Source organism: Lissotriton vulgaris, chromosome 11 (assembly GCF_964263255.1).
Source record: "Lissotriton vulgaris chromosome 11, aLisVul1.2, whole genome shotgun sequence".
NCBI lineage: Eukaryota > Metazoa > Chordata > Amphibia > Caudata > Salamandridae > Lissotriton > Lissotriton vulgaris.
In genome coordinates, this window is record NC_141699.1 from 707,762,483 (window position 1) to 707,906,661 (window position 144,179).

At 45.6% G+C, this 144,179-nt stretch overlaps 1 protein-coding gene across 1 annotated transcript; it reads left to right on the forward strand.

Moving 5' to 3' along the window:
* The first annotated feature begins 10,319 nt into the window (after positions 1-10,319).
* On the forward strand, positions 10,320-120,311 carry RBP1 (retinol binding protein 1). Its single transcript, XM_086943783.1, has 4 exons — positions 10,320-11,129; positions 69,080-69,258; positions 86,607-86,708; positions 120,001-120,311. Exons 1-4 carry the CDS (start codon positions 11,057-11,059, stop codon positions 120,052-120,054), a joined length of 408 nt encoding a protein of 135 aa, XP_086799909.1. The 5' UTR covers positions 10,320-11,056; the 3' UTR covers positions 120,055-120,311.
* Positions 120,312-144,179: the final 23,868 nt, after the last annotated feature.

A 144,179-nucleotide genomic window follows, 5' to 3' on the forward strand; every position in this document is an offset into this window, starting at 1 on the left:
CCGGCAGTACATGTGCGTTGAGCCTGCGCTGTTGCACCAAACTCATAATTAGGCCCTTAGTTATTGACGGAAATGGTTGCCATTAGATCCATGGTTTTTCAGAACAGACTTACTCTAGACGTCCATCTTGCAATGGGGGTTGGAGTCTGCTAGGTATTAAAAGTTCAGCAATGTTGTACTTACATCCCAGACAAGAATAAAGACCTGAAGAAATACATTACCAACATTACTGACCTGAAGAAAGATTTGAAACAGCAAAAGGGGCTTGAGAAGCAATATGGAATGAATTTTCTGCTATAGGCAGATGGTTTGGTAATGTAAGGAGTGGAATGGTTGGAAGCATCTTAAGAACCTTGGTGATAATTGCTCTTTGTGGATTACTTTTTGTTTGTGATTGTTAAAGTGTACAGACATGCACAAGTGAAAAATGGTGTGAAAAGAAAGAGAGCAGATGTAGAACTAGAAGAGAGAAATAGTACACTTTATAATGATGTGAAATTTCTGGAGGATTCTAGAAGGAAACTGATGAAGACAACAAAGCTGTAATCTGAACATCTGATAAAATATTGATGTGATGGCTTGATTCGCCATCAGGAGGGGGATTGGTACAGCGCAAACCTGCCCACTCTTTGCACATCACTAAAAACTATATGCAAATGATAACAAACACACAAAATGAACGTGCACTTTGTCCATGAGTTCTACATGTCAAACTGATTCATGCACACGTTGCACTTGACACTACTTTTGCAGGAGAATCTTTACTGTACAATTTACAGTTCTTATATAGAATATTTACTAATGTTGAAATAAATACTTTTGAATATTTAACTTAGGAACTGTCTTTACTAAATACGAGATGCATTTAATAAAATAATCTCAAAATAATTATTTGAGGTTGATTAATAAAGTGACTGACCTGAATAATAAAACGTATATGCTTCATTGCAACTAAATGGATTTACAGTTATAACATGCACTACAATGCGACGATGAAAATTAGCAATGTGTGATTGTTCCAAAAATCCTTGCACTGCTGAAATATTGCTCATGATTTCTAAATGTGTGCTATGTTGTCTGTGTAACTGTTGGGGATATCGTTATTAGCTTACAAATATCCTTACATGTGTAGGATGTTAATATAGGTTAAATGATCAAAGTTTAATAAAGTGGGCACAACTGTTACACGTATGTACTTCTAACATAGTTCTCATCTATTCTTACTACTGGTGCAGTTTTATTGCCTATTGTGTGATCTATGCAATATGAACTAAAAGTACTAAAGAAATGTTATATTCGTATATGTTTCAAATTGCACACGCATATTAAGGGGGTTATTAGGATTGCGGATTTTCCGCATCCTCTGGGCCGGCGGAAGCCACCGCCGGCCCGGAGGATGCGGAAAATCCGCAGCGGACCCACCAAAGACCCACTGCCACATTAGGATGGCTGGTGGGTCCTGGTTTCCATCCGCAGCTTTTCCGCCGCGGTTGGCTTACAACCGCGGTGGAAAAGCTCTAATCTGGTGACGGTGTCTCTCAGACACCGTCAGCCAGATTAGGATGGGAAGTGAAACATGCTTTTCCGCGGCGGCTTTTCCGCCGTGGAAAAGCATGTGTAACTTCACTGCGGGGGCCCGTTGGGGGCCCCCTAGGTGAAGGGGGGGTGGGGGGTGCACATGGGGGGTACCTATGGTACCCCCCTGCATTTGTATGCGGAAAGCAGCAGGCACCGCGTGGTGCCTGCCTCTTTCTGCATAGAAATGCAACACCTGCATTTTTAACATTGCCGCGGGTGCAGCTTGAAGCCGCACCCGCCGCAATGTTAAAAATAGAGGATGTGACCGCCAGGGTGGCGGTCACATCCTAATTGCAAAGGAGGGAACTCCGCATGCCATGCGGAGGTTCCCTCCTGCTCTGGGGTCGCGGACGGGCGCAAGTCCGTCCGCGATCCTAATGAGGCCCCTAAATGTGCATCGTTGATTTAATATCCTAAGTTAGCATTTACTCAAAAGGCCTGTATGTCATTGTATTTCATTTCATAATTTACTAAGCTGCTGTGTTCTGCTGACATGCTTTCTTGCAGGTGTTCTCATGCATTGCTAGTTTAGAATAGATAGATTTGTTGTAAAAGCAATTGATACATGTCTGGGAAAGGAATTTGACTACGAGCTCATGCGAAGACTGAGGGTGAATACAAAATTTTCCAGCATTCGCAACAAGAATTTTTGATTCTATTAAGGACACAGAGGCAAGGATTATTCTTCTCTATTTCTTTACTACTCCAAACAGCAGCCAATTAGAACACAGTACAAGAGAAAAAAGTATAAACATGCTACATGTCCTATGAGGCTTTGAACCACGCCTCCTATACCAACCAATGAACAGAGTCCAAAGTATACAAATTAACAAGGCACCAACTTGACTGCCACTTTCTTTGCGAAACGCAGCTGAAAAGTCCAAAGTTAAATAGATAAATAACAGTCCAGTCTCTCAACGGAGAGCATCCTCAGGAAGGCTCCAGCAGGAAGCCGACATCCAAGGCAAAGACCTCCTAGTTCTGCTGCAACACAGAATTAAATCTGTTTCGAATCCGTTCCTGAAAATCAGAAAAAAGTTTGAGCACATCGCACAACAAACCCTATAATAACAGGGAGGGAAAAACATACAATGTATGCATAGTAATCAACTTGTCAGTGACTAAAACATTTTAAATACTGAATCAGAAGACCAATCCGTAGCTTTTAGAATGTCTTCTAGGCGAGAACCCATAATAAAAGCTTTAGACGCCATAGCGCCTCTGGCAGAATGTGCACCAAACACAGCAACATCAATACTGGCTTCTGCCATAACCTATCTAACCCACAGGGACAACGTGGCCGACGAAACAGGTTTGAAGGGTTTCTGAATAGCTAAAAGCAATGGCCCCAAAGGGTTGGCCCTGTGACTCAAAGTACGTTCCTCATACATCTTTAAACATCTCAAAACACATAACTTTTCATAATGAGGAAAAGCAGGATACTCAACTGAACGTGACATCATTTTCGTCCTCCTGGAAATGACAAAAGAAACACCCTGAGGAGAAAAAATCCTGCCAGCCAAATCAAGAGCATGAACGTCTGACACTCTGTGACATGAGATGAGGTACAATAACATAGTAAGCTTTGCTGATAACTGTTCCAATGACAAATCTTTATTGTCAGGCCATGCCTCTAATAAGCTCAGAACCTTGGAAACATCCCATAAAGAAGTGTATCTGGGTTTTGGTGGTCGAGACACTCTAATACCTTTCAAAAGTTTACAAACTAAAGGATGAATACCAACAGGTTTCCCATCAAGATAATCACGCCCGCTGAAAGCGCGAATCTGAAATTATTCACTGTCCGAAAGAACAGACTCTTACCTGCACACTCTGACAGGAAATTAAGAATATCTTTTAAATCAGATCCCAAGGGATCCACCTGTCGCTGAAGGCACCAACCCACCCATTGTTTCCATGATGCGGAATATCGTTTGCGGATGGATGGAGCACAAGGCTGCTGTATAAAATCGGCAGCCGCCAATGAAAGGCCTTCAATGCGGTCATGTCGACAGAGAACGTCCAGACCATGAGAAGTCATTGATTCAGAAGGACCAGCGGAAGCGGGGAGCCCACAGGGTCCTGGAGAATCATCTGACATGAGGGTAACTGAAACGAAGGATCCACTGGCAGCTCCAGAAGCGTTGGAAACCACAACTGTGTCTTCCAAAAAGGTGTGACTAGGATTACTGAGGCTCCCTGACGCCTGATCTGGACTGCTACTCTGGGAATTAATGCAAACGGCAGAAACGCATAATTCCTCAGAGGACCCCAATGATGTAAGAAGGCATCCGTGCCCATCACCATCGGGTCCGACCTCCAGCATGTACAACAGGGGAAGCTGGGCATTGAGGCGAGAGGCAGGAGGTCTATCTGACACGGGCCTTGCATAGTCATGATATGCAAGAACACTGAAGGATGCAACCTCAAGTCGCTGAAGTCCCTGAGGAACCTGGAGTTCCAATCCGCCACCAGATTGCTCGGGCCTGGGATATATTCCGCCACTAATCTGATCTTCTGGGAGAGGCAGAAATGCCAAAACTCTCTTGCAATGTTGGCGAGGAGGCAAGACTTTGTTCCGCCCAGGTGATTTATATACCCCACTGCTGACACATTGTCCATCCTGAGAAGGATGCAACAATTGCTCTTCTGAGGTGAGATTGAGCTTATGGCAAACGAGCCGGCTAAATACCCTCTAGGCAATTTATGTGAAGTTGTAACTCTGAACATCTGCCACCAGTGGCGAACTCTCCACATTTTGCACCCCAGCCCCAATGACTGGCATCCGATTCTATGATAATATTGCGAGAAGCTCTGAAAATGTCCTTACCATTCCACGGTTCCATGTGGTCTAGCCACCATTGGAGCTTGTCCTGAGCGTCTGGTAATAAAGCAATGAGATGATTGTAAGAGAACAGCTTCTGTAGATAATGAATCTTCGGGCATTGCAATGCTCTGTAGTGCAGAGGGCCCGGAAACATGGCCTGAATTGACGACACCAGAAGATCCATAATCCTCGCTAGGGACCGTAAGGAGTTCATCTGCTTGGACAACGTCGAGCAAATTTCTCTCTTGATTGATTTTATTTTGGAAGGTCGAAGAAGCAATTGCGCTGACACCGAGTTTATCTGACAGCCCAGAAAGTTCATCAGTTGGGATGAGGATGTCATGGACTTTTTTAGATTTATAACAAACCGAGGTCCCCTAGGAAAGACATCGTCCAATTTAAATGAGTGAGAAGGAGCACCGGATCTTACGCTAAAAGGAGCATGGCGTCTAGATAGATGATCATGCGAACTCCCATTCCTCTGAGCAATTGACCGCAGGCTTCATGAGTTTAGTGAAGACCTAGGGGGCTGAAGAAAGGCCGAAGGGAAGAGACAGATACCGGAACCATAGCCCTTTCCATTGGAGTTGAAGACATTTCTGAGGGGAGGGGCAGATGGGAACTGTGAGATAAGCCCCTTTTAAGTCCAACTGGGCCATCTAATCCTTCTCTAACAGGTCTCTCAGCAGTTGAATCCCTTCCATTTTGAAATGTGGGTAGACCACAAAGGGATTGAATTATCTGAGGTTTAACACTAACCTATGACCTCCGCCTTTCTTTTCCACCAAGAAGACGTTGCTGCAAAAACCTTCTGCCTTGAAGGGCCTCGGAGCAATGGCCTGCTTCGTCAAGAGTTCTTGAAGCTCTGAGTCTATGAAAGTTTGCTTTTGTCTGGAAAAATGGAGAGGGGGAGGAGGGGAGCACTGAACAGGCACCTCGACCAACTCTATCTGATAACCCTCCACAGTGTGTAAAACCCACGCATCTGACGTGAGCTTGTGCCAATTGTTCAGAAAATGCAACAATCTGCCCCCCAGAGGAACTGTGGGAAAAGGCTGGAGAATTACCTGAGGCTTTGGCATAATTATTTCTGAAGCCCCTGTTGATTCCACAATTGTATCTGCCTCTGAAACCATGGGATCTGGAGGGATAAAACCAGGCTTGCTCTGGCTCTTGTGTGTAACCCATATGCCTGGGGGCGTATCCACGTTGAGGACCTTGTGGGGTGAAGCGGCCAGCAGAGCGTCCTCTGCCACGGCCAGCCCTGCGGTGAGGGATGTAGCACCCTTTTTAGGGAATATTGTGATTTCTGGAGTGAAGTAAAGGTATTCATGAACCTTGCAATGTCCTTAACAAATCGGTCACCAAACAATTGCTCTTCAGCCAAAGGGCCTGGTTCTGTAGAGGCAAGCTCCACCAATTGTCGGTCGATTTGAAGGAGGACTGATTTCCGTTTCGCCGAAGACAAAGCACAATTAGCATTGCCTAATAGACAGATTGCATGCTACGTCCACCCTGCCAGGACCTCCGGGTCGGTCGCAGCTCCGGTCTCTTTCGCATCCAGCGGTACTTCCAAAATCTTGGCCAAGGGGCCGTACACATCCAGGAGTTTATCCTGGCATGCCTTAAGGGCTCGATTAATGCCTTTCTTCTGACCTTTTTTGTACTTTTTGAGGAAAGTTTGCATTGAAGAATCTGTTTAGGTGTAAGAGCCGTCTTATTGGCGAGATCGGGGTGAGGGCATTCTGAACGGAGGCGGGCTCTAACCTCCTTGTCAAAACTCCTACGCATATTACTCTGCATATATTCCGCCACAGCCAGGGCGGGAGCCCAATCAGAGGAGCGAGGGTGAACTATGGCAGCGGGATCAAAAGTGAAGGGGGAAGGCTGGAAGGGGGACTCGGAATGCTTGCGCTTCTTAGCACGTTTGCGTGGGCGCAACTCCGGGGATGTATCTGTATCAGTGTCCTTGTCTGTAAGGGAAATGGGCACAGAGGGAGAGGGGTCGGGGAAGGGAGGCCTGGGTCAGTCTCAACCGGGTTATCTTGAGCCTTATTGAGTTTAGAATAAACCTGGACATGGGGCCAAGAAAGGCCAGGCGGATCGGGAGGGGGAATAGTGGACGAGATCGGGTGTCCCGAGGGGAGGGGAGGGAGGAAGGATCCATTAACTTATCAAAATGTTGAGAGATAGGTAGGAAAGCTGAGGAGAGCGCCTTATCCTTTTTCTTATCTAGATATTTGTCAATTAAAGTCTCTAAAGAATCATCATAGTAGTAGTCTCCATCCTCACCAGGACCTTAGGTAGCCATTTCCTCTTCAAGGACTTCAGAGTCCGACATCATGCAGTGAATATCAATATATTCAGTTCAACACTCCCCAGGGAGAAGCCCAATTATTTTCCAACCATACCTCTCTCTGAGAAAGGGTGTCGGTCGGGAGCAATTTAGAGGGGGCAGTGAGAGCCAATAGTACCCAAAAAGTCCCTGAACCTAGGACTAATGGAGGGCAAGAAACCCTACCAGCCTGAGGCAAGGCACCCAAAAATTAAATATCTGCACTGCAGACCTTTGTGAAAGGCTCAAATCTGCAAAAATTGCCAAGCTCTATGAAAATTATTCATGTAACAGGCCCGGTACCGGCTCAAACTCACTGCGCTGCCACCCACAATTCTTCAGCCCGGGGAAGGCTTCAGCAGCGTGTCGAGGGAACCTGGAGCGTGAGCACAGTCGCGTGCAGGTTCCCGAGCCGCACGTAGGAGCCCGGGCAGGCTTCCGTCATGCGCCTCGCTCCCTGAGTGGGGGAGGGGCATGTCCCCTTTGGGTGTGCGCGCTGCCCACTGGCACAGTTCTCGGCTCGCGAAGCGAGCGAGCTAAGACGCTTGGCAATCAAACAGAAAAGGGGCACTGACACTAACAGTAATGGGACAAAGGAGAAAAACTGCCTACTGACTGTCGAACGGTCCACATGCACTGCCGAAGTCAGAGGTAACACTAATAAGCGTACAAGCACACAGCGCGAGCGCGTTATTACCAACAAACACTCAAGCACATGTTATTTAATTCAATCATATTCAATCAAAGTAAGCATCAAAACGAAACTGCAAGTTAATGGAGACAAATTAACAAGAAACGTATCTTGATTGCGGAGCAGCAAAGAAAGAGGAAGTTAAGTTGGTGCCTTGTTAAATTGTATACTTTAGGCTCTGTCCTTTGGTTGTTATTGGAGGCGTGGTTAAAACCCTCATGGGACATGTAGTATGTTTATGTGTTTTTTCTATTTCACTGTGTTCTAATTGGCTGCTGTTTGGAGTAGTTAAGAAATAGAGAAGCATAATCTGAGCCTCCGGACCTGCCATAGAATAAAAGACTATTATGCTCCAGCCAGAGTGTGTTACCAAGGCAGTGTTCCCATGTCCAGTGTGGGATTTATTTCTACTGTTGCAGTGAACCAGATATGAATCCACCTAGAGATTGAAACAAATAAAATGGACTTCTATTGATGATGCAATCAAATGGGTGTTGCCCTATTGATTTATGGATTATATCTTATCAACTAACCTGTTGAACTAGACCAGAGCTTCTTCTGCACTCTGAGTATTTCCGCGCGTTGGTCTGTGTTTGGAAGACTTAGGGCAAGATGTACAACCCTATTTTGCATGTGCAAACGGGTTTGCGACCCGTTTGCACATGCAAAATGTCACAGGGCCATGTACAATTTCTAAATAGCGAGGCGCAATTTATTTGCAACTCACTATTTAGGAATTGCGAGTCGCTATTAGGAAGGGGCGTTCCCTTCCTAATAGCGACCCCAAAGCCATGACTGAATGTTTTGCAACCACAATTGCAGTCGCAAAACACTTGCAAATTACCACGCACTGGCTAAAGTGAAGGAGGAAATATGTTTTAGGGTCAGGCAGTGGTCCCAACTAAAAAGTTTCAATTTTTGTTTTTAAATGCATCCCATTTTTATTTAAGGAATACGGCCGCATTTTTTTTTTTTAACTGCTTTATTGAAAAGCAGTCCCAAACATGGTGGTCTACTGAGCCCAGCCGGCCACCATCCCTTGGAGGGCCAGCCATTCCATATTGGGTCGCAAATTCTCATTAATATTCATGAGCCTCGCATTTTGCTGCCACATTGGAATCGCTAACAGTGTCTCTTACACTGTCTGGCCCTCAGACTGCTAATATATAGAAAAGACCAATTGAGATTATTATACGAGTATCAGATTCTTATGTTATTGTTCTGTATTGCAGCAACAGCGTTCCTTGTTTGTTTTATTCTTGTTCGCCTAAACTTGGTGTGGTATCTTCATGTCAATGCCATGCCTTCTCTCCTTAGTTATATGTCCCCTGCTGCTCAGCCAGTGTGAATGTGAGGTAATAGAATGCTCTTGTGTGCCTGGTTTGAGGGAGTTTTAGTTGGAATGCGTGGGCTGAGCAGCAAGGATTCTGCTCCCAGTGGGCCTTCCTGCTTCCTTACTACCATCTTTGCCTGTAACCTGATATTCCTACCTTGAGAATGAACTTTATCCTGTTTCCCCGATACTACTGGCTAACATGCATCTTCATTTACCACACTTGGCCTCCCTGTTGCTATCTTGTATCTCTACAGTATGGCATTAAGAGGGATTTAATTGAACTGAATTAGTAATTTGTAATAAACTGCCTTGAACTTGACTACCAATTTCTGGTCCTCACTTTGCAGCCAAATTGGTCGCACTGTTAATTGAATTCGAACATTGAGCAGACAAGAAAAGCTAACTCTTTTTCCCCTCAGTGTGACTCATAAAGATCCATTCAAGGACCAAGCTAGGAAGTAAGTAAATGGGCTAGTGATCCAGTAAAGGAGATAAAACCTAAACTCCTACCGGGGGTCCTGAAAAGCTGGATCACATGTAAAAGGTGGATTTCTAAAGAACACTGCTCTAGTATGAATTCTCTTTGTCGGGTCCTTACCTCCCCCGCTCCCAGGTTCTAAATCTTCTGAACAACCCCCCTTGTAATTCTGTCTTGACAGCTTGAGTTCAACCAGCGGTCATGCCATCACAACACAAAGCATAATATGTAGAGAAAGGGCTTTAGGTCAGGTCCCTTCAGCCTCTGATTGAGTGAGCCACCATCAAGCGTTGACTCTCTGGGGTTTCTGTCAAATTTTGGTACAGTCCGCTGCAATTTTACAGATATTTTTCTGTTTTTTACTGGTTTCTAGTCCATAGTCATTAGTCAGCAAGGCACATTGAAAAAAATATAAACCACTCATATGTGCAGCAATTTAATTTTTCAACGGCAATCCCCTCACCTAAAATGGTCACGTGATTCCTGCTGTCCAGTAGGTCTGGCATTAATGCTACTAGCACTTGCATACACAACATGCACTCATGCTATTTGCAAAGCTCGTTTTTAAAGGCGCATACCAAAAAACCTCTCGGCAATAGGATGTAACAACATTTAGCAATTCACAATCAGACCAGGAATAATATGAATCAGAGAAATAAAAAAGAGTTTCCAAAAAGCATTCCCTAAACGAATAGGTCTGGGTTATACCTGAAATTGTAAGTCTGTCTTATTGGCTTTGCAGCTGTTTGTCTTAGTGGCCATGGACCTGCGTTTATAGGAAAATCAAACCTAATCTCTAAAGTGTAAAATTGGCATTTAGTACATTTTTTGGGGCAATCTTACATAGTGCGAACTCGACCCGGAGATATTGGAGAGCTTTACATCAGCACCAGTTACATTACACAAAAGTCTGATTTATTTTTGTTTCTTTTTAGATAGGGGGAAGAGTAAGTGGGTTACCTAGAATCACGGGATGCTCACGCCGAGACTCGACCCGAAGATATTGGAGAGCTTTTAATCAGCACGAGTTAAATTGCACAAAAGCCTGACTTATTTTGTTTCATTTTAGATATGGGAAGAGTGAGTGAGTTGCCTAGAATCACACGACGCTAACAGCAAGTGCCTAGACTCGAACGTGGTACCTCACTTGCAAAGTGGGCACCTCTAGCCGTAAAACCACATCGTAGGCAGTCGGCCAAGGAACAGTGAAATTCCACTTTTTTTTTAGGCCGGTTGCCTAGTGCTGTCTCCGAGCGACCAACTATTCAGTTTAGTCAGCGGATTTCAGTAAACAACGGCAAGAGGGTCGGATTAGGAGGGCTCAGAGGAGAGCGCACGTATAAGAATCGAGAGAGCAGGCTGCGTGAAGCAGCAGAGCTGAACGCCGAGCTCAAGAAGCGCGAGCTCGCCTTGCTTTCCACATCCGCTTCTAATTTCGGCGGCTGAGAGCCTCTCCGACCTCCGCTCCGGTTCTGTTAGGAGCCGACACTCTGTACTTCAAACACCCCTTGTTATCAGCAGCCGCGGTTTCGCACATTTTAACCTGCAATCAAGACTTGTTTCTCCTCGGCGGACCTGCTCCGCCCACTGCCCCCTTACTCTTTCTTCCACGTTTCTATCAATACACCACGAACTAAACCCGTCCGTTCTCGGAGCCTGAACACCTGCAGTCCTGCATTCCTGTTCGACTGGACTACGGTATCCAGAGCACCAGGGGTTTTGAGTTTTTGTGCCTTGCTCCTCCCGCAGCCTGCTTCAGCCGCAAACCTCGCTCGCCTGCCTCTACGGCCATTTCGCTCCAGCCCTCAACAATGCCCACAGACTTCAATGGCTACTGGAAGATGGTTAGCAATGACAACTTCGAGGAGTATCTAAAAGCCCTAGGTAAGAGGTTCTGGTCTGCGCTAATAACAAACAATACTGCTAGCTCCCAGGGTGCTGACGCAGCCTCTATGTTTCTGGTAGATTTGAAGTCCTAGTTCACCCTGTTTCATTTTGTAGTAGTCGCAGGTTTATAATGTCTAGGTGTACTTCAAATAAATAACTCACGAAAACACAATATTTAGACGAACCCAAACGTTTTTGCAGTTAAACAGTATATATAATGCGCTGGGCGCAGGGATGAAAAACTGGGGGGGGCTCTCAAAGGAGCATGGCTGATGTACTTAAGGGTGTGGCTTAAAAGATGTAAGCTAATAAATGATCTGTGCTTAGCATAGCGTGCCTCCGGCTGGTGTTTTGGTGCTTCTGTCATTGCATCCAGATAAATAATACAACATGGCGGGGTCGGATTGGTAAGGCGGGCACTTTGGCAATGGCAGAGGGGCCGGAATCTCAGATATAGCTGTGGGCTGCTTTTTTGGGCAGCCTGGGGGGTTGGGGGGATTTGGGCGGTGTCTGTGTTGTTTGGATGCCACCAGCAGGTGCCGGAGTGGCCTTTCTGGAGGTGGATGGGCCTCCATTACCTCGCTTTTACCAACGGGGAAGAGTTGTCAGTTGTCACTCCCTTTCGCTCACTGGGCTAGATCATTAATGTATGCATATTGCGCAGGGGACCTGAGCAGAAGTGGCCTCACTTGTTTTCAGGTGTGTCCAGGGTGAACTAATCTGTGCATTTTTAAAAATCTAAGTCAAGTTAAGAAAATATACCTCTGTCAGAGACTCCCCCCCCCCCCCCCCCCCCTTTTTTATAAAATTTCGCCAAAGCAGTGTTTTGCGGAAAGGCAATATGCAAATGTGGGCCATTTTTTTTAGCGTACCCGAGCCGATTTTTAATCCTTATCCAACCCTGCAAAACGTAACATTATACCTACAACAAGCCAGGACTTTTGGCTTCGTCAATGGTTGTTAGTTACAGAAGATAAATAAATTACAACTTTGTCTTCGTTGTATACAATATTGAAAATACTTCTGTTCTGAAATGATGAGACTGTGAAAGAACTAAGGGGCATATTATCAAGAAACAGCGTTAACAATATCTACGTTTTAGCGGCAGAAAACTGCCGCTAAAGCGGCGATAATGGGCTTGATAATATGCTGTAGAGAATTCCCGTAGAAGCCCATGTTCTGGTGTCAACATTGGCTTCTATGGGAATTCACAAGGGCGTATTATCAAGCCCATTATCGCCCCTTTAGCAGCAGTTTTCTGCCGCTAAAGCAGCGATAATGTTAACGCCGAACTTGATAATATGCCTCTAGTTTCTTTGAAGTTACATCAAAGGCAGTGAAGGGTGATACTGCTGAACAGTTTTTTCATCCTGAGGGTGAGGGCAAAAATGAAGAGCCCGATAGAGACCCGTTTCAGCACCTGTTTTTTAGAGCTGTGGGTGCTGAGCACGGGCAGGACCCAGCCCACTTAAATCCCTGGCTGGACATATGTTTCCCTCTTAATTCATGCGTTTATCTAGAATAGGTTCAAATAGTATTTTGTGGGCTGCTTGGGTTAGGTCAGCTAGGCTCAAAGTGAACATCTATTAAAACGAGATGCCCTCGGCTTCAGCTCATCTAACTCAAATTGTGGTGAAGATGAGACCATCTCGCCCTGAGCACTCAAGGAGCATTAACCCGTTCCGTGGTCTTGGCCAACGCGAGCACTACCTTCTGGGTGCTGTGCACGACCGTTGGCCGACGCAGCCCCGCCCACTCGGTAGAACGCCCACCCGCCGCGGTAAACGGGTTAATATGGCAGTTTCTGGTTTCTTGCTAAAATATGTAATAATAATATTAAACACGTGACACTAAATACTGTACCTGAAAACGCCAGTAAGCATTTGCTGGCGAAGTATATGAAAGATACTGCCCTCCCCAAGAGTATTATGAGTTCCCATGAATTCATATTCTAAGCAATACTGCCCCCATTCTACGACCAATATGTTGTCTTTACACGTCACTAAATAGTCTGTTTATAAACTTAAAAATATAGAAGTTAGGTGCGCCCTCTTCAAAAGTTTAGGCTGGTTCTTCAAAGTCCGGAAGTGTGCTAAACACTGGAGCAATAGACCCTACCCACCGACCTGTATTCAAATGTAGCATGAACTCCTTATGTTGTGTTATCTAGCATTTGCGTAGCAAGCACATGCCACTATTGTGGCATGCACAGGTCTGACAGACAGAGCTGTATATTTGGTTGGAGAGGTGTGTGGTATTAAGTATGTGGGAAGAGTTGGTTGAGCTGCATGGGACCCTGACATGTTTTCTGGGCGTGTTGCAGTGAACTTGATGCTGCTGGTTTTCACACCTGTCTTAAAACAGGTATGTCCGTGGAGTATGGTGCGCTTCCTACAGCATTTATTTTATGCACCCAATTGAAAAGAGAGTAGCATGACAGATGTGCTTTCCCTTTCATGCTCGGTTGCTGGTGAAATCAGGTGAGTGAAACCGCAAACATACATGCAAGCAAACCCCATTCAGTTGGGAGACAACATTTTTAAGCCAAAAAATTGCTTTCTTTTAGCTGTCTCCTGCCTAAAATTGCCTTTACTTTCATGTATGTCAATGAGGAAAATGAAGGACCCTGATTTTTTTTTAAATTCCATATCTCCCTCTTTCTAGTTTTAAAATGTTGGCATGTAAGAGCAAATCATATGGGCCTATGAGCCTAAACCCCTACCTTTTTACTGAAGTATGAGGTGACACTCAAGGAAGTCTACATGCACCTCAGTAAAGTATCTATTGGGTCTACCCAGAGGTGGTGAAAGTGCAGCTCAGGACACCAACACTACACTAAAAGATCTATGGGATCTACCCTGAAGCAATGATCTCACTCAAGGAAATCCAGACCCCTCGGTCTACAGCCCCATCAAGGTATTGAGAGTTGGAGTCAATGAGATTCAAGAAGCCGAGAATGGGCAGAGGGGTGCATCAGTAGAATCAATCAATCCATTAATCAATCAATCAGGGGTTTATAAAGCGCACTACTAACCAGAGAGGGTCTCAAGGCGCTGAGGGGAGAGGGGATTCCTCTCCGAATCAGTCGAAGAGACAGGTCTTGAGGTTCTTCTTGATAGTGTGATGTCTGATGTTGACTGGGAGCTCATTGCAGGTCTTGGCTGTGAGGTAGGAGACGGATCTTCCGCCTGCTCTTGTTCTGCGGATTCATGGGGTCTTTGCCAGGGCGAGGTCGGCGCAGCAGAGGTTCCTATTGGGTACGTGGAAGAAGACTATTTCTTTGAGGTATTTGGGTCAGATGTTGTGGAGGGATTTGTAGCTATGGGTGAGTTGCTTGAAGGTTACTCTCTTCTCAACGGGGAGCCAGTGGGGTCTCATAGGTGCAGGGTTATGTGCTCGTGTTGTGGGGTTCCGAGGACGAGTCTGGTTGCAGTGTTCTGGATGGTCTGGAGCCTGTGTAGCAGGGTTTTGTTGATTCGGCATAGAGGGCGTTACTGTAGTCCAGTCTGCTAGTTACACGTGAGGTATCTACTTGAAGGTCTTGCGAAGGTCCTGCCCACTCTCCAATAGCAATAAAGAGATTCCTCTCCAAAAGAACTTCCTGTTTCTTTGTCTTGCCTCCTGATTGGAACAGGAAGTAGGGTTCCTATCCGGCTTGGGCCTTCATTGGTCACACCCAGGATCCTTCTGTGCTGGGGTCAGGGATAGACCAGCTGCGCTACGCGTTTGGTCACACACTGAGAGGAGGAAGTGGCCCGTGGTGTAAGGAATATGGTTCATTTGTGAGATTTGGTTGTCTCTGGAGGAACAAAAGAAGAATCCTAAATTCTTCATAATCCCCTTAAGTTGTTGTTTGGGATCATGTTTTCCAAGCGGCATAAGTCAGGCATGCGCAGATTATTCAATGGTGTGGCTGTACAAGAAGCAATTACACCCGGGGGTTCAAGTTTGTATGGTAGAGGGAAGCTTGCTACTAATGGCGGGCGTTCATTTTCTTTTTTAATGTGGACTTCTGCGTCAGTATAATGTGTTTTTTCAGAGTGTTCTCAGCCAGCTGGGAAACATTTAAGTAAACTATTCAGGATGGGCAAACATGATAGGAAGAGGCACTATGTGGGACATCTCTTGTGCTTTGTCCCTTTCTACTATCTGAAAAAAGCAAAATGAATTAGTGGGCTTTGAAGGATGTGGTTTTGCAGAAAAGATAAGGAATATTGTGTTACAAACATCTGTCCCGACTGCGTAAATCTCCAAGCACAAACCTATTTGTTTTTGTAGTAAACGTTGGAGGGACGGGGGAGTGACTGGAAAATGGGGCAAACTTATGTCTAAGTAGGTGGGATTTAGGGAGGAGTAGGGAGTTGTTTAGGAAGGGCTAAATAGCAGATGTGGAAGGGACATTTACTCGCACATAAAAGATTAAGCCTATTCCTGTTTACACACTGCACTTCTAAAACTATTGCACCCAAATATTTCCCAAAACAGTTGTAAATGTACTCCAAATCAGACCTGGAGTAAGTCCAGCACCACGCATGTTGAGCCACTGGTACTGCAACACCCTCCTAGAGAAATAGTCACATTTATATTTAGATGAAAATAAGGTTATTAAAATATTGTATAATTTCTTTTTATTTATTCATGAGTTTAACATTAAATTAGCTTCATAAGTATTTCTAAAAAGTAGAAATTAATTATTTTATTGTAACAATATTTGCTACGGGATTCTATTTTAAGTCCCTGCGCTCTTATTTTCTATTTGAATGTGTGTGTTGCAGTGCCTTTTAGTGGCCATGTGTGGTGGTGGATTTGCTCCAGGGAGTGCCTTTTAGACTGTTGTAACTTTGAAAGCATAGGTTGGTAATAGCAATGGGCTTATTATTTTGTGGGTGGCTGTTTATATTAGCATGTCTGTCTCTCAACACCTCCTTACCCTTCCCTAAACCCCATTTCACTCTTCCCAAAACCCAGCCCATTTTGTAGAAGACATTCCCGCCCACATTTATTTCTAAGTGGTAATCTTGCATGTGTGGAGATATCTCCATAGATAAGATTGGAGAGGAGGAGATTTACAATCTTACGTCTGTAAAATGCCTTTTGCAGTAAGTAATTAGCACTACAGTAGTACTATTTATTGTACTACTAAATGCAGTTTATAAATCAGGCACTAAGTGTAAAGTAAATTTACACATTTAGATGTTCTCACATGTAAATTTACCTTTGTTAATAAGCTCCTCAGTCTTTTCTGTCAAAGTGGTAGCAGAAATGTGATCTGAAATCTCTTCTTTAAGATACTTAGTTCAATGCACCAATGTGAACTTCTATATAATTTCTTTGTAATTGATAGCGGGGATGTGCTTCCATCGATCAGCACCAATACAACTGGTTGGATATGGCCACTTCTTTGCAAGAAACTGCTAATTGTGTGCACGTGTGTGTGTACAATGATGAGGTGTTGCGTGTACAACACAGCAGATTGTTTGAATTATCTTTGTTACATTCAAGATATTTCAGATACAAATAGAACTGTTCTGGCATGTATATGTTAACAACTAGTATGTATAAACACCACATTCAGTCAATTGCAAAAAAAAAACATGGGCATTTCAGCCATTAACCACAACACAGTGGTTACACATCACATTGTGCGACCAGAGGAAATACTAGCACCTTGTATTAAATACTCTGTTGTCTTCCAGCATGTGTATGGGTGTACATGAAGTGTAGTAAGTAACCACAGTGCCCAAGATCCGGTTTTGCAGAAACATGTGCCCTGAATCAAGATGCCAGCCAAACATATATCAAATGTGGCAAAAACACTGCATTTGCTGCCTCCACATAGACTAATTCATTATTCCTATATGAGTTGTTTAATAGAAAGGTTCTGTAGAGCTTTTAGACAACTGCAGCTGTCTGTCGGTACCTCATGCTACCTATAAACATATACATACATATTTAAAATACAATAAAGAAAAGTGGGTTTTAGTTCGGTTCTCTTCAGCAATTGGCTGTTGTTGTGTGTGTTTTTTTTTTTTTTTTAAGTTACCGTTGGCTGGATGGGCTGTTCTTAGAGCCATGGCATTTCATGAAAGCTTACATGGGGCTTTGGGGCGGTAAGTGGTTTCTTGTGATAACCTCTCCACTATGCCGCCTCCCTAATCCCTTTACCCTTCCAACCATCGTCCAATGGCTGCGGCTCCTGTTGTCCCCCCTCACCTCACCCCGAGCCCCACCTCCACCTTTGCGCTTTATGTGGTACAGGCTCACTTGTATTTTGGCTTTGTGAATACTTGTTGAATTGCAATTGCTGAATGCGAGTGAACTTGTATCTCTGTTTTCTTATTTACTATCTCTTCACTCTTTTTACCACCATTTTTTATTCTCCCTCCTAGTGTCTTTTGTTCTCTCGCTCAAGTCCCTTTCCTGGTTTCCTTTTATCTCATTCCTTCTGTTTTGGTGCATGTTTTTCTCTCCCTCCACATTTTCTGGCCTCACCTTGTCACCGCCCGTCTACCTCTATCTAGGGGTATTCATCCATCCCTCCCTTCCTCATATTTCCTCTGCACTCCAGTCCTCCCCCGTCCATTGTTTTATGGAGTTTGTCTCCTGTGATTCCCACTCTTCTCCTCGCCCCCACTTTCACTCCTGAACAGTCGCTTTCCTCCAAGCTGTCACCTTTAAATAATACTGCACTGTACCTCTGAATGTCCTCTCCACTTTCATCTGTTGACATCAGCGAGAAACAATAAGCACATGATGTGGGCTCAACCCCATAGCTGCCAAGTTTTCTGCTGGCAGATGTGTGATATTTACATGTTTTTAATGTACATATGAGTGACATTTCAGTAGCTCTGTCTCAGGCACACAAGGCATCCAAAGTAGGAGGGAGAGCAGTGACCAATGCAGAGCCGAGATCTATCGAGAGGTGACTGGGTGCATCACAGTGCACAAAGATATTTGTGGTTCTTCAGTTTGAGTGCTGCCTGTTGCCTTATCCCAATTAAAGGTGACTCAACTTCCCTTTGAGAACCTACAGGGCGTCGCTCTACATCTCCAGTATTTTGAGGTCAATTGCTACAGATATCTTTATCCATCAGAAGCAAACACAATGTAACTGGTATTTAACGCATATTTAGAATGGCCCTGGGGCTGCCCCACGCTCATGACTGAATGGCTTTCCTGCCTCTTTCAGTTCCTGCTCCTGATGTGAAGGCTTTCCTATGTTTTCTGCAGGGGCGGCTCTAGGCTCATGGTGGCCCTGGGCAGGGAGCGTAGGTAGGGGGCCCCGGAAGAGGGAGTCCGGGCGGCGTGGAGCACCGAGGCCAGTGAAGAGGGGGGGTCAGGGTGTTTGGAAGTGGAACAGAGCCAGAGGCCACCAAATCCCTGCCAGGCGCCGCCACGCAAATATGTATCGATCCTCAGAGGATTATTATATTAAGGATTTATATTGGTGAGGTAGCCCCTGGGATTTGGTGGCCCTGTGCAGGTGCACAGCTTGCACATGCACATGCACATGCCTGTTTTCTGTTTGTCCCGCTCTGGAGCATTTTATAATCCCATTGTTTTGATGGACCGGCCCAGCGAGTAAAAGGGAGGTAATTGAGGCCACTCAGGCACCCACTGGGCTGCTGGTGATATCCGTACAACACGCAGAAACCGCCAAATCGCCCCCCAGAACTGGACATCGGCCCCTCGGGCATTGCCCGAGTGCCCGTGTTACCAATCCGACGCTGACCACTTCTTCCACTAACCCAAACCCCTTTGTGCCTGCATCGCTTTGCTACCTCTCGCGCCTTCCTTCCTCCCTCCTGTTCCCATCTCCTGCTCTCTTCCCACCCTCCACTTCTCCGTCGTGTCGCAATTGTTTGTTCTTCAGTCCCACATATCCTTCGTAATCCCAATTAAAAAAAAAAAAAGAACCGGCAAGATTCCCGTTATCAATGCTTGTTGAAGTTAGCGAGTGTGACGTTCCTGTCACTTGATATTGTAGTTCCTACATTTTATGGCTCAATCATAACTAGAGGGGGCTAAAGAACGGTGATGGTTTAAACCCAGATCTATTGACTGGGTGTGAGTGTTTGATTGATTCAGATGCTCCGTACATCACCACCCCCTTTTGTACCGCTTCAATCATAACTAGGGCACCCGGTTTTATTGTATAAGTCTATATTTTAACATTTCCGTCTGTATTTACCATATTTAGTTGCTGGCCCTCTTATTGGTATTTATCCATGTTAATATTGTTTTAAGAGAGTGACTTGAGTTGTAAAATGGTATTTTTGCACATTTATTTAGCATGTGCTTCTACTTTGATGCTTGCTGTGTTTTGGCAAATCAAGCAGCCAAATTAGTAAAACACTACGCCTACAGGTAAATATCAGCATTATATTGCAAATACATGTTACCAAATTCCTGTGAGAGAGCGCAAATTTGAATAAAAATTATGTATAGGCCATATTTACAAGCACATCATATAACGAAGGAATGAAAGGTATATCGTAATGTGAAGTTGACACTTATAGCATATAGATAACCGACATAATCAAAAGTAATATAGGAAATGTAACTGTATTCACTTTAGAATATGTATTAGATTTAGAAGGCCCGTATACGTAGTGGGCTAATGTAGAAATAGAGTAGAAATGCTTACGAAATGTAGAACGTGCAAAGTAGAATTCATGTACGTGTTTAACTTAAACTGGAGAAGCGGCGAGAAATGAAACGTGAAGAAATGTGTAGAACATGTATAAAACGATATAGCGAATGAGAATAGGTTATACTTTACGTAGTCTATATTCTATGTACAATATATTCACTTTTATATAAAGGATTTGCTGAAAACGAAAATGTATATAAATGTGTGTTAAAGGTTATACTGTGTAGAAGGCTTTTTGTAAGAATGTTAGAGGGGTTTAGGTCATTTGTGGTTTTAACCTGACTGACCAAGGGTTAGCAGGAGCACAGTCCAATGTGTGTAATTTAGTGGACTCACAGGAGTCGTGAATAGCTTGATGTGGACGTGAGAGCCGAGAAGTCTAGCGCTTGCTAGATTTAAGGTGACAACGCTGGACAAAGTTAATGGCTTAAACGTGATAAGAAGCGTTTGGAATTTGAGAGTTGTTTTTGAATGACCATTCACAGGACCTAGAAGGGTCAAAGAATCGCAGTTGTAAGTTAAAGTCTTGTTTAAGTTCATATGACATTTGATCTGAGAGTGTCAATAGAAGTCGCCAACAAGAAGACGAAGATGACATCTAAAGAAGAAAGGTCAACTTAGCGGATGGCGGAAGAGATGAAGCAATGGAAGAAGCCAGAAGCTGACATCATCGGGGAAAGTCCGTGGTGGGCGTCAAGGGGCGTTTCACCCACACTGTGATTGTGTATTTTAGGGACAGCACCCCGGGGATAAGATAGCGAAGGCGAGAGCGAACAGCTCAGAGAGAGAAGGGCGAAGGGTAGATGACTTGAGCAGATGCGCTGAGAGAGATCAGAGCGCAAGAGAGCAGTAGGCCGAGGACCCTTAGAGAGCGGATGGGTAGGCAGAGAGGGTACTGCTTCTTAAACTTAAGTTACCTTTAGAGGCTAAGAGAGTTTGAACTTCTTTGGGAGTCAAACTGCTGACACCTTTTTAGGTTAGGAACTTGCGATATAGGGATGTCATTTAGTATAGAGTAGGGACAGATTTAACTTGATACTTTTTTCTTTCTGTAGATGACGCAAAGGAACCACTACACATCGATGCTTTAAATTGCTGATTCTGAAATAATTGATTTTGTATTCTTTTGTATACTTTGAGGTTTATCCTGAAAGGATTGTATTCGCATTTAAATTTGACTTTTATATAAAACTTTCAAACTTTATCAGTTGTAAGTGGTTCTTCAGAGTGGCGTCAGTTTATGGGGTTTGTCTAACCTATGCGGGGGTTGTCTTTTACTCAATGACAGATACCAACGGTCCAAAATTGACGAATGAGATAAGTTAGCTGATTGACCATAAATTGATATCAAAATCTCATTCCCCGCACCTGTGTTTATGGAAATCTTAAACTGTTTTTTAACTCCCCATGCGGTCTGTCTGCTCCGCTGTTGTCTTGGAATTCACGAGAGACCGATTGGAGAGTCAGTCACAATAAGCACAATTTTTGTGCATTTAAAAATAAATACAGACAGGAAACATATTGTTTCTGCCTGTATTTATCTGTAAAACGCAGAAAAAACGGAAAACTGGGAGCCTGAATCAAAACTAGCTCTGTTTATCGAGTAGGTGAGCCAGCCCCCGGCTCCCGTCCTGATGCGATGCGTTGTGGACACAGCCAGGTTTAGAAAGCATCTGGTGTCTTCCAGCCACTCCGCTGGTCGTCGGAGACGTCACCAGCACGGCTTCTTCGATTAAGCATTCATCTAAAGAATGGAAACCATGGCGATGGGCGCAGCAAGGGAGTGAGAGAAGTGCTCAAAATGGGTACTAAAAGTTGGGATGCAAGCGTACCCTCTCATACCCACTGTAAGATGCACGCATTGATTTGGTCAAGAGTGGTTGCACTAGCAAATAATTCTGTCCAATGAGGAAACTTGTTGGGCACATCTCTCCAAGTACAGTTGTGTTTATAAAAGAGATACGCAGTTCTCCAAAAACGTGATCCCACTTCACAAAAGCACGCCAGCAGCAAATATTCTGCAGCCTACTAAGTGCTTTTTAGATTCTCTCAGCTCTTCTGTGAATTCCTGGGGTTTTTCAGGAAGAAGCCCGTTGATGGTAATTACAGCAGGATTCATTACATCTCAGCCACTACACCAGGGATAACTTTATCGGGAGCACCTTCATATGACCACTTTATAGTGGAGTTTAAAAAAAATGCATATTTTAAAATATATATTTGTGTGTGTGTGTGGATGCTCGTTTCAATATATTTTTAATTATGTAAATGCGCTACTGTATTATTATATTTTACTTTAACATTATTTTTAGTCCTGGGGCTGCTCAAAGCTACACAGTGCACGGATGATCAGTCCTTTGCAATGCACAGTTCCAGTTGTGCTAGTCTAGCTTCTGTGCAGCGCTTTTGTAGAAGGTCTGTGAATTAAGCCTGGGCAAAGCACTACGCTACGCTCGCGTAGTTTGCGCTACTTCGTGAATTGCACATAGCACAGTGCAAACACGCGTAGCGTAGTGCAGCGGTCATTTTTTGCTTGCTCGCTGTCCTCCATGTCAAGTTGGCGACCGCGAGCAAGCAAAATGACATCCCGGCGAGACTTTTTCCTCGTTCGCGATCAGCAACATCAAGTTGCCGATCGCGAGCGTGGAAAATAAACCTCCCCGTGAGCTTCTCAACGAGGGGAGGTCAGGTTTCTCATTGTGAGTGGTCGCATATAATAGCGACTGCTCGCGATTAGAACCTACCAGTTCACGTTGAGAAAGCCGCTGTTCGAGAAAAAATCTACTCGAGCGGCAGTAAAAGACAGCTCGTGCTGTGCAAGATGCTGTTTTCGATGATTGCACGGTGCGGCCAAGCATCCAGCACTGTGCAATCATCGCGAACAGCGCACTACGCAGTTCGCGTAGCGCTACTCGTATCTCGCGTAGTGCACTTCCCGTAGCTACGCGGAGCTCTACTTCGCGCACTACGCCCAGGGTTACTGTGAAAGTATACATTCTACTTCTATCAATTGACCAACACTCCCTTTCCATATCAAATAAGTGAGTGTTTCAAGACTTTTTGTCAATGCTTTAGAATGATTTATTCATTCAAAGCCATTCGCAAAAGTGCAAGATCAAGGCTGCTTCGCTCCTAGAAGGTATACAACAGTTACTACAGAAAGCAACCATATATGTGTAGTCACCCAACTGGACAAAATTCATGAGTTGTAGTGTTTTCTCATGTAAGTTCAACCTCTTCAGTTTTGATACCTTTCAACAGACTAACTTAAAATAATATCCATTGATGGCACTATTCGGATTATTAAAAGCTATTTCAGATGGCAGTAGTTCAATGATCAGGATACAATGTGGTATTGAATATTATTTACAAGAAAAGAACGATGTAAGACCGTATCTTCCAGTCTTGAACTTAAAAGCCTTAGACAAAATTACCCTGTACCAATACTTCAGTATGGTAACATTTTGCTGTCCATCCTTCCACTGATACCTCGTTTAGACATTTAGATGTCACAGGATCTAAAAGACCTGCACACTTCAATACATGTGACACTTCAGGTATTTAAGTGCAGGACTCCCTAAATTATCTGTACTTAATTATTCATTCCAGCCTAGTGTCTGCATTACAGGTGTTTTAGTATCAGTAATTGGAATATTCCACAAGAAGGAGGTGGAAAGTTGACATGGTGGCAGGATGAAGTTTGGAGATATCAGCTAACCAGGCTTATGACTTATGTAAGAGATGTCTCTCAAACGCACATATACCATATAACCAAACAAAGAGATCCAGCACTCCACTCAATATCAGAATAGGTTACAGGTTATAGTTAACAAAGTTTCAAATCCAAACAGGAGGTCTTGTGTGACTTTTCATTCAAAATCTTCTTTACACCATATACTTTGTTAGTGATCTCCCAGATGCATTGAGTGTTTTAATTTAGACCAAAAGTAAGGACAAAGTTGGATTGAGATCTTCAGTTCCCAGAAAAATGTGCTCCCCCCAATGTTTTCTTTGGAAACTTCTTCCTCTCCGGCATGTGGAAAGGCCACTAATGTCAACTCCTTGGCTAACCAGTCTCAATTAAGATATCACAGCAATTCCCTTGTGTGAGAAGTTAGCCTGGCATATCATATCCACTAGTTCTAATGGGCACCTTGTATCAGTCTAGTCGACCCTTATTGAGGGTGGTTGTAAAGTCAACCTTACAGAAAGCTATCCTAGTGGTAGCATGAACCAGCAGTCTTCAGGCTAAGACTTCAGTAGGCGAGTTAAGCAAGTTGTTTTACCATATATATTCCCTTGAATACCAAATGAAAGGACACCACACAAGGTATTGTAATAGTTGAATAATGAGGAGACAAGGTCATTGATGGGCAACTGTAGCTACAAAGTGAATCTGGCAACTGCCACAAAGAGAACACTCAGCAGAGAATGCAGTAACACACATTCTAGAAGATAGGATTCTTAAACAAACTCAAGCTTCTACAGGTGTATATATCAAATATATATGTATTTAATCTAAACACAACCCCTCTGCACTCTTTATGAGGTCAGAGGTCAAAATACAATACAAGTCACACAGTTAATATACGATAAGTTGCACAGTATACGTTATGCCCTAGGGGCCTCACAAACCATATACTAAGAAAGTGGTATACGTACCACATGAGAGTTGGAAAGCAGGCCTGGGGCCTGTGGAATCACTGGGGCTACACTAAACAACCAAAGGTTAGAAGTAGGAGGCCCACGGGAGACGCGTGCAGTGTCTAAACACAGACGCGGATTACCATTGACTTTCTATGGGAAACGAAGAAGTTACAAATATGCAATTTAAGGACACTTCCGGATGGACTAGGATGTACCCTTTTAAACTAGGACACTTTGAGAGTCAAGACCCACGGGAGCACGGAGTACTTGTGTTACCTCACTCAGGGAAGCCGGATGCATAGGTGTCTTTTTGTGTTGGGTTTCGTTGTCGTTTTATATGGAAAGCTGCAAAAAAAGTGCTGCAGGCGACCAGAGGAAATGTGTCCAGGTGGATCCAAGGGTGGATCAGTGATGTGAAGAACCTGAATGCAGAGGGGACAGAGTCTGGGTCACTAGCCAGTGACCAGGAAGGTACCAGGAAGGAACCAGGCGATGTCGGGTGCTTGAAGGTGAAGGAGGTGAGTTTGTCTTTTCAGCCACGAGGTCCAGGAGGCATCTGCGATGACCAGGCGCTTGAATCGAGCTGTCCCACGATGGATCTAGATGACTGCAGTGTCAGTATCCGGATTGGACCCAATAAGCTTTGGCAACCGCAACCCACGCAGGATGTCAGGATTGGCTCTGTTGCAGACCAGCAAGGTCTGTGGCACTTCTCCTTTTTAGGAAAGCTGGAGCAAGCCTGGAGCAACCAGGCGAGCAAAGTAAATTCAAGATGGGGTCTTCAGGGGGCTCACTAGCCAACAGGCAAGGAACCGGGAAGACGCGTCGAGCTCAAATGCAAGGGTTGGGCCCACGGGACACTCGCGGAGTGTGGGGGCCTGGGCTTTGCTGCAAATGGTGCTCGGGGTTGGGGCTTCTCGTACCCCAATGCACAACTTACTGAGGCTTAAGGAATGGAGTGCAGGTAGCAAAATGCAGGATGTCCAAGATGTCCGGTCCCACGTCTCTCATGTCTGCCACGGGTCTCAGCTTTTCTGTGGATGTGGATCGGGGTCAGAGATGCCTGGAAGTCCAGTTCTTGAGTCTCAGAGTCTTCGGGTTCCGACAGGAGCCTTGAAACGGCGAAGTTGCGGTTGGTGCCTGTTTGCACAGGGTGGTCACTCCTTGACCACAAGGGAGATGTCTTCCGTCTTCCAGTCAGAATGGAATGTTGAAGGTCCAAGATATGTCTTTCAAAGATTCGACCAGGATAATCTAAAGTCCCAGGGACACAGCTCCTATACTTATACTAAGGATGGGGGTTGGATTACCTGACTAGGTCCCTCCTATGGGTGGACCTGAGAAGGGGGTTACAACCCTTTCCCTTTGTCCAATTTCACGCCAGAGCTAGGGCTGGAGTGCCCCAGCAACTGATTTGAACTGTGCTATGCATGGAGCACCTTGTGTGCCCCAGGCAGTGTCTAGATGCATTTACTGAATGCAGCCCTCCCTGCCCCAATACACAAAACCCCTGTCTGGGGAGGTGCCAGCACCTCCCTGGACAGGAAACCTATTGTCCAGGCCTCCCCTGCCGTAGTTTCGTCCAGCAGCAGGTGGTCAGACTCGTGTCTGTGGCAGCAGCATCCATTTTGTGATGCCATAGGCTCTGTTTAACTTTAACCGGGTAAAGCAGTAACTTCCATGTCATTTCCCTCTAGAAGGGTGGAAAGCTACCCCCGCCGCCAGAACTGGCAGGGGGGGAGGGGAGGGGGGGGTAGTATTCCAAAGTGTTTGACACCTTACACAACATGTTTTGATAAAGCCAAACCAAAGTTAGCATTAACCGCGAGGATTATAATGCACTTAAGAGTATATGATATCATAGAACAGCTATAAGGAGATGGTTCCCAAAGCTGCAGAGGGCTCAGCTCATGCTGGGGCACCCTCTCACATAAAACCAAGCACCCTGCCTCCAGGATTGTCAATGCCTACCATAGGAGTGGCTTATAGGTGTATATATGTCTATATATAAAGGTAGATGTAGGTATACTATATCTAAGTAAGGGGTGATTACACCACCTTACCCAGGCTTTGTGAACAGACCTGTGGTGTCAGTTTGGAAGGCAAACCAGGGGTGGCACAATACATGCTGCAGCCCCTGGTAGGCCTAGGGTGCACCTATTCCCTGGGTATCTATGGTACACTGTACAGGGGCTCACAAGGGTGACCCAGTAACCTATCTGGTATGTACCTAAAGTACATGGTATCAATTTGGAGAGAGAACAGCTGGGCTGTGGGTCTGATTAGCAGGTCCACGCCACACTAAAGTCGAAAAACCAGAGAATCACAGCAAAAAGTGGGGGTGACCATAGGAAGCAGACCCTACTCTCCTACACCTTGCTTTTCAGGAACCTCAGAAAGGTCAGAGAAGAAACATTTTAAGAATGCTTTGTTAGAAACGGGGGTCTCTAGTTGGCAAGGGCTTACACCTTTGTCCAAGTAGGGACCCTTCTTCCTAGTCAGGATAAAGGCGTTACACTCCTAAAATAACCCCTGCTCACCCCCTTGGTAGCTTGGCACGAGCAGTCAGGCTTATCTTAGAGGCAGTGTGTAAAGCATTTGAACATAACCTACAGTAATAGTGTAAGCACTACACAAGGACACCACACCAGTTTAGAAAAATGGCCAATATTTTTATATACTTTAAGATAAGACCAAAAACGATAAAAATCCACAATACAGTACTCCTAAATCTACAGTTGTCAAAATAACTTTTAAAAACTGTTTCTTGGTGTTGATAGCTCCGTCCCGGGCTATAAAGGCGTTGTGAGCAACAAATCCAAACAGGTCGGGCTGGTTGTGGCGCTGCGGACCAGCTACAGTGTCGGAAAGACCTGCAAAAAGTAGTCTGGGAGGCCGAGGCGTCGTCGTGAAGCAAGGCGGTGCGGAGTGTGGTGCCCACAGGTTGCGGTGCGAGCAATGGTTCGTGGGCGGTGTCAGCAGGCATCGTCGGTGAGACTAGGGTCGCGGTGCGGCGTTGCGGCAGTGCTCTCTGCGGTGCCCAATCTTCGGTGTGAAGCAAGGAGGTGTGGAGTTCTGTGCCTACAGGTCGCGGTGCGAGCAGCTGCTCCATGGTGGCGTCAGCAGGCATCGTCGGTGAGACCAGGGTTGCGTTGCGGCAGTGCCGTCAGGACACTGAGTCGACAGTGGCGTCGTAGACGTCGTTGAGGTGCTTTTTCCTCCGTTACAGCACAAAACACACAGTCCCCAGTGCTGCGGGCAGAAGAGCTTGAAGTCTGCTGTTCCTGAGACTTTGTGAACAGTGTTGTGTTCCACCCAGCCCATGCACTGCAGGAACGTAGTATGCACCAATCCACTTCCCCTGCCCACTGGCCACTCACAAGATAACAATTATGAGTGTACCAATGAACCTGAAAAGAGGGTGGTATTTGAGGAGACACCAAGTCCTCCACCCTTGATATAACGATAGGACACAGCTACCTCCTCCACGCTTCTGCACCTATGTAAAACAAAAAAGGCACACACTTCACAATACATGTACCAATCTCCACTACCCCAGAATTAGTAACCCTGTCCTGTCATAACAATCACAATATCTCTTACCAGTGGATAGTGCAGGTTCAGCTTCGTGAAGGCACTGGGCAACAGGTGAAAAGAAAAAGCAATCCAAGATAGTATCTCTTGAACTGAAAACTAATCGGAGGTTTACATATAATGTGTCCTTCGTATAATTGTGAAGTATTTAGGGGAAAAAGGACATGTTTCTATGGTCGACATGTGTCAAAAAAAACCCTCCTTCTTTCCTACAAACAGCAGTGGGAAGGGGACGGGTAGTGATTCAATAGAAACACCGAGTGATCCAGTATTCGAAAAACAGAGCCCTATCGCGGAATGACCCAAAACGTCACTTCCGCGTATAACGAGGCAAAGAGGCATTTAATTGAGAACGCGAGGAAATGAAGCATAACGCCCCGGAGATAACATTGCGTCTCCTCCTCGCAACAACCTCCGCTTTGGGCACAAACAAACACCAGAAAAAGTAAGTGAACAGGAGCCCCCCGAACACTCAAGCCCAATAACGAATACTGGAAAAAATACAAGGGAGGGAAGGGAAGAAAAAACGGACGTGGAAAACTATCTAACTCCAGCGGGGAAGGGAAACGAGTCAGGGGAGTCAAAGGCAGGGGAAAAAATACGTCTCACGAGCCCGTGAGGAATATGAGGAGAAATCCAAGACAGCAGGTAACCAGACAGCAAACAGCAACCAGGAAACCAGGAAACAGGAACCCACACAATGGCAATAACAAGCAAAGAGGTAAAGGTAGGACCAACCTTTATCCCACTGCTAGCAGGTCATGTGATGTCAGTACATGGTCACTGAGAGAGGACTAGACCCAGATCCTAACAAACAGGGGGCAAGCTCTACCTCAAGCCCTTGGAGAGACTCACAAATTAGGTTGCAGAAGTCCCGTCCAGGCCTTTCACTGCCCAAGACCGAAGCAGCCACTGCAGGTCAGCCCAGCAAGGCACCCAGCAAAGCGGTCGTTCCTCCTCACAGCTTCTCCGGGCTCTTCTTCTTGGCAGTCTTCTTGATCCAGATGAGTTATAAAGTTCTGGGGTTCGGGCCCCAATATTTATATACCATAATCCTTTGATCTCTTAGGCAGAGAGTGTCTGTGCCCAGCCAGAACCAGTTCTGCCTTCTCTGGTGTGATTTCCTGGCAGGAGATGGAGACGGCATTCTCAGACAAATCAGGCCCTTTGAGGTGCAAGGAAATCCCCCCTCCCTTCCCCCATCACATCCCAGGTCGGATCAGCCCCTTTCCTGACCTACCTAGACTATCTGGAGCCACTCCTGCTCCCCAGCCGTCTGTCATCCAAAACCCAGACAGGCAATTCACATTCCAGCAGAGGCACACAGGATGACAGCGCAAGAAAATGCATACTTTCTAAAAGTGGTATTTTCAAACACAGAAAGTAAAAATCACCTTCACAATAGATGCATCTTTAGATTCTGAGTTGAGGCATACTAAACTTTATTTTCTTACATAATTCCCTGGGCCAGTTATGTTTACAAGATGTTATAAACAAACTTCCCATTCTGTCCTATGGGGAACGGGTAGCGTTGCAGTAGCGAAAAACGAAATGGGCCGTAATTCGCTGCCAGGACATGCCACACACACACCAGGGCATGTCCTACCTTTCACATACACTACACCCTGCCCACAGGGGTACCCTAGGCCTACATTAGGGGTGCCTAACATGTATGAAAAGGGAAGGTTAGGGACCGGCAAGTGTGTGCACTGGCAGTTACAAACTGCACACAGACTCTGCAATGGCAGGTCTGAGTTAGTTTTTAGGGCTACTCACGGGGGTGGCACAACCAGTGCTGCAGGCCCCAGAGTAGTATTTGATTCACCCACCCTGGCATATGCAGGGGTGGGGGGGCTGGAGAGGCTGGAGAGGGTGGTGGGCCACCGGGTGTGGTCCCCTGCAGAGGGAGAGGGTCAAAGGATGTGGACTTCTGTCTTCTCCGAGTTAAGCTTCAGGCAGCTGCTGCTCTTCCAGGATGCAACGTCCTTCATTTCTTCCTGGAAGCGGAGTCTGGTGGTGAGGGGGTCCTTAGTGAGGGAGAGGATAAGATGGGTGACGTCGGCGTAGGATACTATGCTGAGTCCATGCTGTCTAACGATGGTGGCGAGGGAGGCCATGTAGATGTTGAAGAGCGTGGGTCTGAGTGATGATCCTTGGTGTTCTCTGCAGTTGATCTCTGGGGATTTGGAGAGAAAGGGGGGGAAGTCTGATTCTTTAGGTTCTGCCGGTAAGGAAGGTGCAGAGCCAGTCGACGGCGGCTCCCTGTATGTCGGCGTTGTGGAGTCTGGCAGTGAGAGTGCGGTTGGAGATGGTGTCAAAGGCTGCAGAGAGGTCGAGTAGAGTCAGGGCAGCAGTGTGGTTTAGGTCAAGGAGGGTGCGATGTCGTCTGTGGCGGCAAGTAGGGCGGTCTTGGTGCTGTGGGTACTGCGGAATCCGGATTGGAAGGGGTCGAGGATGGAGTTCTCTTTGCTGAATTTTGTTACTTGGCCTTTCACGATCTTCTCGGTGGCGTTGGCCGCGAAAGGGAGGAGAGAGGTGGGTTGGTCGTTCTTGAGGTCCGTCAGATCTTCTGAGGGCTTCTTGAGGAGGGGCTTGACTTCTGTGCTTTTCTAGTCGTCAGGGAATGTGTCGACTTCAAAAATGGCGTTGATGGCGCATCGTAGCTCAGGTGCAATGATGGCGGTGGCTCTTTGGAAGATGTGTGGAGGGCAGGGGTGCATGGGGGCTTCTGAGTGATTGTCTTTTATGGTCGACACAGTGTCTTCAGTGGCGGCCGGTGCTATGGGGAGTAGTGGAGTGGGTGTCCTTAGTCTGTTCGTGTTGCCATGATTAGTGACCCACTAAGATTTCTGACCTAATCGCAATAATTGTGCTATAGGCCAGGCCCCTCTTGGCAAGTTCAGAAAGAAAATTCAGAATATAGACTTGATCTACTACCACGGAATCCAGATTTCTTCCCACTCACCAACTAGGCTATCTTCGCAAAGCCGAGCCATACTGTTTGGCTCCAGGTCATAAGGCTGAGTGACCCATTCATCGCAAGCTGATGGAAGTTGCAGTTGGAATCTGTCAACATGGACAGACTCTGGGGAAGACTGATTGGAGAATCCATACATAGAAAGTTACAGAAGAACTTGAAATCAAGCATGCATCCTCCACATCGGAGTACAGAATCTGTCTGCGCACCTGCGATGTGACCATGGTGATCATGGAAAAAGACTGGAACGTGTAGCCCTGCAGCAAGCTTCATTCCTGTGTGAACGTGTCCGTCGCTATGGCCAAGGGGACCTGCATCCAGCGGAAGAAATAAGGGAGCTGGTGGTCCCGACTGGATGCGAAAAGGTCCACCTCGCATGGACATCATTTGTCCTCTACCAACCTGAAACTCTGGGTTTAACCTCCAAGCGTTGTAGTCCCTTAGATATCTGGAGTTGCAACCCACAATATGTTTTAACTTGCCATGGAGATATTCCGCCCTGACCGCAATATTGCACCGATCAGATTATTAATGTAGCGAACTGCCGACACACTGTCCATCTTCAGGAGGGTAGAACACAGCACCTTGTCTCTTGTGAAAGATTGCACTATGAAGGAACTTACTAGCAGCTCTAAGCAGTTGATATGCAACCCTCATTTCTGCTTGTACCAAGGGCCACCAGTGGTGACCTCGGTGCAATGCGCAACTCAGTTGAAGGGGCTATTATTGGACTGAGTGACCACTTCTGGTACAGACTCGAAGATGGCCCTTTTGTTCCAGGCATAGCCACCATCACATTTCTGTTTTTGCCTCAGCTGACAGCTGCAGCAGGGCAGAATAAGAATAAGACAATCTTTTCCTCAGATGAACCACCTTGAGCTGCTGAAGAGCCCTGTAGTATAGTAAGCCTATGAAGATTGCTTGGAATTATGATGCTGGTAGTCCTACTATCTGAGCAAGGTAACAAAGAGAGATGTACTCCTTTTCCATAATGTGCCTCAACTCCTTTCTTGAAGAGACAGTTTCTTGTGAGGAAAACGCAAGACCTGTTGAACCGAATCTATGACGAAGCCCAGAAAACCTAGTCACTGTGAAGACAAAATTTCAGATTTCTGATTGCTGATAATGAAGCCCATCTGTTGTAGAAGACCACAGGACTACTCCAGATGCTGTGGAAAGATTGGCCAATCAAGGTGTATAATGCTGATATCAATCAATCAATCAATCATAGCATTTGTAAAGCGCACTACTTAACCGTGAGGGTCTCAAGGCGCTGGAGGATGGGGGAGTGCTGCTACTGCTCAAAAAGCCAGGTCTTGAGAGTCTTCTGAAGGGCAGCAGGTCTTGGGTCTGCCGTAGGTGGATGGGGAGGGTGTTTCAGGTCTTGGCGGCGAGGTGGGAGAATGAACTGCCATCGGAGGTCGCTCTTCGGCTGCGGGGGACTGTGGGGAGGGCGAGGTCAGCAGAGCGGAGCTGGCGGGTGGGGGTGTAGAAGCTGAGTTGGCTGTTGAGGTACGCTGGTCAGGTGTTGTGGAGTGCCTTGTGTGCGTGGGTGAGGAGCTTGAAGGTTATCGTCTTGTTGACGGGGAGCCAGTGCAGGTCTCCTAGGTAGGGTGTGATGTGGCTGCGGTGGGGGATGTTGAGGGTCAGGTGTGCAGAGGTTTTCTGGATGTGTTGAAGCCGTTTCAGGAGTTTGGCCGAGGCTCCTGCATAGAGGGTGTTTCCGTAGTCCAGCCTGCTGCTGACGAGGGCCTGGGTGACCGTTCTTCTCATTTTGGTGGGGATCCACTTGTAGATCTTGCAGAGCATGTGGAGGGTGTTTAAGCAGGAGGAAGAGATAGCGTTGACCTGCTTGGTCATGGAGAGGGTGGAGTCAAGGATGACCCCTAGGTTGCATGCATGGTCGGTTGGTGTTGGAGCTGTTACCAGTGCTGCCAGCCACCAAGAGTCGTTCTAGGCCGAAGGGGTCGATCAGACGATGAGAATCTCCATCTTTTCCGAGTTCAGCTTCAGTCGGCTGTTCCTCATCCATTCGGAGTCGGCCTTCATTCCTTCGTGGAGGTTGGTTTGGCAGTGTGGGGGTCCTTGGTGAGGGAGAAGATCAGTTGGGTGTCGTCGGTGTAGGAGATGGTGTTGAGGTCGTGCAGACCGGCGACATGGGTGAGCGGTGCCATGTAGATGTTGAACCACGTACGGCTGAGTGATTACCCCTGGGGTATGCCACAGATGATCTTGGTGGCTTTGGAGCGGAACGGTTGGGGGCGGACACACTGTGTTCTGCCGGAGAGGAAGGAGGTCGTCCAGTCCAGGGCCCTCTCTTGCATCCCAGCGACATGGAGGAGTGTTCGTAGTGTGCGGTGGCAGACTGTGTCGACGGCGGCTGACAGGTCCAGGAGGATGAGGGCCATGGTTTCTCCATTGTCTAGCAGGGTACTGATGTCATCAGTGGTGGCGATGAGTGCAGTTTTGGTGCTGTGGTTGCTGTGGAACCCGGACTGGGACGGGTCCAGGATGCTGTTCTCCTCGAGGTAGCGGGTCAGTTGTTTGTTGACGGTCTTTTCGATGACCTTCGCCGGGAACAGGAGCTGGGAGATGGGCCTGAAGTTCTTGGGGTCCGCCTGGAGTTTCTTGAGTAAGGCGTTGATCTTAGAGTGCTTCCAGCTCTCCGGGAAGGTTGCTATCTCCAATATGTTGATGGCTTTCAGGAGATTGGGTGCGATGGCTGTGCTGGCTTTGTTGTAGATGTGGGCAAGGGTCTGACTGGGATCCGGAGTGGATGGTGTTCATAATCTTGATGGTGTCGTTGATGTTGGTCCAGGAGAGAAGGCGGTTGGTGCGGATCATGGTCATGGGGGCGAAGGTTTCTGTGGTTGTAGGGGTGGTTGTGGCGTTGAAGCTGTCGTGGATGTCTGCAATCTTGCAATGGAAGAAGGGGGTCAGAGAGTCGCACAGGTCTTGTGAGGGAGGGATGTCGTTGGTGTTGGAGCTGGCGTTGGAGAGTTCCTTCCTGATGTTGAAGAGCTCTTTGCTGTTGTGTGTGTTGTTGTCTAGGCGGTCTTTGAAGGAGGCCCTTTTGGCTGATCTGATGAGGTGGTGGTGTCTGCGTGTGGCGTTCTTGTGGGCTGCGTAGCTGTCCAGCATTCGTTCATGAAGCCAATTTTTCTTCAGCTTTCAGCAGGTTTGCTTGGAGGCCTAGAGGTCATCGGTGAACCAGTTGGCTTTCTTGCTGGTGTGGCTGTTGGAGGGTTTCTTGAACGAGTGAGGGTGTTGGCGCAATCGTCGATCCACTGTCAGAGGTTGCAGGCGGCAGTGTCGGCGGACTCGGGAGGTGGGCTCTGGGCGAGAGTGGTGGTTAGCTGGTCTTCAGTGATTTTGCTCCAGCAACGGCGCGGCATCTGTTGGGAGCGGTGGTGGGTTTACGGAAGGTAAAGTGGATTCAGCGATGGTTGGTCCAATGGAGTTCAGTGGTGTGGTTGAAGGCGACTTGGGGGCTTGCGGAGAAGATTGGGTCGAGCGTGTGGTGGCGGAGTGGGTGGGTGTAGTGATGAGTTGTCTGAGTCTGAGGTTAGCTAGGTTGTCGATCAGGGTGGTGGAGTTGGTGTTATTATTGTTCTTGGGTTGGAAGTTTAGGTCCCCGAGAAGGATGTAATGCGTGGAGGCGTGGGCGTGTGTGCTGACTAAGTCGGTGATGGAGTCGCTGAATTGTGGTCGGGATCCAGGGGGTCTGTAGACGAGAGTTCCTCTGAGGGTAGTGTTGGGGTCGGTATGGATCTGGAAGTGCAGGTGTTCAGCGGTGCTGAGGGTGTCGTCGGTGTTGGTCGAGATGTGCGGGAGATCTTGTAGCCTTCCGGGATGGCAATGGCGATGTCGGGTGCCGAGGAGGGGTTCAGCCAGGTCTGTCAGGAAGGCGATGTCTGGGGAGGTTGAGTCGAGTAGGTCCCAGAGTTCCACGGTGTGTTTGCGGGCGGAGCGGGTGTTGAGGAGAATGCAACCGAGGTAGTTTGGTTCTTTCCTGGTCGGTGGGTTGGCGGGCCGGATGCTGATGAAGCTGCAGTTCCGCAGGAGAAGGGTCCTTGGGTGCGCTTCAGGGCGGCCAGGCAGCAGGTACGTGATCGTTCGGAGTTGAGTGCGTGGAGGGTGCTGGAGTCGTGGCGGAGTCGTGCATTGTGGTGTTCGCGGGGGTCCAGGAGTTCTGGCGCTGGGCGCGATCCAGGCACGGATGGGCACAGACGGGCTTGCCTTTGGCGCAGCCGTGCAGCTGCCGCCGTAAGAAAGGGGAAGTGGGAGGAAGGAGCAGCTGGGAGGTGGGAGCGGGCAAGTGGGAGAGCTGGGGGTGGGGCCGCAGGGGAGCAGTGGAGGGAGGGGGAGAGAAGAGCGGTGATGGGTGCAGGGAAGAGATGGGCACACAGTCAAACAGGGCACAGTAAGGCACAGATGGGGAAACAAGGGCAAGACAACAGTGAACTAATGAGCACAGGTTACAGTGCAAAATAAAATACCAACACGAGCAGGAAGGGCCTCGAAACCCAGACAGCAGCAGTGGCAGCTGGGCAAGGCACGGGCACACAGGTGGTGCTGTGCGGTGTGGGGAGCGACCTACCAAGGGTCAAGTATCGCCTTAGAAGATACATCTCTGCAGCGTAATAGTTCCACTACCAGGGGCATGACCTTTGTGAAGCACTGCATATTGGAGGATAGACCACAGGGTAATGCTATGAACTCGTAAGCTTGGTGATTGCCGGAGACCTGTAGAAACCTGAATTGTGACAGGAAGATTGGTATGGTGAAGTAAGAATTCTTGAGGTCTAGACGCACCCTCCAATCATTCAGAAAAGAGAATGTCCATAGAAGGTGGCAGGCCTCCATCGTCGGGTAGGTCACTTCCCCACCGCTGCTGCTCCGCCTGCCAGTCTTCTTGCCTCCTGCTCCCCCCTCCAGATCGGCGCTCTCCTACCCTGTTCGAGCGCTGCCTGGACTGCCTGCGCCTGGATTGAGTGCCCCCGTGTGCCTGCCTCCCCCATTCTCTTTTTCTGTACCACTGCCTGAGTGCCCATGTGCCCCATTCTCTTTTCTGTACCCCTGCCTGAGTGCCTGTGTGCCTGCCTGCCCCATTCTCTATTTTGTACCCCCGTGTGAGTTGCTTCGCCCGCCGGGCTCCTCAGCCCCGTTTTCCCGCCGCTGCCTCCTGTGCGGCCCTGCCCCCCCACACCCATTGGATTCTTCCCTCCCGCCTCCCAGCTGACCCCTCCTACCCTCCTCCCCTCTTATGACGCCCCCGGAGCGACCGCGCAGTGGACGCGCACAGCGGGCGCGCCGATTGTGCACCGAAGGCAAGCCCGTCTGCGCCCGTCCGCTCCTGGACCGCGCCCAGCGCCAGGACCCCTGGGCCTCGAGAACGCCAGCCCACACGACGGACCTACGACCCCACCACCCTCAACGCACTCAACGCTGGCCGGAACCCCGCCTGCTACCGAGCCACCCCGAAACGCACCCACGGACCCTTCACCTGCCAAGCCTGCCAATTCACCTGCCTCCGGACCTGCACCGCCCTCGCCAAGCCAGACACCAGCAACAACCACCTCAAGTGCATCCTGCTCAACACCCGCCCCGTACACAGGCACGCCGTGGAACTCTGGAACCTGCTCGACGCGACAGCACCAGACTTCGCCTTCCTCACTGAAACCTGGATGAACGCCTCCTCAGCACCCGACATCGCCATAGCCATCCCGGACGGATACAAGATCACCCGGAGGGACCGCGTCAACCAGAAGGGAGGAGGCATCGCCATCATACACAAGAGCACCATCCGCATCTCGACCAACTCCGACAAAACCTTCACCGCTGCCGAACACCTCCACTTCCAGATACACACCAACCCCAAGACCATCCTCTGAGGCACCCTCATCTACAGACCCCCGGGACCACGCACACAATTCAGCGAAGACATCGCAGACTTCATCAGCCCGCATGCCCTTCCCTCCTTCCACTACATCCTCCCAGGGGACCTCAACTTCCACCTGGAGAACAACAATGACAGAAACACCACTGCCCTGCTGGACAACCTCGCCAACCTCTGACTCAAGCAATTGGTGAACACCCCCACCCACTACGCCGGCCACACGCTTGACCCAGTCTTCTCATCCAGCAAGCACATCTCCTTCAGCCACTCCACCGGACTCCACTGGACCGACAACAGCTGCGTCCACTTCAGCTTCAGAAGAACTACGACCCACCACCACCCGCAACAGGTTCCCCGCCGGAGCTGGAGCAAGGTCACCGCCGAGCAGCTCACCGCCTCCCTCAGCCAGAACACTCCCACCAGCACCACGGACCCCAACGAAGCAGCCAGCAACCTCACCAAGTGCCTGATCGCCTGCGCCGATGACCTCGCACCACTAAAGAACCCTCCCAGCAAACCCGGCAGCAGGAAAACCCCCTGGTTCACCGACGAACTCAAGGACTCCAAGAAGAACTGCCGCACCCTCGAGAAAGCCTGGCGGCTCGACCAGACCACAGACAACAGGACCGCCCTCAAGCGCGCCACCCTCAAACACCATCAGCTGATCCACGCCACCAAGAAGACGGCACTCAAAGAACGACTGGACAACAACGCCCATGACAGCAAGGAACTCTTCAGCATCGTCAAAGAGTTCTCCAACCCCAGCACCGGAAACAACGACATCACTCCCTCGCAAGACCTCTGCAACTCACTCGCCTCGTTCTTCCACCGCAAGATCGCCGACATTCACAACAGCTTCGACGCACAGACCACGCACCCTACCACCGAACCAACACCCGCCACCACCACCCTCTGCAACTGGACCCCGATCAGCACCGAAGACACCACCCACACGATGAACTCCATCCACTCCGGATCACCAACCGACCCCTGCCCACACCACGTCTTCAACAAAGCAGACGCCATCATCGCACCCCATCTCCGGAACATCATCAACACCTCCTTCCACACCGCCACCTTCCCGGAGAGCTGGAAGCATGCCGAGCTTACCGCCCTCCTGAAGAAACCAACGCGGACCCCACCGACCTCAAGAACTACCGCCCCATCTCGCTCCTTCCTTTTCCTGCCAAAGTCATCGAGAAGACCGTCAACAGACAGCTCGCCGTCTTCCTCGAGACGAACGGATCCCTCGACCCCTCACAGTCCAGATTTCAGGCCAACCACAGCACCGATACAGCCCTGATTGCAGCCACCGACGTCATCAGAGCCCTGATTGACACCGGGGAAACAGCTGCCCTCATCCTCCTGGACCTCTCTGTGGCGTTCGACACTGTCTGCCACCGCACCCTAGTGCAGCGCCTCAGCAACATCGGAATGCAAGAGAAAGCACTGGAGTGGATCATCTCATTCCTCGCCGGAAGAACCCAGAGAGTCTGCCTCCCCCCGTTCAGATCCGAGGCCACCGAAGTCATCTGCGGCGTACCACAGGGATCCTCACTCAGCCCAACCCTCTTCAAAGTCTACATGAGCCCCCTCGTAGGCATCACACGCCAACAAAACCTCAACATCGTCTCCTATGCCGACGACACCCAACTGATCCTCTCCCTCACCAACGACCCCGCCACCGCCAGAGCCAGCCTACACGAAGGGATGAAAGACGTCGCCGACTGGATGAAGAACAGCCACCTGAAACTGAGCTCAGACAAGACGGAAGTCCTCATCCTAGGATCATCACCCTCCGCCTGGGACGACTCCTGGTGGCCCCCTGCCCTGGTCACCGCTCCCAAGCCAACGGACCACGCACGCAACCTGGGTTTCATCCTGGACTCCTCCCTTTCGATGACTAGACAAGTCAACGCCGTTTCCTCATCCTGCTTCAACACCCTGCGCATGCTCCGCAAGATCTTCAGATGGATCCCCACAGAAACCAGGAAGACCGTGACCCAGGCACTCGTCACCAGCCGACTGGAGTACGGAAACACCCTCTACGCCGGAACCACAGCCAAACTTAAAAAAAGACTCCAACGCATCCAGAACGCCTCCGCACGACTCATCCTGGACATCCCCCGACAAAGCCACATCACCGGACACCTGAGAGACCTGCACTGGCTCCCCGTCGGCAAGAGAATCACGTTCAGACTCCTCACCCACGCACACAAGGCTCTCCACGACCTGGGCCCCAAGTACCTCAACGACCGCATGACCTTCTACACACCCACCCGCCAGCTACGATCGACCAGCCACGCCCTTACCACCGTCCCACGCATCCGCAGAGCCACCGCCGGAGGAAGATCCTTCGCCTACCTGGCAGCCAAGACTTGGAACTCCCTCCCCACCCACCTTCGGCGAACCCAAGACCATCTCACCTTCAGGAAGCAGCTCAAGACCTGGCTGTTCGAGCAGTAACCCACCCCTCTCCCCCAGCGCCTTGACACCCTCCCGGGTGAGTAGCGCGCTTTACAAATGCTGTGATTGATTGATTGAAAGTGGTAGTACACCAACCATTGGTTGAATTCCCTCAAGTTTAGAACCGGCCACATCCATTTGTCTTTCTTTTTGACCAAGGACTTATTGTTGAGGAAACCCCTGGGATGCAAAGTCGTGGCACGTTCACCCATTTGTCCAAGAGGGAAGTTACTGTCTGAGAAATCAGTCGAAAGTCTGCTTGGGAGTGGACCATAGGTGAGGGTCTTTTGATCTGAACGGTAGTCTGGAAGAACTGTTTTCAGAACCTCAGCACTGTTTGTAACACCCTTGTTTCCCCTGTCACCTCTCGCCAAGCATGGAGAATTAGACATAAGTGCCCTTCAATTTTTGGTTGAGGAGAAAAGGGTAGTTTTTACATGATGCTTCACTTGGGGCATTTGAGGCTCCATGGAAACTGCCTCTATCTGTCAAACCCTTTTACTTGGGGTCGAGAAGAAGTCCCCAAACCTCATCTGAGACTCATACTGATAGTGTTGCTGGTGGCCGTTTTTGAATCTCTAGGAGGCAGGGGAAAAAGAACGGCCCAAAAAGTGCCCCCTGTCTCCACCACCATACCAATCTCGGAGTTAGCCAATTCACCTAATGTGAGGTCAATATCTATGAGGAGGGAACGTTGTCTTTCAGATGAGAGAGCACAATTGGCATTTACAAGAAAACCTATTGCTCTCTGTGCCCAGGCAGATAGAACTTCTAGGAAAATAAGTTTGCCAGTATCCTTGCCTTGGCCTCTAAAGCCATATCCAGAATTTTTGTTAAGGGGCCCAGATTTTCCAATAAAATATGCTGGCAGGTCTTCCAGAAATGGTAATCCTGACCTTATCCAAAGGCTTCCTTATGCGATTTGCCACAGATTGTGTCACCCTAGGTCCTGCTACCTAGACTGCTGAATGCGAGTGATAGATATCATCTGGGTCTAACATGCTTTCAGTGTCCCCAACCCCGGACACACTAATAAAAAGGCTGCCCAACCTAGGATGCTCAGGACTGACTTCTGGTCCACAAGGTCTACTGGGCCAAGGTCCAGTATTCAAGTTGTCATCTCGGTAGAGGTGCCCTAAGTCCTGGCTGTCATCCATCCTCCCATCAGGGGAAAGCTTTCGGTCATCGACGGGGGTAAGCTCAGGTTGTTCTAGATCGTCGGAATCCAAGGGGTTAAAAGCTCGGCATTTTAAGAATGACTGAGCTGTTTGAAGGCGTCCAAAAGTGCTTAGCCTTAACTTTGTCTGAAAGCTTGCCCACCTTCGGTGGTCCAGCAGCCTCTAGAGGTTCTAATGGCCTCCAGGAGCCATAAATTCCCCCAAGGGTGGGGTACATGCTGTGCTGAGCAGCCACTAGTAGTACCTGTTCTCTCAAGGGCTGTAGGACAGGGGACATAGCACATTTCAGCGTAGAATCCACAGCGTCAACAAATTCTTCATGCAGGGGGAACTGCTCCTTTCCGCGCTCAGACAAGCTTCCCTCCTCTGCTCCTACCATGACTGATCAGGGTTGTGTGGCATTATTATACTGACTAGGGAGTTTCTCAAAACAAAGGCTAATAGGTATGGTAGTAACAGCAATAAGAAGCGTCTTAAAAGGCAAGGTCTCAGACTCACCCTGCAACTATGACAAGCTGCTATTCAAAGGAAATAAAACCTTAATGGACATCCAGCTGTGCTGCGCCTTGTCCAGCAATCTGAGATTGATGGATTGCAAACAGGGAAATGTTCACCACCCCTTTAAAAAAAGCCGCCTCTCCCACTCTCAGCCTCATGTAGTGCCACCAAGAGAGAGGGAGTAGAAGGAGTGCCCATGTCCCTGAGGTTGCGCCTTCCTCTGGCCTTGTGCCTCCAGCACCATGTGAGTAGGACCTGTGAAGCGGGGCCTGAGACGGTGTGACAGTGCCGTACCATGGGTGGTTCCTCCACTAAGGCGCCCATGGTACAGCATACTTTCCCTGACACAAGATAAGCAGAGGCATGGATCACATTCCAGATATTCCTGCATTCTTTATGATCTCTGCCTTCTTCAGGATGGAAAATCAAAAAAGGTGGGGAGAACCCAATATACCCTTGTAGGCTTGGGCAATGAATAGTAAAAGTGAGGGATAGCTACAAGGGATTTTGTTTTCAAAGTTAATACACTGAAATGATATATTATTTTTGGTTCTTTGATAGATTGAACCTAATGTATCCTTAGGATTACTTAAATATTCATTCTCAATTTCAAACAGTAAACAAATTAACTCTCAAGAGAGGGAAGTCAAAGTAGAATAAACACACAGCAAGAACGGAATATATTCAAAGTTATTTATATTGTAGTTAATCAGTTTAAAAAATTCATGGGGATAAATATAGAACGAAACTCTACATAAAAGTTATGAAAGGCAGTATGTATATATCCACTATTCAATTCATAACAGTACATCAACTCCAGTGTTAGCAAAGGAAAACCGCAATAAAAAATGTATCCTGGTGTCCTTCAAATATGAATCCTGTTGAGGAGTTGGAAAGTTAGGTCGGCGTTTCGGTCTTGAATGTTTTCATCTGTCAGACCATCATCAGGACAAACATTTTCAGAAAGTAAAAACCCCTTGGGTATGACAAATGTAGAAAACTAATTTTCAAGTGTGGCCACTGATTCCAGTTGAGATATGAATAGCCAACAAATCTTGGAGACTCTTTTTTTGTATTTAAAGAGCTGAGAATGTAGAGTATCCAGAACAATCAGGGATACTTCCAGCCGGGTGTGGTTGATCAAAAAGTTCTTAAGGGCTCTTCTTTCTGTTCGAAGAGCTGAAGATGTATGGTATCCAGAACAATCAGGGATACTCTCAATGTTTGAATAAAGTGGAGATCCAATCTGTAGATGGGGCAGCTAAGCCGGTTAGCTGCCCCATCTACAGATTGGATCTCCACTTTGATCAAACATTGAGGCTTTCCCTTATTGTTCTGGATACCATACATCTTCAGCTCTTCGAACAGAAAGAAGAGCCCTCAAGAACTTTTTGATCAACCACACCCGGCTGGAAGTATCCCTGATTCTTCTGGATACTCTACATCCTCAGCTCTTTAAATACAAAAAAAGAGTCTCCAAGATTTGTTGGCTATTCATATCTCAACTGGAATCAGTGGCCACACTTGAAAATTAGTTTTCTACATTTGTCATACCCAAGAGGTTTTTATTTTCTGAAAATGTTTGTCCTGATGATGGTCTGACAGATGAAAACATTCAAGACCGAAACGTCGACCTAACTTTCCAACTCCTCAACAGGATTCATATTTGAAGGACACCAGAATACATTTTTGATTGCGGTTTTCCTTTGCTAACACTGGAGTTGATGTACTGTTATGAATTGAATAGTGGATATATACATACTGCCTTTCATAACTTTTATGTAAAGTTTCGTTCTATATTTATCCCCATGAATTTTTCAAACTGATTAACTACAATATAAATAACTTTGAATATATTCCGTTCTTGCTGTTTGTTTATTCTACTTTGACTTCCCTCTCTTGAGAGTTAATTTGTTTACTGTTTGAAATTGAGAATGAATATTTAAGTAATCCTAAGGATACATTAGGTTAAATCTATCAAAGAACCAAAAATAATATATCATTTCAGTGAATTAACTTTGAAAACAAAATCCCTTGTAGCTATTCTTCAGGATGGAGCATAAGCAAAGATATTGCTAGCTCCACCTAAATAGAGGAAGAGAAGTCCACAAGCTTTGCTGAGAAAATTGAGAAATGGAGCACAAGCTTAGGAATTGCCTTCTTAGCTATCAGTGGAATGAGACATGCCATAAGTGCAGGCATTGCTGCATAAGCTCACCTCCATGAACAAACAAAACTCCGAACCTCTAGAGCATGGGAAGATCACTTAGGACACAGTCTGCTGTGTTGTGGTCTTCGGGCTGTAGTGCTCAATACCCCCATGTGTGCACCATGAGGTCTTCTTTAGCTACATTGGGCTCTGTGGTCTTGAAAAGTGCACCATGCATGCCTTAATTAGAAAGTTTGGGCCACTGTCCCATTGCACATTTGTGTTCTTGAGTAACAGTGTGCAGAACAGTCCTTTTTAGGTCTCGCACCTGCGATGCAGGGCGAAGCCCTGCTGTCACAGAAGAGGCCTATTGTCGGCGGTTCTGCTTACAAGGACTAACAAGAGGGGACAAGAGACTGGCACGCGCAACCTGCCGGATTCGGATCAGGTCCCGCGTGCGTGCACCATCTCCTGTCTCCCTTTTAGCTCCTTGTAAGCAGACACACACACACACACGAGCACTCATACACGCACGCACACATAGAGACATTATTCGCACCCCCGCCGCACACACACACACACACACACACACGAGCTCACAGAGACACCCCCCCTACAACTAAGCCCCACTCCGCAACAACCCCCTCCCCCCTACAACTAAGCCCCACTCTGCACACACACATTCCCCCCCTACACTTCCCCCCCCCCCCACTCACCGAGCTCTTTCCGCAAGTCCCTCTCCCTCCGCAGCGGGTCAGTCTCGGCATCGGGCTCCGTGTCTTCACCGGCGATCCTCAGCTTGCGTGCACGCTCACGGCGACGGCGTCTCGTGCGCTCCCACCGCGCTTTCATTTTCGCGGCCGGCGTTGTCCAGCCAAGAGGAGCCCGAATCGGAAACTCATTATCGGCAAAATCAGCATCTGGAAATTAAAGATAAAACGCAGAGCTGCTTGTGGAAAGTCTGCATGGCCTGTTTAGCCCGACTCAGAACTTTTGTGTGTGTGATTGAGAATAATAGCCAGCCTTTCACTTTACGCTGCAGATGTTGCTCCCTTATACCGCGACCTTGCAGAAACGAATCGGCATATCCAGACGCGGTTCGGTCGCGCTCTTGCGGTATGCCATGTAAATCATCCAAGACCGCCTGACTTGCTCAGTCACTCGCGGGTTCTTGGATCCATTTCACACGGAAGCAACTAAATGAAATGACTGCGGATGTCGTGCGTGCGCTGTGCTGCCACAGGCTTTGTGGATCTCACTGTGAATGAAGGCAGCACTCAACTGCAGACCAGTGCAACAAGTGTTACAATCATAAGTATGATCATTCCCCGCACCGCAGCCTGACGGGGACGTCTCATCAGATGGTACCGAGACATCCGGTTCAGTCAGATACTCGGCGCAGCAGGAGACTTCACATTCTGCTGCCCAGAGCGGGGTATTCAGTTTGATGATGATGATGGTGGCGGCGGCTCCGCAGTTTAGCTAACTCAACTGTTTTTACCCCCCACTCCCGGCCTCTGAATTATTGGCCGACAGGGAGACCAACTAAGTCAGTGACCTGGTTTGCAATGCCGAGGGGCCGCCAGGACAGTCTCACTGGATGGCCCTGGCCCGCCCGGGAACTAAAGTCAGCCAGGGACAGCCTGGTCAGTAGCTCCAAACCTGTACTGCCATTGCCCAAGGTGTTTTGCGGCCTTGCCTGCCTGAGCTCAGCCTGCCTGCAGCCAGCCCTTGCACACCAGAGTCACTGCCTGCATGCGCCACAGTTGGATTCCGGACTGACTCAGACTCATCTGGGGCCGGCAGTGGCACAAGACAGTAAGTACCAGCCACTGTGAGCCTGTGTGTGTTTGAAATAGACAGTGATGATGCCAGTGCAGCATGCAATCACATCAGGTAGCTGCAGTCGTTCCTGCCGGCGTTAGTTTAAAGTTGTTACTCTCTAGAGTGACATAGGTGGATTGATCCAATTGACCGCATGACGTATTTGACTATAAATGACAACTGTTCATGTTGTTGGGCCCTCTGACATCTCTCCTTCCCCTTTCCCTGTTGGCCCAGTTCACTCATGTGATGTCAGAGCCCCCGAGTTTGCCAGCAGGGAGGGGGGCCCATCACATATTCTGGCAATCTCTGTCAGTGCATGCTTTCACCAGGCACACACCACCAGCAGTCAGTGCACGCTTTCACCAGGCACACACACCACCAGCTGTCAGTGCACGCTTTCACCAGACACACACACCACCAGCCATCAGTGCACGCTTTCAGCAGGCACACACCACCAGCCGTCAGTGCACGTTTTCAGCAGGCACACACACCACCAGCCATCAGTGCACGCTTTCAGCAGGCACACACCACCAGCCGTCAGTGCACGCTTTCACCAGGCACACACACCACCAGCTGTCAGTGCACGCTTTCACCAGACACACACACCACCAGCCATCAGTGCACGCTTTCAGCAGGCACACACCACCAGCCGTCAGTGCACGTTTTCAGCAGGCACACACACCACCAGCCATCAGTGCACGCTTTCAGCAGGCACACACCACCAGCCGTCAGTGCACGCTTTCACCATGCACACACACCACCAGCTGTCAGTGCACGCTTTCACCAGACACACACACCACCAGCCATCAGTGCACGCTTTCGGCAGGCACACACCACCAGCCGTCAGCGCACGCTTTCACCAGGCACACACACCACCAGCCGTCAGTGCATGCTTCCACCAGGCAAACACACCACCAGCCATCCGTGTACAATTTCTACAGGCACACCCACCATCAGTGCACACATCAATTGTTAACGCATCCACAATTAACTAGTGTAGCAATTGCAGTATGGCACACTTTACTTTTAAACATATTCATCTAAAGCGCACCATGCCACCATTGCTACAAAATAATTACACTTTTTTTGGGCTACTATTCATAGACTTTTATTGCAATTGGTGTTGCAATATTTAGCTAAGCCAATAGCTCAAACTTGATTAATGTGAGACCTATTGCATTGCAAATGCTTGTTCTAATTCTTTGCATTCCCCTTGCTAAAGTATAGCCTATTTTTTTGTCGCTAGCCTCTTTGCTCCTTCCTGTTTGCCTCAAAAGCATATGTCTTATGTAGTATATGCCCGGGCTTTGTGCACTGTGTCAATGAGAGTTTAGTTTAAGTGGAATTCATCTTAGTTTGCCACTGAAAGCATGTTGTGCAAGATAGAGATTAAATGAAGCCTGCCAGACCTGCATTATGGATTGCTAGCGTTCATGTAGTTTTGTGTAGCAGTAAATGTGGGGAGGATAGGAATGAGGTTTCCTCTAGGACAGAAATTACCTTATGCTACGGTATGCCTTTAGTTGCTTCTGAGACCACTAACTTAGGAAAGGATGGAGATTGAGTATTTTGAAGATGACAGAACCTCTCAAGTGCAGGCAAAATCTTTTGACAGGGCCTGTCCATTTTTGCAAAAGTGCTGCTTCAGAAAGGCTGTCTGGTGTCCGGTTTGAAGGCTTCTCTCATCTTTGTACTCATGCCATGGGTTTCTCCCAGAGTAGACTGCCAGGCTGAATTTCTACTGCCTGCCATCTCTTGAAGTTGAAGTGGGTGTCTGCATTGGACAAAAATGATACAGCAAATCCAGGAAAGATCTCAAATAAGTTCCAGGGCAAAACTACATGAATGCAGAGACCAGGCCCTGTTCCCGGCTCTTACATGAATGCAGAGACCAGGCCCTGTTCCCGGCTCTCCATGAGTGCACATCCCCAACTGTGTATGGCCTTTGGCTGCACGCAATGCGGTTTATTGTAGGTCCTGGCCTTGGTTAAGCTCTGCTCTCATCGCTCTCTGGGCGGACAACGCCCGCTGCATTTGGCCTCCAGCCATGCTCTGCAGTTAAGTTGGCTGCAAGGCCTGTACTGCAGCCAGACCGCGCTCGCACTCAGCTGTGTATATATAGACACACACCCACTCACAAACACACACATATAGTCTCTGAAAACAAAACCTAAAAAACACAGACATTGGGCTGTTATATTTCAATGAACTAACCATATCTTGTACCCACAACATGCACTGCTTATGACCTCACATATTACATTACTCATGACATGTTAAATGACTGAATTGAAGATATCACAGATGATATCTCAGATGAAATCATTGACTCTGGCCAGGCCCTCTGCCCCACCCTCCGTGGCTGGTAGACCCCAATTGCCAAAGGTGTTAGTCATGCACAGTAGGGCCCCCTTCGGGAAGCTAAGGGTTTGATTTATATTTTGGTGGAAGTCATATTTTTACAAAACATTGGTCTGGAGTTAGTTATTGAGTGTGTGTTCCTGTCTTGTATGAGTGTGTACAACAAATGCATTCATACTACCTTCTGATAAGCCTAACTACTCAGCCCAGCTACCACTAAATTGAGAGTAAGGTATTCTCTACTTTAACCTCTGCCATACCTTTGGGGACTCACTGGACTCTGTGCCCACTATACTCTTTTGGTCTAGTATATACAGAGCTGGCTTCCTACACTGACTTTGACAGTGTGCAGCCAGGGGCACCCAGTACGAGAAAAATCCCTGACAATGGTCTACTGGGTGGAGTACAGCTTGGCAGTAACCACCTTTGCCGGTGCACAGCCTACATCTGTTTTGTTGGTCGGGGTACTGGAAACTGGTTCTGCCTTTTAGTGATTTAACAGGCGGGTCCTTTAGTCTGTGAAGCTTGTCCTGGTATTTGTGTTTTGATGTGGGAGGGAGCTTGGCAGTTTAACCTATTGATTGCTACGTAGCTGGGCCCTTCAGTGCATTCAGCTTTCCCTTTCATTGGTGTTATGTGGAAGGGGCAGCTTGGCGGTTCCGACTTTTGGTGGTTTTGCAGCTAGGCCCATCAATCCATGAAGCCTTCCCTGGCACTGGTCTTCCAAGGCGGTGGAGCAACTTGACCGATCTGCCTTTTGGGGCACTCACAGACCATGAAGCTTGCACTGGTGTTCGTGTTCTGAGGCTGGGGTAGAGATAAAGATTGACCATTTGGCTTTTGGCGGTTTCACAGCCTGGCTCTTCAGTCTGTGAAACTTGCTCTGCCATTGGTGTTCGGGGGGATTTCTCATTTGGGCGCTTCAATCTGTGATACTTGCCCAAGTGTTGATGTTCTTGGGGTGGGGAGGGGTGGGGAGAATTGATAGTTCAACAGGACCTGGTGCATGACAGGCCAGTTGGAAGTAGATACAAGAGTGGAAATGAGGGGAAAGTCTGGTGTATTCACTAGAAATGATGAGTGCACTAATGTAGACCATTGGGGACTTCTCCTGGGCTATAAGGTGCTCTGTATTTTGACTAGTGGCGAAGGCTCACAATTGGGTGAAGAAAGAATGGTAGGTGGTGGTCCCTAAGCGCAGTGCACAATTGGTGGCAATTGTGCTACTAGTTATATATGTACGGCTCCGTAGGGATTATGTTGTTGGATTCCAGGTCATGTAAGGTGGAGTGTGGTCTTGAATTGTGGCAATCCTGAAGAAGGCTTTTCTCGCCAAAACGCACATTGAAGAGATTTACTTTAAGCCACAAAAGAAAAGAAATAATTTAGCTTTTGCCATCTGTTTAAATGTATATAGTGGAAAAAATGTATCGAGAAAAAAATTATAGTAAGTATAAATGAATTAATTTATTAAAATGTTCAAGAAATAGATTGTCATTTCTCTGAGACAGCATTTTAGTGTGTGTATAGATGTATGAAGAATGTATTTGAATGGAGTAAGCATTTGGTAATAATGTTAAGTATGTGGTATAAATATATAGGTAAATATGTATTTTTATATTGAATAAATTATACTTCCTGTGCAGGCCTAGTTTGAAAATATTTAGGATAAATGCATATAAATAAGCTTTCTCTATGGAACAATATTTGATGAAATTAGCAATTGATGAAATTCTATAGAAATGACTGAATATATGTTAGAAATAGGGTTTCTTATTGGCTAGAGTATGCACCTAAGCCAGGCAGAACCCACCACTCTAGTCGGTGCAAGTAAGTTGCACACCAAAGATAACCTGAACTCACCCTCTGGTAACTTGGCGCAAAGCAATTGATGAAATGCTATAAAAATTACTGAATATATGTTAGAAATGGGGTTTCTTATTGGCTAGGGTATGCACCTAAGCCAGACAGAACCCACCACTCTAGTCAGGGCAAGGTAGTTCCACAACAAAGATAACCTGAACTCACCCTCTGGTAACTTGGCGCAGAGCAGTCCGGCTTATCAGAGGCAATTAGTAAAGCGTTTGCACACCATACTCCCATAGAAACAAAATGAATACACCACAAAAGAGACTTCATACAGGATTATATAAAATATTTTTTGTCAGTCAGGCATAAAGCCCTGCGTGGGATGACCTAACCATGTGCCTTGTGTTTCACCAGAGGCATTTCAAAAAACTATGTGATGCTGCTTTCATTAAATCATAGATTACATCGGGATGTCTCTATATCCCTAGAATGTCTTTTTAGATGGACATAGCAATTGGATTTTATTTAAATACTGCTGTGATGAACTGTCTTCTTTTTTTAAACCTCCCTTTTAACCAATATATACATGTCATGGAATGAATTCGTAGAAACTTGCATGTACAATTTTTAGGTAAATGTTTTTAATGATACTTGTTTTATGCTCTGTAATATATTACAAAGCCTATGAAGCTGTGCCAGCATATTACTAGTGAATATCTGCACACAGTACAGTTTATTATTTTATTGTATATTTGTTGAACAATTAATTAATTAATTGTGGGTTTCTAACACACTAGAATCGACTCGCGAAGGAGTATCTCTGCGCAATAGACCACTGGGGAACCCGTCCTGGCTTTCCCTGTGAGATGGTCCCTACTGGGTATCTCCAAGGTGAAACCAGGCATCCCCGGCGTATGTGGGGGCCCGTTGTGGAGATGAGGCAAGCTAATGCCCAGAGTTGCCGAGTGTGATCCCTGGTTAGAGTAGGCACCAAGGTGAGAATTATCGAGTCCGCTGACCCTGGTCCACGACCCTGCCGCGTCGTGAATTGAACCCTGGTCCCGGTCCGGCTTCTGCTCCAGGGTCTGTCACCTCTAACCAGTGAGCCACACCACTCCTCAATGCTTTTATGATACATGTTAAAGCTATTGATTGATTTATATTATGCATAAAAGAAGACCAAACCAACATGAATCATAAATACTGTGCAAACAAGGCAAATCCTGAGATAGTACTTGTTATCCTGACAGTGTAAGAATGAAAACGACATACGTTCTACATCAGGGCATGAAAAGGAGGAGTGTATGAAATAAAACACATAAGTATATATAAGAGAATTCCCAAAGCTAACCTATGAGAGGAGGAGGCCTCACAGCAGTGAGAAACAAAATAGGCTGTTTGTCACAACCAGTACATGAAACGCAATGCCCATAGGGCTATCTAGAGCTTCCCTTAGGGGTGACCTATATGTAATAAAATGAGAGTTTATGGCTTGGCAAGTAATTTTAAATACCCTGTTAAAGTGGCAGCAACTCTGCATGCAGGTCCTGCAGTGGCAGCCCTGAAGTAGGTTTGAAAGACTACTTCAATGGGTGGCACAAGCAGGGCTGCAGGCCCACTAGCAGCATTTAATTTACAGTCCCTGGGTATTTGGGATACCACATTACAAGGGACTTGCAGATAAATCAGATGTGCCAAACCGGTGTAAACCAAATCATACCATGTTTTAGAAAAGAGAACACACGCGTTTTAGGATTGATTAGCATTGGTAAAGTACCCAGAGTCCTGAAGCCAACAAAAAGAGGTTCAGAAAAATAGGTGGAGGAAGGCAAAACTTTTGGGGATACTACTGCAAAAAGGGCCAAGTCCAACAATATATAAATAAAATTAAATAAAAAGTATATCTAAACCTTTTTGGGTCATACATTCATGTGGGGATGTGAGACTTATGAGCTTTGATGGAAGAATAAGGTTGCCAAGGGACTCTTGTTTCTAATGTTAGTTTTCCCCTGCCCCAGAAACCATATATATAAATCAGGGGGTTCTGTTCTAATACACTGAGTTAAACTTGCCCTGTCCTTGGTGTTCCAAGGAAAAAGCCACAAGAGTATGACCCATAAACCGATTGAGATCTGGGTAATAATATAACAACACGCAACAATATCCCAATCGGTATCAATGGCGGTGGTAGTTTGAGTATTGAACGTACATTACGAGGAAGGAAAGAGGGAGACTCACGAAAAGTTTTCAAATGTGCACAGGGCATCATATATTTAAAAAGGAAATATTGAGGAAACTGTACATTTGTGTCAGCACTGTAGGTATGAATTGTATAGACAGCTCAATTTGGACTTGGTGCACAGATGTGCTTGTGACGCATATAAGTGGCGACTCAGGTGACAAAGTGAAAGACAGCGTAAGGCCCATAGTGACAAACGGTGAAAGTATGTACAAGTGACTGTGTGGTTCAGCACGAAATTATTTACAATAGTTGCATAGAAATGGATGGCGTGATTTAAATAGAACCACTCGGAATACGGGCGTCTTCAATTGCGCTGAGGGGTCGGCATCAATTAACTGCCTCAGCCATTGATACCGATTGGGATATTGTTGCGTGTTGTTACTTGATGTTCCAAGGCAGGGTGAGACCATGGCTGTTCTGCCTTTTGGTGGTTTCCCAACTGGGGCCTTCAGTCTGTGTGGCTCCTGTTACGTGGCGGGGGAACTTGCTTGCCCTGGTATTAGTGCTCTGGGTCAAAGGGAGCTTGGGGTCTCATCTTTTCACTGCTTTGCAGGCCATCAGTTTGAGAAGCTTGCCTTGGTTTTCTGAAGCAGGGGAATCATGGCTTTTCTGCCATTTGGTGGATTCCAAGCCCTTTTCTTTATAAGCTTCCCCATACATGGTATTCCTGGGCTTTAGTGGTTTCACAGTCAGACCCTTCAGTTTGTGAGGTTTACTTGAGTGTTGGTGGTGTTCCAGAGAAAGTGGGAGACAGCCGCTCCCTCCTTTTTCTCGATTTTGCATCTGAGCCCTTCAGTCCATGAGACTTGCCATTCAGTTGGTGTTCAAGTCCAGAGACGGATCTTGGCCGTTCAATCTTTTGGGGCTTTCTTAGCTGTGCTTCAGTTCATGAAGTTTTCCCTTGCATATGTGTTCCCGGGATAAGTCGAACAGAGGCTGGCGGTTCTGCATTCTGACAGTTTTTGTAAGTTGAACTCTTCAGTCTATGAAACTTTCCCTAGCATTGGCATTCTGGGGTGCATCAGGTAGATTGGATGTTCTGCTTTTCGGTGGATTCTCAACCAGGGCCTACTGCCTGTGAAGGTTGCCCCTGAAGTTGATATTTTGGGATGGGTGGAAGCTTGAAGCTTCCACCTCTTGGAGATTTTGCAGCCAGGTATGTCCGTTCATGAAGCCTACCATGGCGTTGGTGTTCCGGCACTTTGACAGTTTCATAGTTGGGGTTTTCCCTCTGCGAATCGCCCGGGTCAGGTGGAGGCTTCTCTTTCCACAATTTGGCAGTTCCGCAGCCTGGACCTTTAGTCCATAAACTTGGCTGATTGTGTTCTAGGATGGATGGAGCTTGCCTGTTCCACATTTCTGCAGCTCCTCAGCTAGGTCCATTATTCCGTGAAGGTTTCCCTGTCATTGGTGTTCCAGGACAGGGGGCAGTTTAGTGGTTCTCCCATTGGCTGCTTCAAAGTGGGCCCGTCAGTCCATAAAGCTTGTACTGTCATGTAGTTCCTAATAATACATAGCATTTGCACATTTAGAAAACATAAACTACGTGATTGGTGTCCAGACGGAATCCAGAAACCCCCAAAGGATATGTTAGCCTGTAGACGAGCTAGCTCACAGTGCCACTGTAAGCTCCCTAACCTTACCAAGGAGCTAAACGTTTCTAGCAACTTTCGAACATAACAACCCTTGATCCTTCAGTGATTGTGGAAAAAGTGCAATACTTTTCGCTCAGTCACTCGTGCTCAGTAGGTCTGAGAGAGATACACAAAATATAAGCGATGGGGACTTTTTCAATAAGCATGTATTGAAACAGCGGCATTCTAGTTTAAAACATGTTTTCTTTGAGAATCATTAGACAAAAACAAATGTATAAGATTACAAGCACCAACAAAGTAAATAAAAGGTAGAATTCTACCATGGTGCTAAAACAGTGAATATATGCAGCATATAGATACATGGCAGTAATCAAATGTACTCCTACTATGCAAACCCTATCTCAGTGTACCAAGCATGTATGTGGGTGTAAAGCCAAGAATTCCCTAGGAAAGAGCCAACCACAATACCTTATCGGAGAGAACGAAGGACCCTGTCTTGGTCACGAGTTGGACACCCCACAAGGGATGTCAGACCACTGCTGGCTAGAGCTTCTGCAGGCAGGTACCTCAGTGTCTTGTGTCAGCGTAGAAGCGTCTCCTCTCATCTATCTAGTGTTCGGTATGGTTCTTTTATACCAAAAAGATAGGCTTGGCGTTCCTTACACAATCGATGTGTTGTGAGTACGATTATGTAAATGAGCCTAAATCAATACATGCATTTATGCAAAGTAATTCTTTCGCCATAGGATGAAGATGACATGACTTTAATGCAGAGTATGTTCATGCTGTGATATACGTCATGTGCAGGGGACTTTTCTGAGTATCATTCATAATAAATGAGGCTAGTTTCCAAGAAATTGATTGACATTTATTCAGCACATAACTGGGTAATAGGTCAGTGCTAGAACCGTTATGCAGAGCAAGGTAGTACAAATGTATGCAAAAGGTTGTGTAGCTACCTAGGCCTAGATTGGGGTACATTGGGATTCATAACACCCACTCCTCATCTGAAGGTCCATAAGGTCAACTAATGCTAAAAAATGCCTGGTAAAACCATTAAAACATTTTCATAAAAATCAGTGACTAAAAACATGGTATATGTAAAAATTATGCTTGATTAAAAAAAAAAAAAAATCCAAGTCCACTAAAAAGTCAATATATGATCAGATTGACTGCACATGCCGAAAGCATGATGCTCAGTGGGAGCAGAAAATGAAATGAAAAATGCACTTGCTAAGCGCACGGCTACCCGAGGGCATCCCAGTGCTGGTAACGGCAAGCAGTAGAGAACCAACCAGGCTAAGGGAGGAGCAAGGTTTTTAACAGTTTGCGAAAGGTAAGATGGTTCGGTTCCTTGCGCAAATGGAGAGGGAAATAATTCCAGAGCCTAGCGGCCTTGTTAGAAAACAGACGCCCCCCGCTTCTAGCTTTGCTAATCTTAGGAACTGCGGCTAGGTGTAGGGTGTCAGAACGAAGGCGTCTGTTGAGACGGTAGGGTTGGAAATGGAGTGAGTGCTGGAGGGGCCTATTCCGGCTAACGTCTTATGAGCAATGCACATAGCCTTGAAAGTGACTCTCTCCATAATAGGGAGCCAGTGGAGGGATTTCAAAGCAGGTTTTGCCGATTGGCGTTTTGGAATATCCAGAGGAAAATAAAACTAAATGAAGTTTGTCATTCCAATTTGGCATGTTTTGTAAAAAAGGCAGAATTTTTCCCATCACACAGAGAGCCAAATGTTTGTGTCCTGTGTGTGAGACGCCCCATCACCGTCACTTGCATTTGCGAACAACGGTCCCTGTAGCACCTCTTGTATCAGGTCAATAGAGCAAAAGTGATCAGATGATAAACTCCAGATCCCACATCAGCCTCTGAGGAAACACTCAATACCTGTGTGTCTGTTGTAGAGCTGGTGTCTATCCGACAGGAGCGGATGCATTCTGTGGAGGCTCTAAGAATGCCGTCATCAGCATGGGAATACGCTGAGGACACTATAATACGTGGGTCTTTAATAGGTCCAGTAGTGCGTCTACTGGGTGTCCGGCGGTGCAACTGATAGAAGAGTCAGACATATATCCAACGTGTTGGGGTGCAGTGGAGCTTTGCGGATCTACCTTTAAGTGATTTTTCATTTTGGCCCTTCAGTTTGTGAAGCTTGCCTTGACTTTTGTGTTTGTAGGGTGGGGGAATATTGGTGGTTCTGGCTTTTAATGATTTCTCAGCTGACCCCTTCAGTCCGTGAAACTTGCCCTGGTATTGTTGTTCTGGTGTTGTGGGAGGAATTGCCAACTTTGTCTTCCTGCGTGAACTCCACACTTAATCCTATCAAGCTTGTCATGGTGCTGGCTTTCCTGCATAATAGAGGAGCTTGGTGGTACCCCTATTAGCGGTTACACCACTGGGCTATTCTGCTAGTGAAGCTTGCCCTTGCATTGGTGCTCCCAGTGTGTGTATTTTTTTGGGGGGGAGGAGCTGGCTGTTTCACCTTTTTAACGGTTTTTAAGCTGGCCCTTCAGTTCAGGAAGCATGCCCTGGTGTTGTTGTTCCAATGTTTCTGGGTTGCTTGGCTGTTCTGCCTTTTAACAGTTTCACAGCTGGGCTCTTCAGATTGTGAAGCTTGTCATGGTGTTACAGGGTAGGGGAAGCTTTGTGGTTCCACCTTTCAGTGTTTTCGTAGTCAGGCTCTTCGGTTTACGAAGCTTGTACTGAGGTTGGCGGCAGGTTTGGTGGTTCTGCCTTTAGATCTTAACAGTTCAGCCTTTGGCGGTTTCCTAGCCAGGCCCTTCAATCTTCAATTAATGGTGTACCTGTTTGGTGGGGAGCTTGACATTTCTGTCTTTTGGTGGTCTTGCAGCCAGGCAATTCAGTCACAGAATCTCGCCCTGTTGTTGGTGTTCTGAAAGGGTGGAGAGCAGCTTGGTACTTGCACTGTTCAGCCGTTTCTCAGCTGTGCTGTTCAGTCCGTGAACCTTACCCTGGCATGGGTGACATTGGCGGTTTCACCTTTTGGTGGTCTCTCCAGGCCCTTTAGTCTATAAAGCATGCATTAGCATTGGTATTCCGTGGTCAGTGGGAGTGTGGCTGTACGCCATTTGAGTGGATTCTCTGCCAGCCACGTCTATCCGTGAAACTCGCCCTTCCGTTGGGGTTTCCAGGTGGTGGGAGCTTGGCTGTTTGTTCTGCCATATTGGTACATTTGCAGCTGGACCTCTGAGTCCATGAGGCTTACTTTGTTGTTTGCCAGTGTGGAGTCGGGTGGCACTCCTTGTTCCACGTTTTAGCTGTTTCTCAACCAGACATTTGAGTCTATGAAGCTAGACCCAGCATTGGTGTTTCAAGGTGTGTGTGTGAGGTATTGGCAGTTCCGGCATTTGGTAGTTTCTCATCTGGGCCCCTCAGTTGGCAATAGTTTCCATGGCCTTGATGATCCCAAGATATTGGGAAAGATTGACCTTTCTAATTTTCTACGATTTTCCTTACACCAGTTTTGTAGCCGGGCCCTTTAATCTGTGAAGCTTGCACTTCTGTGTCTGGGGTGTGTTAGAGGTTGGCAGTTCCACCGTTTTGCAAACCTTAATGGAATCAGGCTTTTAGTCTGTGAAGCTTGCCTTAACGTTCATGTTTCTGGAGTGGGGTATAACTTGGCAGTTAACCCCTTTCAGTGCTTTCTTTCATTGATTTTGCAGCAGGCCTCTTAGTCTGTGATGCTTCCCCTACATAGGTGTTTCTGGGGTTGGAGAACTTGGCAGTTTTTCCTTTCAGTGGTTTCGCAGCAGGCCCTTCAGTCCTTGAAGCTTGCCCTGGCTTCAGTATTCCCATGGTGGGGGTTTGGATTTAGGCAGTCCTTTTTTGATGTTTTTGGGTTGGCCTATCTGTCTTTGAGGCTTGCCCCGGTGTTGGTTTTCCTGGGTTGGAGGAGCATAGCTGTTTCACCTTTTGGTATGTTAGCAGCTTCGACTTTCAGTCCTTGAGGCCTGTCCTTTCATTGATTTACCAAGGTGGAGGGAATAGGTGGGTCCACCTCTTGGTAGTTTCTCAACCAGGCTTTTGTTGAGTCTGTGAAGTGTTCCCTTAACATTGCTATTCCAGGATGTTGTGGCAGGTTGGAGTTTCTGGGCCCTTCAAAGCCATCACAATCTTCACAGACTGATGTGTCCAGGGTGTGTGAGAGCTTGGTTGTTTTGCTTTTCATCAGGCATTTTTGGAGTTGAGCCTTAGCTTTTGTGAAGCTTTGCTTAGTGTTGGTGTTTCCAGGGTGGGGAAGAACTTGTGGGTTACCCCTTGGGGTAGTTTTGCAGCAGCCCCATTAGTCCATGAAGCTTCCCCTCATGTTATTTCAGGGAATGCGGGGGGGGCATGGCATTTCCAACTTTCAGGACTTTCACAGCAGTGTGGGAAGCTTTGCCCAGCATTGATGATTATTTGGATAGTGTATAACTTAGCAGTTCTGCCTTTTTGGTGGTTTCGCAGCTAGGCTTTTTATTCCCAGAAGCTCGTCCTTGTGTATCCAGAGTGGGGTAGAGCTTGGCAGTTTGAATTTTCAGTGGTTTCTCAGGAGGGACCTTCAGTCTATAAAGCTTGTTCAAGGCTGGTATTTCGGCAGTGGAGAAAGCGAGGCGGTTCAAAATTGTATTCTGTTTTTCAGTCAGACCCTTCAGTCCACAAAATGTTTACTGGAGTGGTGGGGGGGGGGTTCCAGGGTGAATATGGTGGTTCCACCATTAAAGCTTGGCTGCTTGTCCCTAGGCATTTGTTTACTACAGGGCCCTTTAGTCCATGATGCTTGCCTTGGCAGAGGTGTAGTTTGTGGGAGGGAAACGGGGGGGAAAGCTTGACTAGCCTGCCTTTGGTGGTGCTCAGCTGGACCCTGTAGCTATTCCTGGCATTGGTGTTCCCTGGGGAGGAGTATAGATTACCGTTTCTGACTCCGAGTGATTTTGCAGTCTGGATCTTCAGTCTGTGGTGCTGGACCTGGCACTGTTTTTTGGAGATGGGTAAGAGTTTGCTAGTTTTGTCTTTTGCAACCACACCCTTTAGTCCACACATCTCGTCCTGCCAATGGTCTTCCAGGGTGGGCGTTCCACCTTTTGGCTGTTTCACAGTCAAGCCCCTCAGTCTATGACGCTTGACCTGGCGCTGGTGTTCAGGAATGTGAGAGAGCTCTCTCATATTCCATTAAGCTTACCCTGGCATGGATTTTCCAGGGTGGAGAGAGCTTTGTTTCCACCTTTTGGTGATTTTGCATCCTGGGATGGGGGAAGTGCTTGGTGGCTCCACCTTTTAGTAGTTTCATAGCTGGGCCCTTCAATTCATGAAGGTTGGTGTTTCGGGGAAGAATTTAACAAGGATGCCCTTGATATTGTGCAACTTGCTTTGGTATTGGCATTCTGGTTTGCAAGATAACCTTGTGGTTCAGTCTTTGGCCTTTTTGCAGTCAGATCCTTCAGTTTGTGAAGTTTGCTCAGGCAGTGGTATAAAGGGTTGGAGAGATCTCGGTATTCACACCTTCCAGCGGGTTCACACATGGGCATTTCAGCCCATGAAGGTTACCCAGGTGTTGGTTATCATGTGTGAGGCAGAGATTGGTGGTCCCACCTTTTTGGTGGTTTCTCAGCCAGATCCTTCTCTCCATGAAATTTGCCCTGGGGTTTGTGTTCTGGGTTGGGGAGGGATTTCACAGCAGGGTTCTTCAGTCTGTGAAACTTACCCTGATGTTGATGTTCAGGTTTGCAGAGACATTTGCAACTCAACCTGTGCCATTTTCTCAACCAAGACCTTCATTCTGTGACCCTTGCCCTGATGTGGGTTCTCCAGGGTGTGGGAAAGCTAGGTAGTTCCACTGCCAGACTCTGCTCATCTGTGATGCTAGCCCAGGGATTGATATTCGTGGGTAGGTTAGAGCTTGACTGTTCTGTCTTTGGCAATTTCTCAGCCTGGCTCTTCAGTTTGTGAGCTTTGCCCTGTTGTTGGTGTTATGAGGCGCAGGTGAGCTAGGCAAGCTGCCCTTTGTTAGTTTTGCATCCAGTGCCTCCAGTCCGTGAAGCTTACCCTGGCGTTGCTGTTCGGGGGTGGAGGATGAGCTTGGCAGTCCTGCCTTTCAGCAGTTTAGCAGCCGGTCCTTCAAGACTTTGAAACTTGCCTTAGTGTTGATATTCCAGAATGGGAGATAAATTGGCATTCAAATCTTCTAAAATTTCACAGCTGGGACATTCAGTCTGTGAAGCCAGTCCTGTTGTTCGTAATCCAGGGATTACAGAAGCTTGGCAGTTTTATCTGTGGCGTTTCACAGCTGGGACCTCCAATCTGTGAACCTTTCCCAAGCATTGGTGTTCCCGGCTGGGGGACAGTTTGGGGAGGGGTCTTGGCGGTTCTGCTTTTCAGCAGTTTAGCAGTTGGGGCCTTTAGGCCATGAATAGTTCCCTGACGTTGATGTTCTGGGATTAGGGAGAGCTTTCATAGTGGGCCTTTCAGTTTTTGAACTTTGCTCTGTTTAGTAGGATCCGGTTTCAGAGAGAACTAAGTGGTACAGCCTTTGGCAGTTTTGGTGCCAAACCCTTCAGTCTATGAAGCTTTCTTTGGTGTTTGTGGTCTTGGGTTGAGGAGGAGTTTAGTGGTTCCACTTTTCAGCAGTTTTGCAGCTGGGCTCTTCAGTCGGTGGAACTTGCACTGGCCTAGTGTTCCGAGGTGAATGAGAGCATGGCAGTACCAAAGCCAATCTCTTTATTCAAGCTTGCTCTGGCATTGGTAATCCAGTGTAGGAAGGAGATTGACCGTTCCCCCTTTGGAGGTTTTGCAGCCAGGCACCATAGTCTGTGTAGCTTGCCCGGGCGGTGGTATATTGGTTTGGTGGGGAGCTAGACATTCACTTTTTAGATGTTTTGCAGTCGCACCCTTAAGTCTGTGAATCTAGAACTAACCTTGGTGTTCCTGGGTGGGTGGGAGCTTAGCAGTTCCACAGCCAGTCTCTTCAGTCCTTGAAGCTTGAACTGGCATTGGTGGTCTAGAGTAGGAGTGATCTTGATGTTGTGAACATTGCAGGTTTTCAAGCCTGTCACTTCAGTTTGTGAATCTGACCCTGGTGTTGAAGTTATATTTTGTTGAGACCTTGGAAGTTTAGCATTTAGCAATTTCTCAGCCAAGCCCTTTATTCTGTGAATTTTGCCTGGTGTTAGTTCCAGGGTGTGAAAAAGCTTGGTAGTTATGCTGCTGGGCCCTATTCTTCCATGAAGCTAGCCCTGACACAGGTGTTCTTGGGTAGGGTAGTTCTTAACTGTTCTGCCTTTGGCACTTTCTCAGCCTGGCCCTTAAGTTTGTGAACCTTGCCCTGGCATCAGTATTATGAGGTGGGATGTCCTTGGCGGAATGTGCTTTGGCAGTTTCACAGCCAGGGCCTTCAGTCCGTGAAGCTTTCAATGGCAATGGTGTTCCAGGTGGACGTTGAGCTTGACAGTTCCAACTTTTGGCAGTTGAGCAGCTGGTCCCTTCAGTCTTTGAACCTTGCCCTAGCGTTGATGGTCTGGAATGGGGACAAATTGGCATTTCCTCCTTTGTGAGATTTTGCAGTTGGGACGTTCTATCTGTGAAACCTTCCCTGTTATTCATATTCTGGGGAAAGAAATACTAGGCAGATCCATCTGTGGTGTTTTTGCAGCTTTTATCTTCAATCTGTGCGTAGAGTTCCCTATCATTGGTGTTCCAGGGTGGGGTGGAGCATGACCGTTCTGCCTTTCAGCATTTTTACAGCTGGACCCTCCAGGTCACTGAATCTTTCTTTGATGTTCGTGTTCCAGGATTGGGTAGAGCTTTCAAAGCTGTGCCTTTCAGTTTGTGAAGCTTGCACTGGTTTGGAGTTCCACTTTGTGGAAGAACTTGATGGGTCTTCCTTCGGCAGTTCCAATGTTGAACCCTTCAGCTCATGAAGCATGCCCTGGTGATGGTGGTCTTGAGTGGAGGATGAGTTTTGCTGTTCGGCCTTTCAGCAGTTTCACATCTGGGCTCTTCAATCCATGAAACTTGCTCTGGCTTTGGTTTTCCAGGGTGGATGAGAGCTTGGCAATACCACAGTCAGTCTCTTCAGTGCTTCAAGCTTACCCTGGTATTGGTTGTCCGAGGTAGGAAGGAGTTTGACAGTTACCCCTTTGGAGGTTTCACAGCTGGGCCCTTCAGTCTGTGTAACTTGCCCTGGTATATTGGTTTGGTGTGAAGGTAGAAACCTTCACTTTCTGGTGGTTTTGTAGTCTGGCCCTCTAGACGTGCAGGTTGCCCTGGCGTTGCCAATGTGGGGCGCGGGAGAGACTGGCTGTTCTGACTTTCTGTGGTTTCCTAACCAAGCCCTTCAGTCCCTGAAGCTGCCCTGATTTTGTCATTTCAGGAAGGGAACAGACTGGCATTTTTGCCTTTTGACAGCTTTGTAGCTGGGCCCTTCAGTCTGTTAAACTTGCTGTACCCTTTGTGTTCCTGGGTGGGGGAGAGCTTGGCAGTCCACAGTCAGTCTCTTTAGTCCCTGGAGCTTGCCTTAACATTGGTGGTCTGTGGTAGGAGGTAGTTTGACGGTTTCCGATTGGAAGGTTTCATAGTTGAGTACTTCAGTCTGTGTAGATTGCCTCAGAGGCGGTATACTGGTATGGTGGGGAGATAGACGGTCGGTGATTTTGAAGTTGGACCCTTCAACCCATTTAGGTTGCCATGGCATTGGTGAGGGTGAGACTGGTGGTTCCGCCTTTCAGTGGATGCATAGCCGAGCCCTTAAATCCTTGAAAATTGCTCTGGTGTTGGTGTTCTAGGATGGGGAGAGATTAGTATCTTCATTTTTGGCGGTTTTGCAGCTGGCCACTTCAGTCCATGATGCTTTCCCTCGCATTGCAGGTTATGGGAGATATTAGCGGATCTACCCTTTAGTGGTTTTGCAGCCGGGTCCGTCAGTTTATGCCACTTGCCCTTCATTGGTGTTCCAGGTTGGGGTAGAACTTGGCGGTTCCACCTTTTGCAGTTTGTTGATCTTGTTCTGGTGTTCTGGGGTGTGGTAGGGCTTGGCAGTTCATCTTTTGGTAGTTTCCGAGCAGGGCCTTTCAGTCAGTCAAGATACTCTTGACAGTGGTGTATCTGAGTGAGGAGGGGTGCTTGATGGTTCTGACTGTGGCGATTTCACAGCCAGGCCCTTGAGTCCTAAAACTTGCTCTGTTATTGGGGTTCTGGGCCCTTCAGTGCATGAAGCGTATATTTGGGTGGGGCAAGGTTGGTGGTTCCACCTTTGTAGCTTGGTGGTTCTGCCTTTGTTGGTTTCACAGACGAGCCCTTCAGTTCATGTGGCTTTCCCTGGTTGTAGTTTATTGGGTTGAGGGAGCTTGACAGCTCCAGTTTTATAGTTAGGTTGTTCAGTCCTTGTAGCGCCCCTGGTGGTGATGTGTCAGGGGCAATGTGGGGTGGAATGGTTGATGGTTCTACTTTTGGCAGCCAGGCCCTACAGTCCTTAAAGATTGCCCTCAGGGCGGTATACATGGTTGGGGAGAAGTTTGACTGTTCTGCCTTTGATGGTTTGAGTCTGTTCGCTTGATCAGCGTGCTATGGCTACCGGTCAGCATGTTTGTGGGAAGACTGAGATTTGTTTCCCTGTTTTGTTCATCTACTGCTGTCCTTGGTTTAGTCGCGGACTCCTGCTTGACGTCAATCATTTCGGATATCCAGTTGCCCAGTTTGTCGTCTGGTTGTGGTGTTGGAGACACCCCTTCGTTCTCCTTGTGTCCCACCAGCATAATCTCCTTGTGTCCTGCCAGCATAATCCTCAGGCTATTGCCCAGTTTGTCGTCTGGATGTAGTGTTCGAGAAGCTCCTTCGTTCTCCTTGTGTCCTGCCAGCATAATCCTCAGGCTATTGTCCGGGCAAACACTTTCCACTCTATCTGTAGATTGTGATGGAGAACCTGGCTGCCCATCAGCCAGTTCGTGAGAATACTCTCCTTCCGTCGGAGACCTCTGAGGGTTTTTCTTATTTCTGTGGGTCATAGACTCATCATGATGGTGAAATGCCTTTGATTTATCTAGGGGCAAAAAGCTTGTGCTGAGTTCTGGCTTTTGTGAAGGCGATGGTGCTGGTAACAATGGGGTTTGTAGGCCAACTAAGGATTTGTTGCTGGAGAAGATGGCTGAGCCCCCGTCCTTTAAAAAGCTGAATTTTGTATATATCTTTGGTTGGATGCTGTATGTTGTGCTTATGGTTTGATATTTTGCTGCTGCCATGCCCTGATCCTCGGCCAACTCATGCTCGATTATGATGAGGTTTGGCTCAATGGTGTTATTCCCGCCGGGGTTTGAGTCCCTCCCTTTTGGTTCCTCTTGTTTTTGGCACAGGGGGCGCCCTGGTCCTTCCCGACCTCATGAGTTCGCCTACAGGTACCTACAGACGCCTGGCGACTACCTACGCGCCAGGGCGTGGAGATTGCCAAAGTCTGTTTGACAGTCCTTGCCCTCCTGTACCTTGTTTGGGTCGGCATTCCAGTTGGCTCTAGATTGCTGTCTGCTGTGATTATAACAATGTGGGTCTGCTTGCTACGCCATTGGTGTTTAAGGTGCAGTAAGCCGCGTTGTTTAGCCGCTTGAGCTTAGTTCTCAACTCTCTGCTTGCGTTAGAGACCTCTCCTTGTGGCCGGAGCAAACCGAGAGGCCCAAGCTGGAGTGGGCTTTAAAGCAGTAAGCAGAGGCTGCTAGGGGAACCCCCTTCAGTCAGATATGTCAGTTTGCATGTTAAACCCCACTCAATTGCTCTTGCAGATGATGTTGATGTTTTTGCGTCCTGTAGAGGCTTTTGCAGCCTTTTAGAGCCCCCTTAGTAAGCTTGAAAGTAGTGTGGGGGAAGATAAGCACAGCTGCAAACCCCCTCTAATGGTTGCGCAGGTGGAGCTCTTTTGCGTCCTGTAGTGTCCTATATGGTCTTTTGGAGCCCCCTTAGGGTTCCTTAAGTGTTTGGTGTTCCCTGGGTTGCTTCTTTTTAAGACTAATGGGCTGCCAAGCCTGCCCCTTCGATCCCCTGCGAGTACTCACAGAGGGCTGTTGGTCTTCCGTCCGGCTCCGCTGTCCGCAAGGGTCCCGCCGCTCCGACCCTCCAGCTGTCAGCTACTTTGGTGCCACACACTTCAGCCGCCTCCGTCTGTGCCTGCAGGAGGATTGTGAGAGCCCAATGCAAGGCGGGCTCTCTCCCGTCTGCTGGTCCCGCCCGTCACTCACGGCCCGACCAGCCAGATCAGCCCGTGCAATCCGCCCACTCGCCAGTGCAGTAGGGGGCTAGCGGGGCCCAGCGGGCTTAAACCGAGCTTGGCCGAGGCGGCCGGGGGCCGGGAGCCAAGTCCGCGAGCCGAATCTGCGGGTCTGCGAGACGTGGCATGCAGCGTACAGCTCAGCTCAGCTCCGAGCTCTGCAGACCGTCGCGAAACCCAGGGCCAATGTGAGCGGGGAAGTGATACTCAAGTGGTGGCTGAATTGCAAAATGTGAAACCAGAAAATCTGTTTCAGTCCTGGCTTCCCCATGTGACGAAATTGTGTGATTCTAGGCAATTGGTTAATTTCACTTTGCCTCCTATGTCTGCATTACCACATATGGGAGCCCATTAAAATATACGAGTTCAGGATGTGTGCTGTACAAAACCTTCACTGGCGTTTTATTTAATAAACTGTAATGTTGTTCCAATTCTGTAACAGCCAAGGCCACACACAAGGTGTACCCTTATAAATGACTTGCCCTCTAGTTCATTGCATTTGTTTCAGAATAGGGCAGCATGAATGTTTCCAAGATCATGTTTGAAAGCTATTACTGCTAATAAATACATCTCAATGCACTGATACAATCTGATGTACTAAGGTAAAACATTCATGCGTGTTAAAAAATAAACTCTCTGCAAACATTCATGCGTGTTAAAAAATAAACTCTCTGCAAACTGCAAAAAACTATATCATGTTTTTACAAGATGTCTTTAAAACTTGATAGAGCGCGTAGGTCACCCAACTAGAATTTGTACAGATACTCACCTGGACCCATAATTCCAAATCGTATACTTTAACATTCATTTAGGTAAATCACGCTCTACTACCAGTATATTGTGATTTTATCTCTAATTCCTATATCAGTAACCTACTAATTTTTTACACTAGGTACCTAAACACAATGGATCAGGGAGTTGAGTTAAGGGAAAAGGCACTCAAAACATCATAACATTTGTAATTGTATAATAACCACAGACTCAGGGTAGGTTCAAACTCTTTATCTAATCCTCATTATCATCATAAGTTAAACGTAATCAGACTATCAATAACAAAAATCAGAAACAGTGTATAGCTATGAATAAGATAGATTATGCCAACCATTTAGAAACTTTGAAATAAAGGGAAGGTAAAAACAAGAAACATGCTAATTTTAGAAAACAGGCTTTCGCAACTTGATTAAAGGAGGGTAAAGAAAGGGAACATACTAAACCCAAGAACTTTCGTGATTCATTGGCAGTTTGAATAGAGAACACACCATTGTGTAATTCGAGAATTCGGTTTTAGCAGTTTTAGCACAATAAACTATAGGGAAGGTAAAAATTGGAACATACTATAGATTCAGCTTCTCTCATTAAAGGGAGGGTGAGAAAAGGAACATATACTTATTATAGAAATGCTTTAGTATTGACTAAAGGTGGGGAACATTTGGAACACGCTAATAGTCAGTAATACATGAAAATCTCATTTACCAAGGGACGGGGAAAAAGGAACATATGTAATCAAAGTTTTGCAAATATCAGGGAGGGTAAAGAAAAGGGCGCAATTTAGAAAGACAATTACCCACACAGATTTATATTTACCTAGAACAGTGTGAAGACCAACCCTGGCCACGGGTCAGTTTGGAAAGGACAGTAGAAACCCCAAAGACTTCAGTGCCAGTAGGTGAGCAGGTGCAGCTCATGGACAATCAAGACAGGATAACCCCAGAATTTGGATCAGGACTGGTTCACCAAAGGTTAATACCAGCACCCGCAGCTTCGGTTGCAACGCCTGCGCTACTTCCTCTCTGCAAGGAATCTACCAAAACCCTGATTGGGTTATAACTTTATCAGCAAAGTGCTTCGCCAGCACTTTCACTTCCCAAAACCCCGATTGGGTTCTCAAACCTCCCGACAGAGTGCTCCGCAGCTCTCTGCTTTCAGTCACCTATTGAGTGCGTTGGGTCAGTGACAGGTCAGCTAATCAGACAAGTCGGACAATTTCTCTAGCTAAACCTACGCTAACTATACTGTTTTTCAGGTCAATGTACCACCCCCCAATGTTGCAAGTGTAAGGATCCCCAATTTTGATTGGACAGAGGAGGAGGACAGGTCATCACACCACCTAAATTTTTTACTTTCTCAGACTCCTTATTCAAATTCCGTTTACGCCCCTTAAATTCCAGGTTCTCATGACATATGCCTTTTGGTTAACAATGGTGAATATAACATTGAATACAATTGTAACAAATTTCAGTACAGTTCAGCTCCCCCTAGCTGGGTCGCAGGTCGGGTTCCCAGGCGCATCTTGGCTGTTGCTGCCATCTGGCTGGGTTCCAATACTGCAGAGTTCATTTTTCCTCGGCAAGGTGACATGCGCAGAAAGGACTTCCAAAATGGAGTAGTAAGCACCTCCCAGGCCCAAAGAGTACGATACATGAAAAGTAAAAGAAAACAATTTAGAACACAGTAATAAAAGATCACACTGTGTTCCGTGAATTTCTACTCTATACCCATTACTGTAATATAAACTATAGCATTAGGATTAAGCAGAACGCTTAGCGAAAGCAGCAATGCAAGCTTCTCGCATGTGAGAACACAGAACAGCCATTTTATCACTAGTGCGCAGATGCGAAAGGGTTCCCTCCAAAGCTGCGAGTACGTCATGTCACGTGGGTATGACAGACGCATGCGCAGTAGAAATTCCCGCGTAGCAGCAGCCATTTTAGATGCAAGCGTATTAGGATTAGAAAACACATAAGCAAGCTTCACTCGGTTTCCCAATATAGATGAAGAAAAGGTAAATTAGTAAGACAAACATGTTGGTTATTTCGTTATGTGGTATTCGAGGTTCATGAGTACGAGCAAGTCGCTTCACAGGCGAATCCTTACTCCATCAAACTAAAGGTGTTCCTAAAGATAAGTTTTCTTCGACTCCTTCTTTTCTTCTTTACCATCTCTTTAATTAACATGTAAATATAACTTGCCCGTTCCTTTCTCTGCTTTTTTAATGTTCCTGCTCTGTCAAGTGAGCAGCAGCCCAGTGCTGCTGTTCACCAGGGGGCCACAACTAAAGCTCAGGAGGGGCGCATGCGACCCCAGGGCCGTACTTTGAGTATCCCTGGGCTATTCCAATGCAAATATTGGCCTGGCAGTCATAGCTGAGAGTTCAGTGAGGTTTATGGTTCTTAAATATTGTAAGGTGGCTTACAAACACTCAGTAAGGACGGACAAATATGATGCTTTAGGTTGAAACTGTGTTGCCTTTGAATTAGACCACTCTTAGTACTGCATACATTTAAGATCTCACTGGTGATAAATGTATCTCAGCCTCAGGCAAGTATTAGCAATGCCAATAGGTCTCATTCATGAAACCAATTGGCTTTGTCAGTGCTTTTTGTATTTTAACGGATGGCTACAACAAATGTGTGGGCATTTTTCAATGGGATTTTAGAAGTGAAATAAAACACATTCAAAGATGGGCATCACAGATGTACACTCATCCCCAGCAGCTACCTTTGAAAATATTATTTATTTTTACAATTTCTTTCCAAAGAATGAATGAATGAATGTGTATCCACATCTGTCATCTTTAAAAGCATTTTATGTTTATGAATCCTGTTTGAACATGGCCACCGCGTAATGCCTGCGCATCTTCTTCGACCATCTTTAAATGCGATTTGTAAAAGTAGAAAAAACATTTGAAAGAAGCTCTCTGAACATTTCCTGTATTATTATTGAAATAGTCAATAAACATTTTAGGATGCTCGAATGCTGTTAGGATGGTGGTCAGACAGAAATGAATGAACGGGGTAGGGGGCAAGAGAAGAAGCAAGATGAGGCTGGTGGGCTTTTCAAAGAGGGGGAAGAGGGAGGGGTGAACCCCTCGCCCATCAGCAGGGAAAGAACACCTCGACCAATCAATACACGGTGACACTGAAAAGCTGATAGGCAAGACACACGAAGAAATATGGAAGAAAGCCATCAAGTCGGAAGCAAGGAAGTGAAATAGACAACAAAGCCACCAAATCAGTAGCAAGGAGGCGACTTGAAGCCTACTTAAATGCACATATCCTGTATTGGAAAGAGCAGATCCAGTCCACAGACCGCTAAAGCTGTTTATAAGTGAGTTCTAAACACGAGGGTTATTGTTATCTGCTGAAAGAGTAAACTTTATTTTGTGGTTTTCCTGCTTTGTTTGAAAGCAGTGTGGTTAGAACATTTAAGGTTTCCATTCACACGTGCAAAGGTGCAGGCCGCTACTGGTAAGGAGTGAGATAATTTCTGGGTGGTTTGCCGAAAGTTTAAATGCTTACAGTTTATTGTGAATATCCACTTATATTGACTCAGTTACAATTGTTATGTATTCCTTTAACAACTGTTTTAACTCTGAAGCCTCGTGTATTGTTCTGCACAGCCCTGGTGCTATGAATGAATTGCCATAATATTGATGCTTAATGCCATTTTTATACCATCACTACTGGTACAGGAAGCTTCAGCCTGTAAGATTGCTGTAATTTGTGTCCATCTGTGCACTCATTAATACTTTCATCCAGCCTTCCATCCATCTTTGGACTCATTATTCAAATATTCATGTACACACATAGCCGTTCATCAGATCACTCCCCTCACTCACTCATTCATCTATCCACTCATCCTCCTACAATTGACACATTTTTCACCTTCACTCAATCAGTCACGGATACAAAGCTGCCTGCCAGTCAGTGAAGAAGCACTTTGACTTTTAAATCGTTAGACTTAATGGCTTTGCCAATGCTTTTTCCTAAGTGGGTGTTTGACCAAACTTCTTTATTACACTTGCAGATGTCAATGTAGCTCTTCGAAAAATTGCCACCTTGTTGAGGCCAGACAAAGACATTGTTCAAGATGGAGACCACATGATCATAAAAACCCTTAGCACCTTCCGAAACTATAACATGGATTTCCATGTCGGGAAGGAGTTTGAAGAGGATTTATCTGGAGTCGATGATCGCACTTGCATGGTATGTATTGCCACTTTGACTATACTAGGCAAACATTATAGATCAAGAAGAATTTTCTGAATATGATATGAGGATGGAAGTATTTTTGTCACTCGATAAGAAAAGGGAACAGCTTCTTATACTAAAAGTTGCTGGCCTGATTCACAAAGGTCAAACAGTTTGAGTAAGTTTACACTTTAGAGTAAGCTTACTGCTTTTGGTATTCACAAACTCCGAGAATAGATTTACTACAAAAGTGTAACATGCATGCCTCCACCCCTTAGGTGAGGGGATGGAGTCTGGATAGTCATTAATTACAATCATTAAGTTGCAACATCTAACTTACAACCATATTTTACGACTGACGGAGACTCCACGCTCATCGCGGAGCTTCTGCTCTTGGGGTGGAGAACTCCCCACATAACAATATAGGACCGGCAGAGGCGTATAATCCACATGTAGTTTGTGAATACCAATTTGTAGTACGTTTTGTTGCACTACAAAACGTACTACAAACTACAGTTGGAGAATCCAGCCAAATGAGTGACAATCTGCATGCAATTGCAGCTTCAGTACTGACTGGTAAACTTATTCTATACCCCATGGCTGTACCCAATCCTAAAGAAATAAAATTGATCATATAACCACCTTATAGTGACTGTGCCTTCTTATGGAAGTAATGGCACTAATCGCAGTACACTGTGCAAAGGGAAGAAAGCTGCTTCATTTTTGGTGTAGTCAGGGCGGTACTGCAGTTGTATTTCATGCTGTATGTAACTGTTCATCATTGTTTGAATATGAGCCAATCTCATTCTGTGTAAGATTTCCTCAGCCAGTATGTGTCATTCTCATCAGGCTTCTACATACTGATCACACCCAAGATCGTTATTTATGAGCTCTTCCTATCAGTAATGAACATGAACTCTCTTTGTATATAGGCTTTCCGGTTTTCAGGTTCTATTTTTGATGAAGTCTGGTGGTTTTTTTTCCAGTGATGTCAGTGCCTTTAAAAAAACAGTGGTTACACTCTTCCGCCCCCATTAAAAACAACAAATGTGTTTATGGAATGTTTGCATTTATCCGCTTCGCTGCAGCGCGAATTCCGCTGCCCTGCTGGGACATTCCAGTTCTGGGCGTGGCTCGGCCAGGCCCCCTGCCGTCGCGGGCACACGCCCACCGTGACTCATGACGGCCAGGGGACGTCATGAGCACGGTAGAGGTTATTATTGCTTGCTCTCTACACTGGTAGGGCACGGTATATAGACAGTGTATGTACAGTGTATATGAGGTTCAAATAACATTTTAAAAATCAAACGTATTGTACTACAACATACTATTCTTCTTCAGTGAGTCTTTGGTCATGGAAGATTACTCTTTCCTTTCCATGTAAACTTTTATCTTTGAAAAGGTCCTCTCAACATTGGCACTTGAAGGGCAAATCCAAAACTGCCAGTACACAAATTGTTAACTCTGGCCACCTACATAGCTTTCCATGCCAATACTGGTACACCTGGAGATTGTGATTCTCTGGGACAGGATCTGCTACATATGTATTGAACTGGGAGCATAGGCCCCCAGAGTTATCGAAGAGGTGAAAAATGAAGCGGTACTTTTCAGGAATGCAGTAGAGTGTACTTTGTTCACATCACTATCCATATCCGACTGAAGATCCTCACATTCCTTGCGTTAGGCATCATTGCTAAGCAAAGATTTTGTATGTGGTCGGCATATGGATAAAAAATCATTCACAGCCTTTAGGACTGAGAAACCATTGGCTAAATGACAGAGTTGGGATGAGTCTTTCTTTGATGCCACACAAAGCACAACATGAGAAATATTTGTATTATAGTTTCTGCACATAACAAAACATAACTCCAATCTTTTTTGAATTTGGTAATAACGTTTTGCAGCAGCATTCCTAGTGGCACTGTGTCCCATGTTTACCAAAAGTCTGGTGCCATGTTTTTACACTATCCCAGATGCTTGGTGACAGCAGTCTTTTAACATATACCTGTCAATGCACCTTGCATAAAATATTTAAAGCCTGAGGTATTTGGCTATTCACCTACTATCAATACTGACTCACTAGAAAAGGAGGCTGATGTGTTAAATGGTTTCACCCATTCTCTTTCTGTGGGCAAATGTAATGGTACATATTAAGAATAGTCTTATGAAACCAGACATTTTACCGATCAGTGATAGAATCAACATAGCAGAATTATCAAATATGATTTTGATAGTTCCTGATGCTTTAGAGTTTTTGAAATAATCAAATATGATCAAAAAGATGCTTCTAAACCCTGCACCTTTTAGGCCAAAGACCACAAAACAAACAAACAAATCAAATGTGACCCCCCATAAAAGCAAACCTCAAGCAGAATAATGTTAGCCTAGCCTTTCTTGCTTCTACATTGCATAACAAAATTACATTGCATTGGCCCCATCATGAAGAAATAAAAATGACTCTTTTACACTCTCCTTTTCCTTTATTTGAATGGCATTTAGTTTGCGGCTCTGCAGGTGTTGTCTCAGTATTTATATGTTTACACTGGTGTTGCCTATTTTACTTTTGGTGGGGTTTTATCCGTTATTACAGGGTTTAACCTATAACTGGACAGCCTAGTTGTATATAAGACCGCAATGACCCTCTCGCTTGTCATATTTATTTGAGAGCTCTGATCATGTGTATATGGGCCTTCCTCATCCTGGTCACTTATGAGACTTGTAATTGTGGTTACATACATTTCCTCCTCATTGCAGTTACATCTTAGCTCCCATCATCATCGTATCGATCAGGCCTCCTCACCATACTTATGAGCTGGCTCCTTGGTCACCTTTTAATGGGTCTTTGTGAACTTCCTTCTCATGATCCTACGCAAGTCCTCATCAACATGGGTATCTATGATCCCTCCATGTCCAGGTTATATATACATCTGCTTTTGCTTTGTCTTATACCTGAGCTTTCTTCAGCATTGTTGATTGTGAGCCATGCTTGTGGCACAATATAGCCAGGCACACCTCCAGTTACATAAAAAGCATTACTTGAACATATACCTTTGGTTTGTTGTCTATCGCAGACATTTCCAAAGTGTGTACACACCTGTCACATTGACTCGATGCATTGGAGATTTCATCCATTTGAAAGGCTCTGTTTAAACTTTCAAGCAATGTCTTGTACCTAATCTCCATGTTCAGAAGTACTCCATGAAATATGTATACATTATGACTGACTAAGGCTAGTGGAAAGATACTCCAAGTAAAGAAACTGTTCAAACAATTCTGTTCTATTAGGCATGTGAATACACTAAGATTGCACGTTTATTCTCTGAGCATGGCTAAGTATTTTTTTATTTATTATTGCATTCCCATTAACTTCTTACCCTGATGCAATGCTCTGTGTGGAAAAAATGTATATATGAAATTTATATAAGAAAACAGGCTTTTTGTATGTGTCACCCATATTTTGCCCTCATTTGGAATACTAGATGCTGGTTTTTAACTCTGAAAGTGCACTGAAGACTGCCAACCAGGCCCCAGGTGATTGTTTGAGTGGACAGGGTAGTCTTTTCTCTCTGGAAACTGAGCAGGCGGTTGGCGATCTAGTTACCAACACGCCTCGGACATAAATTTCAGCTCCCGGGCGGGCGTGCTCGTGGAGGAAGGTATCGGGGGCAGTACTTAAAGCCTAATTTTTATCTTAACTGTCACGTTTTGAGAATCTAAGGCTGACATTGTATATTTTATTGCTGTATTTTTTTTTATTTTACGGGGGCACTTAGGACACTCTCCGGTCCACAGCAATCACATTAGGTGATTGTTTGAGTGGAGAGAGTAGTCTTTTCTCTCTGGAAACTTAGCAGGCGGTTGGCGTTCTAGTTGCCAACACGACACTGGCATAAATTTTAGCTCCCGGGCGGGCACGCTGCGGACGCGCCGCTGGCGCGCCAAAGGCAAGCCCGTCTGTGCCCGTCCGCGCCAGAACGCCACCAGCCGCCGGGGAATGTCGCCAGTTCACAGCAGGATCCCTTGAGGAGACGAATGACCTACACACAAGAGACTATTTTGGCCTTTAATCTCCCACTATCATGTACTGGGGACAAAAAGCTTCGGACAGATGAGGGTAAGAGGGCTGTAAAGAATGACAGGTGTACTAACTGTGGGTGGGTCCCGGTTAAACAACCATCTCCTTTTTTCAACCCTCAGTTGGGGATACAGTAGAGACACTGTGTAATCCAAGGGGATATTAGTGGGATTGGGCAGGACAGACAGAGACCCGGCATTCAGGGATTATATCTGAATGCCAGATCCATTCCCAAGCACGCAACGGAGACTTGGGACCTATTAGAGTACCAGAAGCCCGATGTATGACTTTTCACAGAGACATGGTTCAATAATGAGACTACACCAGTCCTAGCAGTGGCTTTCCCAGATGACTATACAGTCACCAGACTGGATAGGCCCGGTAAACGAGGAGGAGGATTAGCCATCGCCACGCGACTCCCTTACTACATTAGGACGGTGGATAGAATCTCTTCGGCCATTATGGAGCGCTTAATTTTTAGAGTAGAGTGCAACCTGGTCATAGAATGGACAGGGGCATTGGTATACCACCCGCCAGGGGGCAGTAATAAGGAGTTCGGTACTGCACTATTAGACAGACTGGCAACCCATGTTTTGAATGCAAAAAACTTTTTATTGTTAGGGGATTTCAATTATCATTTAGAGGTGCATTCTAATTCGGACCCCGCCAGCTTAATTGCAATAATGGAATCTCTTGGGCTATCACTGAGAGTCACCAGCCCTACCCATAGTGAAGGCCACACCCTAGATGCCATATTCTCCAATATATTGGATTTGGCTGTTTAGCCTCCTCAGGTACTTGGCTGGACCGACCATATGGCACTAAGTTTTTCAGTGCTGTCTGCCCATCCAGTACAGCGGGGCAAGCTCAGAAGAGTTTTCGAAGACCCTGGTCGAGAGTAACCGCCTCCGCTTTCAGCCAAGCTTATAGGGATCCCTTGCTTAATCTGGATGTGGACCCTAATTCGGCCTGGGAAAAACTGGAGGGAGCGATTCAGGTAGCTTTAGACACCATAGCTCCCCTGAAAAGGGTCACTACTCAAGAGAGGGCCGCTCCGGCCCGTGGTATTCGGACACTCTTAGGAAAGAGAAGTCCAAGTGCAGGGTTCTGGAGAGGAGATGGGGGAGCAAGATGAACTGCTATATCGGAAATCACATAGAGCCTACTTGAATAGCTGTAATACAGCAAGAAGGACACACCTGGGTGTACGCATTATAGAGGCCAAAAATTACTCCAGGGAAATATATAGGATACTGTCAAAGGGATTTGGAGCACCCTGCCGACACGTCACAGCTGAATTACCTCATGCATCATGGTCGATGTTATTCAATGTTGCTCGCTTCACACACAGTTCTCACAGTTTGTTGCCAGTACCAGTATTCTTTTGAAGTGTATTCCCAGACACGTGTTTCTAGATTCCTCTTTTATCAGTGGGGAAAAATGTTCGTAGGTCGCTGGACGTGCTGCCGCAGTTTCCTCCGGGTTAGTGCCACTGTCAGCGTGCAGGTGCTCACAGAGCTCGTCAGCTCACGGCCCACGGGAGCCATCTTAAACAGTCAAAGGGATTTGGAGCACCCTGCTGACACGTCACAGCTGAATTACCTCATGCATCATGGTCGATGTGGTTCAATGTTGCTCGCTTCACACACAGTTCTCACAGTTTGTTGGCCAGTGCCAGTACCAGTATTCTTTTCAAGTGTATCCCCAGACACGTGTTTCTAGATTCCTCTTTCATCAGTGGGGAAAAATGTTTGTAGGTCGCTGGACGTGCTGCCGCAGTTTCCTCAGGATTAGTGCCACTCTCAGCGCGCAGGTGCTCACAGAGCTCGTCAGCTCACGGCCCACGGGAGCCATCTTAAACATTTAAAGGGATTTGGAGCACTGTGCTGACACGTCACAGCTGAATTACCTCATGCATCATGGTCGATGTGGTTCAATGTTGCTCGCTTCACACACAGTTCTCACAGTTTGTTGGCCAGTGCCAGTACCAGTATTCTTTTCAAGTATATCCCCAGACACGTGTTTCTAGATTCCTCTTTCATCAGTGGGGAAAAATGTTCGTAGGTCGCTGGACGTGCTGCCGCAGTTTCCTCAGGGTTAGTGTCACTCTCACTCTGTTTAAGATGGCTCCCTTGGGCCGTGAGCTGACGAGCTCTGTGAGCACCTGCGTGCTGAGAGTGGCACTAACCCTGAGGATAAATTATCTATGGAGGAGCAGATCAAGACAGTGACGTGGTTTGGCACAATTAGGATGCTCAGGAAAATCTTTCCCTGGATCCCTTTGTCAGCGAGGAAAACTCTTGTCCAGTCACTCCTGGTGAGTCGGCTGGACTATGGTAACTCACTGTTGGTGGGTGCCAGGGAGGATTTACTAACACGTCTACAGGTAGTACAGAACACTGCAGCCCGCCTCGCCCTAAATAAGCCGGCATGGACCCCATTGGTCCCTCTGTTGAACCAACTACACTGGCTCCCAGTGAGGAAACAAGCTATCTTTAAGATGCTCTGTGTGGTTTTCAAATCATTCCAGGGGAAAGGCCCTGTTTATCTCAGCAATAAACTCGGGCGGTATCAACCGGCCGGGCAATTAGGATCTAGTAATGCCAACCTTCTGTGTATTCAGAAGATACAGAGGGTAAGGAAGGGCGGTAGAGCCTTCTGTTAAATGGCCGCTAGCCACTGGAATAAATTGCCATCAAACATCAGGGTTTGCAGCGAGCTATCCAGCTTTAAGAAACTTCTAAAGCCATGGTTGTTCTAGATGGGTGTGCCCTTACTACTTCCTCCTACAGCACCAAGAGATCCCCTTGGGGATGATTCTTTTGTGCTCTATAAGTCCTCAAAGTAAAGTAAGTGTCCACTCCCTAAATCTAATACATATGAATTGGTAACCCCAATTGGAAAGGACTTTACCCCCTTATACTCCCCTGGTAAGTGGTACTGTTTGTATGTCAGATCCACTCGTGTTAATCACGCCTGCCTTAATAGCGCGGTCCAAACAACGAATGCGTCTTTACAACGCATTTCGTTAACACGCAAGTCATTACAGTGACTTTCCATAGTATAATGTACTATTCAAACTCCAGTCTGTGCAGCTGTCCAATTCCAAAATCAACCCAACACCACTTTCCTTAAGGCAAGGAATTGTAATGACTTCTGTGGTAAAGGAATGCGTTGTAAAGATTCATCTGTGGTTAAGACTTCGCTGCTAAGGCACAGTGGTAAAAACACGGCTCCTGAGTCAGCACCAAGGGCAGCTAGTACAACTCTTCAGCTGGGCCTCTCAAGCCTGGTAAAATCAAAGTGACTGTTGTGCTGTGCTCCTGGGAACTGCATCACCTTAATCCCCAGTGGGTTCAACACAACTCGACCTGCAAGTGACTTATTGTCACTAGTGCTTTACCATTGACCACAATGCTAAAGATTTGCAGTATAGTTTTGCACTTATTTATTTTTGCTTCTAAAATCTATAACTCTGTCTATACTTCTTTAATTGACTTCGTTCTGGTGGCTAAATGTATATAGAATTCTGCTTTGCTTTTATCAATTGGTGTTGGATTTCTTTTGAGTTGTATCAATTGCTTATCGTCCATATTGGTCCTCTGAAACACATGTTACTCAAGTAAAGCCTGACTGCACTTTGCCACTCTACCATGACTGAGCTAAGGATTTATTATTGTGAATCCAAGGACCAACTTTGCGGTTTTGTGAGAAGCCTAACCAGCCTTACTACGTAATACTCCACTTTCCTACAGTGGCTTGTTGTACCATTCGTAGGGAGACCAGGTCTTCAAAGAGCAACAGGATAATAAACTTAGGGCTCACTTATGAATGTCATGTTAAATTCTGGCAAACCTTTGTTTGCACAGGTGTCTGAATTATGAAAATGCCAGATAAGTCTGACAATTGGAATTCTCACATGACAAATTTTAGCGGGCCAATCCTGCTTAATTTAAGCAGGTGAAAATAAGAGGACATGCTTGTCATGTGTACTGAAGAATTTAGAATTCATGGATTGTCTTCCTGACTAGATACATTTCTTTATCTTCTCTATATCGTATAGTTTTGTAAAATGTGAATCAGGCCTAGTCTGACAATAGTGAAAGCTGTGGGCCCGAGTCACAACCTGCATTTTTAGTACAAAAATTAGTACAACAGTAGTCCTACTTACTACAAAGGTGCAATTCACAAATCTACAGATGTCGATGCCCATTTTCCCCTTTCTTTTCTATCGGGAGATTCATACAAATGTAAGTTTATTACTTATGCCCTTTTTCCGAGTTTGTCAGAGTAATATGTACTATTTTTCCCATCTGATCAATGAAGCTACCCTTAGGCACGTTATTTATCTGGTGAGATCCCTGGGGACTAACATGTACATTTTGGTGTTTAACTGACCAAAATCTACATTACAATAAATACTGTACAGTTTTCCCTTGTAAAATTCCAGCTGGTTTGACCGGCAGAAAGTTAACAAAGGACAAGGTATTTAACACACCTCATAATTAGCAGGTGCACTAAATAAAACCCAACTCCGAATTCTGACCCCTGCGCAAACAGGAGTTTGCACAGTGGTCTGTAAAAACACCGACCCACTCATAATCAGTGGTTTAGTCCTAAATGTGGTAGGGGCAGGTAGAGTGCCTGGAAACTGGGGGCTACTTACTACTAAATGGGAGGAGTTTAGGGAGGAGCAAGGAGAGGTTTTGGGAGGACCATGTACCCACCAACGAAAGAGTAAGCCCTTTCCATTCACAAACTGTACTTCTATAGGTACTACAGCAAAAAAGGTCCCAAACATTAGTCAATGTACTCCAGAATATTGCCGGAGTATGTCCAGTGCCGCACATGGCGTACCACTGATACTGCGATACCTTTCCAGAAAAAATAATTGAGACACAGCCTTAAAATATAATCCCATAGAAAATAATGTTTAAAAGTAAAATATTTAAAATAGTTTAAAAAAATCAATATTTTTCATTTGTTAAAATATCTCAAAATAAAACAGTTTTATTTCAACTTCTTTTAATATCCTTTCACTTTAAAAATCAATGTTACATTTTTCATTAAAATATTTTTAAATGACTTGTAATGAATTCTACTTGTCACTTTTAATTGTTACTACTGCATTTTGATATATATTATTGTACTTTGCTGGAGAAGTTTGTAATTTAAATTGCCGAAAAATAATGTTAATTTAATTTAATTAATTAGGGACCAAATGTACATAGACTTCTGTTTGCGATGACCTAGTAGCGAATATTTGCGATTCGCTATTAGGAAATCGCAAACAGCTATGTACACTGTTTATGATTCCAAGTGGGTCGCAAATTGACCTATCTCATTAATATTTATAAGGTTGGTCACCGTTTGCGACACATTGGGAATCGCTAAAATTGCAGGGAAGGTGGACAGCTGGGGCCAGCAGACCCCCATGTCTGTGATGCTTTTAAATCAAGAAACCTTTTTTTGGGGCGGGAAATGCAGCCGTTTCCTTAAGGGAAAACGGGATATGTTTCAAAAAAAGTTTCCTTTTCGTATTTTAAGAGAAGACCACTGCCTGCTCTTAACAAATGATTTTGCAACCATTCACAAAGGGGAACCCCTTATGTTTGCGAATGGGTTACTACCACGGGAAGTAGGCAGTCAAATAAGAATGATTTGCAAACGCATTTTGGTCATAAAACATTCACACAGATCACTGCAAGTCGCTATTAGGAAGCGACGCCCTTAACACTCCCCTTCTAATACCGAATGACTAACCCATTTTCTGATACAGTAATAGGTTACTGAATTGCAAAATTGGGTTTGGTACATAGAAAAAGGTTTTTTTCCGGTTGGAGGCGGCCCCAATCTGCAAACAGGGGTGTTTGCGAAATGAGAAAATCTATGTATATCTGGCCCTTAATACCTAATTCAAGGTAATAGTGCTGCGTCCTTGTTTTTAGTTTGTTTTTGATTCAAAAATAGATATATAATATTAAACTACAATAATATTTAACATAACAATATTTCTACTAATTTTTGTTCAAGTGTAATACCCTTTTAAAATTGTCATTGTACTTTATGATCAAGAGATCTCCCCTTGTTGGTGAAGAGCTATTTTAAATGTCATTTAAATATTAATTCAAAATAAATGTATTCTAAACCCTGGAAAATTACATAAAATGGTATAGCACTTTTTACCTTAAGTGTAGATTAAATAATGTTAAAGCATTTAACTAAGTTAAACTAGATTTATTTAAGTAGTATTCATGTAAATATGTTTTAACTACAGTTAATTTTTTTAGATTATTTACTATGTATTAAATAATTAAAAGTACCTTACAGAATTATTAACACATATGTCAAATTAATCATTTATCATGCATTTAAACATTAAGGGCTTATTACGATGTTGGTCAGACTTGCCTCTGACTGATACCGTCTCAGACTCGAGACCGACCGACCTGAGGTCGGCGGTTCCAACCACCTGATTACGATGCGACCGAACACTGTTCGGTCAGATTCCTACTGTTCTCTATGGGAACTTGTGTTACAGCTGTGAACCGCTGAGTGCTCCATGATTACCTGGTATGGGAATGTGGTGGTTAATGTTTTTGTGTTTCGCGACGGCCGCAGTCACAACAGAGGCACCCGGCTGCAAGTCGTTCGGCAGCGTTTGTAGCGTTTGATGGAAAAAAAAATATATATATACATATATTATCATCTATATCAGGCTTCAAATCCCTCCATATCCATAGAAGGAAAACGGCACTCACTGGGCTTCGTTTTACAGCAACAATTTTATTCCAAACAGACGCGTTTCGGAAAGGTTTTCCTTCGTCAGTGTTCAAACATTTTGATTTGCGATCAACCATTTTTAAAGTAAAGCATATTCATTCATTAAAACTGTATAGGGACTTACGCGCCGTCTAATTATGACGGGCTCCATCTTAGTAGTGAAAATCTCCAATCCAAAATGATAATTCATTGCACAAGAATGCATCTCAGGTAAACACAAAATAGAAACCCGATATTCTTATATTTACATAATGCAATTCATAGTGTACAAAATCTTACCGTGGATTGGCGTTTGCAACCATTTTATAGCCGGTTGCTGGCATATCACCCTCAGTTCCATACAATTAACGCCATGTATCGGCTTAAAATCAATGCTTCCGATAAACAAATTACACAAAAGAGAAAGTTACTATTTCAAACAAGACTTCAATTGATCAGTATTATTCCATCATTAATTACCAAGGTGAACAGTCAATTCCTCCCGACTATTTAATCCCTAACTAAACGAATATTAACAAGCTTATGCAGGGAAATGCAGACCTCTGATTGGTTGCCAACACTTCATCCAGGAAGTGTTGGCAGCCATCTTGGGACTCTGCTTCAGCCGAGTACCAATAAAAAGCATCAAAATGAAGAAAAGGGCATGGGAATCCCCCCCTATGTATATGCAATGGATACAAATGCTATACACTGCTCGGACAGCACGGGTACAAATTAATAAATATATATCTGAACCACTGCACATTGCTAGAGGGACACGTCAGGGTTGCCCACTGTCCCCTCTACTATTTGCCATAATACTTGAGCCACTAGCTGGTAAAATAAGACAACAACACCACTATTCGGCACTTCAATTCCCACAAAGACCACTACATATATCATTATATGCAGACGACATGATGCTATACGTCCGCGATCCTGCGCAAAACTTAAATCCTCCACTGAAGGAGTATATTAAATTTGGACAGCAATCGGGACCTAAAATAAATTGGTCCAAATCCCTAATTATACCACTAACAGATTCCACACTTCCACATGCTATAGATTATCCATTAGAATGGCAATCGGAACCAGTGAAATATTTGAGTCTGGTATCATCGTGACCCGGAAATAGTTATCCACACCAATTACGGTAGAGCGACTTGTGCACCTTTAAGAGGTGGATTTGTTTGCCACTGTCGTTGGCTGATCGTTTGGCCATTGTGAAGATGGTCATTCTACCTAAATTGTTGTTCCTTTTTAACAATATTCCAATCAAGACCCCAATGAGGGTGTTTCCTAGGAATAATGCCATGGTTCTGAAGTTAGTATGGCGGGTAAGCAGGCCTGGATTGAAATGCGCGCACTCACATTACCTTATTCGCAGGGAGGTTTAAAAGTGCCAGACTTTTTGCTATACTATTTATGTGCGCAAGCACAATACGTATACTTTTGGTGCCACAAAGTCTCCTTCCTTACACATGTTGCAATCGAAGAGGGGGATGCGCTACCAATACCAAGTACAGCGATCATTACGCACCAACGACCCCCCTTACACGAATGAGACATAAACCCCATAGACACAACGAACAAAGCTTGGAGAACGATGGGAAGAAAAGCAAACAAATTTCCATTATATGCTCCCCGTTGCCATTACATTACCACCCAGAACTTTCAGTCACCCAAGAAAAGCTGGGTATGAATGTACTCAAGAAAGTGGGAATAGATACCATGGGCGATCTTTACCATAATCGCCAATTCAAACCACTGGATGATCTTTCTTATATAACTGACCAAACACTGCTATTTCAATTCACATATCACAGACTTCAGGGGGCGATAACAAAATTATATGCATCTTACCCTACAGAACCCCAGCAATTATCCTCAGTACAACTAATGATTACCACTCCCACAGCCTAGCACTTGGTATCTAGGTTATATGTTGCATTGCAAGAAGATATAGCGGGAAACACACAAAATGCACTAAAGAAATGGAGTGGTTGTTTAGTTGATCTGCTGACAGTGGTAAAATGGGCAAGCACATCCTCATTAACAAGCTTATTAACACCTAATGGCAACTTGTGTATGATACATTATAAATATCTCCATCAGACCTATTACACAACAGCTAGACTTAATAGGTATGGCCTAAAACAAGACTCAAGATGCCAGCGTTGCAAAGCGGAAATAGCAACTTTCATACACCTGGCCTGGAGTTGCCCTGAAATTGCAGAATATTGGGTAAAATTGTCTCAAGTGCTGAGTACTATGGTGGAGTGACCATAGAATGTTCTGTGCGTGTCTGTTTGCAAGGTCTGGTGCCTAATGTGTGCGCCACTAAGAAAAAAATTCTGTGCAGTTGAACTGCTACTGGCTAAACGACATGTTTCACTATGTTGGGGTGGGAGGAAGATACCAAAGATTAAACAGTGGCTTCGAGATTTAGCGTACTGTAAAGACACATTGCTGACGTATGAGGAGGAATTACCTGCAAGCTCACGGCCAAGAGATTATTGGACATTTCTGATTGACTACCTGCAATCCCACCAAGTTGTCTAATTGTATGTCTTGACTGTACCGAAATGAAAAACTGTGCAGTGTAATGTAAGATTAACTAATTGGATGAAGGATGTTGTTGAGCAATGGTCTGTAAGTTTTATTGATTGTTGACATCTTATGTCTTGCAAATGCCAATAAAAAATAAAAAAAATGAAAAAAAGAAATAAAGAAAAGGGAGCAGGATAGAAGACCCTAATCCCAAAGCCTTGGGCTTGAGGTACCAGAGGGACCCCAGCAGATCAAAAAAGCTTTTTTCTAAAAACAAAAAATCAGTTTGCCGCAGGTTTGCTAAAAAAAAAAGATAAAATAAACAAGCGTGGGCTCATTGTGCTTGTTTTCGAAAGTGCCCTGGGTGGGTCTAGTCCTGGCGGCATTTTGGAAAAAAAGGTGGGTGGCGCAAGGGCCACCACCTCCCCAGGGCTTTTTTTTTTAAAGATAAGTGATGTCATCAGTGATCTCACTAATCTTGCCATCAGTGATGTATTTTGTGAGATCATGAGCCGTGCATTGGGGGGGGGGGGGGGGGGCGTAAGTTATAGTTAGCTCAGGTAACTGTAACTGCTGAATTTCTCTGGTTTTGTACAAGTAATATGTGAGCCTACCTATAATGTCTCTTTACCCTGTATGTTTTTCAGTGAATATATAAATATGTAGATTAAAAGTAGAAATATATTTAATTTTGTTAACATCATTTTGTATGTGGTTAATTTTACGTTCATGTCCAGTATTGCAGTACCTGTGGGTGCTGGACTGGTCCAGGGCTGAGCTGCAATACATTTGTTACTGTTTAGAGACCTTTTTAGTTGTAGTAGATTTAGAAGTATAGTTTTTTAGTAGCAACAGGTTTACTCTTTTATGCAGGGTGTCTTTCCCACTGCTAAGAAGTAAGCTTACATAAGTGAGGATTGCCACATGGAAAAGATAGGTAGAGGTGGCGATTTATACTCATAGGTTTGTGAATAGCATTTTGTAGATCTTTAGTAGTACTGTTGTAGTACTTTAAACATACTCCAAATTGCAGTCTCGCCAGTTACTGATTAAATGAGCTGTCAAAAAACATTGCCTGACTAGCTTAGTGATCTTGGATATCTGGAAATTCTAAGAAAGTCCCAGACGTGATAATTTGTGTCCCTATCACATAGAGCCAAATGGAAATTCTCTGTATACTAGAATCTGTTGGAATGTATATTCTGTTATATCCTATATCGAAAAGACATGAGTAAATGGAAGTGCTTACAATGTCATAAGTGGGCTTGTTACAATCCATAGAGGTGAGAAAGTGCTGGGTTTTATGTTTTACACTCTGGTAAGAAGGTGGGTTTTAATTGGCTTCAATCTACCATTACAGTCACAAAAATACAGGCCCAAATTTACTTAGATGTTGCATTACTTTTTTGACGCAAAATCTATTCTTGTATTTACTAACCCACGCAAAGCCCAAGTTGCATGGCTTTGCATTTCTGTGTGTCGGAGACATATTACTTGGGTGGAGCACAGGCGTTCCCATGTGTTCACCCATGTATTTTATGCCTACCTGAAGCTTGCTTAACAAAAAAATAAAAAGAAAATATATATATATATATATATATATATATATATATATATATATATATATATATAATTTTTTTTTTCCTTGCTACTTCCTCTTTGCATGTGTGGAGCATTCTGCAACACACAAATAAAGAGGAGTAAGTATCCAAACACAGTTGACACAGGACGGTATCCCTTCCAACACAAAAACTATTCTTACCACAACGCAGGCACCCTTGCAACATGCCGGATGGGTGCCTTCACTGGCACTAGGCAGCCACTGCACCATTTTATTTATAAATATGGTGCAGTTCTTCACTCGCCCTTTCAGTCAATGCTGCGTAGCAACTTCCCCTGAGCTGTGTTGAGTGTAATGTTAGTAAATCCGGGTCGCAAATTTTGTACTGCACATTCTATTATTCTATTCTATTAAAATCATTTGTACCGTGCACTATCACCATAGGTTTCTTGGCGCTCAAAAACAATGAACGGAGACCTAGGAAAGGGAGTTAGTCGAAAGCAGCTTGGAAAAGCAAGGTTTTTAAAGATTTTCGAAACACATCATATTTAGGGCAGAGACGAAGAGAAGGCGGTAGGGAGTTCCAGGTCGATGGAGCCAGGACCGAGAAACTCAGACCACCATGTTTTTTTCTTTTAAAACGGGGGACATCCAAGAGATTGAATGAGGCAGAGCGAAGAGCTCGAGAGGGGATGTGACGAGACAAAGTTGAGGATATGAACAACGGGGCTGCGTTCGAGAGTGCCTTAAATGTAGTGCATGCCAGTTTGAAAATGCAGCGCTTCAAGACAGGAAGCCAGTGCAGAGTGCGGAGAAGGGGGGTGACATGTTCATATCTGGACTGACAGAAAATCAGCCGGGCAGCCTGATTCTGCACCAGCTGAAGTCGGTGAAGGTGACAGGCGGGGATTCCCGCGTACAGAATGTTGGCATAATCAAGCCTGGAAGTTATAAGCGCGATGACCACTTGGATTAATGCTTCTTTCGTAAGGAACCTACTAATCTTACGAATTCGCCTAAGATGAAAGAAACAGGCGGATGTCACCGCGTTAATATGCGGTTTCATGGACAGATCATCGGAGATGATTACCCCCAGGCTTTTGACAGAGCTCACCGGTGTGGGTGCTAGCCCCAGAGAAGTGGGCCAGAAGGAGGTATTCCATGGATGCGAGGGTCCTCCTACCAGGACGAGCTCTGTTTTTGTTGGATTTAACTTTAAATGACTGTGATACATCCACTCCGCAATGGACAGCATAGTGGACTGAAAATCTAAACGGGAAGACGGATGAGAAGTGATGGGGAAAATTAACTGAAGATCGTCAGCATAATTAAAAATTGTGACTGGGGCATTTCGAAGGGAGGCTAACAGTGGTTGGAGATACAAATTAAATAGGAGAGGAGACAGTGCAGAGCCCTGGGGTACGCCACAGGGAAGGGAAGTGTAAGAAGCAAAAAAGGTGGAAAGATGAACAGATTGACTACGTTGATGAAGGTAAGATCTGAGCCAGTCAAGGGCCACTCCCTGTATGCCAGCGTTATGGACACGGTCGATCAAAATAGTATGATCGACCGTGTCAAATGCCGCTGAAAGATCCAATAGGACGAGGGCTTGAGAGATGTTGTTATCTGCCCCTTTCCTGAGGGTGTCCATGACCGCGACTATGACCGCCTCGGTGGAGTGGAGGGGTCTAAATCCTGCTTGTTGAGGATCTAAGAAAGAGGATTTCTCTACAAACGAGCTCAAGCAGCGGGTGACATAAGTCTCCAAGATCTTTCCTAAATAAGGGAGGAGGGAGATGGGTCTGTAATTACTGAGTAAAGCAGGGTCAGCATTTGTTTTTTTTAGGATAGGTAGGACTGCAGCTTGCTTGAAAGAAGATGGAACATCACATGATATCCTAACATTAATTCCAGAGAGGAATACAAACACAAGTTCCTCTGGGCAGCTCAATATAAAAAACTTCCATTGCACTGCACAGCTGCGAATGGAATTCAAGTTGTTCATCTGGAATTGTTCTGATCACTGTCATGACCACCTGATGAGGCGCAACGGATGGATAGATGTTAGAATGCCCTAACTCGGACTATTGTTGCTGCATTATTAGTAGCACCCTGCTTTCCAGATGCCGAACCAGGACAGCAGGCAGTGTCTTCCCTAAAATTAGGATTATTGGAGTGCTGCTTGTATTGTAAAAAGATCAGTTCTATCTTGAGGAGAAATTGCCTGAATGAGAGGTTCAATAGGCAGCTTACGAGGGGAGCGCCAGTAATGTCCGTAGCATGTCTTAAGAACCTTCACCGTCCAGCACTTTCTCTAACTAAAGAACTGCTAGCATCAAAGCACAATTACACACCGCTGAAATATCTACCTTATCCTGCTTTATCCTTAACCAGTTTCTTGATTTTTTTTTGCAGACCACGGTGGATTGGGTTGGAGATAAGCTTGTCTGTGTACAGAAAGGTGAAAAAGAAGGCCGCGGATGGACCCAGTGGGTGGAAGGCGATGAGATGCACTTGGTATGGTCATGGAAATAAACATAAGCTTATCTGCTTTTTTATTTAATAAATGAGCAATTACATTGGGCACTTCCACCGACAGCAACATGACTACTTATATATTCCACCAGCTGATGAGTGAAATCCATTGTTTTCGGTCATCAGACTCCCTAAGATATCTGTCAAAAGGGTAGCAGAAAAAAACCGAAGTGATAGCTGTCTGCCTTTAGGCACAGGACATCGCCTTCAGCCACGTCCTTCCCGGAGTGTCCTATGGGCTCAGCACTAACTTTGTGTTGCCCTGCTCAACATCACCTATGACTGTGCTGATGGGCTTGACCTTCTTCATTTGCCACATAGCTCTAAATGCAATACTTGGCACTGGGCCAAGTCGGCATTCACTTAAGACATCTGCCCTATGAATCCAGAGGGACGTGGCCATCTGAAATGATTTGATTGGTGGGATCTGTGGCTGGGTCAGACTCAAAAGCCAGGACAGTCACTGTGCTGAGCACCTATATCACAGAAGTAGCTTCAGTGATATCATTGATGATGTTGGTGGTGATGTCAATGGTGATGTTGCACAAGCTATCCTACGTTACGTCATGAGTAGTTCACTAGTGGATACATGTTTGTGGAGCTCGCCCTAAATGCCAAATTCCCGTGGTCTTTAAGCTTTAGATTCTAATCAGAACATCCATTGAGCTGACGGGTTTCTGGATAACTTATATTTTTTAACGGCAGATGTCATTTTTGGGTCGGAGAAAGCACCAAAAAGTACCTTTTAACAATGCCTTTTCAATGAATGTTTTTGTTTTTTAATTAACTTCATTGCATCGACTTTGGTCTCGTGAAGCAGGGTTTGTTGGAAGGGCGTGATGCACAGCCCCTCTCTTCCCAGCCCACTTTATATGGCATTCACAAGCACACAGTGGGATGAGGGTGTGGAGTTACTTGCTTTGACCATGATATTTTCACATTTCACTCCTACATCCAATTTCTGTCGACTCAGAACCCACTGTTTTCTGATTCTAGACATTAAAATGGGCATAGGGTGTGACCTTGTGCCAAATTGTACACTCTGTCCTGTGCCCCTAAAACCCATTCTATAGTGCATCTGCTAAATAGCTGTGGAACAGAGCATGGTCTTAACACTGTATCCTTTTTCATGTCCGTAGAACCCACTCGACACAGCCTTTAGCCATGTGCAGTTTTTCAGCGTGTCCTATCTCATAACTCTAGAAGAGGGTTCTCCAAAGCCAGTCCAGGAGGGCCAGATCCTTGCCAGATTTTTTGCATATAAATGTAGTTATCTAGTAATCTGGCATGGATTCGGCCCTCCAGGACCGACTTTGGAGAACCCTGCTCTAGAAGATGCTGTGCATAGCCTCTAAGTGATAGGTTGCAAACCCTCCCCATCTTTTGTCCCCAAACCCCACTACACATGAACTTTGGCCATGTGCTACAGCTTTGCGAATACAAAGTGCTCTGTGGTCACTATGCGTTCTTAAGGAGCCAATGGATATATGCTTTGTACCTGAAAAGTGCAGTCCATATTTCATTTGTGAAAGCTCCAATTCTATATATTTATTGTTTTCCTGTGGAAAATATGGACACTTTACATAGATTAATGGAAGTTAGAGTGGTGATCTTCTACTTTCTTCAGGTCAACAGCAAGTGGTGGAGAATGAATGGTCATGAATGTTATTTTTGATATTTTTCTAGTGATGGCTATTATGATTTTATGTTGGTGCTGTATTGTTATGTTGTTTGACGAGTTACTGTGTTATGTTATGTTAACACCTTTTTATGTAGTGCATATCAGCTACTCTTGTGGGACCATAGTGCTTTTGGATGATTCTGTGAAAACCTTTTTATTTGCTACTGAAATTCTCTTATGTCGAAGTCAACATAATGTGCATGTTTAGTGAAGATTTTCACTGCTCCATGAACTAGTTCAGTACGATTAACGGTTCCTGTTTTCATTAATTACTGTGTGTATTTTTCAGTTTCTCACAAAATCAGAAAATCATTGGGTATCAATATTAATAAATTTCCGCCCCACAACAATATGCTGTAAATTGATATTTCAATGTTTACAAAATACATTTAACATATGTTGTTGAAGGGCCGTTCATCTGTACCAAGAGGTCACACACTTAAGAGCTTGGAGTTGCTTATTTCTCAAACAAATTGGAAACATAGAGATATGATCTTAGGTTCTTTAGATGGTGGTCGCATCAAGATTCGACTGTTAAACGTAAATATTAGCTACAATTGTCTAGCGATGTGGCTAGCTTGACCTTGAGTGCTGAAATGACTAGTTGGAGCACAAGTTTGCACATCAGCTACAGCCTTGTGTAGTAAGTTCTTCAGGGAAGCCAATTATCCAATAAATGAAGTAAACCAATTGAAGAATAAAAGATGAGTATTTTATTCTTAACCCCTTCCCTGCTCATGACGAGCTCAGCTCGTCATGCAGTACAGTGCTCCTGTGCTCATGACGAGCTGAGCTTATCATGAACAATGGAAATCATGGATCTGCAGCACAGGAGGAAAATCTCTCTAGCAGTGATGCTGTTACGGAGAGACCCACGACTGATGGCAAAGCTTTCCAGTATACAAATGAATACATACAAAGCACGTTCTGGAATGCATATGGTCATAAAAGAACATTCATAATATAGCCTTCTTTAAAGATACATTACTATACAATGAAGTATTAATATTTGTACATACTACACAATCCCCTTTTATCAAGAGAATAAATAAAATAAAAAATAAAAATAAAAAAAATATGAAAATGAGAAATTTATACAACAAGATAAATAAATATGAATAAGAAAAATACAGAAAAATACAATGGAATACATTAATTCATTACATAATCACGAAAACGAAGTGGCGCAGATCTGATCCTTGCAACGCCATTCATCCTACCCCTACCTTCTCCTTCCCCTCTCCCTCTATGAGGAGTAAATGCATGTGAAACAGAATGAAAAGAAATCGCACCTGAATCACCCTCACCAGATGATGAAGTAGAACCAATGGAACAATCTGACTGACAACTAAAATCTTGACAGGTAGGTACAATAATGTCAGCAACACCAAACCAATCTGAATTTGAATTATCATTAACATTAGTATCATGCTTATTCTCACGAATAATGGCAGCTTGTTTATCAGTTATTTTGATGAGAGCATTTTTGTTCCACCAACCTCTGTCCTGCAGAAGCACTGCCATGTGAGACACTCTTGTGACCTGAACAGGAGAAGAAAATTTAGATTGACCTTTACTAACTTTAACAGGTTTTCTGATAAAGACCCAATCACCTGGAAATAAAGGTTTGTCTGTAACATGTATGCTTTTATCATAATCTTGTTTGTAACACTCTTGTTTTCTAATAACAAAATCTTTAACCTTGTTTAAATCAATAGAGTTGTGAGAAGAGTTCTCTATTAACAAAGTAGGATTGAGTTTAGAAGTTGGTGTACGACCTCTCAACAAAATAAAATTTGATACACCCATAGTGCTATGAGGGGTTCAATTGTAGTTCCAAATGTTGTGAAATAAAAATGAAGCAATATTTAATCCACTAGCTACAGCTGTTTGTACAGCATCTTTTTACAAACGGTTTGCACTCTCAACAAGTCCATTCGAAGATGGGCTGTACAAAGGAACTAAAGTATGTTTAAAATCTAATTTATTTAAAAAACAGGTCAACATCACGAGCAGTAAAATGTGAGCCATTATCAGTTATAAGCTCATCAGGTGTACCTTCAGTATAAAATAAACATTGTAAAAACAAAACAGAATTTGCATCAGCAGATTTAACAAAAGCGAAGTAAATCCATTTTGAGAAATAATCAACAGCAACAGTTAAATATTTTTTTCTGAATTTAAAACTGGAAAGGGGCCAGAAAAGTCCAATCCAATTTTTTCAAAGCTCTTGTAGGCCACTCTGGACAAAGAGGCGAATTAGATGATTTCCAATGTTTGTCTGAACAAAGACATTCGACATTGGTTAATGAGTTTTGACTTGATTATCTACACCTGGCCACCAATAGGTTTGTTTAATTTTGTTCACTGTAGCAGTGGTCCCTGGATGCCCCTCGTGAGCTAAGGAAATAATATAATCTCTAATGCCTCTCGGAGGGATACATTTGTCTTGGCGCAGTAATATGTTATTAGAACACGATAACTCGGAAGCTACCTAAGCAAAATTCTTTCTTCTACAGATAAACTCCTATCCATAGGCAATCCTTGAACCAAGAATTTCTTAACATTTTGTAAACCATCATCCTCCTCAAACTTGCATACCCATTCTTCTTGTGTGATTTTAAACTTTTGTACAACATCTTCAATTGAGAATACACATTCAAAATCATCTTCAGAATAAACAGACTGCTGGTTGGGAAGTGGAATGCTAACACGCAGTCTGCCCGAACATTTTTGCCACCTGGAATATATTTAATTTCAAAATTTAATTCCTGAAGTCTTGCCAGTAATGTGACAAAACAAGAAGATGCTTTATTAGAAGAACTGTCACTTAGCTTATACATTAATGGTTTATGATCTGTGAATAGCTGAAATTGTGTACCCTAAATGTACATGCAAAACGTTTCCACCGACCAAGTGCAAGCCAAGGCCTCACACTCGATTGTGCTGTAATTGAGTTCAGCAGATGACCATGTGCGAGAAGCAAACGCAATTGTGCATTCCTGCCGTTAATCATCTGAGAACAGCACCAAGGGCTAGATGTAGGTAAACTACATTTACCGAATCTAAAATACCGAATGTTACTGATTCGGTTTTTTAGAATCTGTAAATGCTATGTAGGTAATTACTCGGTAAGTATTACCGAATCGGTAGGATTCGGTATTTACCGATTAGGTAAATACCGATTTGGTAATTTCCTTTCATGCTTATGGGCCTGTAGGCCCATAGGAATGAATCGGAATTACCAAATCGGTATTTACTGATTCGGTAAAAGGGGGGAAACATTCAAGGCTGGCAGGGAGTCACTTTGACACCCTGAGCATTGGGTGCACATGTGGCACACATACATGCCCTAAGCGCATTTATGTCTGCCACATGGCACTGTTATTAAATGCAAAAAGTTGCTTTTTTTTAGGGTTTTCGTAATTTACCACCAATTTGTAGTTGGTGGTAAATAACGAATCCTTACAGGTGAAAAGCACTCCCTTGAGTGCTTCCTACATTTCAGATTCTGTAATTTACCGAATCGGTATTTAAGAATTCGGTAATTTACCTAATTCTTAAATACCGATTCGGTAAATTACCGAATCTGAAATGTAGCCACCTACATCCCAAATGCCTAACGGCCGAAATTCGGTAATTTTGGCCGTTACCGACCGGTATTAGGGTTCCTACATCTGGCCCCATATCCTTTAGCACTGGCATCAACTGTTATAATGCTTTGAACACCATATGTGAAAGGTTTGATAGCTGGAGCATTGATAATTAATTCCTTTAGAGAAGTGAAAGCATCTTGTGCTTCAGAAGATCACACAAATGTAACATGTTTCTTTAACAAGTTCCTTAAAGGTTGAACTACTTGAGCATAACCCTAAACAAATCGGGCATAATAACCACTCAGCCCAAGGAATGCTCTCAAGGAATCTTTGTCCGAAGGAGAAGGTGCATTTTTAATGGCGTCTAACAATGAGGATTTAGGTTTAATACCTTCACTGGATAGATTATGACCTAAATAATCTACATATTGAGCCAGAAAAGTGCATTTTTTTATATTGACTGTCAAACCTTGAGTTTGCAAAATACTCAAAACTTTCTCAACAAAAATATAATGTTGTTCTAATGTTTCTGAATGCACTAAAACATCGTTTTGGAAAGCCTGAATTCCAGGACAATTATCAAAAATCTTAACCATCAGCCTTTGAAAAATACTGGCAGCTGATGCTAAGCCAAAAGGAAGTCTTTTATACATATAAACACCAAATGGTGTTACAAACGTGGTTAAGGGTTGTGACTTTGCCGATAAAGGAATCTGGTGAGGGGCTGACCGTAAATCAATGGTAGAAAAGAATTTACTGCGACCTATTTTGGCTAGCATGTCATGAATTTTTGGTAATGGATGAGCATCAATTATAATATTACGATTTAGAAACCCCTAAATCTGCGCATAGACAAATGTCACCAGAATGTTTACGAGCTACAACAGCAGCCGAAACCCATTCTGATGACTCAACTGGGAAAATAATGTCTTGGGAATACAATAGTGCACGATGTTTCTTGAAATCATCTTTGACTGAAAGGGGTACAGGTCGTACTTTCTGAATCACAGGAAAAACCTTCTCTTTTAACTTTATAGTATGTTCATAATTTTTGACTAAACCAATATTATGACTAAATACAGCTTTGTATCTATCAAATAATGTGCATAATGTGGGGTCCTGTGTTATTGTCACTAATAGATAATATTGGTGAATCTCCAAGAACCACAGGTTCAGAATGACCAGGTTTCACCATTATCCCTAAACCAGCTTGATCATGCCACCCTAAAAGATCTCTACCATTCAGTGCAACATACATCTTAGTGTGAATGACTCTACCCTTGAAATCAATAGTGTCAGGAAAATATCCCCGCATGATAATGTCATATTCGGCAAACGTCTTGGGCTTAACATCAGTAGGAAGTAATTTCGAATTAGGCCACAAGTTTTTAAAAGTTTTTACATCTAAAATAGTAATTTGCGAACCAGAATCAGCCATGACATCAATAGAAATTGTGCCTATTAACACTTGACAATTGGGTCCTTTAACCTTATTACCATCAAGAGAATTAACGTGAACAGATAAAGAAGCCACATTAAGAGCATCACAAATTTCATCTTCGGTGTATACAAAATTACTTTCCCTTTTTCTTTTGGTACTCTACACATAGAAAAGAAATGCCCAATTTGTTTACAGTTATTACATCTTTTACCTTGAGCTGGGCAATTTTGATTGTTGCCAACATAACATTTAGAGCCACACCTGTAACAAAAAAAATTAGGTTTACGTTCAAAAGCTTTCTTATCTTTAGCACGAGTGGGGACATCATTCACATCAACTTCATATGTATTATCTTTAGAGGTACTCATCACATTAGTATTTGCATTGTTGGTAGAAGATTCCGCAATTTTATTTGACGAAGTCACTGAACAATCAATGCTTTCTGCTATTATCATGACTTCATCTTGACTTCATCTAACATATGATTTTTGCAAGTCAAAATTCTGTCTTGAATTTTTTTGTTAAAACACTTAAACACCAATTGATCTCAAAGTGCAGTATCAACATAAGGTCCAAATTCGCATTTAGAAGCGAGAACACGTAAAGTTGCCAAATAATCCTCAATAGACTCTTCAGGCAATTGTTTTCTTTTAACAAAAACATGACGTTCAACCATAATAGATGGCTCCTCTTTGTATTGTTTTCCTAAATGAGCCAATGCCTCCGTATACACAATCCAAGAATCGTCAGAAGATGGATTTTGCACCACAGGTAAACTGTCAAAAAGTTGTTGTCCAGCATCTCCTAAATGATTACATATTATTGCTCTCTTCCTAGAAGCAGAGTATTCCAAAGCGTCAATAGCTTCCAAACAATTAGTAAAAACTCTGAGCCATTTGTGCCATAGAGTTTGGGGTTTACCAGGTATCCTCAAAAAACAAGGAGGTGCCAAAATGCTATTATTTGAATTTGCCATATTAAAACAATAGAAATCAATAAAAACGGTGTTAAAAATTTAATTCTCCACAGTTCAAATAGTTTTAAATAAAATATTGTGTAAATATTACCAGCGATGTAGATATTGATTCAGTTGAAAGTTGTGCAAATCTGGAGCGAGATTCCAACTTGCCGATGAAATACTGAAATTGTGTCACTAAAGGCTGAGATCGTAGAAACTTCCAAAATATGCTGCATATATCGCATGAACTGCTATGTGATGTTTCCCAAAGTTAGAAAATGGCAGCTGAACCGTAATGACGTAATTCATAAAAAAATATTTAATTGTTGCTGTTGATTATTTCTCAAAATGCATTTACTTTGCTTTTGTTAAATCTGCTGATGCCAATTCTGTTTTATTTTTACAACGTTTATTTTATACTGAAGGTACACCTGATGAGCTTATAACTGATAATGGCTCACATATTACTGCTCGTGATGTTGACCTGTTTTTAAACAAATTAGATATTAAACATACTTTGGTTCCTTTGTACAGCCCATCTTCAAATGGACTTGAGTGTGCAAACCGTTTGTTAAAAGATGCTGTACAAACAGCTGTAGCTAGTGGATTAAATATTCCTTTGTTTTTATTTCACAAAATTTGGAACTACAATTGTATCCCTCATAGCACTATGGGTGTATCACTTTTAATTTTGTTGAGAGGTCGTACACCAACTTATAAACTCAGTCTTACTTGGTTAATAGAGAACTCTTCTCACAACTCTGTTGAATTAAACAAGGTTAGAGATTTTGTTATTGAAAAAACAAGAGTGTTACAAACAAGAATATGATAAACGCATGCATGTTACAGACAAACCTTTATTTCCAGGTGATTGGGTCATTATCAGAAAACCTGTAAAAGTTAGTAAAGGTCAATCTAAATTTTCTTCTCCTGTTCAGGTCATAAGAGTGTCTCGCACGGCAGTGCTTCTGCAGGACAGAGGTTGGTGGAACAAAAATGCTCTTATCAAAATAACTGATAAACAAGCTGCCATTATTCGTGAGAATAAGCATGATACTAATGTTAATGATAATTCAAATTCAGATTGGTTTGGTGTAGCTGACATTATTGTACCTACCTGTCAAGATTTTAGTTGTCATATCGTTCCATTGGTTCTACATCATCATCTGGTGAAGGTGATTCAGGTGCAATTTCTTCTCATTCTGTTTCACATTCATTTACTCCTCATAGAGGGGAAGGAGATGGTAGGGGTAGGATGAATGGCGTTGCAAGGGTCAGATCTGCAAAACTTCGTTTTTGTGATTATGTCATGAATGAATGTATTGTTGTATTTTCCTGAATTTTTCTTATTTCTTGATATTTATTTATCTTGTTGTATTATTTTCTCATTTTCATATATATTTTTGTTTTAGTTCTTTTAAAATTTTATTTATTCTCCTGATAAAAGGGGGATGTGTAGTATGTACACATATTAATACGTCATTGTTTAGTAATGTATCTTTAAAGAATGTTATATTATGAATGTTCTTGTATGACCATATGCATTCCAGAACGTGCTTTGTATGTATTCATGATGTTTCCCAAATTTACAAAATGGCCGCTGAAGCGTAATGACGTAATTGCGTGTTGGACGTTCGTAAATCAGCATCTGCAAGACAACGTCATCGCTCTGCACGGACCATAGAGAACGAGATAGGGGAAACATGCGCTTGGAACGAACACGCAAGACAAAAACAAGCAGCGTCTTTGAATAACGGTGAGTTGGATCATTGAGACAATAATCCAAGTTTGCGATCCGCAATATGAATAAATATTTTGAAAATAATAATTAGTCAAGTAAACTTTACTCGCGTATCTGCAGTGTCAGGAAACAACACTGAATAGAAATCTTGAATGGCAAATCACAATAGCAGGGTCGGTGGGTCCACAGAAAATATCCTGAAAATACCCTTCTTAAGTGTTATAAATACATCCATAAAAATTTGTTGCCAAATTATGTAGTCAGTTCTTCAGGGAAGCCAATTATCCAATAAATAAAGTAAACCAATTGAAGAATAAAAGATGAGTATGTTATTCTTAAGGAGAGACCCACGACTGATCACAAAGCTTTGCAGTATACAAATAAATACATACAAAGCACGTTCTGGAATGCATACGGTCATACAAGAGCATTCATAATATAACATTCTTTAAAGACACATTACTAAACAATGAAGTATTAATATGTGTACATACTACACCTTGACAATACAATTCCTCGTGTTTTGGTGAAATAGCATCCTAATTTACCCAGCAGTTGAGTATTTTACACATTTTTCAATATTAGCACCATATTACACTAACTTGAAAAAGTCACTAACCATTTCTGGTAGTCCTATCCTGTACAAAGCATGCATTTCTCACCAACAAACTTTCCAATACTGTGACTTATAAATACCTTTTAAGTGTTTCAAAGCATGCACTTGAACAAACATGACAAAAAAACTGCCTGATTTACAGATGTGAATACAAATGTACATAAATACTGATTTAAAGAGCTTATAGATTCCAAATGCATAGTTATTTTATGGAAACTAAAGTTTACCCATGACATAAAGGAAAAGCATCAGTTTGCTGTGACTTGAGTGTGTATAAACTGGCTTCTCTGCCCATCTTTAGAAAAACAGTATGAGGTGGATCACCTTTATTGTATGGGGGGGGGGGGGGAATTGCAGGTAGTGTCCTCCAAAACCTGTGTTCATAGCTTGCCTCTGGTGAGTTAGGAGATGGGGGCTGGCCCAAACTGACGGACCACCAACAAGGTATAATGAATGCTACATACTGCACCATGGTTCTTTCGAAAAAATAATAAAAAACTTTTATTGAGCAATTTATTTTACCCCATTTACCCACCTCATAAGAATGGAAGGCTAAATCTGCCCTGCTGGGATTCGATCTCCAGTACACCATATTTGCAATCGGGAAGCAAATAGATGACTACACAGTTGCACTAGCCTTTACGCTTACTAATCTCCTTACTTCAGCTATAATCTCCTGTTCCCCTGGCTGCTATTTCAACCTCATTTCCATTTAAACCTCCCTTCCTTCTAATTTCACCCGCCTCCCTCTCAATTTATTTGCCTTGTATCTCTCCACTTCCTATTCCTTCCTGTTATTTCTTTTTATAAGATGGATCATGCATCAATGTCCGATTGTTTTGAACTGAGTGAGAGCAGGCATTGCCATCTCCACAGCCGCTAACCTCCTTGCTGCCTGACTTTATGGCGACCATGGCTTTTGAACCTGTGGCACAAGAAATAGTAGTCTCCAAGACCATAATGACTTAAGAAGCAATACTAAAAGCACAATGGTGGATAGTTGAAATGTGTATTGGAGAAGAATGGCCCTGAAGCAGGTTTTACATTCACCTCTCACTTCTTTGCTATTCTCTAAATTTATGGAAGATGCAGTAGTTGCAGTTGCCAGAACACAGATAGATTAGGCAACATTGACACAGGTATATTTGGTTCTTCTGAAGTCACTGTACTGCAATGCTGCTGCAGTCATGACTCTTCCTTCAGACCCTTTCCTGTCAAGATCTCTTCCAGATCCAGAGTAAAATGTTTTATTTTGGGGGGGACGAAGTGATGGCCAAGGGTTCTACCTCGTATTGCAGAGTAAGAAAGAGTGTGAGAGATTGCCTGGTGAAATTCTAAATTCCCTTTGCCTCACTCAGTGGTGATTCAAAGACTCCGACTTGTTTAGTGCCCGATGCGGGATGACACTGTTCATACTCAGTGAGACTTTCAGACTAGATAACTCTCTGCACAGTGCTTAGTTTGGAAAAGAATGAATGATGATGCCTGAAGCTTTGCTCAGAAACAAGCTGTTGCTCTATTACATATCAACGCGCAGACTACTAAGGCTGCTTAGTTTTGAATCTACCTCACACATCTTTAATCGAGATAGGGAAAAAAAGTGCATTCCCAAAAGTGAGTGCCAGATGACCTCACCTGCAACCACTGGCTCAAATTAAGCCATGTATTTGCATTCTTACTTATTCAACAGTGATATTTACTGAGCAAAGATGTGAATTAAGGCTCTTCGTTTTGTGGGTGATGGATACTCTTTATATAAAGTCTCATTTTCAGGATCTCTTTGAAAGTGAAAAATGTATTTATTTTAATTGTGAAGCCTCCTAACACTCTGTTAGAGGTAATGCAATGAACTACTGGCAGCCTGACTTAACTGAAATTTTTACTTAACTATAACATCACTTGAACCTTTACTTTGTACAGTGAATTTCTACTTTTTTTTAACGTAAATTAAGATATCCTCACCAGACCTAACAATAACGCCACTTTAACCTTTGAGTTATTTCAGTGAATTTCATGTTTCTTTAAAAAAAACTCAAAGGAAGAACCTATTACAAGAGATAACTATAATGTCACTATAACCTTTGGGCCCAGATTTACTAAGTGCTTGTCGCCTTGTGCTAAGCAGATTCTAATGCATGCAAACTAGGTTTTCCCACTCTTGTCCTAATGCATGGGTAACATATTGGTATTACAAAGCACATGCTGTATTACGCATCATGCAGTGTACCACACTGTTTGAATGCACCAGAATGCTATGCATGGTCCTAGCAGGTGCAAAATGTCATGCAATGACATCAGTATATCAAAAGTGGTTGGAACTAACAATTGTTCCCAACCATTTCCAGCCATGGAGGTTAGAGCCAACATCTGGTACAGAGAAGGAGGAAGAAATTACAGTATCTTTCACCACAGAGTTACTCTCATCGATGTAAGGGAGAAGGCCATCCAATTATACAGATTGAAGGAGAACATCTTGCATTTATTGTAGAAGATTGGTCTAAGTTTGCATTCATCAACTGGTCATTTACATGCTATTCCACCACATGACAAACTAGTGGCAGTACTTCATAAATTGGCATCTGGGTCCTTTCAGAGCACTTTTGCCAGGTTTGCGGGTACTTCAGATAGTGCTTTTTCTTCATTTTTGCAACCTGTCTTGGATGCCATTGCTTGCTCCGATATGAATTTACCTTAAATAAATGAAAAGACAAATGGTGTTTGGCAAAACAGGAACAAGTTTGGTTAGTAAAACGCTGTGGCTGAGCGAGTCTTGGCAGAATACATCTGAGGAAGGTTTCTAGGTGTACAACATTTCGGCTGACATTATGTACATCTGTGAGGTACAATAAAGTAATTTCTGCATTCATGAAAAGCACCTCAGTCATAAATTACCAAATTTGGTCACCTGATAAGGACACACATGGCTCTCTGCCTTGGGGGAAGCTAGTGTGGGCCAGTGTGTATGTGTCCAGATGTCCAGCATGAGGAGTGGGTTATCAATATGTGTGGTGTGCAAATTGTGTCCTGATTGGGTGTTCCTATCTACATGTGTTATCGAGCTTTGTGATATTTTTGGGGAACACAAGCCTTTGCCAAGCTTGGTTTTTGGAGGGCCAACTTCCTCTGACGTGTTTGTGGTGCAACTATCTATCTGTGCGATCAATTAGGAGTGCCCTGTGTGCTCGTTTAACTTCAGATTAAAAGAGACCCCACCGGTGACCTGCCATTTGATAGGCATGGGTGTGGGTCGCAGGACCTGCCTGCCCACATATCTCTGACGTGGAGTTGATGCGGAGGTCAACTTGGGTAAATCTGACAGCAATGAAACAAGTTCACTGGAACTCCTGAAAAGAATGTGGCAGTCACTGGTGTCATTTTTTTCGACATTCTCAACATTGTGCGTACTGTTGTCATAGCGTACATCAATATTGTCTTTACTGATATTGACATAGTTATGCATTCCAAGATCATAGCGTACACAATATTGTTTGTACTGATAACACCATTGTCATTTGTACATGGATTATGGCATAAATTGACACTGTTACTGACGGTATCAGCTCGGTTGTGCGGGCACAGGTGATGGCATACGTTGACATTGCATTTATTTGTAATGCTGTTGCTGGGCGTCACATATCACAAATTGATATCATTTTTACCCTTTGCAATACTCTACCTCCTCTAGTTGATTCCTGAACTACTCCATCCTCTTCATATGTCATGACAGGTATATTATTCAAAAGTGTGTATGTGTCTGTAGTGTCTGTTTTGTTTTCCCTAACTATGTGAATATTACCTAATTCGAGGACTGCGGTTTTACAGCAGGAAACCCCCACTTGTAGGAACCCACATAACCAAAGTACAACAATGAAAACTGGCATCATTGACATGAATAGTTTGGGCACCCATAGGGGGAGCCATGAAAAGATGCTATGCAACCAGTCCTGCCCGAGGCACCTTCCTCCTTCATGTCGGCTTGCAGATCATACAGTTCTTAGATGGCACAAGACAATGTCCCATGTCATTTCTGAGAATAAAAGTACAACAGGAAGCAGCAATCTTGGGACACATTCTACCGTCCATCGCGGTCATCAAGTCCAACACGTACCAATGTTGCATCACCATAAGGCGGGTGGCTCTCATTTCTTCCTTGAGAGTGTTTAGGTCAAGCTCAGTATTATTTATCATTTTATCAACTCCCACCTGATTATTGGTCATAGTGAAAAAGGTATTGACCCGCTGGTGTTTACTTGAGATTCCGTGAACAGTCTAAATTCTTCTGCAATGTCCTTATCCTGAATCTAATCAAAGTAATCAGCAGTTCTTCGTCTTGAAGACTGATGCAACAGAGTTGTTTTTTTCTGTAATAGATGTTGAGACAACTCAGACAGATCTTTTCCATGAATGACCTGGGGTGTCTATGCTCACGAAGGTGCAGAGGACCCACCATCTCTGTATGAGTTTGGTATAGGCAAGGTCAAAGCTTTGCCACTAGAACTCCATCAGTGTGGAGGTGCCCTATTGCAGGTCCGATATGTGCAGTATCCCGTCAGTTTTCATAACTGCCCAACAGTATAGTTCCTTTGCCTCTGAAACATAAAGAGTACAGTGTAAGTTCCTATACAATTAGAGGTTGCCCCTTCCCCTCCAAACATGTGTACCTATTAGTCTCGCTATCCCAGGTTTCTTGACATGAGTTTTCTCTGCAGGCATTGGACCCCTTCCCATGGGATTCATTTCCCCCAGTGTGATTGATGTAAGCTGCACTACACTGGAATTCCATGACCGGGCTTCACTTGTCATTAAGGAAGGTGCCCCCAAAGACGTTAAGGGCCACCCTGGGTCTGCAGTCGGAGGCGGGAGCAGATGTATTTGTGCACTGGTACTGTGGTCTTGTTACCTCCAAAAACCTGTTTCTACAAACTCCGGGGGCCAATCAATGTTCTCCCCTATGGTGCCCCTTCTGCGCATCTGGTCTACCTCGGATTGGATGTCGCTAGGTTCGGTGAAGAAATATATTGCTGTGGATTTGTTCTCATACTAGATGATGTTTACTATTGTCCTGTTGGGTTGGATCTTAGCCCTGATCCTGCATAGGTACACATGGATGAGGCACTTTGCTCTTTCAGGGCTATCTCCTGGGATAGGTAAAGCCTGTCTGCCCCTACGGCGTGGGGATTCAGTGAACATAAATAACATGATCTGTTCGTAGTTTGAGTGCCTACGATGGTAATGTGTTGGTACTAGGTATTGTGTAAGAGTGCGCTGTGTAGTGCATGAGAAATTCTAGCACTTAGATCAATGTAAGTGTATGTTAGGTGAGAGAGGTCTCTGCACATGCATGGTAAGAATGCTGAAGTAGAATTTACGAGATTTTGCATATATCTAGTTCTGGAGGGGATCAAGAGCACCCCGGCTAAATAGATCTTGTACAGAAATAGAAAAGTACACAACTTAACTTTAAAGAACATTTGTAAGCTGTAGGGTGGTCTTCGGGTGAGGTGTCAGCCGTCTGGGCACCCAGAGGTGTCTGGTCTTGGTGCAGTGCAAAAAGTGTCTCTCAAAAATTGTGGCAAAAGTCAATTGGTTATTTGAGCGATTGGCTTTGTGAAAAAAAAGTCCTTTTGAAAGCTTTGGTCAAATGAATGGTGGGCCGCGGCAGTGTTGGGCCACTTTTAGCTCAATCCCAGGATAAGCGCTGCCGTTTGTAGGTTAGCTTGGAAAAATCACATCCTTAGGCAGTTATCGGAAAAGTACCTGCATTTACATTTTATTGATGTGCTCGATGCAAGGAAAGGTTTTGAACTTGTGAGCAAATGTTTCCTAATGGTGTACTGAAACGAAAGTGTTACAGTTTTAGGAGGATGGTGAGTTTTAAACTGTTTAAAGGCTCTTTGTATTTTGGGACCCCCTCTCCTAGCTACGGTGGGGACAGTAATCTTTTTCTGTGGTCTGTTAGAAGAGCCTTTATCTGTTTGATAGTTAGTCTGGGAGGTGTGCACTGACTCATCGCTTTCGGCGGTACATCAGAGAGGTGGAGGCAGGCTTCCCTTCCTTCCACCTTGATGGCAATCGGTTTTGAAAATATTACTCGGCAAGGCCCTCTGAACTTGGCCTGCTTCCACATCCATACAAAGATGCAGATGTAGACTGCTTGCCCTAACTGAGGTGTTTGGTAGGGTAGGTTGGTGTCTGCCCCCAAGCATTTCGGTGGTGGACCCGTTTGGTCAGGAACTTAGCAGTCTTAGTTAGTTAATTGAGGTAAACACGCAGCTTATCCACCAGTACCTTAGACCTTGCTTTGGTGCTTGGTTTTGTCCTGGTCATTGTAATGGGTATACCTATTTGTCTACCTGTCAACATTCTGGTGAGGTGTGAGGTGGTGATTGAGATGGGTGCATTCCTTAAACGCAGAGGGGGCTAGGGGGAGGTTTTCACTACCCCTGGGTGTGATATGAGGTGTAATTCAGACTTTGACGAAATAAGGCATAGCGTGTCTCTGGCAACGAGGGTTGAAAGTTGTCAGGTTATTCCTTTTCCGCACAAAGGTCTGCTTTCTTTGTCCACAAAGCTGATAGTGACAGACTATCTGGCTCAATTAGCTCTGTGTAGTACACAGAGCATCTACTCTTCTTGGGATGTAGGATGTAGGAGAGGGGGTTACATATTTTTGGACAAAGTTATAATTTTTTCTGCCAAGCTTTCTCTCTTAGACTTTTTTAGATTTTTCCATTTTTATGCATTTATCAATATTGTGTTGGAGTTATATTTTGCAATAAGTTGCATGTCTAAATAGTTTTGGCTGGCAGGGGTTGCAGCCACCCCCCCCCCCCCCTGCATGCACCAACCCTACTTGCGGGAGTCTGACTCTTGCAGGAGCGAGAAGGCCCAAGGGAAATAAAGCTATTTGGGCCAATCAGAATGCTCTATTTTTAAAATGATGTTCCCACAAAACTCTGACACCTTTCCAAGCCCAACTGCCAAAATATACAAATTTTTTTTATCCTTCATTTCTCATAAACTACTGAATGGATTTACAACAAATCACAAAAATCACAATCTGTGGACTAAGATCCAGCTTCCTGACAAATGTGGTGTGGTTCAGTTCAGCAGTTTTTGCTGTAGCCAATCTTAAAGAAGTCTAGGGAAAATGCATGTGGATTTTGGCACCACCGTTTTTTTCCTCTCAACTCCTGCTTGACAGATCGCCCTGAAACTTTCCATTCACAAATTAAGTAGCACTTTTTGGAATGTTTTGTGGAGATTTATCACACAGGGCCAAAGTTATTACCAACACAAAAACGCTTTTCCTATGGAATAGCAATCCTAACTATTACTACCTAGTAAGGACCAACTTTTCCCGTAGAAAAAGCTTTTATTGTTTTCCTTATAACTTTGATGCCGTTTAACAAATTTTCACAAGATTTTCAAAACCAATTTGCCTCTCAGTTTAGCTGCTATAAATAAAGTTTTGGGGTGATTCATCAAGCGGGGGCGAAAAGGAAGAGGGATCCAAATAGATTTTTCCCCATGCAATGTCTATAGAGATTTTGCATTTTTTAGACACGGCTACAGCTCGAACCGCCGAACAGAATCGGATCAGATTTGGCAGAAAGCTGGATCTTGGTTTTGAAAGGGAAGGTTTTGCAATTTGGTGTAAATCTGTTCAGTAGTTTAGGAGTTATTAAAGAAAAAAAATAAATAGATATCTAGGGACACAGATCCTCCACGGATCCCCCATGGGGGGATCTGCGGGAATCCGCAGGGGATCTATGGTTCCGGCGGCAAAACAAAGCCATTATTGGTTGACCGCAACCTAACAGGAAAGTTGTGCCCGCCATTTTGTTTGTCGCTTGGCCTGGATGCATGCGGGGAATGGGTTAGCCGCAACCCCTACCATGCACAGCCAAAGGCCTGTGCGGCAGTGGTTATATTAACATATAGTAATTGTATATTACCTTACATTAAACTATAGAAATTCACTGAAAAAAACAAAGGTTACAGGGACATTATAGTTAGGTTCATGTCTTACCCAAACAAAATCTTAAAAAGTCAGTGGTTATAGTTGTACGTTTAGTTATACTTAGCTGAAGAAACTATAACTTGTGCTGTTAAGTAAGTTTAGGCCACAAGTTATAATTTCTTAACAGAAGTATAACTATAACTGCCTATTTCTATGGTTTTGTCTGAGTAAAATGTGAACATAACTATAACGTTCCCTGTAACCTTTGTTTTTTTTCAGTGAATATATATATAATATCTATATATATTACCTATTGGTGGTTGCCAGTAGGTAGTTGTAGTTATAGTTAGGACTTGATTTCTATTTAAAAAAAATTGATTTGACAATAACTTTGGTGCCGTTTGACGAATCTTCACAAAATTTTCTAAATTAATTTGATGTTCACTTCAGCTACGGTCTTAAAAATTGCGGGGTGATCCATCAAGCGGGGCTGAGAAAAGGGGGGAGGGGGAGTCCAAAAACACTTTTTCTCTATGTTAATTTCCATAATCAACTTTAGACACTGCTACAGCCCGAACTGCGGAACAGAATTACAGCAAATTTGGCAGAAAGGTAAGAAAGCACTCTTTTTGTTAAATGGTGTAAATCTGTTCAGTAGTTCCTGAGAAATTTATTTCACCTATACTGCCTTTCACATACCCAGTTACTCACCCATACTGACATAAGCACTCAATCACCGACTCAATCAATCAGGGGATTGTAAAGCGTGCTACTCGCCCGTGAGGGTCTCAAGGCCCTGGGGGGCTAAGCAGCTGCATTCAGTCGAAGAGCCAGGTCTTGAGTGTCTTCCTGAAGACGTTCAGGGATAAGGGGTGTGCCTGATGTTGGTTGGGAGCTCATTCCAGGTCTTGGCCGCGATGTAGGAGAAGGCTCTTCCACCTGTTCTGGCTCTGGGGATGCATGTGGTTTCAGTGAGGGCAAGGTCTGCGGATGGGAGGTTTCTCTTGGGTATGTGGAAGGAGAATCTCTTGTTGAGGTATTGGGGTTCGGTGTTGTGGAGGCATTTATAGACATGGGCGAGTATTTTGAAAGTTACTCTCTTCTCGAAGGGGGGCCAGTGGAGGTTCCGCAGGTGTGGGGTGATGTGTTTGTGTCGCGGGGCGCCGAAGAAGAGTCTGGCTGCGGAGTTCTCTTTGGTCTGGAGTTGCAGAGCAGAGACTTGTTGATCCCGGCGTAGAGAGCGTTTCTGTAGTCCAGTCTGCTAGTTATGAGTGCGTGGGTGATAGTCTTCCTTGATTTGGGGGGATCCATATGAAGGTCTTTCAGAGGACGCAGAGGGTGTTGAAGCAGCTGGAGGCAACAGCGTTGCCCTGTCTGGTCATGGAGAGGGCGTAGTAGAGTATGATGCAGAGATTATGGGTGTTGTCCGTGGGGGTGGAGGGACTGCCAAGGGCAGTGGGCCACCAGGTGTTGTCCCATGCAAAGTGGGAGGGTCCGAGGATGAGGACCACTGTCTTTTCCGAGTTGAGCTTCAGGCAGCTGTTACTCATCCAGGATGCGACATCCGTCATTCCTTCCTGGAAATTGAGTCTGGTGGTGAAGGGTCCTTGGTAAGGGAGAGGATGAGCCGGGTGTCATCGGCATAGGATACTATGCTGAGTCCATGTTGTCTGACGATGGCAGCGAGGGTGACCCTGTAGATGTTGATGAGCGTGGGGCTGAGAAATGAGCCTTGGGGTACTCCGCAGTTAGTTTCTGTGGGTTTGGAGAGGAAGGGTGGCAGTCTGACTCTTCAGATTCTGCCTGTGAGGTGAGGAAGGAGCAGATCCAGTCGAAGGCGGTTCCCCTGTATGCCGGTGTTGTGGAGTCTGGTGGTGAGTGTGCGGTGGGAGATGGTGTTGACCGCTGTGGATAGGTCCAGTAGGATCAAGGCTGTGGTCTGTCCTTGGTCGAGGAGGATGCTGTCATCAGTTGAAGCGAGTAGGACAGTTTCGGTGCTGTGATTGCTGCCGAATCTGGATTGGGCGGGGTCGAAGATGGAGTTTTCTTTGATGAATTTTGTTAGTTGGGTGTTGACGGTCTTCTCAGTGACTTTGGCCACGAAGGGGAGGAGGGAAATATGTCAGTAGTTCATGAGATCCGTGGGATCTGCTGAGGGCTTCTTGAGTAGAGGACTGACTTCTAAGCGTTTCAAGTCATCAGGGAAGATGTTGGTCTCAAGGGTTGCATTGATGGTGTGCCGTAGTTCCGGAGCAATGGAGGTGGCTGCTCTGTGGAAGATGTTTGGGGGGGCTGGGATCTGTGAGTGCTCCTGAGTGGATGCCTTACATGGTTGAGATGGTCTCTCTGGTGGTGACTGGGGTCCAGGAGGAGATGGTGGGCTGGCTGCCATACACTCAACTCACCCATGCAGCTTCTCTCATATGCACTACCTTCCCCATACAGCCACTGACTCACTGACTCACTGATTCATACAGGCAGTCACACACCTTCTCACTGACAAACACAGACACCAAGACAACCATGGAAGTAGTCAGACAACCAATCAATCACACATATAGCCACCCACATACCCACTAACACACTCATACACTCACTTAGACATCAACTGACAGACAGATACACACATTCTCACTACCAGTCACTCACCCATACATTCACTGAGATACATAATCACTCACTTATACAGTCAGTCGCGCGCCCACTCAGTCATCCATACAGTAACTCATACACCCCCTGATTCACCCATACACCTCGGTATAAATAATATTTAACACTCATAAACTTTTTTTAAAATACTCAGTCTCTGGATGATGTCATCAGTGATGTAATTTGAGATGTCATCGATGTCATCAGTGAAGTCAGTGACCATGTCATGAGTGATAAAATATTTGAGGTTATAAGCAGTGCATTGCAGGGGCGCCAGTTATAGTTAACTCAGCTAACTATAACGGACAAATTTCCCTAGTTTTGTATGAGTAAAATCTGTCCTTAACTATATCGTCCATGTACCCTTTGTTCTTAAGTGAATTTCTAAGGATTTTGTAATGAGTAGTCATGTTTGCAGAGTGGCGAAGAAAGGGGGCTGGGCCTCCGACCAAGTCTCAGGAATTCCACTGCGTAGGAGTTACCGGAGGTACAAGGAGGGTTTCTTGGCCCCCAAGGTCCCTCTGGAGCCAAGGGGACGTTATCCCCCAACTAGTAGTATGCCAGGATGCACATTTGCAGAGTAGTTTTGAAAGGGGGTGTGGCCTTTGGCAACTTCTCAGCAATCCTGCTGTGTGAGACTTATTGGAGGTAACAGGAGGGGTAGTTGGCCCCCAAGTGTCTAGTTGGGCTGTCCAACCCTACCTCTCCCATAATAATCAGTGCTCTGATGCTGAGATATACCCCTGAGCACCGATTCAATTTGGCTTTTTTTACTTTCACTTTTGTGATGGAATGACATCAACATGCCCAGTCCGCAGATCTTCATTCCAAACAACAACAAAATAGCTCAGACTGCTCTGGAAGCCCTTCCCAAGCAGCTTGAGCCTCGGTGGAAAAAAAACGAGAGGCCTTTCTAACCTTCTCCAGTCTTGGCCAATACCTGATAGGCACACTGAGGAGGGAGTGTAGCCATCGGTCATTGCCGATGGCCGCACTTAAGGGGTTAAGATTTTTACCCTCATACCATCTGTGTATGAGGCCAGTTTATCAGGATGGTTCCCAAATTGTACATCCTGTAGCTACCTAGGATTCAAGTCCGGAACCTGGATCCCAGTCTGAGTCTTATTTAGTGTACCCAAAAGAACAGCCATAGGACGGAGTCAAAGGTCTTTTCAGCGTTGTCCGACAGTAAAAAGGTAGGGTTCTCAGTATGTCCACTTTATTTAGGAGGTGTATTATTTGTTTAGTATTATTGCTACAGCCTCTCTCTGGGATAAAACCTGTTTGATCCAGTCCACCAAGCCTTGCACGTATGGCCTAAGGCATTGTACCATGATTCTTGTGAAAATCTTTGAGTCAACATCCAGTAATGATCAGGGACAATAGGATGAGCACTGCTTGGGATCTTTCTCGGGTTTGGGTATAACAGTGTTGACCGCTTCACATATAGTGAATGTGAGGGTGCCATTCCCGGGGAAGGTATTGTAGAGCGGTGTCAACAGCGGGGCATAATCAGAATATCTTATAGAAGGTCAGCGTAAAGCTGTCAGGGCCGAGTCCAAAGCATTGCAATTTCTAAGATAACTTCTGCTATTGCGATTTTAGCCTCTAAACTGTGGTCTGATGCAGATTAAGGGAATGCAGAGGGATGTCGTCAAGATAAAATTGTATATTCGCGAACTGTAGTGCATCCGCTACATATAGGTCTGTGTGAAAAACAGCAGAACCTATTGGCTACACCTATGTGTGTTATGGGCTCCCTCTTGTGTTTGGCAATTTGCTCTACTGGACTTTTCTTGCTTTTTGCCCTGCAATTTACAGGCTAGTAGTTCAACCCATTGCCCCCTCTGTAGTATTATTGTTGAAAGTGCAGGAGGGCAAGTTCAGCCCTATTCATAGCCAAAACATTTAGCTGTGGTCGGGTGAAAGAGAGTTGGTGCCAGGCGTATCGAAAGACGGATTACTGGTGGGCCCCTTCAATGTCTCCAACCATCTTCTCCAGTTCTCACTTTTTATTTCATAATTTCCTGTGATAGTGATTTGAATTTCACCCGTTACTGCTTTCAGTGTGTCCCACAAGAGTAAAATTTGTGTTCCAGTTGTGTTGTTAGTGCATAGGTAGTCTGTGATGGTATGTTTGACCTTCTCTATGAATGTCAATAAATAGAGATCAAAAAAGAGGACCCCTGGGTACCGAATGTACAGGCAGAAAATCAGGAAAACCACTACATGTATCTAAAGAGCAAGCAGACTGCCTGTTAGAGATCTATTGGTGGAATATCTCTCCGTACCTAAAGGATGCTTACCACGTCATCCACGGAGTCATAATGTGTGCATGTTTATCGCACAAGCCATATTTTCTAATCAAACTTAAAGAAAATCATAAACAACTTCGTCCAGAGGAGGACCATTTCTGTTGTAACAAAAGATATATACAATATTTATTGTAAATATCATGTAAAAATCCATGTATCTATACTTATCACAGTGTATAACATGATGGCAATACTAAAAATCACAAAAAGGATGATATCCTATAAAGTTTGGCACCAGATCAATGCCCAGTAGTGCTCAACTTTACATGCCCAGCACCTCTCACACATTCATTGACACCATACTCTCAACCATACCAACAACCCACTGAAGAAACCATTTCTTGACTATATGCATGCAAAGGAATTGAACCTTTGAAAATATTTCACTGCCAGATTTGTTGCTTCATTTGTCTATCTATCAGTATATTTTGCCTGAAGTTATTTGGTTTTGTTCTCTCCTGTCTTGTTCATCGTTTTTTTTGTTGGTATGGTTGATAGTATGGTTTGAATGAATGTGTTGAGAGGTGTTGGGCATGTAAGAGACAGACACCACAGTCCAGTTCCCTGAAAAGCATGAGCTGTGCTACATGCTTTGCTGGAGTGAAGAACCTCGAACATTAAAACACAAGCTCTTTACCATGGGTGGTATTGTTGTTATGAGCGATATCATCCCACCACAGTATGCCCCTCAAGTATAAAGTCCCAGTATCTTCATCCTTGTTAAAAATAATCTGTAGGTTTTAATTGAGTGTCCCTGCCCCAGCAACAACAACATAACAACATGTTCACAATGTCTCTCCCCCTTCTGTGGAGCGCCTTTATGAGAATAATGACTGCTAGTCCAGCCCAAAGGGTCGGTCATTGTGTCTGTTTGCATGGACATGTGCTCCCTCCTTCTGCACCTGCCCATCAATCCTCCATGACCTCAAGGTTCAAAGACACTTTATTCGGATAACATTGTATCATAAAAGCACAAAGACACAACAACAGGCAGGTTAAAAATAATAAAAACCATTAGCAGCATACAATATACAATAATCTTTAAATTCAAAAAAGTTCATTAATAGATAATATGAAAGCTCAGGGATTAGACCTGATTTGACGTGCTCGAAATGCCATTCTCATAAAAGTGCCTGTGCGAAAAATCAGCTCTTCATCGACCAGGGTAAGTAGCCTCAAGTAAGCGTTTTCCAGGCTGATGGGCATACGCTTTTTAAAATACAGGGTTAAGATTCACTTAATATACTTTAAATGATATTTACCAAAAACAAAAAGTGTAAAATAGATTGGCCACTCTGGCCATCACACGGACAAGGTATGCGATCAAGGTTGGCATGGTGACCGAGGGGAAAACATAATACAAATTTAATAGTGCCTGCCCTTAGATGAAACAAAAGGCTCCTCTCCCAATGGCCCATAGGGAGGGCAATGCAATTAGCCAACTGGTGTGTAGAATTTTCAATAGCTATGTAGCAATGAACAAGGGATTTTTTTGATTCCTTTTCAATCCTTTCTGCTCTGTATAGCGAATAGAGCCCACTCCTAAGCTCATTTTTAGGTCTCGGCTGGCGATAGCAGTACGCATGCCCTGCTCTCAGCATTCAAGAGCTTCTGGAAATCAATACCATTGAGGAAGGGGACTTGAAGCCCCGCCCCCTCTTCCTATTCGCTTGCATCATAGCTTAGGCTAAACGCAGGCTTCTCATTTTAAAGGAGGCATCTTGGTCCCTCCTTGTTTTGCCGCCTTGTCTCTTTTTGGCCCCGCCCACCGTGATTGGATCGTGTACTCGCTGAGTTGCACGCTCTCATTTATAAGTCTGGATGCACTTTTTCATTTTGAGCGTGGGCCGCCTTGGCTGAGCTTGTTTGTTCTGCCTGTGTGACTTTCTTTGCCCTCTTGCGCACGTCTCTTGTCTCTTACATGTGCTGCTGAAGTGATCACCCCACTCCCACCTTGTGTGTCCGTCTTCATTTCACCAGATTCTCTGCGGTTATTGTCACGCCTTCATGCGTGACACCTCAGACAATACCAGCCAAAATAAGCACGTTCCTCCTGTGAAATAAAGCACGCCTTACAATGTGCGCGCAGCTATTAGTATTCGGAGCCCGGCCCATGCGGCATTGTTACTGTAATGTTCTTAGATTCTTCTCCCACAGAGACCAGGACGCCAAGGTGAGTAGAACAATGGTTTTATTCTCCACAACAATTACGCTGCACAAAAGAGCGCCGAACGTCTATCCTAGCCAAGCTCCGGTCGCTACTGCCCGTTCCTTTCTCCTCGCGCGCTTTCTCTCATCCACTGCGCGCATGCGCCAACGTTCCGCTCTTGCTCCGGCGCGCCGCGTCATCATGCCGGGTGCCGGAGACTAGAACGCAACACCACATATCTCCTTCCTTTCCAATAACATAAACATGCAATCAAAGTCCTGCTTCAAAAGTCACTCATATCATAGTCTTTGAATCGAGGGGGCAGGTTGACTGCCCTCCCGGCACGGGTTCGCCTTACCGGTGTGGGCTCTTCTCTTCCACCTTCTCTTGGAAGATTCCTCACTCCCTCACGTGTGTCATCTTCTCTTTCCCCAGCCGGGGTCATGTTCACCATTGCTCCTTCGTCAATCCGTGTTTCCTCATTCTCATCATTGTCCTCTTGAGCAGGTCTTTCTTTCTGCCCCTCATTCCTTATCACCGTCTCTTCTTCTCCATAGGCATGTCTCAGGTCTTTGGTCTCTTCTTCCTTGCCGGCCGGCCACTGCATGATCTTGTTGACTTTTGCCATGCGGTCTTGGGACCACACTCTCCCATCACTTAGCAAGACCGCTCTTCCGGACACTTCTTGGACTTGCAAGGGTTTGCTGTACTTGCTTTCGCCTTTTCTTTGGAGAGTTGCAAGTTTAACTCTAACCCATTCCCCTTTTTCCAGGGTGGTGTCTTTGGTGTTATGCTTCTTATTGAAATGTGCAGCGTACGCTTTTTGGGCCTTCTCCAGGTTGTGCTGTACCACTGCCGGCGACCATTTGCTCGTCACTGTTTTTTCTCTCCACACCACATTGTCTCTAGTAAAAGGGAACCTGCCTCTTAGAATTTGGAAGGGGCTGTATCCTAGTACTGTCGGGGTGATTCTGTATGCCCACAGCATGCCCTGAACTTCCGTTTCCCAGTCTTTCCCTTGCATTATGGCAGCCTATATGGACCCCATCAGCACACGGTTGAACCGTTCCACTTGTCCATTGCATGCGGGATGGTACATTGCTGTGTGTTTGGACTTTATCCCGTTCCTCTCCATGTCCCATTTATCCGAGGTGAACTGTGGCCCATTGTCACTCAATATTGTTCTTGGTATTCCTTCCCTCAAGAACAGTGAGGTGAGAAATCTCAACACTGTGTCCGTGTCCATGGATTCTTGCACATCTATCTCAGGCCATTTAGAGTATTTGTCTATGACTACGCACAGGTATTTGGCAACCCCTCTGTTGTCAAGGACAGGACCTAATATGTCCACTGCTATATCTTCCCAGGGGTTCTGGGGTCGTTCAAATTCCCCCAACGCAGGCCTCAGCGGTCTCAGTACTTTATCCGCTTCTTGGCACTGGACACATTCCCTCACTTGCTTTTCTATCTGACTGTCCATTCCCGGACACCAGTACATTTGTTTCACTCTCATCTTCGTTTTCACAATGCCGAGGTGACCTTCATGAAGTTGATTCAGTAGTACGGTATTAGAGTCACTGGAGGTATCATTTATCTCCCCGGTACATGAAAATGCCTGAGTCACTCATCGATATTTCCTCCCGTATCTCGTAATATTTCCTCAAATCCGCTTTGAGGTGCCTTTTTTCTGGCCATCCTGATATCAGATATTGTTTGACTTCCTCCAATTCACCGTCCTTCTCATAGGCTTGGGCCCATTCATGCCTGCTGATTGTCCTCTCCGAGTCCGCCATTTCTGCCACCATCTCGTCAGTGTCAGGTGGAACCGCCGGTGCTTCCTCCATGGCAGAGGCTCTGCTCAAATAGTCCGCTACTTTATTCCTTGTCCACGGCAAGTATTCCACGTCGTATGTGTAGTCTAGTAACTTGAGTGTCATCTTTGCGATACGTGGTGTGGCTGTATCGTGGCCGCAGGAGGTTAACACCTTGACCAAGGGCTTATGGTCCGTTTGTAGTTTGAAGCGGGTGCCCCAAATGAATTGTCTAAATTTTCCCATGGCCCATGTGACCGCCAGCATCTCTTTTTCTATGACACTATATTTCTGCTCGGTGGGGGACAATGCCCGTGATGCAAAACTGATAGTCTCCACTGTGCCATCACTCCTTTCCTGTGCTAGTACCGCTCCCAATCCTTTTTCACTGGCATCCGTGTCAGTATGGTGCTGCCCGTTGGGTTGTATCCGTGCAGGGGTACTGCTCCACTTATGTCGGTCTTCAGGCCCTCGAATTCACTCTGTGCCTCTTCATCCCATTTGAACGCTGACTTGTCCCTGATGAGCTGGCGGAGTTTGTGAGTCTTGGTAGCAAAGTGTCTTACGAATTTACTATAGTTCTCCGCCATTCCGAGGAATGACCTCACTTCTTCCTTGTTGACTGGGCTCTGGCATCGCAAATGGCTTTCACGTTTTGTCGTTTGGGGGCTATACCTTGACTCCCTATTTCATGACCTAGATAGGTGACAGATGACATGCCCAGCCTGCACTTACTCCACTCTGCGGTGAGACCCCTTTCTTGCAGCACCGATAGCACCTTTGTCAGTTTCTTGTCATGGTCTTCCTGGTTTGTTCCCATGATCAGGATGTCGTCCTGAAAGTACTGGACGCCTGGTAGGTCCTTGAATAGGCGGTGCATTAACTTCTGGAACACCGCGGCCGCTGAGGCCAGCCCAAACGGCATGCGGCGGAACTGATAACACCCGAAGGGTGTGATGAACGAGGTTAGCTTTCTGCTCGATGGGTGCAGGTCAATCTGATGATACGCTGATGTGAGGTCAATTGTTGAGAACCATGACACTCCTTTTGTTCTTGCCAGCATTTCTTTGATCCTCGGTAGGGGGAACTTCTCCACTATTAAACATTTGTTGAGCTCGCGGAGGTCCACACATAAACGAACCTTGCCATTTGGTTTCCTGGCTACGACCAAGGGGGCCAACCATTCGGAGCTGTCAATCGGTTCTAGTATCCCATGTTCTTCTAACCTTTGGAGTTCTTGCTGGACTGTGTCTTTAATAGCGATAGGGATGTTCCTGACCTTGTGGGACACCGGGCGGGCGTCCTTGAGGAGTATTTTGTGCACAAACTTATCCAATTTTCCAACCGTGCCTCCAAACACTATGGGGAAGGCCTGCTTCAATTTTTCTTGCTGTGGCCAGCGGCTGTCTTCCGTCAAGAGGATTTGCTCCTTGCCACCCGGATCTAACTTAATTCCCAGATCACCTTGGTCTGTCCAGCCCAGCACAGAGGGTCCCCGCTCCGCCACGTATAGCTTGCAGATCGCAGATCTACCTCTGAATTCAAATTTCAAGGCGCGGAAGCCTACCATGGGAATTGCATTGCTGGTGTATGAAATGGGTCGTATGTCTGGTGGGTGTAACTGTGAACCCAGGGTGGGCACAAAGTCTTCCTCCCATACTGTTCGCTGTACAATGGAGTACAGAGATCCCGAGTCAATTTCTATGTGCACTTTCACTCCCCCTATCAGCATGTCCATGCGTGGCTTGTCTGAGCGCTTGTCCGTCACCTCCAACACTTGGTCCTCGACACATACGACCATGTCGTCGTCTTCCGGTCTTCTTCAGCCTGGTCTTCCGTCAGGGACTGCCCGATGCACTTCACCATGGCTTTCTTCCCTTTCTTGCTGCATACTTTTTCAAAATGGCTGACCAGGCCACAGAAGGAGCATCTGGCGCGAAACGCTGGGCACAGTTTGTCTTGCGCAGAGTGTGCTGTACTCCCGCACCTGTAGCATGAAAATTTGCTATCCGTGGACTGTCTTCCTGGTGATGCCTGTTTTCCTGTCCACCTGGAATCCTGCCTTCTATCTCCTATGGATCCCTTTTGCCTGTTGGCCGTAGGAGCCTCGTCTATCTTGTTGACCATCTGCCTCTGCGAGATCTCCTTTTTGGCCGCCTCTGTGCAGCGTTGCCATGGCAATTACGTCTTTGAGGGACGCTTCTCACTGTGCCTACAACTTGTCCTGGACTGACTTGTTCGTGGTGTGCATGACTATTTGGTCTTTGATCTATTCGTCTTGTAGTTGCCCATATTTGCGCTTGATGGCCAGACGCCTCAAAGCTGCCACGTAATCATCTATTGATTCTCCTTCTTCCTGCTTCCTTTGTTGGAAGTTGTACCGGTCGATGGACACGCACACCGCCGGACGATAATGGTTGTCTAGGTCTTCCAGAGCGTTCTTGAAGACGTCATTATCCGTGTCTGGTCTCACTGCTGGCACGATGTTCGTGAACACACGTACCCCCTCCGGGCCCAGGTTATGCAGTAGTAACCTCTTCTTCCTAGCGCCGGGGAATGGCTCGCCATTCTCATCCTCCAAGGCTTCCACATAGTTTTTGAAATACTCCCTCCAGTCCTCCCACTTCATCAGGGGTTCACCCGGTCTGGGTAGGAAGGGGATGGGCGCTGTTAGGGATGTCATTTGGTTGCTCATTCTGGGCGCTGTTCCCGGACTTCCGTCTCGGTTCCCCGGGCTGCCTGGTGTGTTGGGGCTTCCTTCTCTGTCTGACTTGTCTCCCTGGCTTTTGGGACTGCCAGGTGCACTGGCACTTCTACCTTGTGTGGTGCTGGGGAGGTGTGCTGCTCCTTCCTCCCTATCATCGCCCTTCTTTCCGCCAGGGTATCCACTGCGTGCCCCTCCGCGCGCTGTGCTGGCTATGACCTGTGCTTTATGGTTTGGGACCACGTGTTGCTGGTGGCTGGGTTCATGCGCTGCTGCCACGCTCTCTTGTAAATAGCGCTGTGAATCTGGGCTTGCTCACATGTAGTGCCCTACTCCACTGTCTCTGACCTGCTTTATTCCTTGTCTCTTGTAGCTGGTCCTCTCTGTTGCTGTGTAGGGGTTGGTGGGGTGATCCCAGTCCTCGTCGCCACTGTAATGTTCTTAGATTCTTCCCCCACAGAGACCAGGACGCCAAGGTGAGTAGAACAATGGTTTTATTCTCCACAACAATTATGCTGCACAAAAGAGCGCCGAGCGTCTATCCTAGCCATGCTCCGGTCGCTACTGCCCGTTCCTTTCTCCTCGCGCGCTTTCTCTCATCCGCTACGCACATGCGCCAACGTTCCGCTCTTGCTCCGGCGCGCCGCGTCATCACGCCGGGCGCCGGAGACTAGAGCGCAATACCACAGTTACAGCAGTGTCTGCACGCCGATAAGATATAACTGATGTTTTCACTGCTGTCATTTCTTTATTTTTTTTCATCAGGTCTCCTCATACCTTACTCGCAGATGGGAAAGGCCAGGCTCTGGCTCAGTCGAGGTCTCTCGGTAGCACAAGTCCAGAGCTGCCAACTAAAGCTCTGGGGAACCGGGTTCGAATCTGGGCGTGGTCTCGGCATCCTGTGATTCTGGGCAATTATTTCATCTCCCGGTGCCAAACAAAAATGAATCCGTCGTAATGCAACTAGTGCGTCATGTAAACATCCTGAGATTTTGGGCAATTATTTAATCCCCCTGTGCCAAACAAAAATTAATGTGTTCTTATGTAATGTAACTGGTGCGTCATGTAAAGCCTCCAATACCTTTGGGTCGAGCTCGCGCCATGTAAAAACTGCAAAAGAAAGAATGAAAAGTTTATGAGGAGACGTGCTGCGGAGCACGTACAGGGGTAATTAGCACAGGAGGGTTTATCAGTGGACGAGGTCAGCAAAAGCCGAGGGGCTGGGCGATCACGCCTGCCACCGGGAAGATGCCCTGAACTCGCACATGCCCCTCTGCCTTGTTCAATGCTGAAGGTGCGCTCTCGCTGAACAGCGATCATTTGAAGCTCCAAATCAGGCCCCGGGGCCCCCAAGAGGATCATTCCTCGGCAATGGCCATTGCGCCAGCAGCAGGAACGAGGAGAGGAAATGAGAGAAAATGAATTAAAGGAGGACAGGGCATGAAATAGACAAGGGAAGGAATGGCAAGCTCAAGAAAAAACAAACATTATCATAGCCAATAGGTCTCGCCTTTGTAGACCTTATAAGTCTTTATTTTTTATGTACATCTGGTACCTGTAGTTCTTCTTTAAATCCTAAAGACCGCACTGGAGCTATAGAGAAACAGCCAGGGTGAGCTACTCAAGCTGTCATTGGAGATAAGAGGATATTGCTGTTGTCTGTACTATAGCTCGTACAAATTGAATGAAGCATTGCTGCTCCTTGTACCGAACCTGCTTGTTTGAGCAAAGCTTACATTGTTGTCATTTCCTCTCTTCCTTTCTGTGGTGCTGTAACCATTGTCGGTGTTAGAAAAGCTTGCACTCATTACACCGCTAGGCTCGACCTAAATAGGAAAGGAACAGAAGACACTTGAAATCAAGCATTAAAAATGCAATAGATCTTGCCTTTTATTAAGTTAAAGCCATTTGCTTTGCTATTCAATACCATTAGCAAAGTAAATGGCTTGAACCTAATCAAAGGCGAGACCTGTTGCATTTTCAATGATTGTTATTTGTAGTCAATGCTGTGCTAGGATCTGAAAATATTCTTCCCTTGTTGGCGCTGCATAAACTCTGATGCACCCCTGACACCCATGGTATTTCCTTCACTTTCACGCATCCTATACAATCGCTGATAATCTCTCTCGTTAGAGATGTGGCTGGGTTTTTCCAAACCGATAACCAGTAAAAGGCAGTGGGGGCCCTAATAAAATCTTCGATAAAATGTAGGTCCAATACCACTTGTATTGTCTCTTGTTCCTCCCCCTTGGACTGCTGCTAGTCTGGCATGGTCACCTTTGTCCTTGGATTTTTTAAGCTTTAAGTCTCTTGCCACGCCGGTGTCCCACTCCCGCATGACCAAAACTGTGGTTGCACCACCCTCCAGATTACAAGTTTCCTCGTGTCTGGTGGCCTGTTTTTGGAAGTCCCACAGCGTTGCCTCTAAAAATGGGCACTGCAATGGGAATTCTAAATACAGTTCCTGCACAGAAGAAACTGGGGTGCATGCCCACAGGGGGACACATGTTTTGCCCCCCTGCATGCATCCCCATACATATGGACAACAGGGGGCCTTTTAGGGCCCCCTTTGTTTCAGGACTGCCAGCCTTTTCATGGAAGAAAGACCACCATGTCACCGCTGGCAGTCCTGAAACATGTAATATTCATGGCTGTGCCGCAGCTGCATCACCAGCATATTTCTTAGCCCCTGACCGCTGCGACCACCAGGGAACAGCGGCTGCGGTGGCGCCATGGTTACTTGACCACCAATGTTGTAATTGGGCGGTCGGACGGCAGGTGTGTCAGTGGCTGTACCATCACTGCTGCGCCCCCGAAGACTGCCAGTTTTCAGACCGCCAGACTCGTCATTTGGCCCTTAGTGTCATTGGTAACAAACCCACATGTTATTTTATGATGGGATGCTGCTAGATCATGAATACTCACTGAACATTCATGAAAGCCTCACCAATTCAAGTATGTGGCATAATCAAAGAATATTCAAATACTCTTGGATTTAAATCAATAGTACTAAAAAATATCTCTTAAGTAGGGGTGTGCGGAATTTGCGTAGTCGTGCTACGCAAAGCTTCGAGAAATGGTAAATAATCTCTGCAAGCACGCAAAAGTTCCGCAAACATGCTGAATTGCTTGTTCCGCCCGTTCGCAATGTTTTTTCCTGTTCGCGAACACTGTTTGCGTGCTCGGGGAGAAATATCTTGCGAACGTGCATTTCGAAAGCGCGAACAAGGAAAAAATTCCCCAAAATCGTGGAATTTTCAGCAATTCCGCGTTCTACGCGGAACACAATATTTCCCAAATTAGCCAAATTCCACGAGCAGGACGTAATTTACCACCCAGGCCTACTCTTAAGTATTCGTTGTTCAAATTATTTGAGCACAATCCAGCATAGGGAAGAGTCCTAGATGACTATATTTATATGAATGGGCTGCAAGGATGTTCTAACACTCATAAGCTAGGGTAACTTGGAAGGCACCAGAGAGATCTGGAAAGGATTTGTGTGTCATAGTATACTTTTCTGCAAGTGGAGTAGATGCAAAATCTGATTGAACTTATTCTGGATTTGTAAATTTTCTTTTGAAAACAAACTGTCTTACTTTTTATGTGTCTGGGGTCCGAACTATTCTCATTGTAATTGCTATGTTTTTTAGGAACTGCGAGCTGGAGATGCTGTGTGCAAGCAAGTCTTCAAAAAGGTTCAATGATGCCTTGTTGAACAGCCTGCTGTCCCAGAAGGTAGAAAAAAGACTGCAAAAGATGACTACCCGGCCATCTGCTACGGGAAGTGAACATCCTTAAGTGCAAGAAGAACACCAACAAATGCCCATCGTCTTACATGCGATCACATCTTTTCAACAATGGCTTGTATTTGTATTTAGAATGCTTTTTTTTCAGAAAAACAAAATGTACAACAATGGTTTAGAAATGAAATATAATAACATGTGCTAGTGCTAAAACACCACTAGGTATGGACGTGTATCATTTTACTACATTGAATAAAAGAATGTGGGTGCGCTTGGATCACAGTAATATGAATTTACAAAAGTTGCTAGATATTTACAATCACTAATTGCTACTAAAGGTTTCATGAAAAAATATACAACTCTACCCCCATTAATTCTGATAAAATGCTAATAGGAGGAAATACTACTTTAAAAAAGCAACAAAACCTGTCTTTAAAAAAGTTGTAAAAAAACATAAACCCTTCTTGGCATGTAACACAATAGCAGGAATGAAATAACAGAATTTAAGGCAGACAGGCATGCGATAAGCATCATCATAATACATTTTATTTGATTCAGAACTCAGCTGAGGTCAACAAAAACATAAATATAGAACATATATAATTGTATTTTTGTAAACGAGTTAAAAAAACTCTTTATAAGCTTAAACAGCAATTTGGGGTCCGCAAGTTCATAATACATGAGATAAACTGTTAAATGTGTGCACTTTTAAAACCGTTTTAAAAAACTCTTTAGAAACTTTAAACAAGTTATGGCAAACCAAATTCATTTGGGGAGACTTATACACTGTAATTACATCTTGAACTAAAATACCATTGTATCTTAAGCGGAATGGCTTTATGAATCGTCGCTGAGACCAGATCGGGTTTGGACAAATTAATAATTTGTGAGAAAGATCTTGTTATCCACCATTACACAAATCACAATTACCTGGATAATATTTTGCCGTCTTCCATCTGGCGGAATATACTTTTAAAGGGAGAATTCTTAATCCCAGAAAGAGGCTACAGCACCTCACTGTGTGCTCTAACAGGAACTGTAGATAGTGCTCGGGTTCTTTATATACTATGTTTTCCGCAAATTTTTTTATAATACTTTTATAGGATACAGTATTCCTTATCTAATTCAAAACCTATACTCAGCGTCATATATTTTAAAAAGAGCTTTAGCATGGGATAGAGAAGCTACAACCAAAAAGAGGTTGAATGCAGAGGATAGAAGATAACAAGACAGTCACTTTGAGGGAAGGAGAGGAATCAATTAAGAGTTGTAAGTCGAGGTCAATTTTTCAAGTGGGTTGACGAATGTAGTAGGAGGAGGCTTTATGAGATAGCATGCAATCAGAGTATGTAAAGCTGTAGAAATAAATAACGCTAAGATGAGCTCTATGTAAAGGAAGATTATTTAAACATGCCAGCACAAGTGTGCAGATCATTTAAACATTAAGAGCCAGATCGTGTGTGCCAGACCTAGGCTGGCCCTTATAAACCCAGCACTGGGTATTCCAGGTTTGGTAAATGGTCTATGTAGATACTGTGAAGGCAAGTCTGACTCCTCCTTTATGGAAATGACTGCTTTAACCCCTTCACTGCGGCGGCTATTGCGCCACAGTGCTAAGGGGGTGGGGGGCCGCGCGGCGGTCCCGTGCTCGTGACGGAACCGCTCCGTCACGGCACGCGGGTGACCTGTGCTTGTGACGGAACGGTTCCGTCACAGCCCCGCCCATGCTACAGAATGTTAGCGCAGGCACGGCGAGAGGGCCGTGACGGAACCGTTCCGTCACCAGCACAGCCCACCCGAGGCTAGTGATGGAACGGTTCCGTCACGAGCAGGGGAGGGGTTAATGATCTTCCCTCACTGTCCTAATATCACTGGCTAAAAAGTTATTTCAAGCCCTAAAAGTGAGTTGTTTGGCACTGGCTGAGAGCACCTTGCCAACATGCAGTCAAGATGTTACCTAATCCCAATTTAGGTGGTTTTCTGCAGCAAAGACACAAAGGTACCTACAGCTAATTTCCCAAGTGTATGTTGTACATATTTGTACATGTAGCTCATGTGTTACATACATTGCGTGTAAGAATGACCCAGAGTAATGGAGGCCTCTGGGTTATATGGGGAGTTCTAATCCTATTCTTCTTTAAAAGATGTTAGTGTAGTTGTGTTCCCAGACAGTGTCGGTGTGTTGCTGATAGTCCTGAGCTGGAGCGAGGAGACCTAGACATAGAAGTGAGGACAGAGGAGACAAAGCTCCTGTAGAAATACAAATGGACCTTTCAATAAGAAGAGCTATGATCAGTCTTCTAGTAGCAGTTCAATTTGGCTGATGAGTGTGGGGCAGGCAGATGGGTTCCAAGGGTGGGACTAGAGTGCCTGTTGTCATGGTGTGAAAGGTCCTTTAGAGGGTGGTTAGCCTTTTGTCTCTTTCCTGTTCACTGTCAGTGTGGATGTTGATAGCCAGGTGCAGATTGCTCACACATCTTTGTGACTGTTGTGGATACTCTAGGCTGTGGACTACCCTGGTTTTAGCTCTCCACTCTACACAAAGGCTATCTCTGGGAAACAGTCTGGAGAGGACACATGAAAGAACTACCCAAAGCCGGGTTCTGGGTATCTAAAATATAATCATGTGGAGAAGTGTGGCTCACCGGTTAGAGGCGGCAGACCCAGAAGCAGAGGTCGGCCCGGGACCAGGGTTCAATTCCTGACGCGGCAGGGTACGGAACCAATGTCAGCGGGCTTGATAAATCTCTTCTCGGTGCCTCTCTAACCATGGGTCCCACGCTGCAACTCTGGGCAATAGCTTGCTTAATCTCCACAACGGCCCCCTCGCTACCGGGCTGCCTGGCTTCACCTTGGGGATGCCCAATAGGGACCATCTCACAGGGAAAGCCAGGACAGGTTCCCCAGCGGTACACAGCGCCAAGAAACCCCAGGGTGAACATGCGCTCTACAAATTCATACTAACATAACATGACAATCATCCAAGTCAACACAACCAAAATAACAGACTGTCGAGAACTGTAGCAGACCATCCCAATACAATACTAAGAGGGAAAAAGGAACTTGGGATTAAAAAAAACCATGAAAGGAACGCAAGTAACTCCAATGCACAAAGCACTACATATGTGTGAACAGACCTACCTTAGGTAGGAGAACCAGTTTTTGAAGCCACAAATTGGCAAATTTGAGCTGTCTATGCCTAAAATTGCATCTTCTGCAATATATATCAGTGAGGAAAATCCCTTCCCCCCTCTTTTTTCCAGTCTACCACTTGCCTGTTCTTCAATGTTGGCATGTATTACACAATTATATTCAAAATATACGGACTGAACGAGTGGTCTTCAAACTGTTGGCCACAACCCCATGGGGCAAGGGGGGTAAAATTCCATACGCCCTCAGGGTCATGTGAGTCCTACAACAATGAAACTCAGTTGTAGATTTCCTTTTGGGTTTTTGAAGTGTATTTTTATGGTCGTGCCTTTGGCCTCTTCGGCTTTTATTGCAGTTCTTTTATCCTCGATGGGTCGAGAGGCCAACGCATTGTACTGGAGAAGAACTTGGCAATACTTTTTACAGGTGTCTGCAGACATTTTTTAAAATCTTGTTTGCAGTGAAACCACAACACAGTGAGGCATCAATGAGACCAGTGAAAAACCATGTAGTGCCTCCTATTCACCCATTTCCACTATCTGTGTCTCAGGTATTGACAGTCCTGAGTAGTGCTGAGACAAGGGTCCAGTTAGAACTATTAAGGGCTGAAGTACCCCTTCTGTTATGTGGCAACAGGATTAACAGTCCAGCTAGAATTCCATACCAAGCATAGTGTAGAGACGGTATATGGTGTTGTGACTTAGCGCCCTATATAGCCTGTCTGTGGGTAATGGATTGACAGGAGTTTGATAGGTTTATCCATGGCTCCTATTCCTTGATGGTTGTGTGACTAAAGGGCGAAGCACCCCATCACGTCCATGACACTTTAGTAACCTATAGAGAGGGTCATAAATAAAAAACAGCCAAACAAGTTAAAACATGTTTGCATTCTTTAGTGTGATGCATGGTGTGAGAGAAGTGGGAGCAGGGATACCAACTCTAGTTGATACCCGAATGAAAGCTGTTGTCCCATAAGGGCATATGAGAAGGCTAAACATTTAGGCAACTCATCTGACATCCACATGATAGATATTTTATTCATATCTGTGATTTCCCACCAGTAAAGTGGAGTATTCCATAGGGGTGCACCCCAAGGTATTTTTATCAGTAATCTGGATCCCTGCAAATGTCCAATTGATTTTTATCAGAACTCTTACACATTGGTCGAGTCCGCCAAAGCTGCAGCCACCTATTTTGGTGTGGATATGGCACAGATGGTGAAGCATGCCACTATAATGAGTAGGTGAGGTGACCCTTACATTTCCTTTAGAAACCTGCAGTTACTCAAGAAGTGAATAGACACTTAATGGACTTAAGGGCCTGTTGTGTGTTATATTCTTGTAAGGGAGGTCGTACTTGGGTATCTCTCCTCTCTCTCTCTCTCTTGGTATGATTATACTCAGCTCCTTATCCCAATTCACCTCAGCTCCCCTCTTGTCCTTTACCCCTGCATCTTCTTTTCCTCTGCCAGACCTAGCTCAACAACTAGTACACTCTCCTTTACTTGCCCTAGTTTACCCCACCCTCCTTTATCCCCCATCTTTCTTTCTTCCTCTTGACTCTGCTGCTAGAGGGTGTACCAATCATTAGTTCAGCAGTTCCAGTGGCACAAAGTCCCAGGGAATGATAAACTACTTGTCTAGGGGTGTGCTGTAAAATTTGAGTAAATTGCTTTTGGCCAATTATGCAACATTACGGCAAAAATATGTGAAATTACATGTAATTATGTGCAATGCACATCCATCATTTCAAGCTATATTTTAGTGCACAATGCGTCCTCAAGTCAATTGTTGCTGGGTGTAAAGGCACCACAGACAACAGCCACTCGTGTTTTGTTATTCCTGTGCATTCACTGTAGTTTGTTACTGCAAATTGCACCATTTGAGATACAATTTTACCCCAAATGGTGCTTAATTATATGAAGTGGCATAATCGCATCATGTTTGGAATTTTTAGACACCAAGACAAACAATATTTACAGAAGGGTTACGGTGTTATAGATTTTTTATTACGTCGTAAATCAAGGTTTAATACACAAAATTCCACAAAGCATTGGTAAGTGGAAATTTTAAACACCATGTAAAGCTTTTGTTAAGTTATGTTTGACTATTTCAGCCCGTTTTGGGTGACCAGCTATGGCAGAGAGTAGGTCAGTGGGGCCAGTAAGGATGTGTAGAGCACCTACCTTGTCACCAAAGCAGACTCAAGTCCAGTGCCAGGCTCTTTTGGGGAACCTCCATAGACTTAATTTGCTTGATCCTGATTCAAGGGATACGGGATGCTGAAAATACTGTAAGATGCAGAGGATGCTGTGCGGTCGATGGAGGGCTTCCTGGGGTTATTCCTCAGCCCATTGTCTTTGTGGGACAACTTTGGCCACAGGGGTCAATGTCCCTATAATTTCTCTTTGGTCCAGCAAAAGTCCAGTTGTTACTGGAATGTAGGTCTAGATGTCCATCTAGGACGACCAATCTGTTCTCTGATGACTCTCCCAGGTCCAGCAGACTTAGGCTCAACTTTTGAGTGTCGGGGTTCAGGCTCCTGCACTGCACGTCGGCAGTCAGTCAGCAAAAATCAAGCAACTGTGGCTAGTAACTTGCCAAGGCGGGCTCCTTCAGCTTTTGTGGCCCTGGTTCTTTAACAGGAAGTCAGCCAACTGACCCTTGGAGTTCACCTCCACTATATGTGGTTCTGTAGTGACTATTTCATGAGTGAGGCACCAGAGGCACAGTCCTTTCTTTGGTAACCCAAAGATCAACAGATGCAGTCCACTGGTTGGTGCAGCCTCTCTTGCCAGGTCCAGGGAACAACACCACCACTGGGTATGGGCTCCCAACAGCAAGGCCAAGCCACTGACTACTGTCAATCAAAAAAACATGCCAATACTGTTCTCCTTGTTTCTTAATTCAATTTGGCTTCACATATGATTTAAACAATATGTGTACACACTGTTTGTTGCCAGAATAAATCTATTTTCTTTTTACTTTTTAGTTTTGATTCATTATTTTGGTTACATTTTCACCAAGTTTCACATTTCAAAAAACCAACTGTACAAAACAACAACATTTAATCAGATTTTTTTTAAAACAACAACATTATCCTCTACACCTTCAAATACATACTCACAATGATTTCATACCTCAATCTTACTGTCTCTCACATCAACACACCACAATATTATTTACACTTTGAATACACTATTCACAAATTGCCATAGACCATTTAGTTTAACAGTGTAACAACAATTGAAAAAGCCTTTCAGTAATCTTATGGCTTAGTACACAAAGGGCCTACGCGTTTCGAACTCGCAATAAGTCGTAGAGTTCTCATCAGGACCATAAGCTGTGAAAGAAAGAGGAAAAACCTTTCTTTAGTATATTGTGTTCTCTCTCACAAATGCATGAAAAATTAGCTTGTCTCCACCTTTTATTTCCAATCTTTCTGCACAAAAGATTCCGGGTACCCAGCGAGTTAAAACAGCAGAGCACCTAACAATGCATTTTTTCTGCCCCACCCTCCCTCATCTGTTCCCTTGCAGGGCTGGCTGGATTAACATAAATGCATGACTGCTGAGAAACCAGTAAGTGTGAACTACCTAATCAGTGTGGCATATCACAAATAGTATTGAGGCAACTGGTGGTAAAAATTGTGTTTCATGTACTCTTTCATAGAGTGTCCAGCGTCGTGGTTCAAATGGTATAGATACAAGCTTTTTGTGCAGAAAGATAAGGATTGGAAACAAAAGGTGGAAACAAGCTAGTTTTTCATGCATTTGTAGGAGAAAACACAATATACTAAAGAAAGGTTTTCCTCTTCCTTTCACAGCTTATGGTCCTGATGAGAACTCTACAACTTATTGCGAGTTCGAAACGCGTAGACCCTTTGTGTACTAAGCCATAAGATTACTGAAATGCATTTTCAATTGTTGTTACACTGATAAACTAAATGGTCTATGGCAATTTGTGAATAGTGTATTCAAAGTGTAAATAATATTGTGGTGTGTTGATGTGAGAGACAGTATGATTGAGGTATGAAATCATTGTGCGTATGTATATGAATATGTAGAGGATAATGTTGTTGTTTTCAAATATTTCTGATTAAATGTGTTTGTTTTGTACAGTTGTTTTTTTTTAAATGTGAAAATTGGTGAAAATTTAACCAAAATAATGAATCAAAACTAAAAAGAAAATAGATGTATTCTGGCAACAAACAGTGTGTACACATATTGTTTAAATCATATGTGAAGCCAAATTGAATTAAGAAACCAGGAGAACAGTATTGGCATGTTTTTTTTACTAACAGGTCCAGGGAACAGGAGGTTGGTCCTTCTTCAGTCCAGATGCGATCTGAGGTCTGGGAGTCAGGGGTGTCATGTTTATGAATCCAACAGGAGGGTACTGTTCCTATAGAAAGAGAAGCCTAGTTTGTAGGACAAGACATTAAGGGCAATCTGCAGGATTGTCTCTTGTTGCCCTTCATTATTTCTTTAGTTTTATAAGCATCCCATTTTCCTTTAAAGGAAACAGGCTGCATTTTAAAAACCTGATTGCTATATTTAAAGCAAAGACGGCTGGTGAAATCCTAAAGTGGGGGGGCATAAAATTTGTAGATGCATGTTGTGTCGCGAGCAAAAGCGAGTGAGCACAACTGTCATATGGGGAAATCGGGGGTGTTCTCCCCCTAGAATTTGTTTTAAAAAGAGTGGGAAAATCATGCATTTTAAAGCATATTTGATGAAGCAAGACAATTTATAATGCCAATGTGACAGTGTAGAATTGAAATATTTCAACACATGAAAAATACTTCATATTTTACAGAATTAAAATTGTTTAGTCACTGTAGTGTGCAAATTTTACAGTACAGTTTGGCCTTTCATACTGATAGCAGTTTGTGTCCATTTTCTCTAAAAAGCTCAGCTTTGTTTACACCAGCGAGGCAAAAGCTGGACATATGTTCCCATCCAATGCCTGAACTCAGCGGCCAGGGGAACTCTCGGAACTTGGAGAAAGGTGCAGCCTTGTCTTGCACAGAGGAGGGCAGGAACATGCGATGAAAGCAGGAGATTGAACTGGTAGGAAGTATATATGAGAGAAAGAAGGTGTAATAAAGGAAACCGAGAAGCGAGATATGAAGGACAAAGGGAGAGAGTTTTGAAGCAAGGGGAAAAGGCATGGAGGGGGCAGAAAGAAATGGAGAGAGAGAGAGAGAGGCATGGGGAGAGAAAAGGAAACGTGTGAGGCAGAGGCATGTAAGGAGTGAAGGAAGAGAATGATAGAGGCATGAAGGAAGGAAAGAAACTAAAGTGGAAAGAGATGCATGGAGGGAGGAAGGGAAGCAAGGAAGGGATAGAGTCACGGAGAGAGGAAATTAAGCAAGAGAGGGTTAAAGGCTTGCAGGAAGGAAGAGAAGGAAGAAGAGCAGGAAGAATGGAGGATGTTAGGAAGCAGGAGTGATACCGAGGCTTAGGAGGAAAGAAAGTACAGGAGACCACTGGCGGCCCTTGAGATTAGATGCCCAGCATGAACAGCGTAGACCCGTGGTAACAATTAACACATGGGACAGGACGAACTTGCCATTCCACAGGCAAAGAGAGACCATAGCAAATAATAACATGGCCATGCAGGCTGCAACGGAGGCCTGTGGAGACCATTAATTAACACATGGGACAAACACAATAATACATTTGGAATGAGAGGTGTATCGCTCAAGCCCCCAGAGAGGAGCTTTGCATAGATCAGAAATCATCTCTCTGGCTTACCGCAAACAGAATGCAAATACGGGCTGTTTGTGGTCATGGCTACTTGTATACTCAATGCCCCACCTCTCCTTTTCACCTGTGTGTTCCACAAGTGCCCTGCTTTTGACTCCTGAAACCTGTAAAAAGTTTTTGTTCCACGGAGAATATGGGCCATTTTTATGACCATTCTCTTAAATAAATTTTGATTGCTAGAAACAATACATAACCACTGTGCACTAGCTAGTATTAATAAATGCCATTGTCACAGACAGAATAGGTCCTATTTAGTGCAACACAAAACGTATTGCTGCTTGGCGCCAGAGCAGACAATGAGACAATGCGGTGTCTGTCCCCATCCCTAAAGTCCATCCATGGGACAAGGCCTTTAACAGGCCTATATAAGTTTTAAAAAAAATGGCTGCCTGGGCCTTACCTGGTGAACTGCCCAATGTCCAGAGCTCACATACCGACATGCACAAGTCCTGCTCAGGACAGCAACCTGCAGTGCTGTGCTCAGCGGCAAACATTAGGACTAGCTGCTGCTGGCACTGCATTAATGTTAGACTGCCTCCAATAACCATGCAGTCCGACTCGAGTTACAATCAGTTTTCATAAAATGGCTTCCACTCCGGACTGACGCCGCTGCAGACACACACGTGGGAAGCAGTCTCAGGTCGAGTCTGTGCAGATTTGATTTCTTGATGTCCTGCATGCCAAACCCTTTCCCAACTCGTCACAGTGGGGGTCCTGGGTGGGTCCCACCCTGACAAGCTCTACACTCTCTGATTGACGTGGAGGCTTAGCGATACCGGGCTTGTATTTAAAACGCCCTGAGCTACCTTTACCTCCACGCCATCAGGGATGGAGACTGGGCCTTGAAGCTAGGTCTTTGCCAGGCTGATGACCTCACAAGCTTCAGGGCTCTCTGCTCACCTCCGTACGGCAAACAATTAGGCTTCTTTTGGTCTGCCCGAGGAGCAAGCAAGTAGTCATGTGACAGTATCTACATGGTCTCTGGACAACGGCAGTGGTGTCAGTGAGTGGGGCAGCCAGTGCTCTGTGTTCTAGTAGTAAGTAGACTACAATACAAAATTACAAAGGGGATTTTTTTTATTAAAACAAAACATGAGCATTGCTATATTATTGTTGAATGTAAATGGGACAGAACGCGCCACTGATTTAAAGGCAACCACAGACATGGCGGTTTGCTGACCCCAGCAGGCCACCATTCATGTGATGACAGGGAATCCTAGTGAGTCACAAAATACAGTCTACCTCATTAATATTTATGAGGTAGGTCTATTTGTGACCCACTACGAAACACTATTTATGGAATTGGGGCTAAATAACTCTTTTGTAAATTAGTTATAAACATTTCCAAATGGCTATTCATTAACAAATCTCTATATGGTAATCACTATTACTGCTGTGCATCTATGTAGCCCAAAAAATCCTCTTATTTGGGTGTCACATAGCCAATCGGTCGGAGAAGGGCTGGCCAACATCTCTATGTCCCCCTCTGCAGTCAACTTCAGTTGCTAAAAGCACAAGTTACTACTTGTGTAACGATATATCTGTAAGAGACATTAGTTAGTGATAGATTCCTTACCTTAGAATATCCCCAGGCGTCAGACTGGATCTGGAAATTTTTGCGTAGCAATACCCCTGCACGTCGGTAGGCGTCATCTGCGGCTCCGCGTCCGTCGTCGGCGTCGTTAGCGCCGCAATGACGTCGTCGGAGTACTTGCCCATGCGCGCTGACGTCTGTTTTGATACACAGCTTTTCCGCGCCAGATACGCAGAGCCATGATAGAACCAACACTGGCGCCATGAAACTAGGGCCCTGAAAGGGGATGACCTTAACCCTAGACATCGGTTCGCAGAACGGGGAGGATGGGTGGGTCGGTAAGGAATCTATCACTAACTAATGTCTCTTACAGATATATCGTTACACAAGTAGTAACTTGTGCATCTGAAAGAGACACGTTAGTGATAGATTCCTTACCTTAGAATAGATACCCCAGCAATACCAACCCCGGTAGTGGGTCTGCGAACCAATAATCACACCAGAAAGTCCTGGAGGACGGAACGGCCAAAAGAAGCCATCCCTCCGGACTTGACTGTCCAGGCAGTAGTGTCTTGCGAACGTGTGCAGCAAGGCCCACGTAGCTGCCTGGCAAATGTCCTGTAAGGGGAGTCCTCGGCCCAGGGCAGTTGTTGTTGCCGTGGCTCGAGTGGAATGAGCCCGCAATCCAGCAGGGGGCTCCTTTTTGGCCATGGAGTAACATGCCTGAATACACAAGATGATCCACAGCGAAATGGTCCTCTTGGGTACCGCCTTTCCCTTCTTCGCACCCACGTAACCAACAAAGAGTTGGTCATCCACCCGGAACTTGCGTGTGCGACCTAGGTAATAAGAGAGCGCACATTTTGGGTCCAGACGGTGGAGCCTCTCTTCCTCTTTCGAGGAATGCGGAGGCGGAAAGAAGGTGGGCAAGGTAATGGACTGCCCGATGTGGAAGGCCGTGACAACCTTGGGCAGAAAGGAAGGTCTTGTCCGCAACACAACCTTGTCCGGATGAATAGAGAGGGAAGGTGGAGTAGAAGAAAGAGCCTGGAGCTCACTGACTCTCCTGGCAGAGGTGATGGCAACCAGGAAAGCAGTCTTCAGGGTAAAAAGACTGAGAGGACAGTTATGGAGCGGCTCAAAGGGAGCACACATTAGATAAGTGAGTACAAGATTCAAGTCCCACTGGGGCATCACGGAGGGAACAGGAGGGAACATGTGTGTGATGCCCTTCAGAAACCTATTTACAATGGGGGACTTGAATAAAGAAGGCTGATCAGGTAGCCGTAAGAAGGCGGAAAGACCAGAAAGGTACCCCTTAAGAGTGCCCAGAGCAGAGCCTTGCTGGGCAAGGGAAAGAAGGAAGAGTAGAACTTCAGAAAGGGGTGCAGAGAGTGGGTCCACAGCCTTTGCTGTGCACCATGCCACAAATGTGTTGCACCTGCAGGCGTATACCAACTTTGTGGAGGGACGCCTGGCTGCCAGAATGATATCACACACTTCGGGAGGCAAGTCAAATGGCCTCAACTGCCGCCGCTCAATCACCAAGCTTGTAGGTGGAGACTGGACAGGTTCGGGTGCAGGACCATCCCCTGCTGCTGCGATAGAAGGTCCTCCCGAAGAGGCAGACGAATCCGGGGATCGACTGACATGCTGAGTAGCTCGTTATACCAGTATGTTCGTGCCCAGTCCGGAGCCACAAGGATAACCTGGGCCCGGTCGCACCTGATCTTCTTCAGCACTCTGGGTAGAAGTGGTATAGGCAGAAAGGCGTACAATAGACCGCAATTCCACTCGCGACGAAAAGCGTCTCCGAGCGAGTGCCGCCTTGGAAATTCCAACGCGCAGAACTGATGACATTGCGTGTTCTCTTCTGTGGCGAATAGATCTAACCAAGGCTCTCCCCATTGCTGAAAGAGGCCTTGCGCCACGTCCGAGTTCAGACGCCATTCGTGATCCATCATGCACCGATGCTGAGTTTGTCTGCCCTGGCATTCAGAGAGCCTGCTAGGTGTTGAACCACCAGGGTCATGCCCAGATGTTCCAGCCACTGCCAGAGGCGCAGAGCCTCCTGGCATAGGGTCCACGACCCCACCCGCCTTGTTTGTTGCAGTACCACATGGCGGTGGTGTTGTCCGTGAACACCTGCACTACACTCCCCCGGACAGAGGGGAGAAATGCCTTCAGTGCTAGACTAATCGCCCGCAGCTCCAAAAGGTTGATATGGAGCCGGGACTCCGCAGGAGACAAGAGGCCTCTGATCTCCGCCTTCCCCATGTGGCCACCCCAGCCCTGGAGAGACGCGTCTGTCACAACCACGTGCTCCGGGTGGGGTATGGAGAGGGATCTGCCACTGACCCAATTGCGGTCTGTGAACCACCACTGCAGTTGTCTCGCAGTGCCCTCCGAGATCAAGATATGATCGGACAGGTTGCCCTGATGCTGGGCCCACTGAAACTTCAGGTCCCACTGCAGAGCCCGCATCCGCCACCGGGCGTGATGCACGAGAAGGATGCAGGAGGCCATCAGCCCCAGAAGCCGCAGCATCAACCTGACCGAGACTCGGGATAAAGGCTGAAAGATGGGAATCAGAGCCTGTATATCCCGAACCCGCTGTTCGGGAGGGTAAACCCGAAACTGCGCCGAGTCAAGAACCACTCCGATGAAGAGGAGCTTATGAGAGGGTCACAGGTGCGACTTCGGCACATTAATGGAGAACCCCAGCAAATGCAGGAGGTCAGCCGTAGTCTGGAGGTGGCCGACGACTGTCTGGGGCGAGCCCGCCTTCAACAACCAGTCGTCTAGGTAGGGGAAGACTGACACCCCTAACCTGCGCAGATGAGCTGCTATCCACCGCCATCACCTTCGTGAACACCCGTGTGGTGCTGGTAAGGCCGAAGGGGAGCACGGTAAACTGAAAGTGCTCTTGACCTACCGTGAACCGCAGGTAACGCCGGTGGGCCGGCAGGACGGGATGTGGAAATAAGCGTCCTGCAAGTCCAACGCTACCAGCCAGTCTTCTGGGTCCAGGGCAGCTAGGACCTGAGCCAAAGTCAGCATCTTGAACTTCTCCTTCCGGAGGAAGCCGTTGACGTTCCGCAGGTCCAAGATAGGGAGTATGCCCCCTTTGCCCTTCTTGGGTACCAGAAAGTAGTGGGAGTAACATCCACACCCTACTTCTAGCCCAGGAACGCGCTTGATGGCACCCTTGGCCAAGAGGGCCGTGACTTCCTCTTGCAGAAGTTGCAAGTGATCCCCGACACGCGGTGGCATTGCGGTGGCATGGATGAGGGGTCGCCTCGAAGGGGAGGGAGTAGCCCCTTCGGACGATCTGCAGCACCCACCTGTCCAATGTGATAGTGCGCCAGTGGGAGAGGTGATGGCGCACCCTGCCTCCCACAGGCGTCACATGGGCCTAAAAACTCGGACTAGGAGGGTTTTGAGGCGGGTGCTGTGGAGGGAGGTGTGGACTGGCCTCGTCGTTGTCTCCGACCTCCGCCACAGCAGTTTCCATGGCCGCCACCGCACTGTTGAACATTCTGCGGCGCGTGGCTGGCAGCATGTGTGGGGGCGCCCCTTCCGTGGCCATGAAAGGAGCGAAAGGCACCCGATTGCTGGCATGGGGCCGAGAGGCCCAAGGACTTGGCCTTAGCCCTGGAGTCCTTAAAACGTTCCGGCGCATGGTCTGCCTTGTTGCCGAAGAGGCAACGGCCATCGAAGGGCATGTCCAGAAGTGTGGCCTGGACATCGGCCGAGAAGTTGGCGGACCTCACCTAGGCGTGGCGTCGAACCGCCACCGTCGTTGCCATTGCCCTGCCCAGTGAGTCCGTGGTATCCAGCCCACACCGGATGGAATATCGCGCTGCATCTTGGCCCTCCGCAAGGGTTTGGGCGAGTTTAACCCGGATCTCCTCCGGACATTGTGGCAGCACGTCCGCAACAGTGTCCCACAGAGTGTGGGTGTAGCGGCCCAAGAGACAGGCGGTATTGACAAACCGCAGCCCTAAGCTTAGGGACGAGAACACCTTCTTCCCGAACTGTTCATATCTCTTGGATTCCCGGTCGGGCTGGGCCGACGGGAATGCGGTCTGGGAATTGGAGGCCTGGATGACAAGGCTCCGGGGGTGGGATGGGTGGACAAAAAGCAAGGGTCGCCCGGGGCCTGGGGGTAGCGTCTGGCCACGTTCCTATCCACAGGCGGACCTGTGGCGGGCTTGGACCAAGTGCCCACAAGAACGTCACATCAGGCATCATTGAACGGCAGCAGAGGCTCGCTGGAGCTTGACTGCGGTTTGAGGACCTCAGTAAGGAGGTTAGTCCTCACGGCCGCGACGGGGAGCTCAAGGTTTAAGGCCTTGGCCGCCCTCGTCAACACTACACTATATGTAGACCCCTCCTCCGAAGCCACGGTCGGAGGAGAGACAAATCCAGTGTCTGGCGAAGTGTCAATACCACTGGCCTCCCCAAGCTCATATGTCCAGTCCTGTTGAGACTGGCTCTCCAGTGCCAGAGGGTCCTCAGACCCCTCCAAATCTTCCTCGTCACCCGTTTCCTGTAAAACAGGATTAGTAGACGGGGCCTCCTCATGGAAATAAAAATCTCCAAAGGCCGTCAGAAGCGGTGCCAGGCGGTGCCGTTCCGGCGCCAGAGTCGGACCGTAGGGAACATTGGGGACGGCGTCCACAGTGGGCACTGGGGGCGACACCCGTGGGGCCGGCGCCGGTGAGGTTGTGAAGTCGCCGGCGATGTCTGGGCCGAAGCACTCGACGGCGTCGGGGACGAAGCACCCGACCCGCTAGGGCCTCCAGTCGGGACCGTTGGGCCCGGACGCGCCACGGAACCCGACTGAGGAGGGAGGGACCTCATGGCCATGCGGTACCGCTCGATCTCCTCCGGGGTCGCGCCGTGCCCAGGGACCTGAAGGTGTGGGGCAGGCGCCAACGCTTGCGACTCCTGCGGAGCTGCGTGGCCGATGTCGCCCGAGCCCCCGGCTGCATCGTGCGAGCGTCGGGGTGGGTCGGAGGAACGATGACGTCTCTCCGACTGTGAGAAGTTGGCCTGATATATGATGCTCACTAGTTCTAGTGATCACCTTGTATCAGTCCAAACAACCCTTATGGTGATTGGTTGTAAAGTCAACCTTATAGACCAGCTATCCTAATGGTAGCATGGACAAAGCAGTCTTAGGCTAAACTCTTTTGGCATGTGAAGCCAGCTGTTTTACCACCTATAACCCCTTGAATACCACATGAAAGGACACCACACAGGTTGTTATGAAAATAAACAATATATTTATTAACTAACATACACCTCTGAACTCTTTATGAGATCAGAGGGCTAAGCAAATGACAATCTCTTAGGGGCATGACAAACCATATACTAAGTAAGTGGAATGTGAAAGTCGATAGAAGGAATGGAGCTGTCCAGAGGCTGTAAGATCGCTGGGACCACACTACACTAACTTTAGGTAAGTAATAGGAGGCCCACGGAACGCGTGTGCAGAGTGTGAACTCACACGCGAGATGCGTAACAACATCTATGGGCAGTATAGTTCAAGAAAAAGGTGAGTACGGACAATCCTGACTAGTTAGGACTAAAACGACAATGGAACTGGACACTAGGAGATTCAAGCTACCCTTGAGCACCGAAATGCTCTTGTTACCTCACCCACAGGCTGCGGGTGCATAGGTGCGAAGTCGTGTCGGGTTCCGGCGTTGAAGTCTATGGAGCCTTGAAGAAAGATGCTGCAGGCGACCTGGAGGAAGATGTCCGGTGTGATCCAAGGGTGGATCGAAGATGCTGAAGACCTGAAAGCAGAGGGGACAATGTTCAAAGTCACTAGCCAGTGACTGGAGTGGTACCAGGAGTGGAACCAGATGTCGTCGCCGCGATCAGGTGAAGAGTGGATGCTTGTCTCTGCAGCCACGTGGACCAGGAGGTCTCTTCGACTACCAGGATGGAGGCACGAGCTGTCCCACGCAGGCTCTCACTGTCGGCGGTGTCGGATCCGGATTTGGAATCAACAGGCCTTGGCAAAGGCAACCCACGCGGTGAGTGGAAACGGCGTCTGGGGCGGACCAGGAGGGACCGGGGTGCTCCTCTTTTGGAAGGGAGCAAGGGCCAGTCTGGAGCAACCAGACCAGCAGTGAAGGTTTCAAGGTTCGTCGTCTAGGAGGCCACAAGCCAGCCGGCAAGTGACCAGACAACGCGTCGAGCAGCAGGCAAGCAGAATGGCCCCACACAGATCTCGTGGAGGTTGGAGGGCTGATCTTCGGTGCAGGAGTTGCTCGGGGCTGGGGCTTCTCAATACCCAACGCACTTCATCGAGGTGACCTCAGAAGTTGTGCTGGAAGCGAAGTGCAGTTTCTTTCAAGATGGCCGGTCCCACGTGTCTCTTCGCACCCACGGATCTCAGCTGTGCTGCAGATGTAGGTAGAGGTTGGAGAGGTCTGGGAATCCGGGTCTCGTCGGGCTCTGAAGTCTGGATCCTCGAGGGAAGATGACTAAGTGAAGCCGCTGGACGCTTGATGGTGCCTGCAGTTGCAGTGTGGACACTCCTTGCCCACAAGGGAGATTCTTCAGTCTTCTGTGGAGCAGAACGTCGAAGTCCAGAGTTTCTTCTTGTAAAGTTGTTCAGGATAATCTAATTTGGAATGGGACCAGCTCCTACCTTTATCCGGCTAAAGGGGGCTATACTACGACTAGGTCCCTCCTCTGGGTGAAACCAGGAAGGGGGTGGTTACACCCCCTATCCTTTGTCCGGTCTTGAGCCAGAGCAGGGGCTGGAGAGCCCCAGGAACTGGTTTAGACCAGTGTATGCACAGGGAAACCTTGTGTGCCCCAGGCATGTCTTATTCCTTTCAGCCCTGTCCTACCCAATACACAAAATCCTGTCTGGGGTGGTGCTAGCACCTCCGAAGGCAGGAAACCCTTTGTCCAAGCCTCCCTCGCTGGAAGGACTCCCAGCAGCAGGAGGTCAGACTTGTGTCTGTGGTGGCAGCATCCATTTTGTGATGCTGAGGCTCGAGTTAACTTTAACTGGGGTTCACAGTTACATACATGTCGTGATTGTGATTGTGATTGGGTTCTTATATAGCGCACTACCACTCCAAGGAGTATCTTGGCGTGTCCCTCTAGAAGGGTGGAATGCTACCCCGTCGCTTGGTAATTGTTAGCATCCTCAGCTCTAGTAGTGAGGAGCTTATCTCTACCTTTACCTTCAAAGGAGAGCCACAATATAGCTACCCACTAACCCTGGGGGATGCACTGTACAGTGCAGGCCCTCTCCAGAGCAGTCATCCATTTGTCGAGGGGGTAGTATTCCAATTCGTATGACACCTTACTCGACATGTTTTGATAATGCTATACCAAAGTTGGCAATAACCGCGAGGATTATAATGCACTTAAGAGTATATGGTATAGCGTTATCATGAAAACAGCTAAAGGACTTGGTTCCAAAAGCTGCAGACAGGCTCAGCTCATGCTAGAGCACCATCTCACATAATTCCAAGCACCCTGCCTTCAGGATTGATAAGGGCTGCCATAGGAGTGACTGATAGGAGGATATGTGTCCATTTTAGGGTTAGATATAGGTTTACTATATCTAAAGCAATGGGTGATTACACCACCTTGCCCCAGCTGATTGATCAGCCAGTTGTGTCAGATTTGTATGGCCAGTCAGGAGTGGCATAATACATGCTGCAGCCCCTGGTAGGCCCTGAGTGCACATATGCCCTGGGTACCTAAGGTACACTGTACAGGGGCTGATAAGGTGACCCAGTATCCAATTAGATATGGAGTCACATGGAGTCCATTTAAACAGAGAGAGCAGGAAGCCTGAGGTCCTGAATAGCAGGATCCCAGGCCAACTAAGTTGAAAACCAGCAAAACACCAGGCAAAAAGTTGGGGGCAACCATATTCAGATATCTACCTTCCTACATAACCCCCCCAGATGAAAGGAGATAAGGCTATCCTTGACCAGGTAAGCCTATATTTCCTGAGTGGCCATAGAGGAGGTGCATGCACTGGCATGGTTACCCCCTATCTCATGGTCCACTAAGCAATCCCTCACCCTAAGGGTATCTGAGGGTCTCCACCATAGGGAATCTCTACCTGTGGTGTGTTTTGGCAAAGTAAAAGGCTGGTGCTGGGATGGAGTGCTGAAGTGAGACTCCACTAATGTTGGGCTCAACTTCCTCCAATCACTATCCACCATATATGCCTTTCTTTCCAGGACTGAGTTGCAGTGTGCTCTCAGGGTCAACCTCTGGCTACCTAAAGCTGGAGGCTGGGTCCCTCTGTTTGGCTTACTGGATGGACAGGTCAGGTTTGGGGCCCTTAGGTCCCAGGTTTGGCTGTGCCCAACAGTGTCCATCTGTGGGAGGTCCCTAACTAAGTTTAAGGGGGATCCCTCAGGAGTGCATTTTATTTTCTCCTGGCTAGGACTGCTAGCCTTGGTGCCCTTAATCTGCTGATTGGGGAGTTCTTTTGGACAGGGGGCCCTTTGGGGTCCACCACTGGCCTCCCTGACCTCTCAGCCCTGGGCTGACTGAGGCAGAGTAGAGAGGGGCAGGTTACCTGCTCCAGACTGGGTCCCACCTTGGAAGGACCCACTGACATCAGGGGCTCTGTCAGGCTAGGCCTGACTCCCTCTGGGGCAGTTTCTTCACACGTGGTCAGATCAGTTCCATGAGGAGGCTGATCCTTTCCTAAAGTCTGGTGGGAGGGAGATTTTTCTTCCTCCTCAATGCTCTCTGTTTGAGTGAATGATCCATAGTTTCAGGCTTCACAACACTATTAACTGTCTGAGTTTGGGCTATGGCCATCACAACCCCACCAACCTTTTCAGGAAGGGACTCCGTTTGGGTATGGGCTGTTATCATCAGTGCCCTGCTAACCTTTTCAGGGAAGGAATCTGTCTGAGATTGGGCTGAGACTGGCACAGCCCTCCTAACCTGTTCAGGGAGGACATCTTGGACTGGGGCTGTGGCCATCACTGCCCCACTAACCTTACCATGAAGGTTTACCATTTTAAAATGGGTTTCTTGCTCTACCTCAGCCCAGGCTGAGATCTCTAAATCATTCCCCAGTAGGCAATCTACAGGCAAGTTTGATGACCCTGCCACTTTCTTGGGGCCAGTGACACCTCCCCAGCTGAGATTTATCACTGCCATGGGATGATCTTTCTGCACTCCATCAGTGTTGGTCACCTGTTATGTGGCTCCAGGTACAAGTTGCCTTGAGGGGACTAGGCTCTCAGTCACCATGGTGATGCTAGCCCCTGTATCTCTATAGGCCTCAACTTTCAGACCATTGATGTGGGGCTCCTGTCTGTACTTGCTCAAAGTGTTGGGACAAGCAGTGAAGTTGGCAAACTCCATGCCAGTATCACAGACGAGTATCTGTGGTAGGGGACCTGGTTAGGCCACCTGAGTTCCCCAAGTATACCCAACCAAATTCTTGGGGGCACTCCCACCACCTGGGGGATTACTACTAGTAGTAACAGGGGGTGTTGGAGTATTACCTGGAGGAATATTTTCCTTATTGTTGGCCTTTGGGCAACTGCTGTCAGTTTTCCAATGGCCTACCTGTTTGCAGGCATGGCAATAAGGTTTCTTTTGGGTATTGGAAGGATTCTGGGACCCACCCTTTTCAGAGGATTTTTGGGGCCCTGATGTAGTTTGATCTGAAGATGTATTCCCACCCTTCTCTTGAGGCTTGGTTGATTCCTTCTTTTGGTCACCACCTTGGTTCTTAGGCCTAATCCTGGTTCTGACCCATTTGTCTGCCCTCTTACCCAATTCTTGTGGAGAGGTCAGATCAGAGTCTACCAGGTGCTGGTGTAATAACTGGTTCTGACAATTATTTAAGACTTGCTCTCCCATAATTAGATTATACAATCCTGTGTAATCAGTAACCTTACTTCCCAGTAGCCAGCCTTCCAAAGACTTAGTGGCACAATCAACAAAGTCAGTCCAATCCTGAGACTGAGTTTTCTGGGTGTCTCTGAACATCAACCTGTACTGCTCAGTGGTTAAGCCAAACCCATCAATCAGTGTATTTTTCAGGACTTGGTAATTGTTAGCATCCTCAGCTCTAGTAGTGAGGAGCTTATCTCTACCTTTACCTTCAAAGGAGAGCCACAATATAGCTGCCCACTGACCCTGGGGGATGCACTGTACAGTGCAGGCCCTCTCCAGAGCAGTCATCCATTTGTGGATGTCATCCCCTACCTTGAAAGGGGGCGCTATTTTACTCAGGTGTCTAGTATCAAAACTCCTGTCTTTATCTCTAGGGATAATGCTGCCACCAGTGGGTTCTGACCCACTCAATTTCTGCTCTCTGGCAAAGGCAAGTCTTTCTTTGGCAAGGGCAAGTTCTTCCCTCTCAATCCTCAGATTGACTTTCCTTATCTTAGCTTCATGCTCTCTTGTCTGAGGGGATGTCATCCCTCTCTGAGAAGATGCCTGAGAGATATTTGTGTGAATAGATCTGTTAAAGCCTCTGGAGCGAGACCTAACTAGTCTATTCCCAAGGTTAAGCCTGCTTGAGGATAGATCTGGGGCTCCCCCAGTTCCATTCTCATGCCTGCTTAAGTTGGCCCTGGTAAGTCTGCTGACTCCCTGACCATTGTCTACCTCTCCATCAGATGAGTCTCCATATTCCTCTACTTCTTCAGTTTCAGGGAGATTGGAGTCCTCCTCTAGTGGGGGTATGGTTCCCTCTGTAGGGTCAGATGGGCCTGGATTAGAAGCCCTTCTGGCATCAAATGTCTCTAAGAGACCTATCAGAAAAGGAAGGGTAGGGTTTGAACCCTGTTTTAGCTTCCTGAAGGTACACAATTGTCTCATCTCCTGGAAGCTAAGGGCTGCATATCTTGACATGACCTGTGGAGGGTCAATATCACCAAGGGGAGCCACTGTGTTCTCTCCTGTGATAGACATGCTTTTCTAGTGAGGTGTAAGTGGTGCACTTACCTACAATATGGGTTTTCCTACTGATCCCTTGCTAAGAGTTCCCGACCTCTCATGCCTCTTACCTGAGGACTTGGAGCCTGACGACCGGTGTTCACTCCCAGAGCTGCGATGACTCCGACCCCGCGACCTGTCCCTCGAACTCCTGTGGGACTGGGACCGGGACCGAGACCGGGACCTGGAGTGGCGCGGTTTCGACTGCCGGAGCTCGAGCCGCTTACGGGACCGCTCCTGCCTAGCCTTCGACGTCAGGGCCCGGCAGTCGGAGCAGGTGCGGTCATCGTGATCGAGGCCTAAGCACTTCAGGCACCGGCGATGGCGGTCCGTAACCGACATCAGTCGGTCGCACTTCGAGCAGGGTTTGAACCCGGGCATCCCTACTGGCACCGATAGAGTCGAAGAAAGAAATGATCAAAAAGATCAAAAAGTTTAGTCAAAAAATGACTAGGGGTAGAACTTCTCTGGATCTGCGCTAGCTGGAGCGGAAAAAAGAAGAACTGACGTCAGCGTGCATGGGCGGCGTTTAAGTACTCAGACGACGTCATTCCGGCGCTAACGACGCCGACGACGGACGTGGAGTCGCAGATGAAGCCTACCGATGTGCAGGAGTATTGCTACGCAAAAATTTCCGGATCCAGTCTGATGCCTGGGGATATTCTAAGGTAAGGAATCTATCCCTAACGTGTCTCTTTCAGATATCTTGGAGTCAAGTTTGATCATTAACTTTCCGTCCAACCTCAGGTACCTGCAGTGGTAGGCTTCTGTTTTGTACTGCTCTGCACGCTTAAAAAAAATATTTTCCTGCTCTCACTTCACTCTAGGAAGATAGTGGTTTATGCACCGATAACTCCCAGATTTGATCACTCCAATAATCTGTACCTCAGGCTGTCTGAAGGCCTGATTAGACACTTCAAGTAGTCAGAATGCCACTGTTCACCTAATTTTAAAGCTTCCTTTGTGCGCCTCGCTTTCCACTCATCTTAGTTCTCTTCATTGACTGCCAATTGATAAGAAAATATTCTTCATGTCTCTGGTCCTGGTTCAGTGGGCTCTCTCCTTTTCAGGTCCTCTGCATTTTGCCAAAAGATTTCAGTTCTGTCACCCATTAAGAGGCCTGTGCTCGGCAAAGGCTGCCCTGGCGGTGGTGCTGAGGATCAGGCAGATGAGAAAAGGGGCTGCTCTTTCTCTTTTTTAACAGCCAAGGCCTGAAATCAGCTTCATTTTGAACTCCAGACCCTGGGCCCTCATTCACTATTTCACTGGAAACTGAAAATATGGTTGTTTTCATATATTTAATGGTTCTAATGTTTATATTTTTCTGAAATCTCCAGTGCCCGGGCAGTCCTAGGAGTAGCTGTACACTTTATAAAACAACCTCATTCATTAATTACAATAAATCTCAGCTCCACTCTTTCCAAGACCTCCTCCTGTTATTTCAACAGAAAGACTACACACAGCTTGGCTAGTGCACTTCAGTTCTAATCTGTAGGCCCCCTGCTACTCCAGTAGTGACATCCATAATAAGCCCTGGAGGACCCTGTGAGGCTCACAACCTCACAAAATTCCAATAACCAGTCATACCCACCCTCTCACCCCCAGAAACAAAGGTACATAGAAATAGCTACTCAGTTGATGGCAAAACATAGAAATAGCTACTCAGTTGATGGCAATAGGTTCCCACAGCAGACTGTACATAGCATGGGAGAACAACACAGAAGTCATATGTGCCTTTGCCTTGGCACATGATTTTCTTTCCCTCTACCCCCCAGCTATTTTATTGGTGCACCCCGCCTCATTCTAATTTACAACAAGGTGTCTCTCAAAGTGTAGCTTAGAACATATTGCTATTTATGTGATGCATTTTAAAGCTGGTCTCTGTTTAATACTAAAAATCACTTTGGCTAGTATCTTGTAATATGCAAAGCACTCCAAAAGTAAGAAACACTGAGAGAAAAGAAAAGCGAAAAATGGGTACCTGTTTTTTCTCTTTGCCGTTACTTTCTCACGGAGAAAGCGAAAGGGGTAATGAGAGCAAGAAAAGGCAAGGAGAGAAATGAGGAGTTATTGGGGAAATTGGGTGAGGTATTCTACAGTAAATCTTCTTTATGCAAAGTTTTTTCCCTCCCCAATGTATCCAGTATCATTAACTCCAGGGTAGGCAAGGGCAGAATTACCCTTTAAAATTGTGTCACATTTTTGATCAGCTCCAAAATGGGAAAAGGAAGGTGTGAGCATGTATGTCTCAAGTAGCTTAGCATTCTGTCCCTTCCACTGTCCTGCATACTGTCTCCATGAGCTCTACTGAAGTGCCTGTGAGTAGTCACCATTTATTTACATGGTAGGCTGGGAGGAAAAAGCTGCAATACCAAAGGTGTAATGCACAATACGGATGAAGAAACATGTGGATCTTTAGTGAACCTAAAAAGAGGAATATGATCACATGTAGTAAAGCACCCTAAACCATCTTACAGGTTTCCCTCAATATCTTTAATGGAGCAGACCATGCCCTCATGACTACAGGCTTGTGTGAAGGTGTACCCTATCTATCAAATTGAAGGTCCACTCACCTGAAATGCAGGCAAACAGAACGTAAGTATGTCTGCAACGAAGCCTGGCCCAGCTCCGTAACACTCATACTTCTCTGAAGGCCCGGCAGAG

Coding starts and splice junctions, on each gene's coding strand:
- RBP1 (XM_086943783.1), top strand. CDS start 11,057: ATGCCCACAGACTTCAATGGCTACTGGAAGATGGTTAGCAATGACAAC. Junction 11,130..69,079: donor GGAGTATCTAAAAGCCCTAG/GTAAGAGGTTCT, acceptor TTACACTTGCAG/ATGTCAATGTAGCTCTTCGA. Junction 86,709..120,000: donor AAGGCGATGAGATGCACTTG/GTATGGTCATGG, acceptor TATGTTTTTTAG/GAACTGCGAGCTGGAGATGC.